General features: G+C 34.9%; 1 protein-coding gene across 1 annotated transcript; it reads left to right on the forward strand.

Annotated features, from left to right (window-relative positions):
- The first annotated feature begins 19,717 nt into the window (after positions 1-19,717).
- Positions 19,718-112,104, forward strand: LOC149798826 (uncharacterized). Its single transcript, XM_089957724.1, has 20 exons — positions 19,718-19,797; positions 23,299-23,389; positions 31,552-31,665; positions 36,080-36,173; positions 36,553-36,601; positions 39,240-39,364; positions 45,920-46,015; positions 46,326-46,384; positions 50,369-50,435; positions 58,437-58,635; positions 66,216-66,413; positions 73,941-74,062; positions 78,847-78,932; positions 82,485-82,991; positions 86,701-86,909; positions 89,240-89,522; positions 102,915-103,771; positions 104,661-104,786; positions 107,741-107,876; positions 111,552-112,104. The coding sequence occupies exons 2-20, from the start codon at positions 23,331-23,333 to the stop codon at positions 111,628-111,630; spliced, it is 3,465 nt and encodes a 1,154-aa protein (XP_089813850.1). The 5' UTR covers positions 19,718-19,797; positions 23,299-23,330; the 3' UTR covers positions 111,631-112,104.
- The last annotated feature ends 32,075 nt before the right edge of the window (positions 112,105-144,179 follow it).

Below are 144,179 nucleotides of genomic sequence, written 5' to 3' on the forward strand. Positions count from 1 at the left end.
ATCAAATAATCTATTAAGATGCCTCTTTCATTGTCATATAGTGTATACAAGTAAGTATTGGTCTATCGATCGTATTTTTATTTCCATACCTTTTTTCTTAGACCAAGCACTCGTACAAAAAATAACGTAATTAATGCATGCTGGATCAAGCGGCTCGTAGTTTTGTGTTCGTAAAGGACAGAACACACTTTGTCAAACTAAAAGAAAACACTACTCGCTCATTCGTATTTTGGTGTGTCAGCATGAAACTCAAAACCGGAGTGGCCGAGTGGTCTAATGCGCTCTCCGTTACGGATCACTGCCATCTCACCTCTGTCTGCGTGAGTTCGAGTCTCTGATTCGGCCAATGTGGGTATGTGAGAAAGCTTGCCAGTAGCTTCTCGAGGGTCGGTGGTTCTTTCCGGGCATTTCCCGGGTTCTTCCTCCACCATTAATACTGGCCGCCATGTAGCCTATCGTGTGCTAAACCATACAACAACAACAACAACATAAACGGAAATTACCAGGCCATGGATCTCTAACAACAACTAGCAAAACCAATTCTGAAATGTTTTACACATTGTAAATACTAACAGAAGAGCTCCAACTTACTGAATTCAACATTTCTCATAGAAGTGATATAAAATTGCATGTAGTTAACAGGAAAGCAAAAATGTCGGTATGAATATATCATATGCATTATCCAACACATCTAGTGCGATAAAAGGGTTATATTTAATGTGCATTAGCTAATATATTAATGTGCATTAACTTACACTATTGGATGGGGTGTGCATTAGCTTACACGTTAACGTGCATTAGCTTACACGTTCGGATGGAGTGTGCTTTAACTTACACATTAAAGTACATTAGCTTGATTGTTAACGTGCATTAGCTTTTATGTTTTGATGGGGTGTCTTACATCTTACACGTTAACGTGCATTATCTTACACGTTAACGTGCATTGTTTAACACGTTAATGTGCATTAGCTTACACGTTAACGTGCAATAGCTTACACGTTAACGCGCATTATCTTACACGTTAATGTACACTAGCTTACACGTTTGGATGGGATGCACATTAGCTTACACTTTGACGTGCATTTGCTTACACGTTAACGTGCATTAGCTTACACGTTTGGATGGAGTGTGTATTAGCTTACACGTTAACGTACATTAGCTTACACGATTTGATAGTGTGTGCATTAGCTTACAAGTGAACGCGCATTATCTTATACGTTAATGTGCATTAGCTTACACGTTAATGTATCTTAGCTTACACGTTTTGATGGGGTGTGCATTAGTTTACAAATTAACGCACATGAACTTACACGTTAACGTACATTAGCTTACACGTTAATATACATTAGAATATACTTTCTGAAGGAGTGTGATTTATCTTGCACGTTAACTTGCGTTAGCTCACACGTTAACGTACATAAACTTACACGTTTTGATGGGGTGTGCCGTAGCTTACACGTTAACGCGCATTAGCTTAAACGTTAACGTAATTAGCTTACACGGTTTGATGGGGTGTGCATTAGCTTACATGTTAACGTGCATCAGCTTACGCGTTTGGATGGGGTCTGCATTAGATTACATGTCATTGTACATCATCTTACACGTTTGGATGGGGTCTGCATTAGATTACGTCAATGTACATCAGCTTACACGTTTGGATGGGGTCTGCATTAGATTACATGTCAATGTACATCAGCTTACACGTTTGGATGGGGTCTGCATTAGATTACATGTCAATGTACATCAGCTTACACGTTTGGATGGGGTCTGCATTAGATTACATGTCAATGTACATCAGCTTACACGTTTGGATGGGGTCTGCATTAGATTACATGTCAATGTACATCAGCTTACACGTTTGGATGGGGTCTGCATTAGATTACATGTCAATGTACATCAGCTTACACGTTTGGATGGGGTCTGCATTAGATTACATGTCAATGTACATCAGCTTACACGTTATGATGGGGTCTGCATTAGATTACATGTCAATGTACATCAGCTTACACGTTTGGATGGGGTCTGCATTAGATTACGTCAATGTACATCAGCTTACACGTTTGGACGGGGTCTGCATTAGATTACGTCAATGTACATCAGCTTACACGTTTGGGTGGGGTCTGCATTAGATTACATGTCAATGTACATCAGCTTGCGCGTTTGGATGGGGTCTGCATTAGATTACGTCAATGTACATCAGCTTACACGTTTGGGTGTGGTCTGCATTAGATTACATGTCAATGTACATCATCTTACACGTTTGGATGGGGTCTGCATTAGATTACATGTCAATGTACATCAGCTTACACGTTTGGATGGGGTCTGCATTAGATTACGTCAATGTACATCAGCTTACACGTTTGGATGGGGTCTGCATTAGATTACATGTCAATGTACATCAGCTTACACGTTTGGATGGGGTCTGCATTAGATTACATGTCAATGTACATCAGCTTACACGTTTGGATGGGGTCTGCATTAGATTACATGTCAATGTACATCAGCTTACACGTTTGGATGGGGTCTGCATTAGATTACATGTCAATGTACATCTGCTTACACGTTATGATGGGGTCTGCATTAGATTACATGTCAATGTACATCAGCTTACACGTTTGGATGGGGTCTGCATTAGATTACGTCAATGTACATCAGCTTACACGTTTGGGTGGGGTCTGCAGTAGATTACATGTCAATGTACATCAGCTTGCGCGTTTGGATCGGGTCTGCATTAGATTACGTCAATGTACATCAGCTTACACGTTTGGGTGGGGTCTGCATTAGATTACATGTCAATGTACATCAGCTTGCGCGTTTGGATGGGGTCTGCATTAGATTACATGTCATTGTACATCAGCTTACACGTTTGGATGGGGTCTGCATTAGATTACGTCAATGTACATCAGCTTACACGTTTGGATGGGGTCTGCATTAGATTACATGTCAATGTACATCAACTTACATGTTTGGATGGGGTCTGCATTAGATTACATGTCAATGTACATCAGCGTACACGTTTGGATGGGGTCTGCATTAGATTACATGTCAATGTACATCAACTTACACGTTTGGATGGGGTCTGCATTAGATTACATGTCAATGTACATCAGCTTACACGTTTGGATGGGGTCTGCATTAGATTACATGTCAATGTACATCAGCTTACACGTTATGATGGGGTCTGCATTAGATTACATGTCAATGTACATCAGCTTACACGTTTGGATGGGGTCTGCATTAGATTACATGTCAATGTACATCAACTTACATGTTTGGATGGGGTCTGCATTAGATTACATGTCAATGTACATCAGCGTACACGTTTGGATGGGGTCTGCATTAGATTACATGTCAATGTACATCAACTTACACGTTTGGGTGGGGTCTGCATTAGATTACATGTCAATGTACATCAGCTTACACGTTTGGATGGGGTCTGCATTAGATTACATGTCAATGTACATCAGCTTACACGTTTGGATGGGGTCTGCATTAGATTACATGTCATTGTACATCAGCTTACACGTTTGGATGGAGTCTGCATTAGATTACATGTCATTGTACATCAGCTTACACGTTTGCATGGGGTCTGCATTAGATTACATGTCATTGTACATCAGCAGTGCGCGTTTGGATGGGGTCTGCATTAGATTACATGTCAATGTACATCAACTTACAGGTTTGGATGGGGTCTGCATTAGATTACATGTCATTGTACATCAGTTTACACGTTTGGATGGGGTAAAATAATGATCCCAGCAAGTTCATTTTACAAACTAACATTGAAGAGAATGCACATATTCATTTGTTGATTCTAATCATCACAAAGGATGTCAAAAAGTGTTATAGAAAATATAATGATCAACAGATAATATTGATTGACGATGACCTTTAAATCAGAACCATCAGCCATAATATGTTGGTTAAATAAACGATTTTCTTTTATTCATCTAAATTTACAGCACAATCGCTAAATATACATTACATTCGTTTTCTATGGACCATATAACGCTTACAAGATCTTAATGAGGGAGAGACACACATACAGACATACGGTCAGACAGAGAGAGATGAACAATGAATTTCTTGAGAATTGTAGAGACACCGAAGTCAGAGGTTATATGTATTTGCACAAGAAAAAAACAAACAACCAAAACAATGTATTATTTTTAAACTTTAAATAGCAGACGTCAGATTGAATAAAATCTATTGTAGCAGCCTACCTTTGTCCAGTTTGACAATTTAATACAGAGAACTGTATAACTCAGGCTAACCAAATTAACACAGTATGTGTATTTACTTTACAATCCTTTAATTCATTACAGACACATTAGTACATGCCGTTGTGAAATGAAACAACTAAACTGACAAACGTTTGTTCAGGGATTCCTTAAGGCATTGAATGAACAAATATTTACCAATGTAAGTCAAATTGAATTTTATGCAAAAACTGAATGTATAACACATTTACCCGATGATTCAAATCAAAACACAGTGACATAGATGTGAAACAGTTTAAATTGACAAAAGAAAGCAAAACAAAATATAAACAAAACACTACTACTACTACTAATAATAATAATAATAATGCGTAATCGAGTATTGGCCTGAAAAACACAAAATTATATACCACGGCCCTATGAACCTGCATCTGCTGTAATGTAAACTGCTTACAAATATAATTATGCAGCAGGTACGGTTGAATTCCGGAGAACATTGTCAGCTGATGAAGTTAATTTTATACCAAAGAAAGATAAACCTATCGGATGATATCCTTATATTTTTTGTTGAGATAAACTTACTCGCTGGAATAAATTTCTTCTGCAAGATAACAACGGATAAGCAGATGAGGGGATAGCTAGTTTAAATTATATGTTATTTGTATATTAGGTGCTCACACGGTCGATGTAGACAGTATCAGCAACTGTTTAAAACCTAGCTGAGCTAATTAATTGTACGACAACAAAAATGCAATACAGCTGAAACATCATGGTAACAATTTCAACACTGCTTAGCAGATTCAGATGTGAAATTAAATACCCTGTTAGTGGCGACGGTGTATGTTTTGTACCGAGTGATATGGGCAGCATCGTGTTTGAGAATTATAGTGACTCATTTAAAGCCTCCAATACACATGTGTAGAAATAAACTGTTTCAATGACCTGTGAATAATCCATGGCAGTGTGAAGAAATTTTTGGGGGGAAACAAATACAAAGTGCACACAATTGTATAGATAAAAATGGTTATGATGACGAGAGTCTCTTAGATGTTTTGGTTCGATTGTGTCGACACACTTGCAGAATACGAATGGATACTAATACGTTCAAAGAATAAAGGGCGATTCAGAAATGTCAAAAATAATATGTAGCATGCAAAATAAGCATTAATTAATTTGGTATTAATTGGTTAAAGCAAATATTTTAGTTTACTATTCGAGATTGATTACACATCAGTAATTGTGATGTATGTGATCTCTGATTGAATGACCTAACCTTACATGAATAGATTTATTTTATTCCTACTCGTTGATTTGTTTACTTCTTTCATGAAGAATGCAAATAACAAACCCACTAATCCAAACAAATATTACGGCGTGATCAGCTAGAATTAAAATAATTTGGAAAGAACTCTTAGGTAACTATCTTATCAGACAACAAACAAAATTAGGTATTGCAAGTGTTAGCTTCATATATAAGCCGGCATAATTGCTTTATTTTTTCGAAGCCATTTTAATATCCTCTAAAACGTGTTTGCTTTAAATAGGAGGAGACTGAGAGATAGAGTGGTAGGTGAAGTAGGTGGAGTGGGAGATTAAGTAATTGGAGTCGGAGGGGTAGGGGAGCTTTTTTGTAGGAAGTTAATATAGTGAAGGGATGAGAGAAACAATACACTATACCAAATTTGCTTTAGACGGAGTGATTGTTGATATTTTCATGTTGTCTTAGATTTCTTTCCTTTAATTTCGGTTTGACAACATTATATTATTTAAATGACATCTTAATTCTCTTTCATCCAGTGTAGCGAGAAACGTTTTTACTACAGGTGGAATTGACCCGCTTTGAAGATTTCCAATTTATTCGTTAACTAGTCTAAGATTCTTTAATCTATTCAGGAAACAGTGTAAATATTCATTGTCTGCATCTCTATTTCCTTGGGTACTTTTACTGGTAATCGCTGTGGAACAGTGTGATAAATCTATATCGCAAAAAGAACATAAAAGGAGATAACAATTAAAAACAATTCACTGAAAAAAGTTCGAAAGTTTGAAAGGACGGAAGAAAAGGAACTCTTGAAGATATATTATATCATCATTAATGGTGGAGGTACTAAAATGTGCATATTATTTATTCTGTAAGATATTTCATTAGCACATTTCTTCCTCTTGATAGTCAGATATTTTACAAACTAAAATGTAACATGATTATATAACTTCAAAATGGTATCATATACTTCATTGGTTCGTTGTCATTCAGTTAGGATTACATTTATTTAGATTTATTACTAGTCTGATATCATTTCAACATAATAATTTAAAATTCTGTCAGAAAATGTAGTAATAAACGTTGCAGAAGTAATATTAAATAAATGTGTACTGGTTTCTCTGCTGCTAGGATGTACGGGGAAATCAGTGACAATGAGGGTTTTGAGTCTGGTGCGCGTTCTTGGAAGCCCCATTTTACATTTACTGCTTTTCTAGTTCTGCATTTGCGTGTAACCAAAATGTCCAATACAACGCGCTACTATACAGAATAATTACAATGCTCTATGATTGGGCCTCAAAGTTATGAATTTTTGCTAACCATGACATGCGCTAGGGGCCCTAAGGGTAGCGAATGATGCAAAATCACTATTTTCGTCCTACTGTAGCACGTTTTAAAAAATAGCATTTCGGCTACTATCAAGCTAAATAGAAGATAGTGATGACTTAGCGGGTAAGTTACAAAATATTGCATATTAAGGACCGAATCCAGCTGAGAAAAGCTTAGTTAATGTACAAGATACCAATCAACAGTGTCCGGTATATTGACAGTCATTATAAAGTATAGCTTACCTTATACTACTTTCCACGTGCAATCCATGCCTAACAAACAATCTCTCTCTATCTATCTCTCTCTTTCTCTCTATGTATGTATATATATATATATATATATATATATATATATATATATATATATATATATATATATATTCACCCATTATTCTGGTAGAATAATCATCAAGGATGTTTTCATATGATGCAAAAGGAGTAGAAAAAGTGATCCAGAACAATCTTCTAACATAGCAATATAAGAAAGCTCTTTGACTACACAAAGTCTTCTAAATACTGTTAATCACCCATTTCCAACCGAAGTCAAATTTTGCAAAAGCCACAAAGTTCATGAGATAAAGGCACAATTCTTTAGTGTTCGAAGGTAAAATGTTTACATTATCAACCCCAACCCCCAAAACGCTTGTCACCTTACACAAAGTATGCTACATGTTTTGCTTGTTATGTTGATGTCATCCCATGTATTTGCCATCTAAATAATTGATATGTTTCAGCTATTTTCATTGTGTTCAATAAGGAAAATTTGAGCATGACAAAGTTGTAATTATTTCTAATGAAATTTGTATAAAATGTTTCTTTTCATCTTTGCCCACTTCCTTTAATGAATAAGTTTGACCTTAATCCACAAGCTCATTCAGGAAGAGACAAATATTGAAAATCTATGGCCTTATCTTGGCAATCAGCTTTGAAAAACTGGTTACACGGGAGATTTTCCTGGTTGTCTGGTACATTACCGCAATTGCCGCAGATTGCTACAATTACATTATTCAACACCTTTGGTTGACAACAAATGATGTATTGAATACAAATTCCTTTATTCATGGTGGTTTGTAGTCCAATAAATTAACCCACAAACCTATCAAGACAATGATGGATAAGCAGACTTGGTGTCATGTTGTCCGTAAGCTTTCTAGCAGTTGTTCTTCGCTGTCCAGAAACTGTTCTTTCTTTTATGTTGATCAGGATTTATACCACTTCGGTTTACGTTTTGGTTAATCCAGTACTATTATACCTTGCTTTCATCTGTAATGTAAATGTTAACATTCCAAGTGGAATTTTTATTTATGCATTACTATACAAGCCATTATAGTATGAACCAGCAATTGCAGTGGTCTGATTGCTTATGCTTGAAATGTTTCGTTGGCTAAAGGTAGCCATCTGAAAAAAGGATCAGATGCTCTACAGCGACTGCCCATTGTTCAGTGGTAAAGCATTTCACTATATCAAAGGCATTCAGTGCGTAAAGTGAAATATGAAGTTACCACTACCATATGATGCTGTGTTGCATTTGCTGGTCTTGTTTCTTTTATGGTTCATCCCGTGGAGCTAGTAGTATGGATCCACATTATTGAATCAGATAATGAATAGCCGACACATAGGTGAACGTTAATTTAGATGACCTCATTCAAATCCCTATTAAATCGTCATCCTTTGTGTCAACTATTCAAAAGATTCATCTGCGTATTGCAATATTCAATGCCCAATCAGTAGGACCACCGGAAAAAACGCAAATAAATAGGTTTTATTTTATTTTACTCAACAATCATAATATTGACGTCTCTCTCCTGACCGAAACATGGCTAAAAACATCAGGCGATGAGCCCAAGTGCGCTGATCTAACACCCACTGGTTACTCCATCAAGTCGTTCCCCTACCATTTCTTGCGGAGGTGGAATTGCTGTCATCACAAAGAACTCCATGATCAAACATCTTAACCACAATTTCTACCACACATCGTTTTAACTAGTCCAAACCACACTTACGCTGGAACAAAGGTCAGTTCATTTTTTCTGCCTATACCGCCCTCCTCTTAGGAAAAAAAACAAGCTGACTGATTCTCTCTTTTCGGAGCAGTTTCCGAATCTTCTGGAGTATGAAAATTAGATAGGTGGCAACCTGATTATTCTTGGAGATTTCAGCTTTCACTTTGACTGTCCCGAAAACCCAAACACATCAAAACTCCTAGATTCCATTAATGTTTTCAACCTCAGTCAGTTAACTAACCCACCCATAGACATGGTCACATTTTAGACTGGATTCTTCATAGACCTGATGATAATATTCTACATTCCTCCCTGGTATCCCACGAATTTTCATTAGATCATCTCTGTATTTATTATATGCCATCTTGACGTATCAGTCCCTAACCCTCCACCTTTATTTGCTACTAAGAGAAACATCCGTATGATAAATAGAATCAAACTAATGCATGACATTCAAGCAAACCTAACAACTTGCCTACCTCCTACAGCAGAACAACTCGATAACTGCCTGCGTTCATTGCTCGACAAACATATCCCAGCCACCAAGTGCAGAGTATCAATTCAAAAGTGTTCTCCATGGTATAGCAGTGTTAGGGACCAGCTTCGCACTGCTAAAAGAGACTGCCGTAAAGTTGAGAGGCTTTGACTTTCCACCAGACTCACTATTCATAAGCAAAATTATGAAGCCGCTAAGAAGAACGTCACATAGTCCATGCAGCGAAATCCGCCCACTACAGTACTAAGATCATGCAAAGTTCCAGCTGCAAAGAGCTCTTCGAGATTACTAACAAGCTGATGTCAAGGAACAAATGTACACCACTTCCAACTACCTTCTCTCTATTTGACCTACCTGACCTATTTGCAAATTTCTTCCGTGACAAATACAAACCATTAGATATAAGCTTGACAACACAATTTCAATTGACTCGTTGTCATCATACAGTTGGGAGACATAATTTCAGCGGCAACCATTAGCAGCATTTGAACATGTCTCTATGGATTTAGTCCATATAATCGTGATGAAGAGTGCACTGAAGTCATGTGAACTTGATCCAATTCCATCATCACTGCTGCTTGAGTGCTTAGATCCAGTATTGCCTTCACTAACTCATGTTATTAATACCTCTCTCTCATCTGGGGAATTCCCATTATTTTTCAAAACTGCCATTGTAAAGCCTCTGCTGAAGAAACCAACACTCGACCATAAAGATTTGAAGACCTACCGCCTAGTTTCTAACCTCTATTCATATAAAAAATCTTAGAAAAGGTTGTTCTCTCCCAACTTGTATCACATCTGAATTCAAAGTCTTTTTTAGCCATGTACAATCTGCATATCGCCCTTGCCAAAGTACTGCAACTACTTTTCTAAACTTAGTTAATGACATTCTCTCTGCTTTGGATAGCGGAAAGATTACAGTCCTCACCCTCTTTGATTTGTCTGTAGCATTTGACACAATAGACCATGATATATTACTTCACCGTCTCCAGCATGTATTTGGCTTCATGATACAGCCTTAATGTGGTTCAAGTCCTACTTGGTCAACAGGACACAAATTGTGTCTGCAAATGGAATACACTCCAGCCCAATTAATCTCAAGTGTTATAGATCATCATCCAGTGTCTCACCAATTGTACACTGATGACACCCAAATATACAAATCTAGCCACCTAACTGAAGTTGATGCTACCATCCAAGGTGTAGAGAAGTACATTTCTGATGTGAAATCATTGATGACATGTAACAAGCTGCAGATGAATGACGATAAAACTGAGGCCATTCTGATCGCAACACAAAGACTTTCCAGTCATATCCTTTACGTCAAACAATAAATATCAGTAACACGAACATTAAATTCACACAGTCAGTACGAAACCTAGGTGTCACTCTGGACAGTAATCTCACGTTGCACCAACATGTGATGAACATATGCATGGCTGCATATCTTGAGCTGAGACGCATGAGCTCCATTCGCAAATATCGTTCAGCTCACGCCCTTAAAACACTTGTATGTTCATTAGTACTTTCAAGACTGGACTATTGTAACTCAATTATGTCTGGTTCATCTCAATATTGACTTCAGAAACTTCAAAAAGTTCAAAACACAGCTGCTCGGATCATACTTAGGGTACCACGATCAGAGCACACCTCCCCGCTGCTCTGTACCCTACACTGGCTATCCATTCGATCCAGAATCAAACACAAAATTTGTTCTCTGTGCTACGTTTCACTGACGGACTCCAGTCCAACATACCTATCCGACCTCACCCATGTGTATACACCAGCAAGATACTTACGCTCCTCTTCTGACAATCGTATACTCATTATTCCCACTACGAAAACAAAGTCATATGGTCAACGTTCTTTTGCATACCAGGGCCCAGCAACGTGGAATGAATTGCCCACTGCAAGAACAAACTTAAAGACCTAATAATGTTCCCTACTTTAAATATTTTCAGCATTTTTTAATTTTTTTTTTTATTTCATATTTTTTGGACAAACGCAGGTTTTTGTGCACGCCATTATGTTTTATACGAACTGAACCTGAACTAAATGGCTTATCAGTCGATAATCAATGGGGAGATATACGTTTGCTTATCATCGCCAAATTGATAAACATACTTTCGGCAGGTCGTTTGCGGGTCACTCCAATGCAGTGGGGATTTAGGGTTAACTCCTTCATGCGATGACGGTGATCGTGTCGAGCGAGTGAGACTCCATGGACGTTTCTGGCTGGAATAAAGTACAATCTCTGATACCACGTGACAGGCTCTCAAAGAAGATTCTGAGATTTTGTCACATTAAAATTCATAGCAGCTAAACGTAGCCACCACTGATGTGGAAATGAATCGAAGTATTGCTGGCGAACGCATCAATTTAATAATTTCAGATAAAGAATTGTCATACCGAGCCATGACTATATATGTATATGTGCGCACGTGTCGTGATCTCTTTATTTATTGAGGAGAGATTCATGACACCCAAACAGTCACGGAACTCAAATTCATGCGCAGTTATTTTTCTTATACAAATGAACATTGACCTGAGTGTGAAAAATACTCTTCAAGCTTGCGAATAATGAAATATTCAGCAATACAATGGAAAAGTGCATTAATTTACGTTGATCATGTCCGTGACAGTGAATAAGATAAATTTTGTAGACTGATGGCGGACCCAGCATTTTAGTTGCGCAAATATTTGATGGTTAACTCTTTGCCATCTATAGAAAAAAAATAAAAAACTGAAGCTGACAAAGCTCGTCTACTTTGGCGCGTTGTTATTTGATTTGCCCAAACTTGTAATGAATGAATTCTTGCCGTGACCAAGGTCCACCATAATGGTATCCAGAATATGTTTTGTCGCCAGTACATTTACTCCATTGTACACTGAAAAGATTCATCAATGCAGCAGTGATATCATTACCAAATTTGTTTACATCTAGGCTGATAAATCAGCCCTTCACCTATGATGATACTGATTTTCGGGTGAGGGGCTGACTTCACCTATTCATAAAAAGCTGCAATTATCTGCATTCAACTTTGGCGGCACACATCGATGTATATTTTATACACTCACCGGTATTTCTCATGGCTGTACAGCTACCGTCGGCTGAAGAGATCTTTTGGTGACATGTAGATTATATTTCCTGAGCAAATCATATGTTAGGTGACTTGTAAATCCACTTGGAATTGCACAACCATCTGTCCTATGGCCATTTTGAATTTCGCGCTTGATATGGTTGTTACCAATTACTGGTATGTGTCTAAAGTGTACGCGTGTTTGTTCCGGAATGATTTGCATGCAGCAAAATTGCATATTTTAATGAACAGGTGACATCATACCCACAACATCGTCCATCAGTATCAACACAGATTTGTGGAGTTGATTTATCGGACTAGTTTACACCCTACGTGTCTATGGCTTTGTCTGTCAGACATGGAAGTTCTTACAAACCTAAACGTTTCTGCATCACACCGGATGCAAGTTTCAGCAATTCCTTCCCAACGATTAGGAGTTGGATTCATGGTTTCTTATATAACAGTTGGTATTCAACATGGCATAAAGAAAGAATTTTTTTTATAACCATATTGGTTTCTCTGCGTTGTCAAAGCCTCAGCCATCCAAACACAGCAACATGTTTCTGAACTCAGTTCGTGCGTATCATTGTCCTGGCCATACATACACAAACACATATACAAATGTCTTTTGCCAAATAAGACTAGTATCTTTCATTTCTAGAGATATTGTTTGCCCTGAAATGGGCAGTTGGAGTTGTTATTCATAGTTAACATACATCACACAAGTTCACTTTTGTTCTCCGTCAACTTGCCGGTCGATACACCAATATCCTTTCCAGACACCCCTGCCTTTCCACATAATTTCTTATTTTCGTAATGGCCCATGATACCTTCACATAGACTAATTAATCCAGGTTAAAGACTATGTTCGAAACAAGCGTAGAGGATTCTACATTAGTACACATAGTATACATGTTGACTTGGTCTTCAGAATAGGTGAAAGAAAGGGATAATATACTTATGTATATAGCTTGTTATGTATATTTAATTTGTATTGTTTTGTTGTTTATTTTTATTATATTCAATGGGTTACGTACAATTGTAATTTGTAGTTGACACTTTCCAAAATCAAGTTAATTGTCCATCTAACCAGAATCATTGATTTCTTTTTTTCTGTAAACAACAAACACACAACAAATATTTCCTTCATGAGAATGGGTTTAATATTAGGATCATTATCAACAGAATTAGACATATTTATCTTGGTCTGAGTCAAGGACCACATGTTTATCAGGTTCTTTATTATTATTTATGTAACAGACCTTCCAATTAGAACTAAGATTTTCTAGAAATGGACTTTTATCCCTCATCCGGGTTATTCTTTTGTGTCTTAGTTTTTTTATATATAAACTTGCTTAGTTGAAATATTATTTATTCCTGTGATTATAACAGGGCAGTACTCATTTATAATGTTGTATTAGGATTTTAATTTGTGTGAAATTATTTATTATTCTCTGATAATACAAAATGCTCTATGTTGCAATGAGATATTCATTGGGAAATTTATATATTACAGTGAATGAAGACATGGAAAAATTAGATTATATTACTGTGATTTAACAAAAGACTGTTGGAAATTATTTGAAATACCACTAAAGATTATTCAGAACTTTATTCATTCAGACTTGCGTTAGTAATTCTATGATTGTTTTGGGATTTAATTTGCAATACTGTTAGTATGCTTTTTACATTTTCAATTTATATTCTACGGAAATGAATTATTCATTGAATTTTACAAAGCTTGTGGCTTCTCCTTCTTTTCTATTACTTATATTAAGATTATTGAGTCAGTATAAGCTTTGAAATGTTCCACTAATCGGAACTCGCATTGCAAAATAAACTCAGTCATATCATCATCAATAGGTCTCTCTCTTCCTATCAGAAGAGTGCAGACACGTGAAGTCACTACAATATATGGTACAATGATACCAAATGTACAACCCCAGGTGGGTGGAGCTAACGAGTAGGAACATTGTATTCAGAAATAAACAACAACACTAGCTGTGATTGGTGCATTATGTAAGAGTTGTACTTTCTGTCGGGCTTAAAAAAAGTTCAGCCTCTTGGCAACATGTGACATTATGTTAATTCATATAATATTTAGTATATTTTATGTTTCTTTTTTACAATATGGTACACTTGGCTGAAAATGTGTCTGTTGTGACTAGGTTTCTCTTACCCCTCTATAGTTCAAGCAGTTATCTCTCTTAAATGCAGTGGAGTACCTGGTTTTGTCCTTGTCAAATTGACAATCTAACATTGTTCCCTATGATAGTGTGGGACATGCATACTGAAGTAGGATAGAAAGTATACTTATTTCACAAAACACTAGCATTGAGGTCTATGGAAAAACAATTGGTACTGTGATACCTATACAGACGAACAGCCTCACAGTGTATCCATAGAAACACATACATGTGGGCAGCATTTATGAACTGTATTAGTTTGATGTAGGAAAAGAAATGGATGCTGAACATAATGACAATCTTTAAACAATACAATGTATTACACAAGTTGGCCTTGATAACCATAGCATAATGACAGACTAGTATTGCCTGATGGCTTTATGTCTGTGTCAAAAAGTCAGCTCCAAGATTGGCATACTTGCAACAAAATAAGTTATGTGAACATAATAAAATTCATTTGGGTCACATACCTTTTAAAGATGATAAATAATGTATAAAATAGCAATTATCTTGTTCTTGTAAGGCATGCCATAAGCCAGGATAGAGAAGACTCTAAGTACACTTGTAGATGGATCACTTGTATCATGTAGGATGTCCAGTGGTATGAGTAATTTTAGGTAATTTATTAAAGATGTGGTATTCCTTCCCACTTTGATTTGAATTGTCCTGCTCTAATTGTCCATTTTTGTACAATTTCCTGCCTTGAAATTGTTCATGCAGTTGATTTAGTTAAGTTCTCTTGCATTAGTTTTTGTTGAAGTAACAGGGAATACCAACATACAAGAATAGTTGCTTTAAGTCAGCATTTCCCATTGACACTTGTATAAGCCCAATTATAACCTACTATTGACTTTCAACTAATTCTCTTTATTTCTGTCCAGCTGTTCTTGTGGAATTTTATGAGTGATAACCATATTAGTCACATATTGCCCATTGCTTCTATTCAAGTCCACTCTGTTCTTCAAACTTTGCATCCCATTGCAAGAATCCAGATTGGTGTGGGATCATATCTGCATGTTTATGGAAGGCTGCACTCCACATGCCTGCATTGTAGAGAACATGAACTATGTGATATAAAACAGCCACATCAGCTCAGAAAACAAAATTATATCACTCCTAAGATCTCCACAACATATAGAAGCTTGAATTTTAGGTTCTCACTTTATCAATAATGTATTTTTGGATAATTTAATTGCATTAAAGTTAATGCATGTGTTCATGAACTCATCTATATTACATGGATAATATACTGGAGGCCAAAAAAATAAAATACCTTATGTATATCATTCAGTTATCTCCCTTACACCAGACATATCATTTCAATAACTAGAAACTCACATTTTCAGTAATTGGTTATGAAAAAAAGAAAAGAGTTTTTAAGTATTGTATTAGCCCTCAATCTTGATGCAACTGTAAGTAGATGTGATTTCATAATTTCTCACAGTAAAGTTTACAAGGTTTAAAAACTGATAAAGTACTTTTGTTTGGTTTAGGTGTTTTTCTGCCTACCTTAAACCCATTATTGGTAATTTGTAAGTAGAAGAAATAAAGATTATATGCATCTATATTATCCAAATTTTTTACCTTTTTATATTAGATGGGAATGAACACCAGTTCACCTGAAATTTTGGTGCTTGTAAGGGATGTTATAGCATGGGTGCCTTCAGACTGTCCTTGGACCTATGGGGCACTGCCTGTAAGAGATGTTATAGCATGGGTGCCTTCAGACTGTCCTTGGACCTATGGGGCACTGCTTGTAAGGGATGTTATAGCATGGGTGCCTTCAGACTGTCCTTGGACCTATGGGGCACTGCTTGTAAGGGATGTTATAGCATGGGTGCCTTCAGACTGTCCTTGGACCTATGGGGCACTGCCTGTAAGGGATGTTATAGCATGGGTGCCTTCAGACTGTCCTTGGACCTATGGGGCACTGCTTGTAAGGGATGTTATAGCATGGGTGCCTTCAGACTGTCCTTGGACCTATGGGGCACTGCTTGTAAGGGATGTTATAGCATGGGTGCCTTCAGACTGTCCTTGGACCTATGGGGCACTGCTTGTAAGGGATGTTATAGCATGGGTGCCTTCAGACTGTCCTTGGACCTATGGGGCACTGCTTGTAAGGGATGTTATAGCATGGGTGCCTTCAGACTGTCCTTGGACCTATGGGGCACTGCTTGTAAGGGATGTTATAGCATGGGTGCCTTCAGACTGTCCTTGGACCTATGGGGCACTGCTTCCACGTATTTATCTAAGATAAGGTCATCAGACTTTCGTTTTTCATTTTTTTTCATTTTTGCTTTTGTCACCTTTAATTTCTTTATCATAAGCTACATCTCCCTTTTAGACAAACACTTTCCTTCTGTTTTTAACTTCATTTGACTAGCTATACTTATTGTTTATCTTTGGCATTTTTCTGTATTTTATTCCCCAAATTGCACTCCAAATCCAACATAATCACTGTGGTCTTCTACATTTGGTGACAGCTTGGCTTATTACATCAATTTTATTCACTACACAAATGAGGGAAGCTTTCTAGTTGTGTTACAAAGAGGATAGATAGGTTGACCTTTGTGCAAGGATTGGGGGTTAGTGACCTCATGTAACTGCAGACATTGTACAGTATTCAAAGCGTAAACTTTATAATAAGATTCAGTCATATTTACCTGTCTCTGATGTTAAGTTCTGCATCTACCAAACAAATATAAAGTCCCTTATTTTAGGTGAATTGTACTTTTTGAAGTAGGACAGGTACATACTATTTGGTACATTGACCTTTGACCTAGTTATTACATAATATGACATAATGTGATTTATCCCATATCACCTATGTGAAGTTCAATAAGTGCTGATATGAATAAGATACAACTCATAGTTGAAAGAATTCATTTTATTTCAAAAGATGATTTTGATGGTGAAGCATTTTGAAGTAATAGAGGTACATACTATTAGATACATTGACCTCGGACCTAGATGTTATATAACATGATACAATGTGACCTATCTCATATCACCCATGTGAAGTCCAATAAGTCCTGATATGAATAAAACACAACTCATGGTTAAAACAAATCATATTTTCCCCCAAAACATAGTTTGGTAATAAAGCACAAATATGAAAACAGCAGCTAAAATAGTTCAATGACCATTACATACACATTAATATAAGACATAGCTTGGCACCTCATAAAATTCTTTTTGACAAGCAAGACTAAGTACACTTGTCACTTGTACAGTCCCAAACTATATCATAGATTATCGAAAAAATTAAGGTTGGCTCCAGGTATAATGGTACCAATTTTACAACCCCAGGTGGGCATAGCTTAAGGTGTAGGGAACATTATAGTCAGAAAAAAACAACAACACTGGCTGTAATTGGTGCAATATGTAAGAGTTGTACTTTCTGTAAGGCTTAAAAAAACGTTGAGGCTCTTGGCAACATGTGAGATGATGTTAATTTATAACTGGAATGACAGAAGGAAGCAGAAAAAAGTATTCAACAACAGCAAGAAGAGAAAAGAAGAAATAAAGAAGAAGAAGAAGAAGAGGAGGAGGTTGAGGAGGAAAATATTTCCAGATGAAATTTGATTCAAATTTGTTTCTACATTGCAGAATATAAATGACATTTTCTTCATTTGGATTCATACTAATGTTAACATAGTTTGGATTCATGCTAATAAATCTATGTTAACATAGTTTGGATTCATATATAAATAAATCTATTTAAACACAGTTTGGAAACATATAAATATAACTATGTAACAGAGTTTGGATTCATAAAATACATATATGTAACACATTTTAGATTTTTATAAATAAATAAAACAGTTGGGATTCATACAAATAAATCTATACAACTCCGTTTAGATATATATATACCTAAATCTGTGTGACACAGTTTGGATTCATATAAAAAAATAAATGGATATAAAAAAATAAATGGAACACAGTTTGGATTTATATAAATAAATCTATGTAACACAGTTTGGATTTATATAACTAAATCGGTGTAATACAGTTTGGATTTATGTAGATAAATATATGTAACACAAATTGGATTCATTGAAATAAATCTATATAACACAGGTTTGGAATTATATAAATAAATCTATTTAACAAACTTTGGATTCAGAAATAACTCTTTGTGGATTCATATCAATAAATCTATGTAACACAGTTTGGATTCATATAAATAAATCTATGTAACACAGTTTAGATTCATATAAATAAATTTATGTAACACAGTTTCGAGTCCTATAAACAAATCTGTGTAATATAGTTTGGATTTATATAAATAAGTTCAGATAACACAGCTTGGATTAATAAAAATAAATCTGTGTAATATAGTTTGGATTTATATAACTAAATCGGTGTAATACAGTTTGGATTAATAAAAATAAATCTATGTAACACAGTTTGGATTCATATAAATAAATCTATGTAACACAGTTGACTATAGTGCCTTTGATGAGTGACATGTAAATGTATTATCAGTATTAGAGTGTCAGATGATGAATATTGTTATCTCCTGACTTTAAAATTGATACACATGCAGTGGCTCATTGGTTTGCATGCCAGACTTGCTATCAAAAGGGTGTGGGTTCGAATCCTTCCTTGAGACCAGCCAGGGTCAGCTACTGTGGTATGTCCTTTGCTCCAATTGCCATTAGGCACTAAGTAACCTGCCTATGTTAAAGCTGTGCCATAAAGTACCAGACCAAGCCACATTATACAATACAGCTGTATAAACAGATGCATTCAAGAACCCGTGTAAGTCCATAATATTGCCAGTTTTTTACGCCAGGTGCATACCTTTCTGCTACTGTCATATATTTTTATACACATCATATATACCATATCTATGCCAAAGAAAATACAGTATCCTTACAAGAAATTTAATTCATATTTCGTACCATAATATGACCAAAAGGAAAACAAATAAAATTTAAGCTGACGTTTGTTGAAATAATTGTTTAAAATTGAACATGAACGCTAATGTGATAAACATATTTCATTTCGATGATAAACGTTCATTTTCCGGCTTTTAGCCTTTGAGACATTCATCCGGGTTTGACTCTACACATTGGTTAGTGTAATAGCAGTTCCTACGTTTGGAATCCTACGGTTCTGTACCTTGTTGGATCTATGCGTGCTTTGTTTACTGGATGCCAGGGTGATGATAAGGAAAATAGTCAGCTTCCTGTGAGGAAGGCACACAGCATTAACGTAAGTAATTTGTACGTTGCTACTGTAAGAGTTAAAGTTTACCATTATTGATTTCGCTTGAAATGAAATAAAGCACTCGTAATTTTAACAGTGTTGACGTTTCTTCGGTTGTCTTACTGAATTACTCATTGAGTAGACAGGCCGACATAACATTCACTGAGAGAGAGAGAGAGAGAGAGAGAGAGAGAGAGAGAGAGAGAGAGAGAGAGAGAGAGAGAGAGAGAAGAAACGTTTTCGTGAAAAATTTACAGGAAAATATGCAAACACTTTATATCACGAAAAAGTTACATTCTTCATCAGGTCTACACTTATTGTTATGGTCATGATATGAAATGCACTTTCATACTATGAAAAATCTTTACGTGTTGTTGCATATTCTTTAATGCACATTTTTTTGTGACAAAAAGTGCAATATTTATGGTGAATACCATATTCTTTGCAAATAAATTGCCTTACATGTTCATTCAAATCATTCTTGGAAATAGTGGTAAAATGTTACCATTTTGTGAAGTTGTTAATAAGAATATCTGTTACAAGATGAAAGTGAAATCGAAAATTTACTCCAATTTTTTTATGACAAGTTTGTTTTGTACATGATAAAATTACATTTTTTGTGTGAAAAAAGTCAAATTTCATGAGGAATGTTATTTTCTTCACAAAAGTGTTTGAGTGTTGATGCAGACACTAACCAAATATGGACCCTATTTATAATAAAGAACTTTTTTGTGTGAAAACACTGCAGCTTTTGTGAAAATTGTAAACTTATATGAAAAATATACCTGTAAATGATGGTGCAAATGTTTCATGAAAAGTTACGTTTCATTAGAAAAAGAGAATAATTCTTTTATTTAAAAATAGCAATCTTCATACAGATTTGTTCATAGTTTCATTAAAATTTATTCATTTTTGTCGTGTTCGGCCAGGGATACACACTAGTTTATATGAAATATTAATAAATTTCTTCTAAGAATTTTGATTTTTGTTGTTGTTATGAAAGACCACTACCTTATTGACACGAAATGCAATTAATAGTACATGTAATTGTATATAGAGGTTTGGAAAAGTTGCTGATTGATTAGTTTTTTCTTTTAGAAAATCAAACTTTCAGACATCTTGTTTCCTATGCCATTAGATTGATTTTCATTTGTCCTGGTGTATATAAGTTACATTTTGCTGAAGACATATTAAAAAATCAGTGCAGTGTTCTGATGAGCAATTACTAGTTATCTTACACTGTTAAAGAGTCATTGAGTCCTATAAAAATTATAACTTCTGAAGACAGTGGGACTCAAATTCTGTAGCAAGATAACATAATGTGCCTTCAGCTCTTTATATTCCCACCAAAGGGTGGAGCAAATATTGTTACACCATCAATTGATTGATCTATCCATCTGTTACCATCCTGTTTTACAACATCTGCCATTGTACATCTTTGCAGATGCCTGCATTTGGGGGGAAATGAAACAGCATATTGATTTTGGTCAATAATTAAGGTCACAATGACTGATGGAAGAACATGGGTGTCCATATAATAACATCACAGATATTGATAAAACCTTATGGATGGCTTTTGCTTGATGTGAGGAAGACAGTGTTCCAGATAGAAAGAAAAAGAGGGGTGCCTCACCCTATCATTCTGACCACACTGATTGCCCCAACCACTCTGCCTTCTTGAAGTGTAAAGTTATTGTTTTTATAAATACTATGTCATTTCTATGTTTTTATAAATACTATGTCATTTCTATGCTTTTATAAATTCTATGTCATTTCTATGTTTTTATAAATGCTATGTCATTTCTGTGTACCTCATTTGCTAAATTGGTTGTTTAATTGTTTATTTTCCAAACTTGAATCACTTACTAAATTGATTGTAACTGACATTCCTCATGGATTAAATACCAAATAGCTGATGTATGTAAGTCAGCACCAGAGCTTAACTTTAAGATCAAAGGGTTTACTGCAAGTCACGCCTGGCTTTGAATTTTATATCACATTTAAGTTCACTAACACCAAAGATGAGTTCACTTGTTTTTTTGTAAGCTATGGTATAATGTATGTTACGGTTTAAGGTATGATATGGTATAAGGTATGATATGGTATTATAATGTAAGCTATGGTATAATGTATGTTATTGTATAATGTATGATGTGGTATGATGTATGATATGGTATAATGTAATTTTTGAAAGATAGTATACTTGATATTTTTTAGTAAAAATACTTCCTGTGCAAATGCCTCTTGTGGTGTTGTGCAACTTCTGTCATTTGTCATTGACAAAGTTTAGTTCAAAATCTCATAAATTAACCAAAGGTCAAGGTCATTGAGACATGCTGGTCAATAATCTCCAGTCAACCATGCCCTACTAGTGCCAACATAGAACTCTATGAGGTGGGCATATAAAATTTAATTCATAGTTAGTTTTATTCCAGCGTTTATTTCATTTGCATTTTCCACCTTATAGCTCTGCCTAGTAGATAAGGTTTGATTTTCCACCCTGTTGATACCTAGAAGACATGATTTGCATTTTCCCCCCATCCCGTCCTAACAGACAAGATTTGCATTTTCCACCCAATCCCTTCCTAACAGACAAGATTTGTATTTTCCGCCCAATCCCTTAGTAGAAGACAGGATTTGCATTTTCCACCCAATCCCTTCCTAACATACAAGATTTGCATTTTCTGCCCAATCCCTTCATAGAAGACAAGATTTGCATTTTCCACCCAATCCATTCCTAACAGACAAGATTTACATTTTTCACCCAATCCCTTTGTAGAAGACAAGATTTGCATTTTCCACCCAGTCCCTTCCTAACAGACGAGATTTGCATTTTCTGCCTGATCCCTTCGTAGAAGACAAGATTTGCATTTTCCACCCAATCCCTTCGTAGAATACAAGATTTGCATTAATTCCACTTTGTCCATGCCTAGAAGTCAAGATTTTCAGCATTGTATGCAATGTAGCGAAAGGATTTTAGAAAAAATGAAGAAAATATATGCCTTTTATATCTTGTTAATTTTTTTCTCAACAATTAGCCGTCTTCCCTTAATTGACCGCTCCAATGGCCTATTCACTGCGGTTAGAGCGTTTGCCTCGGGTGTGGGAGGTCGAGAGTTCAAACCCCAGCTGAGTCACATCAAAGACTTAGAAAAATGGTACTTGCAGCTGGCTCGCTTGTTGCTCAACATTAAAGAGTTAGTGTTAGGACTTGTCTGCCTGGTGTCAGGATAATGTGACTCAGGGTGGGACATCATGCTACATTTCTGCGACATGATGCCACAGTAATACATATCGCTATAAACTTTCAAACTGCAGGTATCATAGCAATCACTAAAAAAATGTTAAAGCTATGTCAAAAATCCAAAACACACACAAAGTTCCTTTAATTTTTGTCTTTGGGGGGAACCAAGTCATCAGATTAGGAGTTAGCAGGATACTTTCTTGTTTTAATTATTTTTAAACTTAATAAAAAGACTTTACAAAATTTCTTTTTGTGTATTTCAGCTGTGGTGTAATTCAGTTGATATCTACAGGAAATGTCTGGTTTCAACCTATCCACGAAGAAGGAGGATGTTTCCACAAGGCTTAAATCACAGTAAACAGCTTATTTTTGGCAATTTGTTTTGCAGATATATAAAGATTACAAACAAAATACAGAATTTGAACTATATATTTCTTATTGTTATGCTACAGTCAGAATTGTGGGGTTGAATGCTAATTAGTCTATGAAATATAATTCTAATATTATGGTATTATGGTATGCATTAAGTTAGGCCACATACTGCCTTAATGTTGCATAGCTGGCCTCAACCTTTGCTAGAGTGGTATGCATTAAATTAGGCCACATACTGCCTTATTGTTGTATAGCTGGCCTCAACCTTTACTAGAGTGGTATGCATTAAGCTAGGCCACATACCTCCTTAATGTTGCCTAGCTGGCCTCAACCTTTACTGGAGTGGTAAGCATTAAGTTAGGCCACAGTCTTCCTTAATGTTGCCTAGCTGGCCTCAACCTTTACTAGAGTGGTATGCATTAAGTTAGGCCACAGCAGAGGTCTCACTAGGATTTTAAAATTAGGAGTCCAGGACTTCCATTTTCGTAAAAATAGGAGTCCCATCATCAAAAGTTGCAGTCCCTTCTTTCCTACAGAATCAACACAGACGTAATTGCATCTATTATTAGATGGAGAGGTTTACAACAGTCCATTGACAGGATTGCATATTTATGGTTTATTTATTTTTCTACATCCTTGTAGTAATTTTAGGCAATGTTTAAATAGTTTCTGATTTGCTGTTTTTTCCCCGTATTTTTGCAAATACGTGTCAAGTCGTAAAACAGCTTAGACCTTAAAGGGCATCTTGCAAATTCCACAACATAGCATTGTCCCATACGTTTCTGGCATACATAATTTGCATTTTAAAGTTAAATCTTTAATAAAATAATACCTGGCTATGCTTTCAGTTATTTGTGTATTTTTTTGAAAATATTTGCCCAATGATTTATGAAAACAGACAATCTAATAAACTGGTACATCCCAGACTTAGTGAAGTCTGCCATTATTTTCCGTTAGGCCTACTGGTTCACTTACAGTTTCAAACTAATTTTATGACAAAATAGTGTACAAGATGCAGTTAATATATATCCAGATCACCAATTCTGATCTTAAAACACATGTTTGTATGTTTTATCATCAAAGGATATCATGCAGGAAATTGACAGTTGCTACCTTACCCAGAAAAGGGTTAATGGTCAATCAGCTATCTAAACATATGCTTGTGAATGGGCAAGAGTTTGTTTGTCAATGTAACTGATATCAAAACTAGGCCTAGCTACTGATGTCTTGATGAATACATTTTGCTACAACACTAGAACTAACCGGGCTAAGGCGAGGGGCATTTAAAAAAAAGTATGGTCAGTCAATGTACCTCTTAAATAGCTCTTGTTCATCCATTAGAGTGATACTGAATTTTATCAATCCAAGTAAGGACGTATTCCAAACACTAAACTAGGTATCACACACTTTTTTACACTTAGCTACTGTCCTTCCGAACTATCAATTCTAGCAGCTTTAGCACTCTTCTGAATCTTGTTACAATCGTCAGAGTTTGATGTTTAACCTCAAAATACTTATCCAAATTTACGAATGGCATTTTGTCTAAGTCTCAACATGTCTTGATTCTGAGGTCATGTGCACTACTTATTCCGATACATTCGGAAATGAACACAATAACAAAAGCTAAAGTTGTTTATTTGATGTACTTTTATAAATGACCGCATGTACATCTTTCTGACTCTGAATTCAATCACTGTAAATGTAAGTACATTTTCCCACCCGGCCGCCAGTCAAAGCCTTTGAACTTGCTGCCCAGCTATTGCATCACGTTCTTTTTGATGTACTCTTTTAATGGCAACATGTATGTACATCAAGGGCTCTTTCAATCACTGAATTTATGTCATTGTAAATATCAGCACAGCTAATTGATCAACACATTTTCCAACAAAGCAGGTGGCTGAAGCAGGACTGGCAAGTCTTTGAAATTTGCCTCACACCTATTACATGCATACGGACTCCCACCTCAGTGATTTTCTGTGTCCCAGATAAAAAATTGGCATCCAAATACACGTAATTAAGCGTTTCTGAGATTTCTGCACATTCTTCTGTAATGTGGCTTAGCTGGCCTCAACCTTTACTAGAGTGGTAAGCATTAAACTAGGCCACATAGTGCCTTATTGTTGTTGTTGTTGTTGTTGTAGTGTTTAACGCCATTTTTCAGCACACGATAGGCTATACATGGCGGCCAGTATTAATGGTGGAGGAAGAACCCTGAAAAACCCAGGGAAGAACCACCGACCCACGAGAAGCTACTGGCAGGCTTTCCCACGTACCCACGCAAGCTCAGCCTTGGACTCCCTTATTGTTGTATAGCTGGCCTCAGCCTTTATTAGTGGTAAGCATTAAACTAGGCCACATAGTGCCTTATTGTTGTATAGCTAGCCTCAACCTTTACTAGAGTGGTATGCATTAAGCTAGGCCACATACTGCCCTGTTGCTGCCTAGCTGGCCCAACCATTGCTTGAATGGCATGTACTAAGTTAGGCCACATATTGTGTTATTGCTGCCTAGCTGGCCTCAACCTTTACTAGAGTGGTGTACATTAAGCTAGACCATATACGGACAAGTTGCTGCCTAAATAGCCACAAACTTTGCTTGAATGGCATGCATTAGGATATGCTGCCCTATTGCTGCCTAACTAGCCTCAATCTTTAATATAATAGTAAGCATTAAGGTAGACTACATCCTGTCCAGTTGATTCCTAGCTTGCATCAGCCTTTACTAGAGTGGTATGCATTAAGTTAGGCCACATACTGTCCAGTTTATTCCTAGCTTGCATCAGCCTTTACTAGGGTGGTATGCGTCAGAGTAGGCATCATATTGCCCCATTTGTTGCCTAGCTGGCCTCAATCTTTATTGAATGGTATGATTAAGTTTGACCAGATACTGCCCAATGAATACCAATGTTTCTCTGACTTCATTCCTGATTTCAACTCTGATCAGGCAACATGATCAAAGCAAGAGCACATTTTTTGAAGCTATTTGGCAAAGAAAGTTTTTAAAAAACTCTGTCTGCCTGGTCAGTCACACTTCAAGAAACAGTTAAAAAAATGTATGTGCATCAACTCTATTAATCAAGTCAGTAACAAGATTAAGACTGAGCCATTGGATATCAGAACTGGAGGGCTACATTGGTTATCAGAACTGGAGGGCTACATTGGTTATCAGTACTGGAGGGCTACATTGGTTATCAGAACTGGAGGGCTACATTGGATATCAGAACTGGAGGGCTTCATTGGATATCAGAACTGGAGGGCTACATTGGTTATCAGAACTGGAGGGCTACATTGGTTATCAGTACTGGAGGGCTACATTGGATATCAGAAATGCAGGGCTACATTGGTTATCAGAACTGGAGGGCTTCATTGGATATCAGAAGTGGAGGGCTACATTGGTTATCAGAACTGGAGGGCTACATTGGATATCAGAACTGCTGGGCTACATTGGTTATCAGAACTGGAGGGCTACATTGGTTTTCAGAACTGGAGGAGTACATTGGTTTAAGTGAAATGGAATTAAAATTGGAGTGATCAATATGAGTTGCTTGAAAAACTAAAGTATAAATTATGTTGGTACTGGTTTTATCAATACAAGAATTTAAATTTATTTTAAAGACTGAGTTTTCTCAACTAAGTAAACATGAAAGTGCATTCAGCATGTTTGATTGATTAGCACATGATTAAGATCAAATTAAAATTTATTTGATCTCAAGGTCATGAAATATCATGGGCACAAATTTAGCAGCTTAACAATTTTGTACAATACATGGAGTCATAAGACATCAGTGACATTTTACAGTGCCTTAAATCATTTAGTATTTGGCTGTTTTTAAATATTACATCTCTACAAATCATTCAATACTGGGCTGTTTTTTAATATTACAGCTCTATAAATCATTCAGTATTGGGCTGTTTGGAATATTATATCCCTACAAAGCATTTGGTTTTAGGCAGTTTTGAATATTACAGTTATACAAGCATTCAGTATTAAGCTATTTTGCATATTACAGCTCTACAAAGCATTCAATAGTAGGCTGTTTTTGAATATTACACTTATACAAAGCATTCAATAGTAGGCTGTTTTTGAATATTACACTTATACAAAGCATTAAATATTAGGCTGTTTTGAATATTACAGCTCAATAAAACATTCAATACTAGGCTGTTGTTGAATATTACAGTTCTACAAAGCATTCAGTATTAGGCTGTTGTGAATACTGCAGCTCTACAAAGCATTAAATATTAGACTATTTTGAATGTTACAGCTCTACAAAACATTCAATTCTAGGCTGTTTTGAAATATTACAGAACTTTAAAACATTCAATACAAGACTGTTTTTCATTATGATAGAGCTCTTTCATTCTAACCTGGTAGTTATGGTCTATAACTGCTGACCATGTTACAAAAGTAGTTTACTAAGAACTGCTGTGTGCACTGAACAGTGGTAGAGTGAGAACTGTACTACATACTGTATGGTTGTAGAGTGAGAACTGTACTATATACTATATGGTGGTAGAGTGAGAACTGTACTATATACTGTATGGTGGTAGATTGAGAACTGTACTATATACTGTATGGTGGTAGAGTGAGAACTGTACTATATACTATATGGTTGTAGAATGAGAACTGTACTATATACTGTATGGTGGTAGAGTGAGAACTGTACTATATACTGTATGGTGGTAGAGTGAGAACTGTACTGTATACTGTATGGTTGTAGAAAGAGAACTGTACTATATACTGTATGGTGGTAGAGTGAGAACTGTATTATATACTGTATGGTTGCAGTGGGAAATGATAACAAATGTGATGTCTACATGTATGTATCAGTTTTCTCTGTAAAATTATTAAACTGCTGTATTTTTTCAGTCTGAGTTCATATTACGTTTTTGCTAAGCAGTTTTGAAAATTACCTGAAAACAAAAGTAAAAATTTGTATCAATACTTAAATGAGACTCCATTGTTTATCTATTGTTCTGGACAGAGATTTCACACAGTAAGTACCTGTGTAGCATGTGTCTATTGTTCTGAAGAAATTTCACACAGTAAGTGCATGTAGCATGTGTCTATTGTTCTGAAGCGATTTCACACAGTAAGTACCTGTAGCGTGTGTCTGTTGTTCTGAAGAAATTTCACACAGTAAGTACATGTAGCATGTGTCTACTGTTCTGAAGAGATCTCACATGGTAAGTACATGTAGCATGTGTCTATTGTTCTGAAGAGATCTCACATGGTAAGTACATGTAGCATGTGTCTATTGTTCTGAAGAGATCTCATACAGCAATGATACATGTAGCATGTGTCTATTGTTTAGTTGTTGTTGTTTTGGGCTTTTAAATGCCTATTTTTAGCAAGTGATAGGCTATATATGGCGGCCAGTATAACTGGTGCAGGATTCAAACCCTAGATAGAACCACTGACCCAAGGGAAGCTACTGGTAAGCTTTATCCCATACCCTTTAGGTTGAGCCCAGAGGTGAGATGACAGTGATCGGTAAAGGCTAGTGCTTGAGACCCCTCAGCCACCTCAGGGGGGCCCTTATTGTTTTGAAGAGAGGTTTCTTACAGCATATAAATGTAGCATGTGTGTGCTAGAGGATACTGCTTCTGTCATGTAGGTCAGTCTCTGTCACCAGCAGGTTCAAAGGTCATGCTAAAAGTCCATCAATCACTTTATCACACAGTGAATTTACACAGTCAGCTTTCTATTTAGCCGATGTGAGTCAGAAAATTAGACAATGTGCCATGTTTTACAGCAATGTGTTCCTCACATACAGGTTCTGTCCTCGTTGTGCTTTAAAAATCTGTTCATATCACCATTGTCAACATTTTATGATCATGTTGTATGAGGAATTTTTTATTCATCTTGGGAGTCATTATTTGTTTTTTTATTCATCTTGTAATGTTTTTTCTTAATTCATCTTGGGAGTCATTATTTGTTTTTTTATTCATCTTGTAATGTTTTTTTTATATTCATCTTGGGATGTTATTTGTTTTTATTCATCTTGGGTTTGTCATTTGTTTTTTATTCATCATGGAATGTTATTTGTTTTTTATTTATCTTGAGATGTCATTTGATTTTTATTCATCTTGGCATGTTATTTGTTTTTTTATTCATCATGGGATGTTATTGGTTTTGTATTTTTCATTGGATGCTATTTGTGTTTTATTCATCTTGGGATGTTATTTGTTTTATTCGTCTTGTAATGTGTTTTATTCATCTTGTAATTATTTTTTATTCATTTTGGGATGTTATTTGAGTTTTATTCATCTTGTAATGTGTTTTATTAATCTTGTAATGTGTTTTATTCATCTTGTTATGTGTTTTATTCATCTTGTTATGTGTTTTATTCATCTTGTAATATTTTTTTATTCATCTTGTAATGTTTTTTTATTCATCTTGGGATGATATTTATTTTTTATTCATCATGGGATGCTATTTGTTGTTGGAATGTCATTTGCTTCTCTGTGTCCTGCCTGCAATAGGTAAGATGGCAACAATACAACTCCTATCATGTTTGCCAACACGAATTCCATGTTATCTGTAATTGCTGTTGATAATAATATTAGGCATATCTAACCTTTCCATGAAGCTATTTTTGAAAAGCGCCATATTCTTTTGTTAATGATTCATGTTAATGTCAACTTGTTATTCTTCTAATCTAAAGAGGTTTTACTTTCTGTGAAATATACTTCACAGCTTCAAGCGGCAAAATCATTTGGAATCATATAGCTATTAACATAAAAGTAATATGCATGGAGGTAAGGGTAAATACTTTGCATTAAATGTTGTCAAGTTAAATGTAATATGCATGGAAGGAAGGGTAAATATTTTGCATTAAATGTTGTCAAGTTAAAGTAATATGCATGGAAGGAAGTGGAAATACTTTGCATTAAATGTTGTCAAGTTAAAGTAATATGCATGGAAGGAAGGGTAAATACTTTGCATTAAATGTTGTCAAGTTAAAGTACCAGTAATATGCATGGAAGGAAGGGTAAATACTTTGCATTAAATGTTGTTAAATTAAAGTAATATGCATGGAAGGAAGTGTAAATATTTTGCATTAAATGTTGACAAGTTAACATAATATGCATGGAAGGAAGTGTAAATACTTTGCATTAAATGTTGTCAAGTTAACATAATATGCATGGAAGGAAGTGTAAATACTTTGCATTAAATGTTGTCAAGTTAAAATAATATGCATGGAAGTAAGGGTAAATACTTTGCATTAAATGTTGTCGAATTAAAGTACCAGTAATGTGCATGGAAGGAAGGGTAAATACTTTGCATTAAATGTTGTCAAGTTAAAGTACCAGTAATATGCATGGAAGGAAGGGTAAATACTTTGCATTAAATGTTGTCAAGTTAAAGTAATATGCATGGAAGGAAGTGAAAATAATTTGAATTAAATGTTGTTAGATTAAAGTATTATACATGGAAGGAAGTGTAAATTTCATTTTTATCACTGAAGAAGGTTTTTTCTTATTTGACTTGTAGGAAGAAGGTCCTAGTATCTGTGCAAAATATCAGTGTTTGACTTAAAGATCAAAGACCTTGAGTGTGTGTGCAAAATACCAACATTTGACTTGTAGAACAAAGACCTAGAGTGTGTACAATATATCAATATTTGACTTGTAGAACAAAGACCTTGAGTATGTGTAAAATATCAATATTTGACTTGTAGAATGATGACCTAGAGTGTGTACAAAATATCAATATTTGACTTATAGAAGAAAGCCCTTGAGTGTGTGCAAAAAATCAATATTTGACTTGTAGAACAAAGACCATGAGTGTGTTCAAAATATTTAATCAGTATTGTGTGGTTCGTTTTTGTTTTTGATTTAAAAAGGGTTATCGTGTTGATTTTCTGCTCTTTCTGGATGCAATGCATATTACATATCATAATGATCTTGCATTAGTGTATACACATGACGTAACACACACACACACACACACACGATATGATAGATAGATAGATAGATTACTAAGAGACTTCTGAGATATTGAAGGGTCCAAGTTCCAGAACATAAGAAGGGCTTTTGGAGTTGGTGGTGGAAAGTGAAGTAGATTTTGCAACATAAAACAAGAAATTCAGTCTTGTTATCTGTCTAATTTAGCTTTAAGTTCTTTTGTGTTTTGTCCAGGAACATCAAGCGAGCCAAGCAGGAGACAAAAAAGCTGGAAATAGAGAGCAAAAAGATGGAAGAGAGGCTGTTGGAATTAAGACTGGCCATGGAGAGAGAAAAAGAGGAGAGAGAGTAAGCTTATATATCTGTGATTTTTGTATTTATAAAAAGTTTTGTAAAAATTGAAAATTTTGATTTTTCAGCCACCTGACAACTGGAACATGAGAGACGAAAGTGGGGCCCACCAACAACACAAATCATGTGTTGTCTGTCAGCATTATGTTATATTCAACATCTTCTTGAAATTCACAAGACCATATGTAAACAGACTTGGCATAATACAACCAGACTCATAAAGTACAAGACCAATTACAACTAGACTTGGCATAATACAACCAGACTCATAAAGTACAAGACCAGTTACAACAGATTTGGCATAACACAACTAGACTCATAAAGTACAAGACCAGTTACAACCAGATTTGGCAAAACAACCAGACTCATAAAGTACAAGACCAATTACAACTAGACTTGACATAACACAACCAGACTCATAAAGTACAAGACCAATTACAACTAGACTTGGCATAACACCACCAGACTCATAAAGTACAAGACCAATTACAACTAGACTTGGCATAATACAACCAGACTCTTAAAGTACAAGACCAGTTACAACCAGATTTGGCATAACACAATCAGACTCATAAAGTACAAGACTAGTTACAACAGATTTCAGATTTGGCATAACACAACCAGACTCATACAGTACAAGACCAGTTACAACAGATTTGGCATAACACAACCAGACTCATAAAGTGCAAGACTAAACCAGAATTGGAATAAAACAAGGCTAGCATAATTTAAGCAAACCTGTATCAAACATGACCATTGATAAGAAAAAAGAATTCAAATGTTCTCAAAAACCTAACAAATTAGATCAAATTTGACAGAAAACATCCCATGATAATGGTCTGTTAATTTTGTTTGAATAAATTCAATCAGCTTTAGATAGGACAAGAAATGTTTGTACACAAGCAAATTAAATGACTTTTTCTAAATCTGTCAGAAGAGTTTAAATGAAATGTTTAATGGAAGCAGCTTTGCATCTCAAGATGGTTGCCCACAATGCTTCTTTTTTAAGTATGAAAAGGATCGATAACTCTTTCATAATGTTTTTACTGATATTGACAAGACATGATTGGAAGCATAAAAAAAGAACCAAGAATTACTTTTAGTTGCTTTATATTTCTTGTTTTGTTCTTTTGGCATCATCTGGTGCGAAGGTAGGTAAAGCTATGCAAGGGTGATGACACTGGATTACAGGAAAACTGCAGCTTCCAAATTTTACAGATGAACAGTTGCAAATCTCATGATGTGAATAACAGAAATTATCATTGCATTCCAGTTGAGTTTTATGAAAGTGGATCTTGTAAAAACTGTTAAATCTTCATAATTGTATTTTTAATGAAATAGTTACTTTTCTGTGATTCAGAAAGGTATTGATATTTAGTATTAATGATACAGAAAGGTATTCATATTTATATTTAATATTAGAAATACAGAAAGGTATTCATATTTATATTTAGAAAACTTATAAGAATACTAGAAAGAATAGTTTTAGTCAATTATATATATATATATATATATATATATATATATATATATATATATATATATATATATATATATATATATATATACAAAATCTGTAATAATGGTCCCTTTACAACAATTCTGTAAAATAAGGAGAACTTAAAAGTTATGGAAAAATCAGAAATTGTAGTCACTGCCCATCATCTATGAATTAGGCCTAGTAAGCATGATGTACCTACTAGTTAAATATCTTTATAACCTAAACTCCATCTATGATGAATAATTGAGGATGACCAAACTTGACATTATGTCCATCATTTACCTTTCTAACCTAAACTCCTACACCTATTCAGTGAGGATAACCAAGCATGACATAATGGCAGTCAGTTATCTTTATAACCTGAACTCTCTCTGCACTGATTAAGTGAGGATGACCAAACTTGACATAATGTCAATCAGTTATCTTTCTAACCTAAACTCCTACACCTATTCAGTGAGGATGACCAAACGTGACATAATGGCAGTCATTTATCTCTATAACGTAAGCTCTCTCTGCACTGATTAAGTGAGGATGACCAAACTTGACATAATGCCAGATGACTAGGCGATAATTAATGTTTCAGATTCTGAATGCATTCTCTGCATGAGGATGGTTTTGAAAAGGTCAGATGTCACATTTTCGTAGGTACCTTACTACAGATGCTTTCTTCTAACTTAACCTCCAATAACACAGATTGAAGGAAGGACTGGTCATATTTAATATGATGTTTCCACTGAATGTAGGAAGATGGTCATATATGATGTTTCCGATGGAGTAAAGGAGGGTGATCCTATATAATAAATTTCTCACTGATTGAAGGAGGGCAGTCCTATTTAATATGATGCCTCCTACTGAGAGAAGGATGGTATTCAAATTTATTAGGATGTTTCCCATTGAATAAAGGAAGGTGGTCATATTTAAAATGAGGTTTTTCACTGATTAAAGGATGGTGATCATATTTAATATTATGTTTCCTACTGATTTAAGGATGGTATTCCTATTTAATATGATGCTTTTTTTACCACTGATTGATGAAGGGTGGTCATTTTTAATATCATGCTTGTCATCACTATAAACTGCTACACTGCATACATCATAGTGATATGACTAAAATTGTTAAAGCTTCATTAAAAATCTAAATCTCATACACACTAATATGCAGTTTCCCACTGATTGAAGGAAAGTGGTCATGTTTAATATGATGTTTCCCACTGATTGAAAGAAGGTGGTCATGTTTAATATGATGTTTCCCACTGATTGAAGGAAGGTGGTCATGTTTAATATGACGTTTCCCACTGATCGAAGGAAGGTGGTCATGTTTAATATGATGTTTCCCACTGATTGAAAGAAGGTGGTCATGTTTAATATGATGTTTCCCACTGATTGAAGGAAGGTGGTCATGTTTAATATGATGTTTCCCACTGATTGAAAGAAGGTGGTCATGTTTAATATGATGTTTCCCACTGATTGAAGGAAGGTGGTCATGTTTAATATGACATTTCCCACTGATCGAAGGAAGGTGGTCATGTTTAATATGACGTTTCCCACTGATTGAAAGAAGGTGGTCATGTTTAATATGACGTTTCCCACTGATTGAAGGAAGGTGGTCATGTTTAATATGATGTTTCCCACTGATTGTAGGAAGTTCCCACTGTTTTCTGGAAGGTGTTCATATTTAATAGGTTTCCCACAGAATGAAAGAGGGTAGTCATTGTTACAAGTCTTATGTTCTTAAAATAAGTAACAGAAATGAGTGAAAAGCAACAAGTTTTGTAAAATTCAATAAATAATTTATTTCCCTAGAATACAAAGTGAAAATGAAAACAAATGAACTTATGGTATTGGAAATTAAATCCCAGAATAATTCTAGAATTACAGACACAAGTCTAATAATAAAAGCTTTGAATAGACATTAATGGAAATCCAAATTAAGTCTGATGCTGAAAGTGTTGATGTGCTGTTGTGGCTCATACCGTGTTGATGTGTGTGCCAACAGTCTTTTTTTTAGATCACATTAATACAATCCAAGAAGAAATCCTCATTTGAAATTTCAGTATAAATTGAAGTCTCAGTTTCCAAGAATGTTATTAGAGCACTTTTGTATTCCAGAGAAGAAATAATTTAAATAAATCCAAATCAAATACTGTTGTAATTATAATATATAAAATGGACTATGTCAGGTATGCCAGCAGAATCCCAATAACCTAGACACAGACCCAAATAAACATGTTGACTTCTATTAATAATGATAATAATATTAAACCCATACATGTAGAGAATATTTTAGTTTTGCATTTGTTGTTTACAGAATAAAACAAATCAATAATTTAGGTGAAGTAGAAAATAAACTTGATTTTTGACATTGTTAAGTTGAACATACAATATAACATTACAATAGCATATAATGAAATATAAAAACAACTAACAAATAATGCAAATTAAATATATATGACACCATATTTAACATTATGTTTCTCACTGATTGAAGGATGGTGGTCATATTTAGTATGTTTAACATTCAATGAAGAAGGGTGGTCATTTTTGATATGACATTTTTCACAGAATGAATGAGGATGGTCATATTTAAAATGATGTTTTCCACTGAATAAAATAGGTTGGTCATATTTAATATAATCTTTCCCTCAGATTGAAGTAGGGTGATCTTATATAGAATTTAAATGAATGAGTGGACAATAGCTTTTAATTCTGAATGCAATCCTGGGATATGGAGGGTTTCAAAAATATAAATGCAGACATTTGGTTATTATGGCTCACATGTCTTGATAATTGTTATTATTGTCATTATTATTATTATCATTATTATTATTATCATCATCATCATCATCATCATCATCATCATCACTGTTATTGATATTATAATTTTTGAAAATATTTAAAAAACTTTTTTAGGAGGCAGGGTGGTGGATTCTGGAAAGCAGGTCAGACTGGTTCACTAACAACATATGCCACTGATGTTCTCCAGAAGTCAACAAAATCTCCAGTGGTATGTAAGACAATCCAATATAATTGCTGCTCATATCTTTTGTTTATGTCTTTCTACTTGAAATTTAATTCTTAATTTAATGTTCTAAACTGTAAAATAAAAATATTAGTGATTCTTTTTGGTTAATTTATATACAAAATATAAATAGGATTTTTTTTAAGGAATCATTCAATTTCTGCGTTGTCCTATTGTTCTATTTCAACCATTTATTGGCCTTTCTATTTTATCATTTTATTTATTAATAAAGTGGGGTCACAAAATATTAATATTCATAAAGAGAGATAAATTTGACAGTAAAATCCATATATTCCACATTGTTAATATTTGATTGGTTTGTATGCTTAAACTATTTTTTTCATTTTGAATGTATTTTTTTCAGGGATCAAAGGGAAAGATGAAAATACTTGTTCTGAAGGATAAACCTTTGGGTATAATTTATTTTTCTCACACTCTTACTTGATGATACAGGAACAGTTCAATCAGTTACTGTGATTGCACTATTTTTCATGGGGCACCAGTCTTTGTGAATCACCTATTTTCATAGGGTGCATATTTTTGTAGGGTAACAAATTTGTTTTCTGTTTTTATGGGGTACTAGTTTTCATAGGGTACTAGTTTCATTGATTTGTGGTACAAACAATGAACTTAGACTCCCAATGAATTTAGGTTCCCAATGAATTTAGTCCCACTGAAGAACATTCTTTTGTGAAAATAGTAGAATTCATTCCCAGAATCCATCAATGAAAGCATCAACAAAACTGTACTTCTCTGCAAAATCCTGAAATTTTAATCCTGTAAAGATAATTAAATTGAAATTAAATTTTATACTCACAAAAGTAATTAAATTTAAATGATAAGTGAAATGTAGGTCATTACCTTTTTGCACTTATTCATGACATGACCTTGACTCAGTTTGGCTAACATTGTCAACATTCTAGGATTTATATTTCTGTCAGATTTCAATGAAAAAGTGTTATATTATTAAGAAGTTTGATCAAAAAGTGTTATATTATTAAGAAGTTTGATCGAAAGGTGTTATATTATTAAGAAGTTTGATCATGACCATGATCTATGCATATTATTAGGTAATTTGTATCTGACTGGATATGCAAATTATTAGGGTAATGTTGTATCTGACTGGATATGCATATTATTAAAGTAATGTTGTATCTTACTGGATATGCATATTATTAGGGTAATGTTGTATCTGACTGGATATGCATATTATTAGGGTAATGTATCTGACTGGATATGCATATTATTAGGGTAATGTTGTATCTGACTGGATATGCATATTATTAGGGTAATGTTGTATCTGACTGGATATGCATATCATTAGGGTAATTTTGTATCCACTGGATATACATATTATTAAAGTAATGTATCTGACTGGATATGCATATTATTAGGGTAATGTATCTGACTGGATATGCATATTATTAGGGTAATGTTGTATCTGACTAGATATGCATATTAATATGGTGATGTTGTATCTGACTGGATATACAGATTAGGGTAATGTATCTGACTGGATAAACATATTATTAGGGTAATGTTGTATCTGACTGGATATGCAGCTTATTAGGATAATGTTTTATCTGACTGGTCATGGATATTATTAGGGTAATCTTGCATCTGATTTGTTTTTATTTTTCTTATGGGGTTTAACATCATTTTTCAGCAGAAAATAGGCTATACATGGTGGCCAGTATAACTGGTGGAAGAAAACCAGGGCAAACCCAGACAAAACCACAAACTCACAGGAAGCTACTGGCAAGCTTTCTCATGTATTCACCTTGGTCGAGCCTGAGAATCGAACCCATGCAGATAGAGATGAGATGGCAGCGATCCATACCAGTGACCACTTGGCCACATGGTGCCACTGTATCTGATTGGCCATTGCTTGTTAGCTCTCTTGAAACCAAATAAAAAAGAAAAGCATATATTATCACTGTTATAGACAGCTTCTCTATAAGCAACATTTACAGATTTGAAAAAGATGTTACATCTGATTGAGTAAGCTTGTTACCATTTTAGAGCAAGAGTCTATATATTTCATCTATTTTTCTATCAGACTTGTTAATTGGGTTTATATAATTAAGATCATGGTTGACTTCAGTTCTGAGTTTTGTAGAATTTTGTAAGGTTTTACTGAAAAAGGTAAAACCAAGATGATATGAAGTTTGGAAGATAGTATACATAGGCTGTGTTCTTAGAATACTACAAAACCTTTTAAAAAAATGGTCAATTGCTAAGTTGTGTAAGCCAGGTGATGTTATTCCTTGTTATTAAGCTGCTTGATGTATTCTAATGGGCATGATTAACATCTTGATGACAGAGTCTTAGTCAGGTATCATAAGCTTGTGTTTTGGATTGTTCACAGATTACACCATTATTTTTCTTTACAAATGCCATTAGTTTCAAACCAAAAAATAAAATACCAAATTTATGAAATCCTTAACAAAAGCTGTTTTTTGTTTTTGGCTACCATACTGTACTAGATTTAGTGCTTGTGTGAAGTTCATTGACTTATAATGAAGTAATCCTATTACAGCTTGTACTTCTCTAATGTCTGCTGATGTCATCAAGCCAACTCACATTCAAAGTCACACACACACACAAAGGTAGAGTTTGCCTGTTGTCTGATGAAGGCATAAAGCTAACTCACATTCAAGGTCACACACATAGTAGATTCTGCTTGTCTGATGATGGCATAAAGCTGTTACACAGACACACGCACACACAGAGTAGAGTTTGCCTGTTGTCTGATGAAGGCATAAAGCTAAATCACAATCAAGGTCACACACAGAAAGTAGAGCCTGCCTGGCAATGTGGTGGTTTACCTTATCTATTTTTAACATCCTTACAGATCACAGCAGTATCTGCTAAATGTTTCTAATTTTATTTACAACCCAACTCCTGTCAGCGATGTGTAAATTACCCATGGTGCCAACAACACTTGTAATTGGGTGTAAATTGGTCACCAACAATATGCATTTCATTATTCTCAAAAGAGGAATATTGTCCATGAATAGACTCCTGTATGTACCATATTATACATTAAAGATATTCCTGAGAGAAGCAGTCAGCCAGGGACCATGGCCTTCATTGCCCAGAAGGGCCTCCATACCCCCAGAGACAAACCAAAGGGGGCCAAGTGTGGACAGTGTGAAGAACGTCCAGCAGCTGTGGTAAGTATGAGACACATTCAGTATTTAGGTAACAAATAACAGATCTTCCAATAGCTCAAGTTCTCACTTGCAAATTGATTAAATTTGGGATGAGAAAGAAGCTTGTAGACCTTGGCATCAAGAAGTCAAGGATTAAGTTCACTGTGACTGAAGAAAGAAAAATTGCATCTGCACAATGAAATTAGTTAAGCAACATAAATCTTGACTGAACTTTATGGATGACTTTTGTTTGAAATAAGGAAGAAGCCCATTAATTGGGTAGGTGTGTGTATCAAATCAAAGGTCAAGGTCATTGTAACTGAAAGAAGAAGAATGGTTTCTACACAGTTATGTTAGCTTTACATCACATAAATGGTCTGTACTTTAGTCTGGTTTCTACTTGGGGTAAGGAAGAAAACTGTCAGTTTGGAGGTTAAGAGGTCAAAGTTCAAAGCCACTGTGACTGAATGATGGAAAAAATGGTTTCTGCAAAATAACTTCAGCATTTCATCACATATATGGGTGAAATATTGTGGATGCCATGTACTGGAGTAACTTAAAAGCTGATTGATTTGGGGATTGTACAGGTCAAAGGTCCAGGTAAATGACAGACTTGCTAGGATTAAGTGATTGACATTTTTGAGTTCATCCACTATGAATCTGTAAAATGTTTAGAAGTAGAGTTGTTCTGGTGTGAAATTCTTACAAACTTTTTCTTCGATGTGATACTGGCAATGGATGGAAAAAGTCCACCTGATGTTAAGTGTACAGCCCAGAATGGTGCCCCCCACCAAAAACAAGACACCAGATTAGTCCTTATAATCTTGTCAAGTGCTATCCATATAACATTAAATGTGTAGTTCATTTCACTATGGTTTAATTTAATCATAAATATGCTAAAAACAATTACAGTTTTAGTTTTCCTTAAGTAACTTTCTAAAGCAATTTCAGCTTTTGCAACTTTCCGTCTCCTGATCCAATATTTAATACCAATGTTTGTTGCAAAATTCATACATTTTGTGTTGACTTTACATTTTCACATGCCTATATGTTAAAAGAGTTTTCATCATTCATGATGTCTGATTCACTGGCAAAGTGAAACATGACATGTACTTGGTCTAAACTAGCTACCCCTGTTAGGTATATTTTATTTAATTATTTGTTTGCTATTTTTCTTTTTTTTTTTTATTCCATTGCATGCTATTGTAAGGTAACTTTGTTTACTGGATTTGACCCTTTCCAGAAATTCAGTTTAGTTATGTTTAGCCTGATGATTATAATAATAGAGACACTGTATCTAGTTTCTGACCATGATTTAGAAGCAGTGGCAGTTCTGGTAAAGAACTTTTTTAAAATTTTTTTATTTCATTCTTTCCCAGAGTAAGAACCATTAATTTCAGTTAAGGCTATACTGGGAGTATGTGATGTTAGGCATGTAAAAAGTTTATTTTGTGTTCTGTGAACATGACTATGTGACCCTCATCCGGGAATCTGTTTTGTATCTTAAGTTAGCCTTAAACCTAATGTTTTGTATAGAAGTAGTCAGTGGGCTTTAAACTTTTGACAGGTTAAGTTGTGTTGTTTTGACCAGTTTGGGTTGAGATTTTATTTTCTTCAAATTATTGGATTTCAAGTAATTTTAATTTTCCCTTCCATTCTGGATTTGATTGGGATTCAGACTCATTGGTGCTTAGCCAAAAAAGTTGATCAAGATTACGAAAATCTCAGACAACTTGTATTTCTTAAAGAGTTTAGGAACTTTGTCCATAGTAACAATAAGAATTATCTTGATGAGCATAAGGTCAAAACCTTGTAAATTGTTAGTCATCCCGCTGACGAGTGTTCTTTAACTCAAAATGTTCTTTTTGTAGGCAAATTTAACACTCAGTAGTCTTTTAGTAGAAGAGTATATCAGCCTAATACAAGCCCTTCTAAATTTCAATCAAGCTTGAACTTTTAAAAATCAAGCTTCTGATAAGCTTGATCAAACATCCTTGTCTCTTCCTATGTGTATCTATTGCAAGAAGAATGGACATGTTATTTCTGATTGCTACAAATTGAAAAATAAGCAGCAGAATCAAAACAGACCTATTCCAGATACTCTTGTTTCTAAGAGGTCATGGTCATGTATTGAAAGCATTACATTTGCTGGGTTTTATAAACCCCAGTCTGCTTTTATAATGGAGAATTATGAACCATTCATGTCGAAGGGTTCTATATCACTCTAGGGTGTTCCAGCCAATCCCATCCCTATTGAAATTTTAAGGGACACTGGAGCTTCTCAGGGTCTTTTATTGTCAAGTACTTTGCCTTTTTCTTAGAAGTCTTCTTCTAATGAGACTGTTCTTATTCAGGTAGTAGAGTGTGGCTTTGTTAATGTTCCTCTCCATTGTGTAATTTTGTCATCAGGCTTAGTCTTAGGACCTATGACAGTTGGAATAGTGCCTTCTTTACCTGTTGAGGGCATTCCTTTATTACTAGGCAATGATCTAGCTGGAGATAAGGTTGTGGTTAATCCACTTGTAACTGACAAGCCTTGTTTGGATCAGAAAGTTGATCCTGTTGAAAATGATTAAGCTGATTATACTCAGCTTGTGCAGTTACTAGAGCTATGGTTAAGAAAGCTCTTGAGAATGATGTTGATCAGGAAAGTGTTCCTTTAGCTGACACGTGTAATGCTCAGGATTTTGATGAAGTCACTTTCAGTCCTTGTTTGGATCAATCAAAAGGTATTTTTCACAGTGATTCTCTTTTAACTACTCATTCTCTTTATTCTAATCAGGGTGACAAACGATAATCACTTGTCGTCGAACAGGAAAACGATCCTGAGATCTCATGTTTGTTTCAAAGGGCCATTAGTGAAACTGAAGCCACTGAGGTACCTGTTTGTTATTTAATTAAAAATGGGATTCTTATGAGAAAATGGAGACATCCTGAGGTAGCTGCTGGTGACAAGTGGTCAGTGAACTATCAAACTGTAGTTCCAAAATTGTACAGAGAGGAAATACTTAGTCTGGCCCATGAAACTCCTTTGGCTGGTCATTTAGGGATTAATAAAACTTATTACAAGATCTTGAATCACTTTGACTGGCCAAAAATGAAAAGTGACATTTGTAAATACTGCAGATCTTGTTATACTTGTCAAATGGTAGGAAAACCAATCAGAAGATACCTTAGGCCCATCTGCAACCTATTCCTGCATTTGATAAACCATTTAGCAGAATAATGGTAGCTTGTGTTGGTCCCTTACCTAAGACCAAGTCAGGTAACCAATACTTGCTGACTTTAATGTGTGCATCAACAAGATTCCCAGAGGCAATTCCTTTGAGGAATGTTAAATCTAAAATAATATTAAAAGCTTTGATAAAGTCTTTACTCAGTTTGGCCTTCCCAAATCTGTCCAATATGATCAATAGTCAGATTTCATGTCTAGAAATTTCCAGCTAGTTATGCTTGAGTTTGGCATTCAGCAGTTCAAGTTAAAAGTGAAATTATGGTTTGACAGAACTGCAGTGGAGAAAATGTTTGAGTCTGGTATTAGAGTTCTGTCTCTCTTGCTCATTTTTCAAAAATTTCTGCTGATTAGGTATTATGGCCCTTTTAAAGTTAGGGAGAAAGTGAATGAGTTAAATTATAATGTCTTATGATAGTATTCCTGGGATGTAAATAAATTAAAGGAGTACCAGTATACAGAGAGAGATAGCCAGGTTAATCATGCAATTAATTTAGTTGTACCTGTCCTACTCAGTGATGATTTAAGTGAAGGTATAACATTGGACTCTACTGATTTTGGAGTGTCAAATCTTCAGAATTCAGAAATTATGAATAATTTTGACTAGAAACTTTCACATTTGCAACAAAGGAATTAAATAATTATTACTTGAATATGTGCACCTATTTCCAGATGTTCCTACGTGAACAAACAAAATTTACCGTGATGATGAAATTCTAAATTTCAAACCTGGGGAAACAACACCCATACAGGATGAACCCTCTCAAACAGGAATACATGAAAAAAGAAATTCAGTATTTGCTGTAGAATGATGTCATAGAGCCAGGTAAAAGTGATTGGAGTTCACCACGTATACTTGTTCCGAAACCAGATAAAACTTTCTGTATCATCATCACTGTGTGCATTGATTATATGATGGTGAACAGTGTGACTACAACAGATTCATTTCCATTACCAAGAACTGATGAGTGCATTGGTAAAGATCGGAAATGCTAAGTATGTTACCAAATTTGACCTTCTGAAAGGATTTTGGCAAATTCCACTAACGGAAAGAGCAAAGGTAATTTTGGCATTCGTGACTCCAGATGGACTTTATCAATATAAAATAATGCCATTTGGGATGAAAGGTTCGCTAAGTACTTTTCAATGTCTAATGAACATGATTACCTCTGGTCTTGATAATTTTGTTGCTTACAACCATGATGTCATCATCTACAATGACACCAGGAAAGAACATTTAGCAACAATTCAGAAATTCTTTAACAGACTCATTGATGCAAGTTTAACAATTAATTTATCCAAAAGTGAGTTCTGCCATGCTTGTGTAACATTTCTAATACATATTGTGGGACATAGACATGTTAAGCCTATATATGCTAAGGTCAAGGGTATCTCTGAATTCCCTGTGCCTGTTATTTAAAAGCTACTGATGCAATTTTTAGGTATGGCTGGATACTATCAGAAATTGTGTTCCAAGATATCCATATTTGCTGAACCCCTGACAAATTCATTGAGCAAGAAAACCAAGTTTCACTGGACTAAAAAATGTCAGGAGGCTTTTGAATAGTTAAAAACCATACTTAAGAGCACACCAATTTTTACAGCTTCAAATTTCAGTCAATCATTGAAAATGTCTGTTGGTGCAAGTGATGTTGGGGTTATAGCAGTATTGATTCACGAAGATAAAAACGGTATTAATCATCCAGTGTACTATTTTTGTAAGAAATTAAATAAACACAAATCAAATTATTCAACAATCAAGAAAGAATGTTTTGGCACAACAACATTTTGAAGTTTACATTAGTTCTGCTCCTTCTTCGATCATTGTGTCCAGTGATCACAACCCCCTTACTTTCATTAGCAAGATGAAGAACAAAACTCAAAGACTAAAGTGGAGTTTGTTGTTACAGGAATATAATATTGACATCAGGCACGTCAAGGGAAAAGATAATTTAATATCAGATTTGGTTTTCCATGTATAGAAATATATTATTTCATGTATACTTTGTATTATTCATAAGATTTCTTCTTGAATGTGTTATTTAAAAAAAGTATAACCACATGCATAAATGACCTATGATGAAAAGAAAGCTTTATTATATAAATCCTTCATTTTCTTTTATGGGGAGAAGTGTTATGTATATTTAATTTAATTAGTTGTTTGTTAGTTTTAATTTTTTTAATTATTCCATTACATACTATTGTAAGGTAACTTTGTTTACTGGATTGGACATTTTCCAGAAATTCATTTCAGTTATGTTTGACCTGATGGTTATGATAAAAGAAACATGGTATCTAGTTTCTGATCTTGATTTAGAAACAGTGGCAGTTCTGGTAAACAACCTTTTTATTTTTTTTATTTTATTCTTTCCCAGAGTAAGAACCATTGATTTCAGTTAAAGCCATGCTGGGAGTATGTGGTGTTAGGCATGTATAAAGCTTTTATTTTGTTCTGTAAAGATGACCATGTGACCTTCATCCATGAATCTGTTTTATGTCTTAAGTTAGCCTTATACCTAATGTTTTGTATAGAAGTAGTAGTGGGCTTTACAATTTTGACACATTAAGTTGTGTTGTTGTGACCAGTATGGGTTGAGATTTTATTTTCTTCAAACTTATTGGATTTCTAGTAATTTTCCTTTCCATTTTGGATTTCATTGGGATTCAAACTCAGTTTTATTCAGGACTTTTTATTACTAACACTTCTATTTTTTAATTCTTGGATTATTTTTTGCTTTTATTCATAAAACTGTAAGTTCTTTTTCTCATTTTTCACTTGATATTCTAGGGAAATAAATTATTCGCTAAATTTTATAAAAGCTTGTGGTCTTCACCTTTCTCCAGTTACATTTTGTTAGAGTCTAGTCTCGTAATACTCCCCTCTGAGTGCTTGGTGCAGGCAGATAAAAACACTTAAATGTTGATAGGTGCCTTTAATAAATAGGTAAAAAAAGTGAGTAATTAGATATATTAAGTGAGGCAAAATCAGTGACTTTTAAGATCAGAGTTATCTTAGGACATAATTGTGAAGGGTAGATGTATATTTGCTTTATTGTTCTCTCTCAGTCTTTAAGATTTAGATGGAGGGTAGAGTTTGTAATGAACTGAGTGGCTGCTTATGGTTGTTAAACATAACATACTAGCTGGGAGCTGGGGGGACTTGCCAGGGAAACACCTGAGCTAACTGGAAACATTATTCTTTACCGAGGTGTTTTTTTTCAGTGCGGGTAGATTTCAAAAGGACATATTCATGACCAGCAGTGATCCAGTTTATTTAATAACACATCAGTACAGTAGAGGTGATAGATGTCCATAAAGTGACTGTACCTAACTTTTTATTTCAGTCATGTCTGCAGTGCACTGAGGATTATTGTGCTGGGTGTTTTGCCTCCTTTCACCTGAAAGGAGCACTAAAGAAACACAGATCTGTCCCAATCTCTGTAAGTTAACCTTCTGAGAATATTGCTGTAAGGAAAATTGACTTTGCAAAGATATCTTTTATTTAAAAAGATAATATTATGATATTTAGTTATTAATTAGCAAATATTTTATGTTGCAATTATGCTGCCCATTTTTGCAATAATTGTATGATGCAGCATAAATTAGTGGTAATTATTTTTGTCAAGTTCTAGATTTTTATGTATGCATTTTCAATTAATTTGTTGTAGCTTTAAGTTCCTCTCTGTAGATGCTAATATCACACAATATCATGCTTCCTGTTTAAATTGACTAGTGTCTGTGTTGTTTCAGGCAACAGGACCAAGGCAGTGTTTTGCTTCACCCCGACCAACACCACCGCACTCTGAAAGGTTAGCTGTGTTTTACATAGATATATTTAGATCATAGTGTCATAAGTACTCTAATCTCAGGACATTCTTTGTTGTTGTTGGTGGTGTTGTTATTTCAATGATTTTTGTACTGCATTGGCTTGGTATTTTGCTGAATTACATCACTTTACACTACCTCTACAAATTGTGTCTACAGTGGTTTGTTGAATTACAACACTTTATACCACTTCTACAAACTGTCTTTATGGTGTTTTGTTAAATTACAACACTTTACACCACTTGTACAAACTGTCTCTGCAGTGTTTTGTTGAATTACAACACTTTACACCACTTGTATAAACTGTCTCTACAGTGTTTTTTTGTTGTATTACAACACTTTACACCACTTGTATAAACTGTCTCTACAGTGTTTTGTTGTATTACAACACTTTACACCACTTGTATAAACTGTCTCTACAGTGTTTTGTTGTATTACAACACTTTACACCACTTGTACAAACTGTCTCTACAGTGTTTTGTTGAATTACAACACTTTACACTACTTCTACAAACTGTCTCTACAGTGTCTTGTTGAATTACAACACTTTACACTACTTCTACAAACTGTCTCTACAGTGTTTTGTTGAATTACAACACTTTACACCATTTGTATAAACTGTCTCTACAGTGTTTTGTTGAATTACAACACTTTACACTACTTCTACAAACTGTCTCTACAGTGTTTTGTTGAATTAAAACACTTTACACCACTTGTATAAACTGTCTCTACAGTGTTTTGTTGAATTACAACACTTTACACTACTTCTACGAACTGTCTCTACAGTGTTTTGTTGAATTACAACACTTTACACTACTTCTACAAACTGTCTCTGCAGTGTTTTGTTGAATTAAAACACTTTACACCACTTGTATAAACTGTCTCTACAGTGTTTTGTTGAATTACAGCACTTTACACTACTTCTACAAACTGTCTCTGTAGTGTTTTGTTGAATTACAACACTTTACACATCTTCTACAAACTGTCTCTGCAGTGTTTTGTTGAATTAAAACACTTTACACCACTTGTATAAACTGTCTCTACAGTGTTTTGTTGAATTACAGCACTTTACACTACTTCTACAAACTGTCTCTGCAGTGTTTTGTTGAATTACAACACTTTACACCACTTGTATAAACTGTTTCTATGGTGTTCTACAAACTGTCATACCAGTATTGTTCAATGAGGACATTATACATATATATATATATATATATATATATATATCATGGCATTTTGTTGAATTACAACACTTTACACCACTTCTACAAACTATAGCTACAATGTTTTGTTGAATTACAACACTTTATTATTATATTATTATAATAATAATAATAATAAGTGAGGAGTAGTTTAATTAGGGATGGGCTTGTGTGCGTTTGAATTAAGCGATGACTGGACTGATAGAGATTAAAAAATTATTAAACTCAGTCAGCCACTACTGATTGACAAATGGCAATGTTTTATCATTAATAACTGGTAAACAGATTTCTATTATTGTAAGTGCAAACTAACTGAATTGGATATTCCTTAAGTTTGTAAAAATGGAAACCAAATTTGTAATTAATATTATGATATTTATTATTATTATTATTATTATTATTCATATTTCTGATTAAATTAAATTATCAAGGAAGCTTATGTATCAACTTACCTTTTCCAATCTATCAAATTGAATGTACACCTATATCAAGGTACCTGTATGTGTGAAAGAAAATGAATAAATAGTTGCTGTAGGTTACCTCCCATATACGTGATGTAGGTTACCTCCCATATATGAAGAATTTATGATATTTGATGACATTGTCAGATGTATGAGGTGTGTGTAACAAATTCAGTCAATGAAATCACGTTGAATATGTCAATGAAAGCAATTACTTAAATATGGTAATATAATCCTGATAGAATTATCAGAGGATGTTCTGTGTGCATGTACTTCCAGTTAATTATGCTATCTTTACATGACCCTCAACACATACTTTGGAACCCCAAATACCTACCTTCCACTAGCCAACAACTTGTATGGACTTGAAAGAATTCACTGCATCATGGAGTAAAGTATTTAAATACTACTGCTGCACAGAAACATTTTAGAAAATCCGGTAGAAAAAGTGAAGTTTCTGGAAAGATATTTTACTTGCTATTCAAAAATAGTTTTTTTTAATAAGTAGAGAGGATATTTTTGTTCTTTTTTAATTTACTTGCCATGCACATATGTCAGATACCTTTCTTTTTATTATTTCTTTTTAATTTACTTGCCATGCATTTATGTTGAATACCTTTCTTTGTATTATTTCATTCTCTTTATTTGTTATTGTTTTTTTTTTACTTTTCTAAAAAAATGTTTCAATCTTATCTTGCACATTTGTCTATAATCATTTCTTAGATCCATTTTGGATAGACTGATGGAGGTTAAATTCTTACAAAGCTCATTAGTGATTACAGTCATCGTGAAATAAAGCAAACAAGAACAAAATTCTTTCTTTTTCTGGGTGCCACTTTATTCCACTTTATTGCTTGTTAACACTCCCATCTGAAAGTGAAGTCCACTGTTCAATTTGATTGATACATTGCATCCAATGTTTACTTTATGTATATGCTGTTCAAGCAAGGTTATGGTGGATTTATGGAGTCACAGCTTGACAGTCTGCAAAGACACTGTGCCTGATAAAAAAAGGAATCCATGTGATCAGCATTTTAAGAACAATTTTTGTTTATTGTTGCAAATTGTGTCTATACATCCCTATGTCCATCACACATTTCTCTGGTTGATGTCTTTCAAATTATCTGAGATATCAATATGAAATTTAGTATGCTTTTATATTATGACATGTGTTTGTGTCCAGTATATAATTCAACTTGGTCAGATTAATACTTGTAGAATCATCTTCCTACTCTTGACACATCATATCCTCTTAACCTTATGAGGTATAGTCATGTCTCATGAATATTCAGTGTGTATTATATATAGTCATGTCTCATGAATATTCAGTGTGTATTATATATAGTCATGTCTCATGAATAGACAGTGTGTATTATATATGGTCATATCTCATGAATAGACAGTGTGTATTATACATTGTCATGTCTCTTGAATAGATAGTGTGTACTATATATGGTCTTGTCTCATGAATATACAGTGTATACTATATATGGTTGTGTCTCATGAATAGACAGTGTGTACTTTATATGGTCATGCTATCATGAATCAACTGTGTACTTTATATGGTCACATCTCATGAATAGGCAGTCTGTAGTATAATGCCCATACCTCATGAATAGACAGTCTGTACTGTATATGGTCATGTCTCATGTATAGACAGTGTGTACTGTATATGGTCATGTCTCATGTATAGACAGTGTGTACTATATATGGTCATGTCTCATGTATAGATAGTGTGTAATTATATGGTCATGTCTCATGCATAGACAGTGTGTACTGTATATGGTCATGTCTCATGTATAGACAGTGTGTACTATATATGGTCATGTCTCATGTATAGACAGTGTGTACTGTATGTGGTCATGTCTTTTGAATAGATAGTATGTACTATATATGGTCATGTCTCATGTATAGACAGTGTGTACTATCAAATAGCAGGCTCTGTCTGATCTGCATGTTAAGAGATATCTGCATTTTGGAAATAGTTGCATCCATTGAGTTCTCCATTATGTTCTTGACAGTTAATATCTTCCAAACGATTTGAGATATTTTTTTGTATTATATATGTTACATGTTTTCTGGGTATTCCATATGTTACATGTAGAGTGGGGCTATTCCATGTTACATGTTTTGTGGGTATTCCATATGTTACATATAGAGTGGGGCTATTCCATATGTTACATGTATAGTGGGCATTCCATATGTTACAAGTATAGTGAGGTATTCTATAAGTTTCATGTATAGTGGAATATTCTGTATATTCATGCTTACTTACTGATCCAGATAGTTGTGTTTTATATTTCAGGAGATCTGAACAAGTGTCAGCAGATGGAGCTACAAGCCCATACACACCCAACATCACAGATAACAGGGTGACTATTTTGATTCACTTTTAATTTCTTTGTAGCAATTTTCATGGAGTTCAGGGTCATTATAAACAATCAAATTATGTACAATCATAATGTAACATCATAATGTACCATTATACATATGCCATCATTAAGTAGAATCATAAATACACCATAAATGTACCATCATAATTATCTTTTCAGTAAGAGGCACAATCAGGAATTAAAATATTGAAGTACTGCCGGATATAATACTGTTTTACAAAAAGTGACAATATATTTTCTCAAATAAAAATGAATTCACAGAATGCAAACTTACAGCAGCAATACATGTTTAATGGAGCCATGAATTTGACCAATACATGTATGCCAGAAAATTCACGGTGCTAATGCAAAGCAGTGGAACATGTCTAAGCCAGCCATAGAAGGAGTCAAGACATGACCAAAATGCTGAGGTCATAAAAGGTAATATCCTAATGCAAAGCAGTAGCACGTGCTTAATGCAGCCATGGATGGGGCCAAGAGACTTAGGTCAGGCAAGACATTATGTTGATGCAAAGCAGTGTCACATGTCTTATGCAGCCATGGATGGGCCAGGTCAAAGAGACTTAGGTCAACTAAGGCAGTATACAAGTAGTGTCACATGTCTTATGCAGCCATGGATGGGCCAGGTCAAAGAGACTTAGGTCAACTAAGGCAGTATACAAGAATTGCCATATTTCTAATGCAGCTGTGCATGGAGCCATGAACAATAGACTTAGGTCAGCTATGGCAGAGTACAAATAGTGGTACATGTGGTATGTTGTCTAATGCGGCCTAGACACTTAGGCCAGACAAGATGTGTCTAATTTAGTCATGGACGTGGCAAGAACCAAGAGACTTAGGCAAGACAAGCTGGTCTAATGTCATGGGCGGGGCAAGGATCAAGAGACTTAGGCCAGACAAGATGTGTCTAATGTAGTCATGGACAGGGCAAGGACCAAGAGACTTAGACCAGACAGGATACAAAGAGACTTAGGCCAGACAAGATGTGTCTAATGTAGTCATGGATGGGGCAAGGACCAAGAGACTTAGGCCAGACAAGATGTGTCTAATGTAGTCATGGACAGGGCAAGGACCAAGAGACTTAGGCCACACAGGATACAAAGAGACTTAGGCCAGACAAGATGTGTCTAATGTAGTCATGGATGGGGCAAGGACCAAGAGACTTAGGCCAGACAAGATGTGTCTAATGTAGTCATGGACAGGGCAAGGACCAAGAGACTTAGGCCAGACAGGATACAAAGAGACTTAGGCCAGACAAGATGTGTCTAATGTAGTCATGGATAGGCAAGGACCAAGAGACTTAGGCTAAGAAAGGCAGTAGGCTAAGTAGTGGTACTTGTTTAATGCAATCATGGTTAGGGTAAATACACTTTGGTCAGAGAAGGCATTATGCTTATGCAAAGCAGTGGTACTTGGCTAATGTAGCCATGGAGTGGATGGAAACACTTTGGTCAGTGAAGGCAGTATGCTGATGCAAAGCAGTGGTACTTGGCTAATGTAGCCATGGAGTGGATGGAAACACTTTGGTCAGTGAAGGCAGTATGCTGATGCAGAGCAGTGGTACTTGGCTAATGTAGCCATGGAGTGGATGGAAACACTTTGGTCAGTGAAGGCAGTATGCTGATGCAGAGCAGTGGTACTTGGCTAATGTAGCCATGGAGTGGATGGAAACACTTTGGTCAGTGAAGGCAGTATGCTGATGCAGAGCAGTGGTACTTGGCTAATGTAGCCATGGAGTGGATGGAAACACTGGCAGTATGCTGATGCAAAGCAGTGAGACTTGTCCAGAGCAACAATGAATATGTCAAAAGTACTTGGGTCATGCAAGACAGTAAGCGAATATATTAGAGGTGTCAGATTTTGTGAATGAAATTAATATAGATGTAAATTTTGCAAGACTGTGTAATGTTTTAGCACCAGATAATTAGGCACCATATTTATCTATGTATAATACCCTCATCTGAGACCAGTGTTGACCCAGATTTGTTTTCCCATAATGCATGAGAACATTATGCCTGAAGATCATAATCCTTGTCTTCTTTCGAGACAACTGTTTTTTGACTGTTCTTGCCATGTTCTTGATATCTTAAAAAGACAAGAACACAATTTGTTCAAGTATCTTTATCAGAAGCTAAAGCAAATATGGTAGTTGTTGTAGTTGTTATAGGGTTTAACGCCGTTTTTCAGCACAAGATAGCTATACACGGCGGCCAGTATAATTGGTGGAGGAAGAATCCTGGAAAACCCAGGGAAGAACCACCAACCCACGAGAAGCTACTGGCAGGCTTTCTCACATACCAATGTTAGCTGAGCCTGAGACTCAAACTCACGCAGCAGAGGTGAGATGGCAGTGATCTGTAATGGTGAGCACCTTAGACCACTCAGCCACTCGTGGCTCCCAAATATGGTAGATTATATAGTGGATTGTGAAATAGTCTTTATTTTCATAGTTATAAATGGCTTGAATGAACTTAAATTTTACAATTTTCCAGTTTGAAAATTCAAAAAATTACTATATCTTAAAGTGTTGGGACCAAGGTTTCATCAATGGTTTCAAAAGTTAGTGAATTAAATTTTATCCAGACACACAATGCTGGATGGTGCTGTGAAGCTGTATGCCTTGCTGTTGATACTCAAAGTGATATACACAGCAAATTCTGTAATATAAATACTATATTGTCTCAAAAGGTGATTAAGATAAAACTTAAAATACATGTCATATTAATACGCGATTGTTTTCATTTTAAAAAAATCCAATAAATCAGATATTTCTTTGCAGGTAACTCACACAGTTTTTCATGTCACCATTTTTTTGAAAGTTCACACCTACATAAAGCAAGTGTGGGCCCTTCGTACAAAAAAATATGTTCAGGGTATCATGTTCTTGACATTCTCGAGTCAAGAATAATACTAAACTGCATGTCAGTTTCAAGAACAGTACTGAAATTCAGTTTTAATATTTGAGTTTACAATTTATTAAAATATTTGCATTTACACAGCATTTTTTTTAAACAGATCATATTTTGAGTTGATCCTTTACCTCATAGTGTTTGTTACTATGTAGATTGATAAGATATTTGTGCAAAAGCCAGATAGTGCAGTGTGCATAAATATGAAACCTTTTACCTAAATGACACTAATTGAATTGGCATGTCTGGAACATTTACAGCAGTGTAGTGTATGGTAAGTTCAACCTAAATTTGAATTATTTTACCTTTTTTCATACATACATTTATTTGTTTTCTATTGATAGGTTTAAGAGCAAAATCTTATCTTTATAGTTGTGTTATTTTTTAGCAAAGTACTGTTGTATATGATTTGACTCATTCACCATCAAATCAGTGAATCTGTGTGACCAACTGTAGCTGACCTTGATCATCCTCTAAATCTACCAGTATATTGTCTGTATCCATATCACTAAATCATCGGAATTTGATAAATTATCAAAAATCAGTGTTGCCTTCATCCATACAAGAACCTAATTGGACTTATTGAAACCTTCATAGTGTTGTATGAAATTCAGGGCCTTCATTTTGTAGATTGGAGAATCTGACCCAGGTATTTAAATAGCAGATTATGACTGTATCTTAAATAGCAACCATGTGATGTCACCTAATGGTCATTTACCTCAGTGTCTATAATTTATAATAGGGTGTTTTCCTCAAAGGTGGCACTATAAAAAGCAGCTCAGAATGACTGATGTTTACTGTAGGCATGGAAAGACACTTGAGTGTGGATGGTGCACATACATCCAAACATACTTGTATGTGATTTAGATTGAGGTATCTGATAGTACTCCTGGAAAATGTGGTAGAAATGTTTCAGAAGCACTTAATTTCTGTGAGGTAATGGGTCAAGGTCTGAATATTATATAATTTAAAGTCTGAGTCTTGTATGATCCAAGGTCTGAGTCTTGTATGATTCAAGGTCTGAGTCTTATATGATTCAAAGTCTGAGTCTCGTATGATCCAAGGTCTGAGTCTTGTATGATTCAAGGTCTGAGTCTTGTATGATCCAAGGTCTGAGTCTTGTATGATTCAAAGTCTGAGTCTTGTATGATCCAAGGTCTGAGTCTTATATGATTCAAAGTCTGAGTCTTGTATGATCCAAGGTCTGAGTCTTATATGATTCAAAGTCTGAGTCTTGTATGATCCAAGGTCTGAGTCTTGTATGATTCAAGGTCTGAGTTTTGTATGATTCAAAGTCCGAGTCTTGTATGATTCAAAGTCTGAGTCTTGTTTGATCCAAGGTCTGAGTCTTGTATGATTTAAAGTCTGAGTCTTGTATGATTTAAAGTTTTCATCTTATGTGATTCAAAGCCAGGCTGTATACTGTGGTTTTATATGATTCAAATTCTGAGTCTTGTATGATTCAAGGTCTGAGTCTTGTAGTCTTGTATGATTCAAAGTCTGAGTCTTGTATGATTCAAGGTCTGAGTCTTGTATGATTAAAGGTCTGAGTCTTGTATGATTCAAAGTCTGAGACTTGTATGATTCAAGGTCTGAGTCTTGTAGTCTTGTATGATTCAAGATATGAGGGTTGTATGATTCAAAATCTGAGTCTTGTATGATCCAAGGATGAGTCTTGTATGATTCAAGGTCTGAGTCTTGTAGTCTTGTATGATTCAAGATATGAGGCTTGTATGATTCAAAATCTGAGTCTTGTATGATCCAAGGTCTGAGTCTTGTATGATTCAAGGTCTGAGTCTTGTATGATTCAAAGGCTGAGTCTTGTATGATTTAAGGTCTGAGTCTTGTTATGATTCAAGGTCTGAGTCTTGTATGATCCAAGGTCTGAGTCTTGTATAATATCAGCCAGGCTAACCACTTTTATATAGAATACTTAGCCAGGCCTATCACTAGTATATATAATACTGAGCCAGGTCTGTCACTGATATATAATTCCGAATTTTATAAATTGACTGTGTTTTCTATATTTTGATTGGATGTAAATGGTCATGTGATACTGATCTGGAATTTTTTACACATCGATAAATTCTGCAGGCTACTTTTGGTTCCCTGTTTCCATATCATTTTTAATGTGAATTTTTATCTATATCAACTTCTTACACCCTAATACTAGTAACAACAAGCCCCCACCCACCTACTCCTGTGATTTCCAATCAAAAATGACAAGCCACAGATTAAAATGGACCATTAGAAGTTAAAACAGTGTAATTGCATAGACCTTCCGACACTCCAACACTCACTCCTTTTGCTGAAGAAGGCATATGGCAGGCTTTAGAAGCCAGTCTTCGGAAATTATTGCATTTTACCTCGACAACATGTTACAGCAGCAGTTATTAAAGGTCAGGGTCATATGTCAACCAAAGGGATGTCACTAAAAATGGACACGATTTAGCTTTTGAAAGATTGAAATGTGTAGAAAGTAACAATGACATTGCTATAACAACACGTGCCATATGCAAGCATAATTTTTGAAAAATAAAGCAATATTCCTAGCTTAATTGCAACAACCATTTTTTATGTATTAAAATAATGATCATTACAATATATCACTGGCATGACCCTCTATGACATTCTACCCAGTATCACTGTATAAAGAATCAATGAATCTTGACTAGCGAAGATAGGATTATGTATTCTATCGCAGTTAAGAGGCTAATGAAAGAAAACTTTGATGTACATAAAAGTGAATGTTTTGTTGATTAAATCTTTTGATATGATGTTAGGAAGGAAGTAAATTAGAATTATAAAGATTAAATGATCATGGTTGCGTATTTATCAATGTGTAAATTTTACCTAATCACTCACAATGTTTAGATAAAGTATATAGAATACCGAGCCAGGCCAATCATTGGTATATAGAATACTGAGCCATGCCTATCATTAGTATTTAAAATGCTGAGCAAGGCCTATCACTGGTATGTAGAATACTGAGCCAGGCCCATAATTGGCATATATAATACTGAACTAGGCCTATCACTGGTATATAGAATACTGAGCCAGGCCTATCAGTGGTATAAAGGATACCGAGCTAGGCCCATAATTGGTATTTAGAATGCTAAGCCAGGCCTATCATTGGTATATAATAGAATATTGATCCAGGCCTATCACTGGTATATAGAATACTGAGCCAGGCCTATCATTGATATATAGAATACTGAGCCAGACTTATCATTAGTATATAGAATACTGAGCCAGGCCTATCACTGGTATATAGAATACTTAACCAGACTTGTCATTTGTATAAAGAATACTGAGCCAGGCCTAACTTGTGCATATAGAATACTGAGCCAGGCCTGTCACTGTTATATAGAATACTGAGCCAGGTCAATCATTAGTATATAGAATACTGAGCCAGGCCTGTCATTTGTATATGAATACTGACCCAGTCCTGTCATTGGTATATATAATACTGAGCCAGGCCTAACATTAGTATATAGAATCCTGAACCAGGCATATCATTGGTATATAGAATACTGAGCCAGGCCCATAATTGGTATATAAAATACTTAACTAGGCCTATCACTGGCATATATAATACTGAGCCAGGCCTATCATTGGTATAAATGATATTGAGCCAGGCCTGTCATTGGTATTTAGAATGCTGAGCCAGGCTATCTTTGGTATATAGAATAGTGAGCCAGGCCTATCATTGGTATTTAGAATTCTGAGCAAGGCCATCATTAGTATTTAAAATGCTGAGCCAGGCCTATCATTAGTATATAGAATAGTGAGCCAGGCCTTTCATTAGTATAAAGAATACTGAGCCAGACCTATCATTAGTATCTTATTCAAGCCTATCACTGGTATATAGAGTACTGAGCCAGACCTATCACTTGAATACAGAATATTGAGCTAGGCCCATCTTTAGTATATAGAATACTGAGCCAGACCTATTATTTGTATATAGAATAATGAGTCAGGCCTATCATTAGTATATAGAATACTGAGCCAGACCTATTATTTGTATATAGAATAATGAGTCAGGCCTATCATTAGTATATAGAATTCTGAGCCAGACCTATCATTAGTATATACAGAATACTGAGCCAGGCCTATCACTGGTATATAGAATAGTGAGCCAGGCCTATCATTGGTATTTAGAATTCTGAGCAAGGCCATCATTAGTATTTAAAATGCTGAGCCAGGCCTATCATTAGTATATAGAATAGTGAGCTAGGCCTTTCATTAGTATAAAGAATACTGAGCCAGACCTATCATTAGTATCTTATTCAAGCCTATCACTGGTATATAGAGTACTGAGCCAGACCTATCACTTGAATACAGAATATTGAGCTAGGCCCATCTTTAGTATATAGAATACTGAGCCAGACCTATTATTTGTATATAGAATAATGAGTCAGGCCTATCATTAGTATATAGAATACTGAGCCAGACCTATTATTTGTATATAGAATAATGAGTCAGGCCTATCATTAGTATATAGAATTCTGAGCCAGACCTATCATTAGTATATACAGAATACTGAGCCAGGCCTATCACTGGTATATAGAATACTGAGCCAGGCCTATCATTGGTACATAGAATACTAAGCCAGGCCCATAATTGGTATATAGAATACTGAACTAGGCCCATCACTGGTATATATAATACTGAACCAGACCTATCATTAGTATATAGAACACTGAGCTAGGCCTATCACTGGTATATAGAATACTGAGCAAGGCCTATCATTAGTATACATGTATAATGTTTAACAAAAAGGGCAAGTTTTTGTTTCTAGGATGACTTAGAATGGGGTCTGGGCCCATCATTAGGGGCAAATTTCAACAATTTGGGAAAAATATTCCTTGATAAAGGGTTAAAATTAATATGAAAATTCTGCATGTATTTTCATCAGAACAGATGGATGGATGGATGGATGGAGATGGATGGATGGATGGATGATTGATGGATGGATGGATGTATGGATGGATGGAATGATGGATGGATGGTCATTGACATTGTATGCTTTGCTTTTTGTTATTTATAAGATTATTTTATATCTTTGTAGATTGGTAGAAATGGCCCAGAGGGTGCCAGTGGATCATTTGATGGGAATGACCCATTACATGAGGTGTACAATGAGGAGGAGAGTGCAGCTTCATTTCAAGAAGCTCTTCAAGCGTGGAGAGGTGAAAAGCCCAACATGGCTGCAAGGAATCTTCCTCGTCAAAGTCCAAGGGTGGTTTACTCCCCAGTTCGGACACCAGGTAAAATGAAAACTATATTATTATGACAGAAGCAAACATTAACAGTCTTTGCAAGTCTATGAAAGACTGTAGTGACTATATTCTTCAGCATGTTCCATTGCATGAAGCCATTAAGAATGGAATTTCCTGAAAATGGCATACTAGTCCATTGCAAGTTATCAACCCCATTGTCATTGTTGGTTCCTATTTATATCTATAACATGCATTGAGATTAGCTAATGCTCTAAATTGTTCTATGATAATGATTGCATGTATGGTACTGTTTAAGTAACAAATCAATATAAAAAAACTGTTACCATTTCCAGTTCATGAAATAAAAACATGTAGAAACCTTGAGTATTACCGAAAGAGCATTTGATAGTCTCTATAAAAGTTTAGGTCTGTCTGATAGCTTGACAGTATACAGAACTCATGTTTAGGTCTGTCTGATAGCTTGAAAGTGTACAAAACTCATGTTTAGGTCTGTCTGATAGCTTAAAAGTATACACAACTCATGTTTAGGTCTGTCTGATAGCTTGAAAGTGTACAAAACCCATGTTTAGGTCTGTCTGATAGCTTGAAAGTGTACAAAACTCATGTTTAGGTCTGTCTGATAGCTTGAAAGTGTACAAAACCCATGTTTAGATCTGTCTGATAGCTTGAAAGTGTTCAAAACTCATGTTTAGGTCTGTGATAGCTTGAAAGTGTACAAAACCCATGTTTAGGTCTGTCTGATAGCTTGAAAGTGTTCAAAACTCATGTTTAGGTCTGTCTGATAGCTTGAAAGTGTACAAAACTCATGTTTAGGTCTGTCTGATAGCTTGAAAGTGTACAAAACCCATGTTTAGGTCTGTCTGATAGCTTGAAAGTGTACAAAACCCATGTTTAGGTCTGTCTGATAGCTTGAAAGTGTTCAAAACTCATGTTTAGGTCTGTCTGATAGCTTGAAAGTGTTCAAAACTCATGTTTAGGTCTGTGATAGCTTGAAAGTGTACAAAACCCATGTTTAGGTCTGTCTGATAGCTTGAAAGTGTTCAAAACTCATGTTTAGGTCTGTCTGATAGCTTGAAAGTGTACAAAACTCATGTTTAGGTCTGTGATAGCTTGAAAGTGTACAAAACCCATGTTTAGGTCTGTCTGATAGCTTAAAAGTGTACAAAACTCATGTTTAGGTCTGTCTGATAGCTTGAAAGTGTACAAAACTCATGTTTAGGTCTGTGATAGCTTGAAAGTGTACAAAACTTATGTTTAGGTCTGTCTGATAGCTTGAAAGTGTACAAAACTCATGTTTAGGTCTGTGATAGCTTGAAAGTGTACAAAACTCATGTTTAGGTCTGTGTGATAGCTTGAAAGTGTACAAAACTCATGTTTAGGTCTGTCTGATAGCTTGAAAGTGTACAAAACTCATGTTTAGGTCTGTCTGATAGCTTGAAAGTGTACAAAACTTATGTTTAGGTCTGTCTGATAGCTTGAAAGTGTACAAAACTCATGTTTAGGTCTGTGATAGCTTGAAAGTGTACAAAACTCATGTTTAGGTCTGTCTGATAGCTTGAAAGTATACAAAACTCATGTTTAGGTCTGTCTGATAGCTTGAAAGTGTACAAAACTTATGTTTAGGTCTGTCCGATAGCTTGAAAGTGTTCAAAACTTATGTTTAGGTCTGTCTGATAGCTTGAAAGTGTTCAAAACTCATGTTTAGGTCTGTCTGATAGCTTGAAAGTGTTCAAAACTCATGTTTAGGTCTGTCTGATAGCTTGAAAGTATACACAACTCATGTTTAGGTCTGTCTGATAGCTTGAAAGTGTACAAAACTCATGTTTAGGTCTGTCTGATAGCTTGAATGTGTACAAAACTCATGTTTAGGTCTGTGATAGCTTGAAAGTGTACAAAACCCATGTTTAGGTCTGATAACTTGAAAGTGTACAAAACTCATGTTTAGGTCTGTCTGATAGCTTGAAAGTGTTCAAAACTCATGTTTAGGTCTGTCTGATAGCTTGAAAGTATACACAACTCATGTTTAGGTCTGTGATAGCTTGAAAGTGTACAAAACCCATGTTTAGGTCTGATAACTTGAAAGTGTACAAAACTCATGTTTAGGTCTGTCTGATAGCTTGAATGTGTACAAAACTCATGTTTAGGTCTGTGATAGCTTGAAAGTGTACAAAACCCATGTTTAGGTCTGATAACTTGAAAGTGTACAAAACTCATGTTTAGGTCTGTCTGATAGCTTGAATGTGTACAAAACTCATGTTTAGGTCTGTGATAGCTTGAAAGTGTACAAAACCCATGTTTAGGTCTGATAACTTGAAAGTATACAAAACTCATGTTTAGGTCTGTGATAGCTTGAAAGTATACAAAATTCATGTTTGGGTCTGTCTGGTAGCTTGAATGTGTACAAAACTCATGTTTAGGTCTGTCTGATAGCTTGAAAGTGTACAAAACTCATGTTTAGGTCTGATAGCTTGAAAGTGTACAAACTTATGTTTAGGTCTGTCTGATAGTTTGAAAGTGTACAAAACTCATGTTTAGGTCTGTCTGATAGCTTGAAAGTATACAAAACGCATGTTTAGATCTGTCTGATAGCTTGAAAGTGTACGAAACTCATGTTTAGGTCTGTGATAGCTTGAAAGTATACAAAACTCATGTTTAGGTCTGTCTGATAGCTTGAAATTATACACAACTCATGTTTAGGTCTGCCTGATAGCTTGAAAGTGTATAAAACTCATGTTTAGGTCTGTCTGATATCTTGAAAGTATACCAAACTCATGTTTAGGTCTGTGATAGCTTGAAAGTGTACAAAACTCATGTTTGGATCTGTCTTCTGGCTTGGAAGTGTAAGAAACTCATATTTGGATCTGTCCAATACTTGTACCTTAGAAAAACAAATAAATTTTGTTAGAAAACATCAGAATGTCTCCTGCCACTTTAACCATCCAACTGTTAACATCATTTTTATAAACCTGCCATTTACTGCAGTCCATACAATGGATTTGCCACCTTGAGCCATTTACTGGCAGTCCATATAGTAGTTTTGCCACCTGGTTCCATTTACTGCAGTCTGTACAATGGATTTGCCACCTAGTGCCTAATACCATTTACTGGCAGTCCATACAGTAGATTTGCCACCAAATGCCATTACTGTCAGTTAATACAGTAGATTTGCCACCTAATGCCATTTACTGCAGTCTGTACAATGGATTTGCCACCTAGTGCCTAATACCATTTACTGGCAGTCCATACAGTAGATTTGCCACCAAATGCCATTACTGTCAGTTAATACAGTAGATTTGCCACCTAATGCCATTTACTGCAGTCTGTACAATGGATTTGCCACCTAGTGCCTAATACCATTTACTGGCAGTCCATACAGTAGATTTGCCACCAAATGCCATTACTGTCAGTTAATACAGTAGATTTGCCACCTAATGCCATTTACTGCAGTCTGTACAATGGATTTGCCACCTAGTGCCTAATACCATTTACTGGCAGTCCATACAGTAGATTTGCCACCAAATGCCATTACTGTCAGTTAATACAGTAGATTTGCCACCTAATGCCATTTACTGCAGTCTGTACAATGGATTTGCCACCTAGTGCCTAATACCATTTACTGGCAGTCCATACAGTAGATTTGCCACCAAATGCCATTACTGTCAGTTAATACAGTAGATTTGCCACCTAATGCCATTTACTGCAGTCTGTACAATGGATTTGCCACCTAGTGCCTAATACCATTTACTGGCAGTCCATACAGTAGATTTGCCACCAAATGCCATTACTGTCAGTTAATACAGTAGATTTGCCACCTAATGCCATTTACTGCAGTCTGTACAATGGATTTGCCACCTAGTGCCTAATACCATTTACTGGCAGTCCATACAGTAGATTTGCCACCAAATGCCATTACTGTCAGTTAATACAGTAGATTTGCCACCTAATGCCATTTACTGGCAGTCCATACAGTAGATTTACCACCTAATGCCATTTACTGGCAGTTAATACAGTAGATTTGCCACCTGATGTCGTTTACTGGCAGTTAATACAGTAGATTTGCCACCTAATGCCATTTACTGGCAGTCCATACAGTAGATTTGCCACCTAATGCCATTTACTAGCAGTTAATACAGTAGATTTGCCACCTAATGCCATTTACTGGCAGTCTATATAATAGTTTTGCCACCTAATGTCATTTACTGTCTGTCTTTAGATTTGCCACCTAGTGCCATTTACTGGCAGTTAATACAGTAGATTTGCCACCTAATGCCATTTACTGGCAGTCCATACAGTAGATTTACCACCTAATGCCATTTACTGGCAGTTAATACAGTAGATTTGCCACCTGATGTCGTTTACTGGCAGTTAATACAGTAGATTTGCCACCTAATGCCATTTACTGGCAGTTAATACAGTAGATTTGCCACCTAATGCCATTTACTGGCAGTCCATACAGTAGATTTGCCACCTAATGCCATTTACTAGCAGTTAATACAGTAGATTTGCCACCTAATGCCATTTACTGGCAGTCTATATAATAGTTTTGCCACCTAATGTCATTTACTGTCTGTCTTTAGATTTGCCACCTAGTGCCATTTACTGGCAGTTAATACAGTAGATTTGCCACCTAATGCCATTTACTGGCAGTCCATACAGTAGATTTACCACCTAATGCCATTTACTGGCAGTTAATACAGTAGATTTGCCACCTGATGTCGTTTACTGGCAGTTAATACAGTAGATTTGCCACCTAATGCCATTTACTGGCAGTTAATACAGTAGATTTGCCACCTAATGCCATTTACTGGCAGTTAATACAGTAGATTTGCCACCTAATGCCATTTACTGGCAGTCCATATAATAGTTTTGCCACCTAATGTCATTTACTGTCTGTCTTTAGATTTGCCACCTAGTGCCATTTACTGTCAATTATCACAAGAGTGAGAAGCAAAAAAGCTTTGTAAAATTCAACAAATAATTTATTTCCCTAAAATGCAATGTGAAAAATGCAAAAAGAACTTAAGTTATTGTGAAATAAATTTCAGTTAATCCTAAAGTTTCGAACACATGTCTTTATGATTAAAGTGCTGAACAAACTTTAGTGATATTCTGAAATAAATCCAAGTCTCCTAATGTTTGCCAGATACAGTCTTAGTTATAATTAGAAAGTATATTACTAAAATTATAATAAAGGACATGGCAAACACAATGTCATTGACTCAGGCAAAGATAATAATCTTAATAGTCAACCCATACTCATAAAGAAAACATTAGCTATGTATTAGTTGTTTACAGAATTTAAAAAGAAATCAATGATTAAGGTCAGGTAGAAAATGAACTTTATTTTTGACCAGGTCAACTCCAAAATACAATTTTCCATGACATATAATGATAAAACAAAACTAAAACAAACCCCATGCAGATTAAATATACATAACATAGTCTGTACAACAGATTTGCCACCTAATGCCATTTACTGGCAGTCAGTACAGTAGATTTGCCACCTAATGCCATTTACTGGCAGTCCATACAGTAGATTTGCCACCTAATGCCATTTACTGGCAGTCAGTACAGTAGATTTGCCACCTAATGCCATTTACTGGCAGTCCATACAGTATATTTGCTACCTAATGCCATTTACTGGCAGACAATACAGTAGATTTGCCACCTAATGCCATTAACAGGCAGACAATACAGTAGATTTGCCACCTAATGCCGTTTACTGGGAGTCTATACAGTAAATTTTCTAACTAATGCCATTTACTGGCAGTCCATATAGTAGATTTGCCATCTAATGCCATTTACTGCCAGTCGATACAGTAGATTTGCTAACTAATGCCATTTACTGGCAATCCATACAGTAGATTGGCCATCTAATGCCATTTACTGGCAGTCCATACAGCATTTGCCACCTAATGCCATTAACTGGCAGTCTGTACAGTAGATTTGCTAACTAATGCCATTTACCAGCAGTCCATACAGTAGATTTGCCACCTAATGCCATTTACTGCCAGTCGATACAGTAGATTTGCCACCTAATGCCATTTACTGGCAGTCCATGCATTAGATTTGACACATAATGCCATTTGCTGGCTGTCCATGCATTAGATTTGCCAAATAATGTCATTTACTGGCAGTCCATACAGTAGATTTGCCACCCAATGCCATTTACTGGCAATCCATACAGAAGATTTGCTGCCTATTGCCATTTACTGCCAGTCGATACAGTAGATTTGCCACCTAATGCCATTTATTGGCAGTCCATGCAGTAGATTTGCCACCTAATACCATTTACTGGCAGTCCATACAGTAGATTTGCCACCTAATGCCATTTACTAGCAGTCAATACAGTAAATTTGCCACCTAATGCCATTTTTTGGCAGTCCGTACAGCAGATTTGCCACCTAATGCCATCTAATGGCAATCCTTGTAGTAGATTTACCACTTAGTGCCATTTAATGACAATCCATACAGTAGATTTGCCACCTAATGCCATTTACTGGCAGTAGATACAGTAGATTTACCACCTAATGCCATTTACTGGCAGTCAATACAGTAAATTTGCCACTTAATGCCACTTTTTAGCAGTCCGTACAGTAGATTTGCCACCTAGTGCCATTTACTGGCAATCCATACAGTAGATTTGCCACCTAATGCCATTACTGGCAGTTGATACAGTAAATTTGCCACCTAATGCCACTTTTTGGCAGTCCGTACAGTAGATTTGCCACCTAGTGTTTTTTAATGGCAATCCACACAGTAGATTTGCCACCTAATGCCATTAAATGGCAATCCATACAGTAGATTTGCCACCTAGTATTTCATGGCTTGATTCTTAGCTTAGGGCTAGCATTATGCCACCTGGTACTAGGCATTTTGAATTCTATCCTGGTACTTTGAACAAATATTCTAAACGGCTTGCATTTGAGATATGATTAACACGTATTTAACTGGGGTTTGAAAGGTCAAAGTTAGATTTGCACTGAGTCTGAGAATCAATATTGACTCTTTATATTGTTTTGAGATCTTGATTGCCTACTTAATATACAAAACATTGTGCATGGCTTGCATTTGAGACAAGACTGGCACCTTTCAATTTAGGGGTCAATAAGTCAGAGGTCACATCACTAAGTCAAAGGATACATTTCCTGTGACAGAAAAATCATTTCTGTGAAATGTCATTAATTCTGTGTATTTTATCATCACCTAATTTTGTGGGTGACTTGCATTGGAGATAGTGAAGACACCAGTTAAATAGGCAGTGATTGTAAGATAGTATTCGAGTTAAATGGGTCCTGTGTCTTTTAATACCTGAATATCCAACCAATGAAAATGTCTTTTGCATAAAAGAAGTACAGTAATAACATTTACTATATAGTGGGATATAAGGTGTCATTTGCTACGCTCTTGTTGAACAGAAAATGTAACATAATCAGAGATTTCGCATTGCTGTGGAAAAGTTATATTTAAAAAGTAGCTTAACTGAAATGCATACAGGATTTAACCTCTTAAGTAAAAAGACTTAAATGAAGTGTCAAACATGTTCTAGTTTTTCATAAAAGGCAAACTGTTAGGAGGAATATAACAGAGCTACGTTCTTTGTTTAGTTGTGAATGTAGACTCTGCCACAACCACAACAGAAGTTGATGCACCTGAGATAGAGGTTAAATTCAACACCCACTCACTCAGTTATGCAGAAAAACTGATGCTGAAGAAACACAGACGAATGGATGTGGAGTCATTATCAACACCAAGAGTTTCAGACATGGAAATCATGGATATTGAGGATGGAGATGAGCAGTTTGGTTGGTTACCTTTCTTTCTTTTTCTTTTTCCTATTTCAAGGAAAGCTCTTTAACAGATTTCTATAACGTTCTCTGTCTCTATTAGATCAGAGAAGGCAGTCTATCAAAACTCTTAGCTTTTTAAGTCATGGTTGCCATGGTTACTGAGGTTGGAGGTGAACAATTTGGTAGGTACAGTCATCTTCTTTTCTAGAAATATATGTAACATTTTGAAACTACATTTTAGGCTGTGATTGTAATAATTCTTTTGGGGATAATTGACAACACTTATATATATATATATATATATATATATATATATATATATATATATATATATATATATATATATATATATATATATATATATATATATATATATAAGTTAACAGTTCAGTTTAGTTTACAGAATGAAAAAAATACCAGTTGCTATCAGTGAAATGAGAAATTTCTAAAATCTTGCACTTCACATAAATGTAGACTGAGGAGATAAAATCTTGGTACTGCCTTTAAAAGAATGATGTTGTTGTTGTTGTTGTTGTTGTTGTGGGGTTTAACGCCATTTTTCAGCACGATAGGGCTATACATGGCGGCCAGTATTAATGGTGGAGGAAGAACCCGGAAAACCCCGGAAAGAACCACCGACCCACGAGAAGCTACTGGCAAGCTTTCTCACATGCCCACATTGGCTGAATCTTAGACTCGAACCGCCGCAGACATAGGTGAGATGGCAGTGATCCGTAACGAAGAGCGCTTTAGACCACTCGGCCACTCGGGGCCCCAAAAGAATGATGCAAATACCTCATAGATAAATACTGATGATAAATGTTTACACAAATAAACATATTTATTATATACTTAAATGTGAAATATAGAAACTTATTGCAGAAATAATATTCCTATTTTTTTGCATGTATATTTTCACATGTGAAAAATGTATCATTATATTTTCATTTGAAAATATAAGATTTCCCATGATGCCATGCGATGCTTGACTGTGTGCTTACAGAAGCAACAAAAATGAGCACTTTGTGATAGAACAAATAAATAGAGACAACAGACATGGAGATTAGTGTTTGCTGAGTAAATTTGACTTAACGATGTTCATGTCTTGGTTAGGTTATTTCCTGTTACTTCTTTGACACCATGGTAAACCTGCTGTCATGCATTACTGTAACAGACTTGCTCAGTTTTGAGATATGAACAGAAAGTTTACAAAATGTGAAAAACTGATTAGGTCAAACCAATCCTGCTGCTCTCTGTTAAGTCACTGAGATTTGTATGATCAGTATATGAAGTGAGGTACATTTATAAATGGGGGGTGGGGTGTTGTACTGAAGAGTAGGTTTGATCTTCTGAGCTCTGATTTTGGAGCACGTTTGGTATATAATAGAAAGACAGTTTTCTTTTCAAGCATGAAAACAGGATATATTTCATCATGTGGTACCAAAGATGATATGTTTAAACTTATCACTTTGCCACTCAAAAAATTATCACATTTGTACCACACAGTGAAATATATCCTATATTAACTTAGGAAAAGAAAATATCCTGTTTCATTTTTTTTAATTCTGAGAATTTTTTAGCAGTAGAAATTTTTACAAAATTATATCATGTCTTTAGCTATTAGTTTGCTAGAAGTGATATGCATTTGAGTATAAAGGTGTATTCTATAACAAGATATCCACAGGAATTCTGGGAGTTAATATGTTTGCAGCCATGCTGAATCATTAACATTCTTCATTGCTAATAAGGCCAGGTAGACAAATGTACCAGGTGGTTTTGGTTATGCAGTTGTTTTAGTTTCATCTACTGGTTCCTGCAGAAATTGAAAATAGACACATCATAGCCTTTAATGTGCCTTGATGAAACAATAGATGAGTTTGACAGCCATTGATAATCAAGATAACATAGATTATGGCATTATATCACTGGTCACTGATAATCAAGACAACACAGGTTTCACATTATATATATGGTCAATGAAAATCAAGACAACACAGGCTATCACATTAAATCACTGATCACTGATTATCAAAACAACATAGGCTATCACATTAAATCACTGATTATCAAGACAACACAGGTTTTCACATTATATCAATGGTCACTAATAGTCAAGACAACACAGGTTATCACATTAAATCACTGATCACTGATTATCAAGACAACACAGGCTCTCACATTAAATCACTGATCACTGATTATCAAGACAACACAGGTTATCACATTAAATCACTGATCACTGATTATCAAAACAACATAGGCTATCACATTAAATCACTGATTATCAAGACAACACAGGTTTTCACTTTTTCTCAATGGTCACTAATAGTCAAGACAACACAGGTTATCAAATTAAATCACTGATCACTGATTATCAAGATAGCACAGGCTCTCACATTAAATCACTGATCACTGATTATCAAGACAACATAGGCTATCACATTAAATCACTGATCACTGATTATCAAGACAACACAGGCTGTCACATTAAATCACTGATCACTGATTATCAAGAGAGCACATGCTATCACATGAAATCACTGATCACTGATTATCAAGACAACACAGGCTATCACATTAAATCACTGATCACTTTTAGCAATACATCACAGGCAATCACGTTAAATCACCTATCACTGATTATCAAGACAACACAGTCTATCACATTAAATCACTGATCACTGATCATCAAGATAACACATGCTATCACATTAAATCACTGATCACTAAGACAACTCATGCTATCACATTAAATCACTGATCACTGATTATCAAGACAACACAGCCTATCACATTAAATCACTGATTGTCAAGACAACACAGGCTATCACATTAAATCACCGATTGCCAAGACAACACAGGCTATCACATTAAATCACTGATTATCAAGACAACACAGGCTATCACATTAAATCACTGATTATCAAGACAACACAGCCTATCACATTAAATCACTGGTTATCAAGACAACACAGGCTATCACATTAAATCACTGATTATCAAGACAACACAGGTTATCACATTAAATCATTGATTATAAAGACAACCCAGGTTATCACATGAAATCACTGATTATCAAGACAACACAGGCTATCACATTAAATCACTGGTTATCAAAAGACAACACAGGCTATTACATTAAATCACTGATTATCAAGAAAACACAGGCTATCACATTAAATCACTGATCACTGATTATCAAGACAACACAGCTTATCACATTAAATCACTGATTATCAAGACAACACAGGCTATGACATTAAATCATTGATTATAAAGACAGCACAGGCTATCACATGAAATCACTGATTATTAAGACAACACAGTCTATCACATTAAATCACTGATTACCAGGACAACACAGGTTATCACATTAAATCACTGATTATCAAGACAACACAGGCTATCACATTTAATCACTGATCACTGATTATCAAGACAACACAGCCTATCACATTAAATCACTGGTTATCAAGACAACACAGGCTATCACATTAAATCACTGAGCACTGATTATCAAGACAACACAGGCTATCCCATTAAATCACTGATCACTGATTATCAAGACAACACAGCCTATCACATTAAATCATTGATTGTCAAGACAACACAGGCTATCACATTAAATCACTGATTATCAAGACAACACAGGCTATCACATTAAATCACTGATTATCAAGACAACACAGGCTATCACATTAAATCACTGATTATCAAGACAACACAGGCTATCACAGAGTTTTAGAGTATATGCCTCATTTACAGTACATTTGCTAAGTTCAACTGTCTTACATAACTCATCTGAGTGGCCGAATGGTCTAAAGCACTCTCCATTATGGATCACTGCCATCTCACCTCTGTCTGCGTGGGTTCGAGTCTTGGATTCGGCTAGTGTGGGTATGTGAGAAAGCTTGCCAGTAGCTTCTCGTGGGTCGGTGGTTCTTTCCGGGGTTTTCCCGGGTTCTTCCTCCACCATTAATACTGGCCGCCATGTATAGCCTATCATGTGCTGAAAAATGGCATTAAACCCTACAACAACAACATAATTCATTTATTTTACATGAATTTTCCTATATTAAGAGAAAACCTTTGAAATTGAATGAGATGTAAAACAATTAAATAGGATCATATGATTAATACATTATAATAGATAGATATTATGCTTTTGAATGCAGAGGTAATATATTCAAGGTAGTGTGACACAAATCATTGAAACAACCACACAAGACAGTTGGTTGTTGTTGTTGTTGTTGTGGGGTTTGATGCCATTTTTCAGCACATGATAGGCTATGCATGGCAGCCAGCATTAATGGTGGAGGAAGAACCCAGGAAAACCCCGGGAAGAACCACCGACCCATGAGAAGCTACTGGCAAGCTTTCTCACATACCAACATTGGCCGAATCCTGGACTTGAACCCACGCAGACAGAGGTGAGATGGCAGTGATCCGTAACGGAGAGCACTTTAGACCACTCAGCCACTCGGGGGGCCCCACAAGACAGTTGGAGTTTATAACATTAAACTATTTTACATAAAGGTCAGTAATTACATAAGTTAATCACTGAAAATAAAAACTTGACTCAATGAACTTCAAGTACATGAGAGCAACATATAATGCATCAGTGTGTTCATTGTCATGCAGTATATTATACCACTTTTAGCTTTCTCAGTATGCTCCTTGCAAGGGAGACAACTCTGGCAAAAGCTTAATAAATGCATCTATTCCTGGATGCACACTTCATTTTTGTACTTTGCAACAGGTTTAAGTTTTAAAGAATAGAATTTCCCAAGTTTTCCTCACTGGTTATCATGTTTGTTTTTTTAAACAGACATTGTATATCTTATTTTTTGATAAAATAACTTTTTATTTGCTTTTTTGGTATATGATAGATAGATGGGTGTCATTTGGGTTATAGAGATTATAGCTTTGCTTTAACTCTGATGTGCATCTCTCAAAAGATTGCTAGCTCTTAATGGTCGTTTTTACCTCCTGGACTCGAAAGGTAAATGAAAAAAGAGCCAATAATATATTTTTATTTTTATTTAATATAGTTTATTATTCATTCATTTTCACTTTCAGAAGCTGGTATTGTCTAATTTGATGAGATTTGTCTCCCCTATTTTAGTAATTCTGTAAGTTGGTGTCCATAGGACTATTTTAGGCTCATGTTTTGAAAAATATGGGAGAAGCCATTTTATGAGATATCAGCTTCAGATAGCACAAAGTTTCCATAATGACCACATGTAAAGAAATTTCAGTTGCAGTACATGAAAGTTGCTCAGATGTATGCCAACATTTTCTCTATTGTACATGTTGCAAATACAAACAGCTTCACCTAATGCCAGTTGTTCTCTTAGAAGTACAAGCTAACTGCAGATCACTTTCTTTATTGATAATTGTTTCATTGTGTATTGGATGATATAGTTAGAAGTAAAGAATCGCCTAGCACAGGATATTTGCAGAATCTACTGGTTGAATGTGTATCCTAATGGCATAGCAATGGAAGGGGCATCAAGTTTTACATGTATTCAGGTTCATTTGCCATGTCCATGTCACTTCATGACCATTGTGACTTACATTTTCACTCACAAATTTTGAAGGACTTCATGTATTGAAACCAAATTTCATATCAGGCTTTATATTAAAAAGATCTTAGAGCAAGACTGATTAACAGTGTTTTCTGATACAAATTTACAGAGTGATGGCCCAGTTTTAATTAGAACTTTGCATGTCAAATGAATCCCATTGGTTGGGGCATTGTCATAGTTTGGGGTCTGTGGATATATTTCTAGTTTACTAGGAAATTGGTTTCTTTTATTTTCATGTCAGATTAATTTCATTTCCTAAAAAGCTGTGAATATTACCAAAATATCAACAGGACCCCAAAAATAATATTGTTATATCAAAGTGTATAACTATATAACATTCATTATGATATCAGACACCAAAATGAACCATGTCATAATATTAAAGACCAAAAGGGACCTTCTCATGATATTAGGGACCAAAAGGAATGATGTCATGATATCAGGGACAAAAGGAACCATGTCTTGATATCAGGGACAAAAAGGGACCTTCTCATGATGTCAGGGACAAAAGGGACCTTCTCATGATATCAAGGACCAAAAGGAACCATGTGATGATATCAGGGACAAAAATTAAACATGTCATGCCATTAGGGATCAAAAGGAACCTTCTCATGATATCAGTTACCAAAAGACATTATGTCATGTGCTTGTCTAATCACCAATGTAACACTGTATGGAATATTATCAAGAACAGTATGGTTTGTAAAAAGCCTATGTAAATGAGGTTGCATTAACACAAAAGTTGTTTCCATCCTGGGTACAATGTAATCCCAACAGATGGAAAAATACACTGCCTTGCATCCATGTGATGCGCAGAGTTGGGAGTGGAGTACAAAAACATGGCCTTTTGCATTTCAGTTTGCATTGGTTTCATTCTCTGTAATTTTCTTTAATTCATCAGGAAGTGAGAAATGGATGCAAATAGTGAATCCACTCAAATATTGTATTACCTATTTAATATATACCGTATATACTCATAAGTCAGGTCTGAGTGCAAACAACATAAACCTTAATATACTGTTGCATAATGCACCGGTAGGTCATGGTCTGTGTAGTTTGTTCTACTGTTTACTCCAAAGAAACTGTATAGACCCAAAAATCTGGCACTGAATTATGCAATGGCAGATCTGGTTACATGCAGTTTTCAGTTGGATCCATATATATGTGAATATATTTCATAATTAAACCAAATTAAAAAAATATGAAAAAATGTTACTTTGTATACACTTTTATTGAAAAAACAAAGAAATTTAATTCTGTAAATTGCAGATTCTAGTTTTCATCTTTAGACAAATGAATTTAAAAGATTTTGCCCAGCTAAATTAATTAATTCCACAAATTTTGATGAATAGCAAGTTATATCTTACTAAATTACCTTCTGTGTTTTTTACCAATAGTCCATAGCCTTGCAAACAAGGGATGCAAAATGCATATTACCTTCTGTGACATTTACTATTAGTCCATAACTATGCAAACAAAAAATGCAAAATGCATATTACTTCCTGTGTTTTTACAGATAGTTAGTCATAGCTATGCAAACAAGGGATGCATAAAACAAATTACCTTCTGTCATTTCAGTTGTCATTCCATAGCTATGCAAACAAAGGATGCAAAATGCATATTACCATCTATGTTTTTTTTTACTGATAGTTAGTCCATAACTGTGCAAACAAGGGATGTAAAATGCAAATTACCTTCTGTGTCATTTACTAATAGTCAGTCCATAGTTATGCAAAAAAGAGATACAAGATGCAAATTGTAAATATATGTATTCTAGAATGTATAAACTAAATACCTGGTGCAGTGACTCAATACAACATTGCATGGGATGTTGTAATTACATGTATAATGGTTTATTGACTGAATATAACATTGTATAAGATGTTGTAAATATAATGTTGCAGTAACTGAATATAATATCATAAAAAAACAAAATCAATTTCAATCTTTGCAGATGAGGAAGACAGAGTCAGCTTTCAAGCCCTTTATGATGCAGTGGTTTCAACCAACCAGCCCAGTCTTATGAAAAATAGAGATAACAATAACTTTTCTGTTGAAGAAATCTCAGGGTCATCAGTAAGGATCAACTTGACTCAGATTTTTCCATACTATTTCACAGAGTTGAATACTATTAAATGTCATTTTTTAATCTGCAGAAAGGACTGTTTCAATGAATTTAAAAAAATCTCCTGAATGACAGTTTTTACATGCAATTATAGTTATGCAAACATCAAAACCTAAAAAATCACTGGACTAGTTGCTGTTGTCAAAAATAATTGGACTAGTTTATGTCAGAATTCATTGGTCTAGTTGTCAAAAATCATTAAACTACCATATTTACCATATATGTTGGGACACCGTATTTATTGGGACACCATAAATTAATTATAAAAGTAATTGTTTTGTTCACTTTATGTTCTGGGACACATCGTTATTTTCGAGTCATAAGTTTAGGGACACCTTTTAAATCATTCGAAAATTACATGTTGGAAATTGCACACCAGCTGAAATTTTATTTTAAAAAATATAAAACTGTGTACTTGAGATAAAACTCTTTAATTCACTGCAGCAGCATCTCATCAACACAACCCTTCTCCTGCACACGTACGATCTATTCTTTTGGTTCATGAATATTTTTTTTTTAGTTTTCTCATACTGTGAAAAATTGTTAAAGGCAACACACCACCTGAAGCGGAAACTGCAAGGACAAAAGTCAGATTTTTTGAAATCTGCACTAGTCTTGCTAAGTCTCACACTTCTGATGCCCATCTTATTGTCAGTCCATCCAGGAATGCGATCATAGTACACTAGAGTTTCATCCATGTTAATGATCATATTGTCAGCGAAATGATATGTTTCTCTTCTGGCCTTCACATGATCTTATTTTCTCCAAATCTTCTGGATGATGCTGGGTCATCGATGTTTGTGCATGAAGCACTATATTGTGTAACTTTAAAAACTGTTCCATTGTTTCGCTTTTTTTTCAAAATTTTCATGAATAGTGGTGAAAAGGAACCAAAGTTAGCTTCCATATCTCGGCCGTCTTTGTATATTCAAAGCTAAAAAAATAACAAATCGGCACACTTAAAAGAATCCATAGTCGACTTCAGAGGTCAGCTTGCTTTGCAATAAAATAACCTTTGTATTGATATTCTTAAAAAAAAAGAAATTCGGCTTTCGAGTCCAAAGTCGGCTTCCAACGTCGGCTTGCTTTGTAATAAAAATAACCTTTGTCTTTGATGTCCTGTTGGTAAGTTCAAAGAAGAAGTTTACTGCTTGCTGCCTGTTGTGTTCTTTTTTTACCACTAGGGCTTCTATGTGCTTGGCATCTGTAGTAATAATTAATACAAAGGTGCACTGATGTCTGCGGGTAAATAGTAATGATACTTTTGTAACCCGTGCCAGCGAAAAGATCGTCACTTGCACTCAGGTGAATGTGTTTTCAAATAATGATTTTTATTTGATAGATACGGTCATACAGTAGACCTGGATATAAATTAATCTTGGCTATTTTGCACCTAACATCATACCATACGTGAATGGCAGTTGTCTTCAATATATCGGTTGATTATTTCCTTCTTGTTTGCAAAATCGTTTGCTTCTCTTCTGGCCTTCACGAATTCATCACATGATTTTATTTTCTCAAAATATTGCTGGGTCATTGACATCTGTGCACAAAGCACTATAATGCGTCACTTGAAAATTTGTTCCATTGTTTCATTTTATTTTCGAAATTCCCGTTAATACAGATGAAAATGAACCCAATTTTACTTCCATATTTCGGCCAGCTTTGTATATTAAAGAGAAAAAGAATTGGCTTACTTCACAGAAGCTATAGTCAGCTTACAATGTCGACTTGCTTTGCAATAAAATAACCTTTGTATTGATATCCTTTACCTAAAAAAAAGTAACCAAAGTCAGCTTCTGAGATCGGCTTGCTTTGTAATAAAAATAACCTTTTGTCTTTGATGTCCTGTCGGTAGGTTCAAAGAAGGAGTTAACTGCTGGCTGCCAGTCGTGTTTATTCATCACCAGGGCTTCTATGTGCTTGGCATATGTGGTTACAATTAATACAAAGGAGCATTGATATCTGCAGGTAAATAGTAAGGATAATTTTGTAACCCAAGCTGGTGAAAAGATTGTCACTTGCACTCAAGTGAATGTGTTTTCAAATGACGATTTTTATTTGCGACATACTGTCATACTGTAGACCTGGATATAATTCAATCTTGATTATTTTCCACCCAACACTGTGTCATGCGTGTATGGCGTCTTCAAGATATCGGTTGACTATTTCCCTCTTGTTTCCGATTTTGTTGGCTCCAGTTTTCAGTCGGATAACATGTTCAAACCTTTGAGCACAACCACACACAATTGTTTCTCAATGTTCATGTCAATGAACAACGTAGTGTGTGGTATTGGACATAATTGATACACATGACAGTATGGAAGCCTATGCCACTTATACAGATTTCGTAGAAATATTTTTTTCTTTAATGCTCATGTTGAAGAAAAGGAATAAATGATAACACAAGGTTAGTTTCTTTCTTTTAATTATCAATTAAGCATTTTATTTATATATCTTATTGCAATGTGCAATGGGGGGGGCAAGCACAAATGCAATACAGATTTATTTCGTTTCTTAAGTCTTGGGACATATGACCAAAGTGAAAAAAATGTTTCACCATAAGTTCTGGGACAGGAAAAAAAATAATTATTTTATCGTGTCCCAACATATGCGGTAAATATGGTAGTCAGAATTATTTGGACTAATTGTTTTCAAAATTGATTGGACTATTTCTTATTGAATCATTGGACTAGTTGTTGTCAGAATTCAGCATGAAGTCTTGGTTTTAAGGTTTCTAAAGAGCTGGTGGACATGGAGATATACTTATCTGTTAGAAGAATTGGTTAGGTATATTTGTTTTCAGATTGCATCTGGAATGGTTACTGGTGCTTCATGTTAAAACATATTTCAGAAAATAGATAATGCTTTTCTAATGTAAATTTTTGGCACCTAGAAAGTGGCCAGTTGGTTTAGCCTTAGCAGGGGTGACCTCTCTTGATTAATCATGGTTTGTCATTATTTGCAGCCATCCTGTCTATTAACAAATAATAGGAGAAATGAAAACTTTTTATAAACCTGAACAAAATATTCAAGACAAATTAGTACCCACATAGGGAAAAATCATTTAAGAACATATGCACTTTTAACATTATGAGGGTCCTCATCCTTTGAGGTTGAATTCAATGCATATTGTCAGAGATAATGAAGGGATAATGCTCAGTATGAAATTATTGAAGCCTATGTGAAATCAGTATGAAATGATTTAGGCCTGTTTACAATTAGTATGAAATTATTGAAGCCTTTATGAAGTCAGTATGAAATTATTGAAGCCTGTGTAAAATCAGTATCAAGTGATTGAAGTTTTGTAAAAGCAGTATGAAATTTTTGAAGCCTTTTTGAAGTTAGTATGAAATTATTAAAGCCTGTTTATAATTAGAATGAACTTATTGAAGCCTTTATTAAATCAGTATGAAAATCATAATGCCTGTTTAAAATCAGTATGAAATTTTTGTAGCTTGCTTGAAATCAGTATGAAATTTTTGAAGCCTGTTTAAGATCAGTATAAAATTATTGAAGCCTGTTTAAAATCAGTATGAACATTTTGAAGCATTTATTAAGTCAGTATGAAATTACTGAAGCCTGTTTAAAATCAGTATGAAATTATTGAAGCCAGTTTAAAATCAGTATGAAATTATTGAAGCCTTTGTGAAGTCAGTATGAAATTTTTAAAGCCTTTATTAAATTAGTATGACATTATTGAAGCCTGTTTAAAACCAGCATGAAATTTTTGAAGCCTTTATGAAGTCAGTATGAAATTATTTAAGCCAGTGTTTAAAATCAGTATGAAATTTTTGTAGCTTGCTTAAAATCAGTATGAAATTTTTGAAGCCTGTTTAAAATCAGTATGACATTATTGAAGCCTGTTTAAAATCAGTATGAAATTATTGAAGCCTTTATGAAGTCAGTATGAAATTATTGAAGCCTGTTTAAAATCAGTATGAAATTATTAAAGCCAGTTTAAAATCAGTATGAAATTATTGAAGCCTGTTTAAAATCAGTATGAAATTATTGAAGCTTTTATAAAGTCAGTATGAAATTAATGAAGCCTGTTTAAAATCAGTATGAAATTATTGAAGCCTTTATGAAGTCAGCATGAAATTATTGAAGCCTGTTTAAAATCAGTATGAAATTTTTAAAGCCTTTATGAAGTCACAATGAAATTATTGAAGCCTGTTTAAAATCAGTATGAAATTATTGAAGCCTGTGTAAAAGGAATTTTCTTTGTCAGTTTTTCAGGCCATGAACATTGAGTTTTCAGTTGTAGCACCAGGTACCATTGGTAATCTGTTAACCAAACTCAGTAGATACCAATTAGTTCTATTATGGTAATTGTCCTGCTTGACACACAGAAATTCTCTGGTAGTCATATTTTGCACTGTATCAGATATCTTTTGAAATGTCAAGCCATTTGCCATATAATATAGACAGTTTAATTTTGTACAGAATCTTCACATGTACATTTTTATGTTGATAAAGTGTTAATATTAATAAATCATTGTAAAATTTTAGGACCAAAATGTGACCATTTCTGTGCTATTATTCTTGTCATTTTAAGGAGGGCATTGATAACTTGACTCTTTGAAATGAGTGATATTTATGCATCAACAATCTGAATATAGTACTTGTTTTTGTCATTAGCTTATAATTATATGATTTTGAGTCCAGTGAGATTGTAAAATGCAAGAAAAGTGGAAGATGCATGTTGTAGAATTTTGTTGTTTTATCATTATAGTCCCAACATAATGTCGAGCAAACTTCAGCCTACACTGTTGAAGAGGTTTCAGACATTCGTTCCTGGAAAATTGATGCCATGATAGAGTAAGTAATGTTTCAGGAATGTAATGTATGTACAAGCTTTTGATAGTTCAAAATTGACTCCTGAATCCTTTGTTCCATCATTTCTATCAAAGAAGTAATATCAAAATTGACTCCTGAATCCTTTGTTCCATCATTTCTATCAAAGAAAGTAATATGAAAATTGGTTCCTGAATCCTTTGTTCCATCATTTCTATCAAAAAAAGTAATTTCAAAAGTGACTCCTGAATCCTTTGTTCCATTACTTCTATCAAAGAAAGTAATATCAAAAGTGATTCCTGAATCCTTTGTTCAATCATTCCTATCGAGAATGTAGCATAGGATTCAAAACTGGAACGATTGCCATCAACTGTACCAACTAAAAGTTATTATTGTGAACATTGTAGACAGGTATACTGTGGTATACTGTGTAAACTGTGGTATACTGTGTATACTGTGGTATACTGTGTATACTGTGGTATAATATGGTATACTGTGTATACTGTGGTATACTGTATTTACTCACCTATAAGTCAGGTCCAACTGCAAACAACATTGACCCTGATCTGTTGTTGCATAATGCACATACAGATAAGGGTCTATGTAGTTTGTTCTTCTTGCTAATCCTATTGTTATTATTATTACTATTATTATTATTGGGGGCCCCGAGTGGCCAAGTAGTCTAAAGCGCTCTCCGTTTCAGATCACACTGCCATCTTACCTCTGTCTACGTGGGTTCGAGTCTCTGATTCGGCTAATGTGGGTGTGTGAGAAAGCTTGCCAGTAGCTTCTTGTGGGTTAGTGGTTCTTTCCGATGTTTTTCCGGATTCTTCCTCCACCATTAATATTGGCCACCATGCATAGCCTATCGTGTGCTGAAAAATGGCATTAAACCCTACAACAACAATTATTATTATTATGCACTGGCTGATCAGGTTCTATGTTGTTTACAATTGGCTCTAACATTTGAGTGTATATGGTAAATGTGAATAGATAAACTGCAATCAACATAATAGCCATACATACCTTAATTCATTGAGCCCCAATCCCACCTGTAGGCGTGATCAGGCTGTATCCTACTTCCGAGCTCTGCAGCATCAAGGTCATTTAAGATACACCAACATGGGTGGTATTACAAAAAAGCAGACAGATATAGCTCTACAATGATACCAAATAATCTGGATGCTCTAGTTGTACTACAAAATACAGAGGGAAAAACCTGATTTTTTGGACCCATTTTTTTTCCACCCAAAATTTGCTATGGTCAGAATCAGATTTTGTGTCTGGTTTTTAGACCTTTTGGCCTCAGATCTAAGGCAGACCAGTCTGAACTGCACACAGACAGGTGAACCTTTGCAAAAACTAGGATAAGGTGGACATTTTGAATAAAGCGTGGTCTCCATATGAAAATAATGGGTCCATTAAGCAAAAAAAATAATAAAGAATTCCAACTCTTACCCTTCTGCTCATGTGCAAGCAAAATAACCAATGGAAAATGATGTTTCTAATACAACTAGGCATTAGGCTAATGGAAAATCTATTGAATGTTGATGTGTTAGGATGTATTCAGAAATAGCCCTCAAAATGACTTTCCTACTCGCACTGCAGGCGGAAATGACAAAAACCTCCAGGGCCGAATGAGTTAATAAACGCACACACTCTCTTTCCTTTACAACTCAAAACAATTCTACCATTAATGAGTGCATATTTCTTGCGCACAGTGTAGCTAACAGAACATTTATTTGCTGGCTTTACTGGCACTTTTAAATGTTATTTGACATGACAAGAAATGGCAATTAAATGCCTTTTCCATCGACACACTCAGGCAGCCTATCTGGGCTGGCTTGGGTGGGTATTGAACCACAACCCTTGGATTAGGAATCTTATACTCTACCAGCAGTGACTCCCGCATGCTGGATGGAATCTGCTGCTGAAAGTCACCAGGCAAATCATGATTTATTGTAAATTGCCACATTGCATGCCATATGTGTAGTTACTGCTTAAATCAGTGACAGAAATGAATCTGATGTAAATTCTATTCAGCACAACCATACTGGGATAATCAGCGCACCTCCAAAGTGGAAATCTCTTATTTTAGACCAAGGGAGCTAATTCTTCTAGTATGCACCTCATGTAGTCTATTTATGATAGCATTGGTGTACATTCTTTATGATGAATTTAAGCCTCATGGAATCTATCCAGATAATATTCTCTTAAGATCACAGTGTAGATATGGTACATAATAGTGGAACCTTGATTTTGATACATACATTGTGTTATGTATACTCACTTACAAGTCAGGTCCTACTGAAATAAACCATAGACCCATATCTGCCATCAAATACTACACCAATAGATCTAGGTTTATGTTGCTTGTTCTGCTGATTATTCCCGACAAACTGCATGGACTCAAATCTGCCAGCACATTATGTGAGGCAGATCTGGGTCTCTACAGTTTGTCATTGCATCTGAATTAGTATATATATTATATGGTTAGTATACACAGTATTTGGTTAGTATATACAGTATTTGGTTAGTACATACAAGTTGACTGCCTAGAAAATTGCCTGTAATAGTGAAATTTATTTACATGCCACTTTATTTACTGTTTATACTTGCTTATAAGATGAGTTCAACTGCAAACTGCACAGACCTAGATCTGCTGTCACATATTACACTGGCAGATCTAGGTCTGTGCAGTTTGTTTGAAGTAATTTGTTTAAAACACAACATAGAGCCACAGGTGCATTATGCTATGTTGGAGCAGAATCTTTGTTGTTTGTGGTTTTGTTTGACTTATAAGTGATTATAGACACTTTAAATAAGCTATTTCCTGAGACTTGTCCCAAAGATAGGTACACATAGGCACACATATTTTTAAGCCAATGCTCACAAAGAAAAACTGTTGACAGGAATGGCTGGTACATGAGTGTCTTTGATTCTGTACCATGTTTTCACAAAATATTGTGTATGACAAAACTTAGAAGCAAAAACGTATCTTCAGTTGGATGTATTTTTGAAGATTGTTAAATCTAATGGTTCCTGAGAAGATGTGGCATGTCCAAGATTCTGAAGTAGTACCTATTTATTTCAATTGGTTTTCTTGTCTGAGTGGCTCTGTTTTGTGCATCCATTTTTACCAATTTTTGTGATTTATTGAGACATAAAGTATGAATTATTCTACATCTTTATGAATGCCAAGAAAGAAGCTCAAATGTCCAGTCCAGCTAGGCTGGTTTGTTAGTGGTCTTTTATACTTTGGCTGCCATACTTTTTCTCCTTACCTTGACATGTGCCCTAAACCCAAGTACAAGCCTATCACACATCAGAAATGGTGGAAACACTCTCACATATGATAGACGAGCCACAAAATGTAATAGAAAGAATAGAGCAACATCGGCTTCACTCAACAAAGCATGGCACACATACTGCCAGATTCAAATGATCCGCTATACTGGTATGATTCTAATGAAGCTGGACATACATCAATCACACTGAAATTACTGAAATTATTTTAGCTAATGTCACAAAATTGAATACTGTAATAACAATTACATACATTCAAATCTTTTCCAGAATGTCTCTTTCTAAATCAGAACCTAAGAATAATTCCACAGTTCCAGCTAACAGTCCCACACCGCCATCAGCAAATCCTCCAAGTGCAGGAAGAAACAGAAGGAAAAAGTCAGCAAAACAGTTTTCAGCATCAGTTAAAACTGATACAGAGATAGAAAAATCTGACACTTCATTTACTGACAGAATTAAGTATAATGTTGATATGGAGAAAAGCAATTACAGCGCATCTAATGTTAATCCAGAAGCAAGAAAACAACCCCAGTCTTCAAGTACCAAATCAAAACCGCAATCTGCAAAATTCACACCAGAATATTATAAAGATGAACCAGTCACAGAAGAACGACCTGATTCTTCAAAGACATCAAAATCTAAATCTGCAAAATCCAGACCAGAATCGGCTAAATCCAGACCACAGACTGGAAAGAGAGCAAATAGTCGACAGAGTGGACATTCCAGACCAACCTCCAGTGCATCAAGTAGAGCTGGTTCCAGGTTGAATAAAGAAAGGTAATGTATATCTTTACAAAGTTTAAAACTAAGATGATTTAGAAAGGCAGCTGTAATGCTTTGCTGTTTAAAGTAAATTATCAGCCTGCAATGTTTAATGTATATATCATTTGCAAAAATATTAAAATGCATTAAGAAAAACCTATTTCTTTATACAAGAAACACATACTCAGAATTTTAGGTTTACAAATTGTAAAACTTTTAGCTACACAGAAACTATTTTCCTATTATTTAGTAATATTGAAAAAGATACATCTGCCTCAAAAGTTGTCTGTTCAGTCCCACCCTACCCCCAAATAAATAAAAATAATGAATGATCAGCAACAAAAGACATTGCTTATTTTTAAGTTTTTAGTGTATCTGACTTGTCTGTTGTAACACGTTGCAAGGTATACATATCATGTCTGTTGTAACACATTGCAAGTTATACATATCACTTTCTGGAGTCTGGTCATGCATCAGAAATAATAACATTTAACATTGTCAGATTGTTTTGTGAAGGTCTTGTATTACAGTATTGTACAGAACTTTTGAAAGTCATGTTACTTTCAATTCACTATTCTTTGTGGAGTACCAATTTTCATGAGGTACCAGTTGTCATGGATTTCATTGTTTGAAAACAAATCCACAAAATTTAAATAGGCATTGAATAATGATCCTTTTGTGGAAACAATAGGATCCCTGACCAAACACAGTACATAGCACACATGATCATGGTATGTCTGCATCAAAAAGACTCTGTCAGCTTGTTCTAGATATTGTGTCCACTGTGGAGTCTGTCAAATCATTCTAAATATTGTTTCAAATATGGAGTCTGTTAGGTCAGTCCATATAATATGTCCACTTTGGAGTCTGTCAGGTCATCCTATATATTATCTCCACCATGGAGTCTGACAAATCATATGAGACACTGTGTCCACTGTGGAGTCTGTCAAATCATATTAGATAATGTGTCCACTGTGAAGTCTGTCAAATCATATTAAATAATGTGTACACTGTGGAGTCTGTCAAATCATACTAGATATTGTGTCAAATATGGAGTCTGTTAGGTCAATCCATATATTATCTCCACTATGGAGTCTGACAAATCATATGAGACACTGTGTCCACTGTGGAGTCTGTCAAATCATACTAAATACTGTCCACTGTGGAGTCTGTCAAATCATGTTAGATATTGTGTCCACTGTGGAGTCTGTCAAGTGATACTAGATATTGTGTCAAATATGGAGTTTGTTAGGTCAATCCATATGTTATGTCCACTATGGAGTCTGACAAATCATATGAGACACTGTGTCCACTGTGGAGTCTGTCAAATCATATTAGATAATGTGCCCATTGTGGAGTCTGTCAAGTCATACTAGATATTGTGTCAAATATGGTGTTTGTTAGGTCAATCCATATGTTATGTCCACTTTGGAGTCTGAAAAATCATATGAGACACTGTGTCCACTGTGGAGTCTGTCAAATCATACTAGATATTGTGTCCGCTGTGGAGTCTGTCAAATTAAAAATCCAAAACACACACAATACGGACCCTCATTTGGACTATTTTTTGAACTCATTCACCATGCTGTAAGTTATTTTTAATTCTTTGACTTTGTGTGTGTGTGTATATTTTTGGATTTTTAAAGTAGCTTTAAAACTTTTTCAGTCATATCGCTACAATGTCTGCAGTTTGACAGTTTATAGTGATGTCTAGAACTGGAGCATCATGCTGCAGACATGTGGCATCATGTACCACTCAGTCATATTATCGTGACACCAGGCCAACCAGTCCTAACAGTAACCTCTAGTACCATTTTTATAAGTCTTTGGTATGACTCGGCTGGGGATGGAACCCGTGACCTCCTGCAGCTGAGGCAGATGCTCTAACCACAAGGACACTGGAGCTGTCCTTTAACTTTGTTTTTAGGGAGAAAAGTTATATTTTTCAATCATACAAAAGCTTGTGGTTTGGGTTTCATGTCACTTGTTTTAAGACCATCAAGTTATAACAACAGTATTGTGTCCACTAATGAGTCTGTCAGGTCATACTAGATATTCTGTTGATTTTGGAGTCTGTCAGGTCATATACTGCCCCAGTGGCCTAGTGGTCAGAGCATCCACCGTGGATGAGGGAGCTTGCAGGCTGAAACTCCAGCTGAGTCATACCAAAGACTTATATAAATGGTACTTGCAGCTGCCTGTCAGATCATCCTATACACTGTGTCCTCTATAAGATGGAGTTTGTCAGATCATCCTATACACTGTGTCCTCTAAAAGATGGAGTTTGTCAGATCATTCTGTACACTCTGTCCTCTAAAAGATGGAGTTTGTCAGATCATTCTATACACTGTGTCCTCTAAAAGATGGAGTTTGTCAGATCGTTTCTATACACTCTGTCCTCTAAAAGATGGAGTTTGTCAGATTATCCTATACACTGTGTCCTCTAAAAGATGGAGTTTGTCAGATCATTCTATGCACTGTGTCCTCTAAAAGATGGAGTTTGTCAGATCATCCTATACACCATGTCAGATGAGCATATTTATCCCCATTTGTGTTAAACCCACTTTATTGGGCTGTGAGGCATGGCAGTCACATTCTCGATGGTGTTTGCCAATCATTTTTGCTTGATATGAATCATTATGAAGGTAATGCAGTTCATTCTGTCAGATGTTAACTCATGCTTTTTAGCTTCAGGTCAAGGCCATATGCATAAAAAATTTGTGTTAAGAATTTGGTCAAAGTTTGCTTCATTTGCTTATATTTCCTAAACCCATTGAAGGATTTTCTTCATACTTTGGATGAATCAATATGAAGGAAAGACATATGGTGACATGCACCCTTACACCTATGACCTTAGGATCAAGGTCATAGTCATAGATAATTTGTGTTAAGGTTTTGGTAAACAAAATTCATCTGCTTGTGTTTGCAAAACCCCATGATATTGGGATGAATTGACATAAAAATGGGAGGATTCATTTGGTGACATATATTCATGTTATTAACACTTTAAGTTCAAGGACACAGTGAAAGTTTACATTAAAGTTTGGGTTAAAGTTTTTTGATTTACTGTACATCCTTAAACACTTAATGGATTTTCTTCATATTTGGATGAATAATTATGAAGCTATGACATTTAATTCCATGATATGCACTTTCATCCCTTTGGGGTGAAAGGTCACAGTACTGTGACAGAAAATCCACATTAAAGTTTTGGCTGAAGCTTTTTAATTTGCTTATGTTTCTTAAACTTTTTGGTGGGGTTGTTCAAACATTGTATTAATCGTTATGAAGCTACAGGAATTCATCCTTCAACATGTTTACTTTTCTCTTTTTTCTTTGATATTGGGGTCAACGTTCACACTGTTAGAAACTCTCCTCTTGGGGACAAGGGTAATCTTTTACAGCTAAGTCTTAAGCAGGGGCTAAAAATGCATGTCCTAGCTTTCTTCTTATCAAATTTTGTGCCAGTCCATCTGCCCATTGCACTATTGCATGGTTAATGTGTTTTTTGGGATACCTTCTAGAAACCAGGTATGCCATTGTTTTTGGGATACCTTCTAGAAACCAAGTATGCCATTGTTTTTGGGATACCTTCTAGAAACCAGGTATGCCATTGTTTTTGGGATACCTTCTAGAAACCAGGTATGCCATTGTAAGGCCTTTTGGACTGAATTTGTTTTGTAGCCTTCAGTTTATTAGATCTGAATTGACTTTCTTTGCACAGTCCTGGAATTCTGACCAAAGCCCCAAGCTCTGCCCTACAGGAGGTGGCCAGAATACCTACTACTGGACATACCTATCATACTGGGAATCTGGAGGACTTTTTCATGGCAGGCGGGGTTAAACCAAGCCCCCAGGATCGGGTCATGACTCCATCCTCCACCAGAAGTATGTCTGCACAGAGCCGCTCCGATGTCAAAGTAAGCTACCAGTGTAAGTATGCATCTGGATATGTACGGAGAAAGAATTGGACAACATTGACTGATATACTTCTAAAAGAAAAAATAAGCAGTTGGGGAGGGGAACAAAACTTGAGTTTAAGACAAATTTCAGAATCAGATGCAGTCTTCATAATTTAGCATTTTTAGTCAAGAGCCCGATTAAAGAAGTTCTTGAAAAATTTTTTATTTCATCTTCATCATAGTAACTGCTTGATAATATAAAGATGTGCAGACTTTGGTAAGGTTTGAATTGAACTTTTTATGGTACGTTAATACATGTAGGCTAATGAGTGCCAAGGCAAATGGAGTCATTGTATCTTGCTCAAGAACACATCACTGTATTTGATCTGGTATAACCCAAAGGTAGGATTCAAACCTGTACTCTTTTCATTGTAAGTCCAACATGCTAATTACTGAAATACTGTGGCTCTGGCCACTATTACATGCCTCTGTGACATACGTTAGAGCACATCAGGCCTATTCTACATCCTGAACCATTAGCTTGACCTTTATTGTTTTTTGTTTGTTTCTTTTTTTTTTAAATCTGAGAGTTTTTCTCTTGAGCATGGTACAGTGTTCCCATGCTACCAGGAAATCTGGAAGAAGTCAGGAGAAATGATAATTTTTTAAGTCCTTGAATTTTTTAAATATCCGATAACAACTTTTGGAGTTTTGTTATATCACATGACTACCACGTTGACATGTGCTCTCTGCTTGATAAATCAGACTGGCCAGATTGCTGGGTTTTACAAAAAGTATCTGACTTTCATTTAATATAATTGAATTTCTGTACAACAACATTATAAAGGAGTTTGTTGTTGATATCACCTGACTATTGTACTTCCGATGTCGTCATTTGAGATTTTTGAAGTCATGTGACTAGTAGTGCAAATGGCGAGTACTGGGTCAGGTTTCATCTACGCTGTCATTTCATCTTGTCTGTCAGCGGATTAACGACATAACGATTATAATACTTTCCATTTCTGAGAAAATAAATCATTTTCCTAACAATTTCATGCAGGTATGAGTTGGTATAACATAGTTTAAATTTTCTAGACCCGCTGGTAAGCGACTACCATAAGTTGCTACCACATGGTGGCGGCAAATTCCAAATTTTTTATATGCAATTGCAATGGCCCCACTCCCCAACCTAAATGTCCTAATATGAAAAATGGGGTGGGAATATTCGGAGGAAACTTGGATTCGAAAATGGACTGCTATTCGTTTTAAGTCAAATTTGTAGTCCATATTGTTCAATCTCAGAGCTGAGATGAGAAATTTTCATCCCTTATATTATATATTAAAAAACTATATGAGTCCCTGTATCAATACAGGTTTGGGGACTGGTTTAATGAATTACAAGAAGACAAGTTGATTTTGCAGAAAATTCAGTCCTTGTTTATACAACAGTATATAATTTTGAAGGTCTTTTGTCAAAATTTAAATCAGCCCTTTTGAAAATGTTTTTTAAATGATGGATTTTAACCAGATTGTCTTAAGGAGATTAGGTTGTTTGAAAAATCTTGTTTGGGATTTTATTGGCACAGATAAATTTATGGTTAAACTCTTTTCATTACAAGACAGGATTCTAATTTTTTGCATTTATTGTGGGTTTTTTTATACTGTAATAGGAAATGTTACTTTCTATGAGATGCATATATATATATATATATATATATATATATATATATATATATATATATATATATATATATATATGCTATAGAATTCTTTAGAATTAAAGGTTTGAAAGGAAACAAAACATAATTTATGTTCATTATGTTGTTCCCACTTAGCAACATAATGCAGCAAAATAAAGTCAGAATTTTTATTCTGTACATTGAAATGACTTTACATGCCAATTTATAGGAATATAATCCAACTTGTTTCATGTGATACATTTTGTGGTTTTGTACATGATCATCTTTTCTGACTTCAGTGTTTTCTGGGAGCCTTGAAAGAGAAACATCTTTATATTTAGAAAATGCATGTTTTATAATCCATAATGTTCTTTAATTCCGATCAGTAATGGTCATATGTAAACCTTGAAAAAAGTAATTTCATCCTGGAAAAACCCTGGAATTGACCTGGAAATTTACCTTTAGAAAAGCGTGGGAACCATGATGGTAAAAGAAATTGAGTGGTCATGCTTCCAAGGTCATTGCTTTCATGGCAGTTCTCCTGTTTCCTCCATGAGCTCAATGACCATCTGAAGTTGACATTTTATTGGCATCAGATTCACAATGTAGAAATGGTAAACCTTGTTCTTCAAGCAACGTAAACTGTCAGTTACAAATGCTGTGTGTTTTCTCTCTTTGATAGTGTACAGCATGGCCCCAAAATCATGGAAACCAGATCGGAGCACAACAGAAAATGTCCCGTTGGATAGCATTGATAATGAGGTTGCACAGGAAGAACGGTCCGATTCTGTTATGGCATATCATGCAATGAGTGAGCAAATTGTCAGCGAAATGACAGAAAACTTGGTACAAAGGATAGTCGATACTTATGGAGAAAATTTTGGAGAATACCCGTTTATTGACGAAGACAGGCCTTGGTCTGCAGCACAAGGTTATGATGGGTCAAGATCGTCAACAGTGAGAAGGTAGTGTGTTGTATACATTGGTTTATTTTGAAGCTGACACCAGCTCAAACATAAAGTAGTTAGGATTAGAGTCCGATAGTTTTCTGCTAAATAATTACTAAGGGTCCTTTGTATCGCCAAGTCATCATAAAGTAGATACAATTGGTGTTATCTTCTGTTCTGCTCTATAATTATCCATGGTTCTTTTATCATGGCAAGCCATAATAATTTTCTAACACTGATAAAGCAATGTTTCTGCACTACATATTTGTCAATTAATGAAATTATACAGACATACATCATTAGCAATTTTATACTCATTGCTTCTATTTAAAATAATATAATTGGCTCTGTAAATGATTTACAAAATGAAGTAAATGTTTTTAAAATGATATGATTGACTTTCTAAATCCATCTACTGTGCTGTCTTCCAGTAACAATTATGAATCTGTACCTCTATGTTAATTTTGAAAAAGTTCTGTTAAATGTTATAGACAAATATGCTCCAATAAAACATACTTTCCCATGTAAAAAAAGCATTACCGTATTTGAACAGAGAATTAAGGAAAGCTATATATGTTAAACATAAGTTGTTTACAAAGTACACTCGGTACAAATCATGAAAAGCCTGAGAAAATTATAGGAATCAGAGAAATTCGGTAAACAAATTTAAGAATAAGTCTCTCAGAGCTTTCTTTTTAGAGAGATGTGCAGAGCGTTTCCATGGTCAACTTATCTAGTCATATTTTTCTAATAAATGTTAAGTTGGGCAAGATAAGATCACTCTCACTAAAGGTACAAATTTTTTAGAAATATGTGAAATCTTCAATAATTTCTTTTGTAAATGTGGCATTAGACATTGGTAAGGATGTAAATGTGGCAATAGACATTGGTAAGGTTGTAAATGTGTCTGATTAGACATTGGTAAGGATGTAAATGTGGCAATAGACATTGGTAAGGAAGTAAATGTGGCAATAAACATTGGTAAGGAAATAAATGTGGCATTAGACATTGGTAATGATGTAAATGTGGCATTAGACATTGGTTAGGATTTAAATGTGGCAATAGACATTGGTAAGGATGTAAATGTGGCAATAAACATTGGTAAGAATGTAAATGTGGCAATAGACATTGGTAAGGGTGTAAATGTGGCATTAGACATTGGTAAGGATGTAAATGTGGCAATAGACATTGGTAAGGATGTAAATGGGGCATTGGACATTGGTAAGGATGTAAATGTGGCATTAGACATTGGTAAGGATATAAATGTGGCATTAGATATTGGTAAGGATGTAAATGTGGCAATAGACATTGGTAAGGATGTAAATGTGGCAATATACATTGGTAAGGATGTAAATGTGGCATTAGACATTGGTAAGGATGGAAATGTGGCAATAGACATTGGTAAGGATGTAAATGGGGCATTAGACATTGGTAAGGATGTAAATGTGGCATTAGACATTGGTAAGGATGTAAATGTGGTATTAGACATTGGTAAGGATGTAAATGTGTCATTAGACATTGGTAAGGCATTAGACATTGGTAAGGATGTAAATGTGGCATTGGACATTGGTAAGGATGTAAATGTGGCATTGGACATTGGTAAGGATGTAAATGTGGCAATAGACATTGGTAAGGATGTAAATATGGCATTAGACATTAGTTAGGATGTAAATATGGCATTGGACATTGGTAAGGATGTAAATATGGCATTAGACATTGGTAAGGATGTAAATGTGGCATTAGACATTGGTAAGGATGTAAATGTGGCATTAGACATTGGTAAGGATGTAAATGTGGCATTAGACATTGGTAAGGATGTAAATGTGGCATTAGACATTAGTGGATAAGCCGACCCCTCTTCTTCCAGGTCTTTATTTTTTCCCAAATTATTTGGCTTATACTCGAGTATGTACAGTAACTTGTATTTCATTAGAATTCCATTTATATTTTGCATTCCTTTGCATTTCATTGGAATTCCATTTACATTCCTTTGCATTTCATTAGAATTCCATTTACATTTGCATTCCTTTGCATTTCATTAGAATTCCATTTACATTTGCATTCCTTTGCATTACATTGGAATTCCATTTAGATTTGCATTCATTTGCATTTCATTAGAATTCCATTTACATTCTCATTCATTTGCATTTCATTAGAATTCCATTTACATTTGCATTCCTTTGCATTTCATTGGAATTCCATTTATATTTATATTCATTCTGCATGTCATATGTATTAATTCTGCATTACCTTTGTATTCATTCTGCATGATATTTGTGTTCATTCTGCATTTCATATGTATTAATTCTGCATTTTATATGTATTCATTCTGCATTCTTTTTGCATTGTTTTCATTTCACTGGTATAATTATCCATGTTAGGATTTGTATGAGATTAAAGACATTATTGCTTTTACTTTATCCCTATAGGAATCAGAATACTACTATCCTTGCACCTACAATAATCAAAGGTTCTCACCTGCAACAATCAGAGGTCCTCGCCCACAACAATCACAGGCCCTCATCTGCAACAACTAAAGGTCCTTACTTACAATAATCAAATGTCCTCTTCTACCAGGATAAAACACATGTATCCTAGTGCTCCATTTCCTGATTTTAACTGATTATAAAAATAAGCAATATATGTTTTGGACTCACCAATGTTTATCCCAGATTAAATCCTAAGATTCAAGACATTCACTTTATCAGTTTTAAATCAGACTTGAATTTCAACAAATCATATTACAGGATTCTAGACTTTCAGCCAATCATATCACAGGATTCAGGGCTTAAATTTCAGTCCAGACTGCAGTTATGTTAGATAAATTCATGCCATTTTCGGTGTGCTGGTATTGTTGAATGTATGGTAAGCCACTTAATTTGTATTTGCTCTCCCAGGTGAGCTATCCATGAAAATCTCATTGTACCTTTCATCTCCTGATTCATTGGAAGTTCCATACTCCTGATGTTTGTTGTTTGGTTGTGTCAATGTGTCCCAAGAAACTTGTATTCATGACTGTGCTAAAACAACTCCAGATCAATTTGACAGCCACATTTCAATCACTTAAATGCAAATTTAAATGACCTGAATACATTTTGAAGCCATTACAGCTATTTTTCCATCCTTTTTCACATTTTTTATCCTATTGGACCTTTTTTTACACATTATTATTAAATTGATTTAACAAAAATAATTTTAGGTGGAGAAATGAAATTTGACAGGAATATTTTTGTATGGAGATTGGATGACATGACAACATTTTCATGACATTACAGGAATTTTACAAGAATTGTATAAATCTTCAAGTCTGTTAGACTTGTTACACATTATTTGGACTTAATTTACACATTATTTGGACTTAATTTAAACATTATTTGGACTTCTCTTTACACATTTCATATCATACTTGTAGTACAGTTAAGCAGAATGACTTAATGTAGACAAATGAAGTTAGGTAGATATTATGTTGATGAATATGTACATAACCTGGTTAGATTAATATAGTAATTATTTCTCCATTTTTATTAGTTTTTGAACTTTTTTGGACTTGGTCATTTTTGGTCTATAATGGAGACATATTTCATTTACAAAAATAAGTCTTGATTACCTTGGTCATTTTCATAATTACTGCTGCAAGATAAGTCATACAATATAATTAATAGAAGAACTGTGATGTAATGCTTACTGTTAGTCATTGTACTTACATTTCATGATAAGTTATTGTATATTTCTCCATTTCTATTCTGAGTGCACAAAAGCTCTTCACACTTTGTATAATTATTTTCATGTTTCAATCTGTAACATTTTTATGTACTGTTAGCATCAAATGGTCATTTAGGACACAACTGAACTAAGGCAGTCATTTAGGAAATAGACCAACTCAAACAGTAATTTAGGACATAACTGAACTCAAACAGTAATTTAGGACACAGCCTAACTCAATCAGTCAGGACACAATCAAACTCAATCAGTCATTTAGGACATAACCAAACTCAAGCAGTCATTTAAGACATAACCAAACTCAAGCAGTCATTTAGGACATAACCAAACTCAAGCAGTCATTTAGGACACAACCAAACTCAAGCAGTCATTTAGGACACAACCAAACTCAAGCAGTCATTTAGGACACAACCAAACTCAAGCAGTCATTTAGGACATAACCAAACTCAAGAAGTCATTTAGTACATAACCAAACTCAAGCAGCCATTTAGGACATAACCAAACTCAAGAAGTCATTTAGCACATAACCAAACTCAAGCAGTCATTTAGGACACAACCAAACTCAAGCAGTCATGTAGTACATAACCAAACTCAAGCAGCCATTTAGGACATAACCAAACTCAAGAAGTCATTTAGCACATAACCAAACTCAAGCAGTCATTTAGGACACAACCAAACTCAAGCAGTCATGTAGTACATAACCAAACTCAAGCAGTCATTTAGGACATAACCAAACTCAAGAAGTCATTTAGTACATAACCAAACTCAAGCAGTCATTTAGTACATAACCAAACTCAAGCAGTCATTTAGGACACAACCAAATTCGAACAGTCATTTAGGACATAACTGAACTCAAGCAGTTATTTAGTACATAACCAAACTCAAGCAGTCAGTTAGGACATAACCAAAATCAAGCAGTCATTTAGGACACAACCAAACTCAAGCAGTCATTTAGGACAAAACTGAACTCAAGCAGTCATTTAGGACATAACCAAACTCAAACAGTCAGTTAGTACATAACCAAACACAAGCAGTCATTTAGGACAAAACTAAACTCAATCAGTCATTTAGGACATAACCAAACTCAAGCAATCATTTAGGACACAACTGAACTCAAGCAGTCATTTAGGACATAACCAAACTCAAGCAGTCATTTAGGACATAACCAAACTGAAGCAGTCATTTAGGACACAACCAAACTCAAGCAGTCATTTAGGACAAAACTGAACTCAAGCAGTCATTTAGGACATAACCAAACTCAAACAGTCAGTTAGTACATAACCAAACTCAAGCAGTCATTTAGGACAAAACCAAACTCAAGCAGTCATTTAGGACATAACCAAACTCAAGCAGTCATTTAGGACATAACCAAACTCAAGCAGTCATTTAGGATATAATCAAACTCAAGCAGTCATTTAGTACATAACCAAACTCAAGCAGTCATTTAGGATATAACCAAACTCAAGCAGTCATTTAGGACATAACAAAACTCAAGCAGTTATTTAGTACATAACCAAACTCAAGCAGTCAGTTAGGACATAACCAAACTCAAGCAATCATTTAGGACATAACCAAACTCAAGCAGTCATTTAGGACATAACTGAACTCAAGCAGTCATTTAGGACACAACCAAACTCAAGCAGTCATTTAGGATAAAACTGAACTCAAGCAGTCAGTTAGTACATAACCAAACTCAAGCAGTCATTTAGGACATAACCAAACTCAAGCAGTCATTTAGGACATGACCAAACTCAAGCAGTCATTTAGGACATAACCAAACTCAAGCAGTCATTTAGGACATAATCAAACTCAAGCAGTCATTTAGGACAAAACTGAACTCAAGAAGTAATTTAGGACATAACCAAACTCAAGCAGTCATTTAGGACAAAACTGAACTGAAGCAGTTATTTAGGTCACAACTGAACTCAAGCAGTTATTTAAGAAACAACTGAATTAATGAGGTCATTTAGGACACAGCTGAACTCAAACAGTCATTTAGGACAAAACTTAACTCTAGCAGTCATTTAGGACACAACTGAACTCAAACAGTTATTTGGGAAACAACTGAATTCAAGCAATCATTTAGGACATAACCAAACTCAAGAAGTCATTTAGGACACAACTGGACTCAATCAGTCATTTAGGACAAAACTGAATTCAAGCAGTCATTTAGGACATAACTCTAGCAGTCATTTAGGACACAACTTAATTCAAACAGTTATTTAGGAAAGAGCTGAATTCAAGCAGTCATTTAGGACATAACCAAACTCAAGCAGTCATTTAAGACATAGCAGAACTCCAGCAGATATTTATGACACATCTGAACTCAAGCCATCATTTAGGACACAACTGAACTCGAGCTGTTATTTAGGAAACAACTGAATTCAAGCAGTCACTTATGACATAACTGAACCCAGGCAGTCATTTAGGACATAACCAAACCCAAGCAGTCATTTAGGACACTATTGAACTCCAACAGTTATTTAGTACATAACCAAATTCAAGCAGTCATTTAGGACATAACAGAACTCAAACAGTCATTTAGGACATAACTGAACACAAACAGTCATTTAGAGACATAATCAGACTCAAGCAGTCCTTTAGGATACAACAGAATGCAAGCTGTTATTTAGAACCCAACTGAACTCAGGAAGTCATTTAGGACACAACTGAACTCAAGCAGTGATTTAGGACACAACTCAAGAAGTCATTTAGGACATGATTGAACTCAAGCAGTCATTTAGGACATAACTGAACTCAAGCAGTCATTTTGGACACAACTGAACTCAAGAAGTCATTTAGGACATATCCAGTTTCAAGCAGTCATTTAGGACACAACTGAACTCAGTCAGTCATTTGGGACATAACCAAACTCAATTAGTCATTTGGGACACGACTGAACTCAAGCAATCATTTAGGACACAACTGAGCTCAAACAGTTATTTAGGAAACAACTGAATTCAAGCAATCATTTAGGACACAACTGAACTCAAACAGTTATTTAGGACATAGCAGAACTCCAGCAGTTATTTACGACACAACTGAACCCAAGCAGTCATTTAGGACACTACTAAACTCAAGCAGTTACTTAGGACATAGTCAAACTCAAGCAGTCATTTAGGGGACATAACTGAACTCAAGCAGTCATTTAGGACACAACTGAACACAAACAGTCATTTAGAGACATAATCAGACTCAAGCAGTCTTTTAGGATACAACAGAATGCAAGCTGTTATTTAGGACACAACTGAACTCAAGAAGTCATTTAGGACACAACTAACCTTAAGCTGTTATTTAGGACACAACTGAACTCAAGAAGTCATTTAGGACACAACTGACCTCAAGAAGTCATTTAGGACACAACTCAAGAAGTTATTTAGGACTTGACTGAACTCAAGCAGTCATTTAGGACACAACTGAACTCAATCAGTCATTTAGGATTCAACTGAACTCAAGCAGTCATTTAGGACACAACTGAGCACAAATAGTCAATTAGGACATACCCAAAATCAAGCAGTCATTTAGGACACAACTGAACTCAGTCATTTAGGACACAACTGAACTCAAGCAGTCATTTAGGACACAACTGAACACAAATAGTCAATTAGGACATACCCAAAATCAAAGTAGTCATTTAGGACACAAGCAAACTGAAGCAGTCATTTAGGACACAAGCAAACTCAAGCAGTCATTTAAGATACAACTGAACTCGATTAGTCATTTGGGACATAATCAAACTCAATTAGTCATTTGGGACATAACCAAACTCAATCAGTCATTTGGGACATAACCAAACTCAATCAGTCATTTGGGACATAAACAGATTTAAAACATAACTTCTTATTAACAGCCAGTATGTGGTGCAGATCATCTGTAATGATCAGGAGGATTACAGAAATGCTTTTTTGGTTAGTAGTTCAACTAAGAATGAATTTTTTTATATCATATAGTTAATTGGAATTATTGTCTCTTTACAACATCTTTGATCCTGACAATGGGTTTTCATTATTTTTTATATTATTTTTGTGTGCTCCTACTGCATTCTTTGGAGCAGCCAGATGCCTAAGTTCATCGGTCATGTCCATACATATTTGACAGATTTCAGTACATTTTGTAGGATTATGTTCATATTCATCTGTTTTATCCATACATATTTGGCAGATTTCAGTACATTTTGTAGGATTATGTCTATGTTGATCTGTTTTATCTATTCATATTTGACAGATTTCAGTACATTTTACAGGATTATGTCCATATTCATCTGTCATGTCCATACATGTTTGGCAGATTTCAGTACATTTTGTAGGATTATGTCTATGTTGATCTGTTTTATCCATACATATTTGACAGATTTCAGCACATTTTGTAGGATTATGTCCATGTTCATCTGTTTATATGTATTTGACAGATTTCAGTCCATTTTGAAAGAATTTTTGACAGATTTCAGTACATTTTGAAGGATTATGTCCATGTTCATCTGTTTTATCTATTCAAATTTGGCAGATTTCAGTATATTTTGTAGGATTATGTCCATGTTCATCTGTTTTATCTATTTATATTTGACAGATTTCAGTACATTTTGTAGGATTATGTCCATGTTCATCTGTTTTATCTATTCAAATTTGGCAGATTTCAGTACATTTTGAAGGATTATGTCTATGTCCATCTGTCATATCCATACATGTTTGACAGATTTCAGTACATTTTATATGATTATGTCCATATTCATATGTCATATCCATACATGTTTGACAGATTTCAGTACATTTTATAGGATTATGTCCATATTCATATGTCATATCCATACATGTTTGACAGATTTCAGCACATTTTGTAGGATTATGTCCATGTTCATCTGTTTATATGTATTTGACAGATTTCAGTACATTTTGTAGGATCATGTCCATGTTCATCTGTTTATATGTATTTGACAGATTTCAGTCCATTTTGAAAGAATTTTTGACAGATTTCAGTACATTTTGAAGGATTATGTCCATGTTCATCTGTTTTATCTATTTATATTTGACAGATTTCAGTACATTTTGTAGGATTATGTCTATGTCCATCTGTTATATCCATACATGTTTGACAGATTTCAGTACATTTTATAGGATTATGTCCATATTCATATGTCATATCCATACATGTTTGACAGATTTCAGTACATTTTATAGGATTATGTCCATATTCATATGTCATATCCATACATGTTTGACAGATTTCAGCACATTTTGTAGGATTATGTCCACGTTCATCTGTTTATATGTATTTGACAGATTTCAGTACATTTTGTAGGATCATGTCCATGTTCATCTGTTTATATGTATTTGACAGATTTCAGTCCATTTTGAAAGAATTTTTGACAGATTTCAGTACATTTTGAAGGATTATGTCCATGTTCATCTGTTTTATCTATTCAAATTTGGCAGATTTCAGTATATTTTGTAGGATTATGTCCATGTTCATCTGTTTTATCTATTTATATTTGACAGATTTCAGTACATTTTGTAGGATTATGTCCATGTTCATCTGTTTTATCTATTCAAATTTGGCAGATTTCAGTACATTTTGAAGGATTATGTCTATGTCCATCTGTCATATCCATACATGTTTGACAGATTTCAGTACATTTTATATGATTATGTCCATATTCATATGTCATATCCATACATGTTTGACAGATTTCAGTACATTTTATAGGATTATGTCCATATTCATATGTCATATCCATACATGTTTGACAGATTTCAGCACATTTTGTAGGATTATGTCCATGTTCATCTGTTTATATGTATTTGACAGATTTCAGTACATTTTGTAGGATCATGTCCGTGTTCATCTGTTTATATGTATTTGACAGATTTCAGTCCATTTTGAAAGAATTTTTGACAGATTTCAGTACATTTTGAAGGATTATGTCCATGTTCATCTGTTTTATCTATTTATATTTGACAGATTTCAGTACATTTTGTAGGATTATGTCTATGTCCATCTGTTATATCCATACATGTTTGACAGATTTCAGTACATTTTATAGGATTATGTCCATATTCATATGTCATATCCATACATGTTTGACAGATTTCAGTACATTTTATAGGATTATGTCCATATTCATATGTCATATCCATACATGTTTGACAGATTTCAGCACATTTTGTAGGATTATGTCCACGTTCATCTGTTTATATGTATTTGACAGATTTCAGTACATTTTGTAGGATCATGTCCATGTTCATCTGTTTATATGTATTTGACAGATTTCAGTCCATTTTGAAAGAATTTTTGACAGATTTCAGTACATTTTGAAGGATTATGTCCATGTTCATCTGTTTTATATATTCAAATTTGGCAGATTTCAGTACATTTTGAAGGATTATGTCCATGTTCATCTGTTTTATCTATTTATATTTGACAGATTTCAGTACATTTTGTAGGATTATGTCTATGTCCATCTGTTATATCCATACATGTTTGACAGATTTCAGTACATTTTATAGGATTATGTCCATGTTCATCTGTTTTATTCATACATATTTGACAGATTTCAGCACATTTTGTAGGATTATGTCCATGTTCATCTGTTTATATATATTTGACAGATTTCAGTCCATTTTGAAAGAATTTTTGACAGATTTCAGTACATTTTGAAGGATTATGTCCATGTTCATCTGTTTTATCTATTTATATTTGACAGATTTCAGTACATTTTGAAGGATTATGTCCATGTTCATATGTCATATCCATACATGTTTGACAGATTTCAGTACATTTTATAGGATTATGTCCATATTCATATGTCATATCCATACATGTTTGACAGATTTCAGTACCTTTTATAGGATTATGTCCATATTCATATGTCATATCCATACATATTTGACAGATTTCAGCACATTTTGTAGGATTATGTCCATGTTCATCTGTTTATATGTATTTGACAGATTTCAGTACATTTTGTAGGATCATGTCCATGTTCATCTGTTTATATGTATTTGACAGATTTCAGTCCATTTTGAAAGAATTTTTGACAGATTTCAGTACATTTTGAAGGATTATGTCCATGTTCATCTGTTTTATCTATTCAAATTTGGCAGATTTCAGTACATTTTGAAGGATTATGTCCATGTTCATCTGTTTTATCTATTTATATTTGACAGATTTCAGTACATTTTGTAGGATTATGTCTATGTCCATCTGTTATATCCATACATGTTTGACAGATTTCAGTACATTTTATAGGATTATGTCCATATTCATATGTCATATCCATACATGTTTGACAGATTTCAGTACATTTTATAGGATTATGTCCATATTCATATGTCATATCCATACATGTTTGACAGATTTCAGCACATTTTGTAGGATTATGTCCATGTTCATCTGTTTTATCTATTCAAATTTGGCAGATTTCAGTACATTTTGTAGGACTATGTCCATATTCATCTGTTTTATCTATTCATATTTGACAGATTTCAGTACATTTTGAAGGATTATGTACGTGTTAATTTATTTGATGCATACGTATTTGACAGATTTCAGTACATTTTGAAGGATTATTACCAATTCATTATGGGTCTTTGTATCAAGAAGATTTTTGCAAGTTTTAATAATTGCAGTTGCATCAGTTTATAAATGAAGGGAAGATTTCCATTGGTCAGAACATCATCATGTGATCAGATCCCATTGCGTTTATTTCTGTATAAACTGTATGGAGAACTACTTTAGACTAACTTCTATAAATAGAGTCATGTGCAAAGTGACTACCATAAACACTGAACTGGAAGTCATAGACATGGCATGCCTTTAAAATGAAATAAAAACTGTGTGTATATTCTATTTAAAAAATTGAATAATTGATTTGACAAAATCAAATAACACATCTTTGCTGTTTTTCTGAAGGAGTAGGGGGTTCAAAGGCTAACATGATAACTATTGGATTCAGAATACTACAGTGTAAGACCTGACCTTGATAGTTACGATGTGGGGTGGGTGGGAGCACAGGGGATCATTGAAAAGAAAATTAGAAGTATCCATGAATGAATTGAGGGTTGAGGGGTCTAGCATACACCCATCATAACTGTTAGTGTCAGTGTCTTGCACTGTTTGTCTATTTGACCTCTATCACTATAACCATTTACCGATAGTCTTAATTTCATTTGTAAGTAGCCCCTGTAGGCAGCCTAAACTATTAATCAGCACAAAATAATGATTTAGCCAAGTCACAATGAACTCATGATAGCATCAAATCCAAGTCATTTATATGTCAAACAATACAACACATCCTTTTTCTTTGAATATTGAACTTCTACTCAGATTAAAAGATAGTATATTAAAACCATGCTGTAGAATATTCAGAACCTTAGATCACTTACCATCGATACAATTTTTGTCTGATTTTGACATAGCTATTACATCGCAGGTGGAGAATCCCCTGTTTTGTTAATAGCTACATAGTAGATACCTCAACAAGAATTCATACACTTAAGTAGGCTTTAAAATTGATAGGAAATATCTTTAAAAAATACAAAACAATAAAACAAAAGTAATAAAACTATCAATGATTGCAATTTATAAGAGTTTAATGTAGTTTTTTTTTAGTTATTTGCTGCATGGTTTGCCAACTGACAGTTTATGTCACAATAAACTCAGAAAAAACAACATTAAGCTCTTTAATATCTGTCTGCTATCAATATGACTTACAGTCTTCCATTCAACCTTGAAGTTTAACACTGTATCACAAATTTTATTTCCACTTTTTAATAGCTTTAAGGATATCTTTGATTAAAGTCAAATTTTCTATGGTGCTTTTTATCAAGTCAATGTTAGTTCTTACCTAGGACATATATTTCAGTATTTTTATTGATATCAAGTCAGTGTTAGTTCTTACCAAGGACATGTATTTCAGTCTTTTTATTAATATCAAGTCAGTGTTAGTTCTTACCTTGGACATGTATTTCAGTATTGTTATTAATATAAAGTCAGCATTAGTTCTTACCTTGGACATGTATTTCAGTACTGTTATTGATATGAAGTCAACATTAGTTATTACCTTGGACATGTATTTCAGTCTTGTTTGTTATTGATATCAAGTCAGCATTAGTTCTTACCTTGGACATGTATTTCAGTCTTGGTATTGACCTCAAGTTAGGTACAGTTTTCACCTGTTTTCTGTCCAAATCTTCACTCCATATAGATAAATTGAAGGAGGATGATAGTATTTTGCCTGATGTTTTACTATAGTGAGGGACTGACAAAAAAGTGTTAGATCTTGGATTCAGCCCTTGGGGTGAGAGGTCAAGGATCACATTTTTATTGATAGTAACTGTCTCTTCTTGCATCCTGAACTCCATTTACACTAAATAGGGGAGGAAGGGACAGGGAGGTCAAAAATTACATTTTCATAGTACTTGCTAATCTTGTATCCTGAACTCCATTTACACTAACGGAGGGAGGGTTATTCCCAAGCTCCATTTTCACCAGTTGAGGGAGGATGGTTTTATCTGTTACATAAGAAAGAGGAGATGCACAATCAGGGTTTCAAAATCCTAAATATAAGTGGGAGGGGGATGCAACGGAAATAAAAGAATTACAGTTTAAATGATTCCTATGTTTAGTTAGCACGATGTTAATGAAATATTGTCTTTTCCTAATAATGTAAGTTTTTATTTGTTTCCAAATTTGCAGCTCAAGATTCTCTGATGGTTCTTTATCTGCCAGATTTGCCACTCGAGATCCTCAATCCAGACAGTCACAACGAAACCTTGCATCTCCCAGAGATGTCCAATCCAGGCAATCTGACAGGGAAATCCCTTCAGGAATATCCACTAGAGATGTCCCATCCAGGCAGTCTGCCAGTGATGTCCCTTCAAGACTATCTACTAGAGATGTCCCATCCAGGCAGTCTGCCAGGGATGTCCCTTCAAGACTATCTACTAGAGATGTCCCATCCAGGCAGTCTGCCAGGGATGTCCCTTTGAGACAATTTGCAAAGGATATCCCATCAAGGCAGTCTGCCAGGGACATTTCATCAAGACAGTCTGCTGATGACCTACAAATGAGGGAGTCTTACCAAGATATCACAGCAAGGGAATCTGCTAGAAATCTTACATCAAATAAATCTTCTAGAAGTCACACACCAAGTCAGTCTGAAAATGAGATGACACCTGTTCAGTCTGCTATATACATAAGTTCAAGACAGTCGAACAGATATGAAGCAGTTGACCAGTCTCTGAGAGACTCCAATGTTTCTCAGCAATCTTTGAGAGACCTCAGTACTAACCATTCAGCTCAAGCTGTGAGATTAAGCAATAATGATAGGAATAATTTATCTAGGATTTCCATGAATGAAGTTAATAATGACTATAGCCAGTATGAAGAAGAAATAACCCCAAGACAGGTTTCACATAATGGAACACCCAGATATGGGGTCCACAGTGCCACATCACGATCAGCCAGAAACACCCCCTTACCTGACCGAGCACCAAGCAGAGCCAAGACATTCCATGGCAATGTAGAGTCAGGCCGTCAATCTAGAGCTATAGGTAAGAAAGATAAAATAAGAGCAATGTTAAATTGTTAATGTTGTGAACAAGGTAATTTGTAATATCTAATTTGTATTGACTACTCTTCTGATAGATAGATTCAAGCCTTGTTTTCTCACTGGCAAAGGTGCATTTTCTGTTCGCGTAGTGAAAATAATAAGTATCTTTTTTTGGGAGAGAATATAGTAACATCATATGTAGTAATGTATTGCTAAGTATGACATAACATTACTCATTACAGCATAACATAACTCAGTATAGCACAACTTGACATAACAACTTAGTATAACACAACTCAGCATAACATAATTTGGCATAACAACTCATTATAGCATAACTTGGCATAAAATAACTAAGCACAATGTAACTTGGCATAACTCAGTATAGCATAACTTGGCATAAAATAACTAAGCATAACATAACTTGCCATAACAACTCAGTATAGCATAACTTGGCATAAAATAACTAAGCACAACATAACTTGGCATAACAACTCAGTATAGCATAACTTGCCATAACAACTCAGTACAGCATAACATAACTCAGTAATACATAACTTGGCATAACAACTCATTATAGCATATGTTGGCATAAAATAACTAAGCACAGTGTAACTTGGCATAACAACTCAGTATAGCATAACTTGGCATAAAATAACTTGGCAAAACATAACTCAGGATAACATAACCTTGCATAATATAGTTCTATTCAGTATTACTCTGTATAACAATTTTTAACTTGCCAGGATATAATATAGTATGACATAACTCAGTGATATATAAGAGTCTTACAACTCAGTATAATGTAACTGTAAAGTGACTCAGTATAACATAACTCAGTATAATGTTACTGTGAAACACATTGTTTTTAATTTATTTCTACTTCCCAGTAATGGAAGGTACAGACCTAAGTATGTATGATGAGTTTGGACAGAAGGAGATAAGAAACAAAGATGATGAGGAAACTCTGGACAAGCTAGAGTGGGAACTGGCTTCAGAGTCTGGAAGAATTACAGGTATGTCTTTCATTCATGCCATGTTACACCAATCAAAACACTTCAAACCTTTTATCAAATAAATCCATCACAGAAATATTTGGTTAGAGATAAGCAGCATAAAGAAGGGGAGATATACCAGGGAATGACAGAGAAGGAAATTAAATTCTTGGAAGTTCACAGAGTATTATAGTATGATATTCAATGCATCATAATAACTTCTGGAATTATTTAAATAAATGAAAGCTTTCTTGTAAACTCAGATCTGGAAAGAGAACTTTTGACCAAGGGGAAATCCGCTCAGCTAATGAGCTGTCATAATGAAGGCTATAGTGATGCATGATGTGATGTCACATGAATGTACATGTGTATGCAATGGCAGCTTTGGTGGTATTTCCGAGGTGTTTTTCCAATCATAGATGGAAAGTGCTGAGGATATTCTGATTGTGTGTTACATGTGTATTGCACAGCACATCATTTTTCCTGAAATGGTGAAAACTGAGAGTACATGGACATCCTATGATGGGACACCGATCCATTGAAGGTTAAATTCAATGTGGACTCAGGTGGGTCAGCTGAATAGGTAAATTGCTTTGTTTTTGGACATGGCTATGATGACCAAGGTGTAACACAAACCCATGATCTTGCTTCGAAGTTCGTGTTTGATACTTGACATCAGGAAATATCCCAGTTACCAAACTTTGGTGATAGCTCGCACATGGGGTAAGACAAATACTGCTGATTTAAAGGTCGAATGTTCAGAGGTCAAGGTTACTGTAACTGAAATAAACAAAATGGTTTCCACACAATAACTCAAGTATTCCACCATATACAGTACCAAACTTGGTTGATGGCTTGCACTTGAGGTAAGAAAGACAACCATCAATTTTGGGCTCAAAAAGGTCAAAGGACAAGGTCACAAGGTCACTCTGACTTAAATAAGAAAAATGATTTCCACACAGCTTGAGTTCTCCATTACTCTTGCTACCAGTCTTTGTGGGCAGCCTGGAAAAATGTTGGTGTAAGAAAGAACTATGTTTATTTTGAGTTGAAAAGTTGAAGGTCAAGTTCAATACCTGAAACAAGAAAATTGGTTTCTGAATGATAACAGTGGTTCTGCATTATATACCTCAGCCAAACTCTGTAGATGGCTTATGCTTAGGATAAGATTTCTATGCAATAGCATTAGTTCTACATTAGAGTCCTGGACCACACTGTGTGGATGTCTCTTTTGTATTAAGGAAGAAGCCAATTGATTTCAGGATAAAAAGGTCTATGTCAAAGTCACTCTGACTGTAAAAGAAACCCATTTCCCAAAGCAATTTCAGCTCAACATAGAGGACTGTTAAATATGGGGCATCATATAATGTGCTGTTCATAGCACTCTTGTTGCCATTCATGATACAGTGGCTGAATTTGGAGGGCAACTTTCCAGTAGGGTTTAGATTTACAATGAGGTTTCTGAATTTCACTTTGACACCAGGTGCCTCATGTGCAGGGTTAAAGGTCAAAATTACATCAAGTGTTCTTTCCTCTCCAATGAGTTTGCTTTCATTTTTCATTTTGATACAGCTCTTAAATTACTCAAGCTATGTTAAGCAAATATGTTTTTTACTGTTTGGCTCCAGAAGCTCTGGAGTTGGGGATGGAGGTCGGGGAGGTTATTTGGGTTAAAAAATAAGGATATCACCAATGACATGTTAAAGATGGTGTCAGGTCCAGTGTTTTTGAAAGTATTTATGAATGGAATAGATTTTAATTCTCTCATTGACCATTAGGCCCATGGACTGGAGTATAAAACTAAATATGTAGGGTTCTTTTCTCATTGACCATTAGGGTCCAAGGACAAGGGTAGAAAAGTAAATACATAGGATGTGTCCTTTCATTGACCCTTGGGGCCCAAGAACTAGGGTAGAAAAGTAAACATGCAAGATTTCCTTACACTATGTTGCTGTAGCATTAAATTGAAAGTACATTGGGTCATGCATTAAAGTGCAAGAAGGCACATCACTCTATATATGTAATGTATTTGAGTTCTGGCCCCTGGATAAGGTGTGCAGACTTGGAGTTGGTGGTTTGGGAGTATATGTGGAGATTTGAAGTGGAAAGTCATTGGAGTAGCACTGTTTTAAATTGGATTCAGTCAGAAACAGACTCAATTTCACCAAAACAGGCTTTTTTTGTGATTGCATCACATCTGCTTTCCTGCCTTTTAGCCATATTTAATAATTTTATCCTTGATTTTGTTAAATGAACACACATGGCGCTATCTTATATCTCTTTAATTATGTATTTTGTTAAAATAACACACACAGCACTATCTTATATATTTCTTTAATTATGTATATTGTTAAAATAACACACACAACACTATCTTATATCTCTTTAATTATGTATTTTGTTAAATGAACACACACAGCACTATCTTATATATCTCTTTAATTATGTATTTTGTTACATTAATGCACACAGCACTATCTTATATCTCTTTAAATATGTATTTTGTTAAATGAACACACACAGCACTTATCTTATATCTCTTTAATTATGTATTTTGTTACATTAATGCACACAGCACTATCTTATATCTCTTTAATTATGTATTTTGTTAAATGAACACACACAGCGCTATCTTATATCTCTTTTATTATGTATTTTGTTAAATTAACACACACAGCACTTATCTTATATCTCTTTAATTATGTATTTTGTTACATTAATGCACACAGCACTATCTTATATCTCTTTAATTATGTATTTTGTTAAATGAACACACACAGCACTTATCTTATATCTCTTTAATTATGTATTTTTTTAAATTAACACACACAGCACTTATCTTATATCTCTTTTATTATGTATTTTGTTAAATTAACACACACAGCACTTATCTTATATCTCTTTAATTATGTATTTTGTTAAATGAACACACACAGCACTATCTTATATCTCTTTAATTATGCATTTTGTTGCAGCTGATGGTAAGATTTCAAGGATGGATCTCCCAGAGGACATGTCTGATGACTCTGTCAACAGCAGTCAGGAAAGTTTCCGCTCCCTCAGTCGTCTTAGTCAGACAGACCATGGTTATGACATCAATTCAAGACTTAGGTATAGTTTCATTTGCTGCAGTCATATCAAAGTGAAGGTGCTCTCAATAATGTGAATCTTCACTCAAGGATTTTAGTTTTATAACTGTAAAGCCTTCAGAACGACAAAAGAATCTGTAACGAACAATAACAATTAGCTCCAATTGTAGAATGACTGTCTTCACAGCTCTGTATCTTGGTACATTTAAATGCATTGAAAATATTTTGTATACTGAACCAAAAACAATTGCATCATAGTTTACCACCATCATCATCATCATCATCATTATTATGTGTGTGTGCATATGCCTAGTATTCAGTTATCTCCAGTCAATAATTTAAATCATTGATTTCAGAAATCAACATAATTTTGTTAAAATCAACATAATGTTATTAATTTTTTCACCTTTGCTCCAGAAAGGACCTTTTTGATTTAAAAATTATTAGTTACAATATTAGGTCTTTGTCACCAGTAATAGAGTTGTCCTTTTGCATCCCATATCTTGATAATAACTTGATGGGGTGGGGGATTCAAGGTCATAATCATTGTTACAAAAAATAGAAAATTGATTTGGATAAAACATTTACTTCCAGACATGAACCTAAGTTCTTTTCAGCTAATTTCGGTGAATCTTGCTACATGTATTATAATGTTGATTGGGAGTTGGTCATTTAAAGCTAAGGTCACCATTACTGAAATAGACGTCTTTTTTTGATTTCATTTCTTGACAGTAACAGATAAATGTTCTATGATTATTTTGTTGGGATGCAAGGTGCAGTTTGTTGTACTCTTGTAAATAAATAAGTTAGTTCTGTAAATTCTTAGTTTGGCCCATGAAACTCCTCTGGCTAGTCATTTAGGGATCAATAAGACTTATCACAAGTTTTTGAATTACTTTTATTGGCCAAAAATTAAAAGTGATGTTTGTAAGTACTGCAGATCTTATTACACACATCTAAGGGTAGAAAAACCCCAATCAGAAGATACCTAAGGCTCATCTGCAACCCATTCTTGAATTTGACTAACCTTTTAGCAGAATAATGGTAGACTGTATCTGTCCCTTTTCAAGGACTAAGTCGGGCAACCAATACTTGTTGACCATAATGTGTGTGTCTACAAGAATGCCAGAGGCAATTCCTTTGAGGAATATTAAAACTAAAAAAAATACTCAAGTTTTAGTAAGATTTTACTCAACTTGGCCTGCTCAAATCTGTCCAGTCTGATCAAGGGTCAAATTTTTTGTCTGGAATTTTCCAGCAAATTATGTGTGAATTAGGCATACAGCAGTTTAGGTCAAAAGTGAAATTAAGGTATGATAGAAATACAATGGAAAGTGAAATTAAGGTATGATAGAAATACAATGGAAAGTGAAATTAAGGTATGATAGAAATACAATGGAAAGTGAAATTAAGGTATGATAGAAATACAATGGAAAGTGAAATTAAGGTATGATAGAAATACAACAGAAAGTGAAATTAAGGTGTGATAGAAATACAATGGAAAGAACTTTTCAGTATGGTGATAGGGTTCCGTTTCTCTTGCTCATTCTTCAAAATCTTCTTCAGATTAGGTTAATGTTCCTTACAAAGTTAGAAAGAAAATGAGTGAGTTAAATTACAATATTAGTATTCCTGGGATGTAAATATATTAAAGAAGTACCAGTATGTTGGTAGAGATGGTCAGGTTAATAATGCAGTCATAAATAAAATTGCAGTCATTGATAAAATTGGAAATGCAACATTGGTCACCAGAGTTAACCTTTTGAAAGGATTCTGGCAATTCCACTGACAGAAAAGGCAAAGGAAATTTGGGCATATCTTAGTCCAGATGGACTTTATCAGGAATGGAATGGACTTTATCAATATAAAGTGATGCCATTTGGAATGAAAGGAATGGAATGGACATAATTACATCTGGTCTAGATAATTGTGATGCTTACATTGATGATGCTATCATCTACAGAGACACAAGGAAAGATCACTTAGAGATAATTTGGAAAGTCTTTGACAGACTGACTGTTGCAAATTTGACACTTAATTTATCTAAAAGAACATTTTGCCATGCTTGTGTTCCATTTCTATCACATATCTCGGGACAAGGGCAAGTTAAACCCATAGATGATAAGGTCAAGGCTATCTCTGAATTCCTTGTGCCTATCAGTAAGAAGCAACTGAATCAATTTTGGGTATGGATGGATAATACAGGAAATATTTATATAATCAGGTTCTCAAACAAATCTTGGAGGATAATAATAAAAGTTAATTGTTGTTGCTAGTAAAAAATTTAACTTGGGTCAAGGCCACACATATTTTTCAAGCCAAGGCTACACATATTTTGCAAGCCAAGGTTAAACATATTTTGCAAGCCAAGGCTACACATAATTTTCAAGCCAAGGCTACACATATTTTTCAAGCCATTAAGGCTACACATATTTTTAAAGCCAAGGCTACACATATTTTGCAAGCCAAGGCTACACATAATTTTCAAGCCAAGGCTACACATATTTTTCAAGCCAAGGCTACACATATTTTTCAAGCCAAGGCTGCACACATATTTTTCAAGTCACGGCTACACAAGTTTTTCAAGCCATGGCTACACAAGTTTTTCAAGCCAAGGCTTAGCACATATATTTACAAGCCAAGGCTACACATATTTTGCAAGCCAAGGCTACGCATTATTTTCAAACCAGGGCTACACATATTTTTCAAGGCAAGGCTTAGCACATATATTTACAAGCCAAGGCTACACATATTTTTCAAGCCAAGGCTACACATAATTTTCAAACCAAGGCTACACATATTTTTCAAGTCACGGCTACACAAGTTTTTCAAGCCATGGCTACACATATTTTTCAAGCCAAGGCTTAGCACATATATTTACAAGCCAAGGCTACACATATTTTTCAAGCCAAGGCTTAGCACATATATTTACAAGCCAAGGCTACACATAATTTTCAAGTCACGGCTACACATATTTTTGAAGCCAAGGCTTAGCACATATATTTACAAGCCAAGGCTACACATATTTTTCAAGTCACGGCCACACATATTTTTCAAGCCAAGGCTTAGCACATATATTTACAAGCCAAGGCTACACATATTTTTCAAGTCACGGCTACACATGTTTTTCAAGCCATGGCTACATATATTTTGTTCAAAAGGTCTGGTGCACTAACACTGCAACACAGTATAGTTATAAAGATATGATATGTGGGACTGATGTATTTTCTGTTCAGTTTTAAGTCTTTGATAAGTCCAGCAGATAATGTTTTGCACCTCTTTTTTCTTACATGTTTATAGAGTATTTTAACAGCTGGAAAATATAATCACCAATATATAGGACACTTTTTATGTCAAGTTAGAAAATTGGTCATTGGACAGAGATAGGAGCACATTTATCAGATGAGTGGTCACAGGCTATTGTCTGTAAAGATGACTCACTCCTCATGGCTGTCCACATTGATTCAAGTCTCGGACTTGGCCAATGTGGGTATGTCAGAAAGCTTGCCAATAACTTTCTGTGGGTTGGTGGTTTGTCCTGAGATTTTTCTGGGTTCTTCCTCCACCAGATATACTGCCTGCCATGACATATATATTTGAATGATAATATAGATGAAAGGAATACAAATAAATACATTAAAACATTGTGCATACTGTGTGTAACATTAAACAGTTTTGTTTCATCATTTTCTTGCAGGAAGGATGAATTAGTTGATGATGATGAAGATGATGAAAACAGAAGCTTGGATGAGGAAGAAGTCAGAGCCCTAGATTAATATGCTAGCAGTTTATTTAGTAATAGATTTTTTTTGGTGCCTAATTTTCTATATGGATAACAGTGTCTCATTTCTGATGAGGATAAAAGTGTCTGATTCTGATGAGGATAACTGTGTCTGATTTCTAATGAAGATAACACAGTGTGATTTCTGATGAGGATAACAGTGTCTGATTTTTGATGAAGTTAGCATTGTCTGATTTCTGATGAAGATAATAGTGTTTGATTTCTAATGAAAATAACAGTGTTTCATGTCTGATGAAGATGACAGTGTCTCGTGTCTGAGGATTATAACCTTTTTCATGGAATTACCAAAGAAGTTTAAGTGGAATAATTAAAATATATGTGTGTGTGTGTGTATGTGTGTGTGTGAAATATCACATACTCTGTTCCGTGCTTGAATTTATTTTGCACATGTAATCACTTGTATATTGCCTTGATTGTCCAGCGTATATTAAAATGTATTTCAATTTTCTTTGCCTGTTCATTGGTATTATTTATAAAATAAAAAAGCTGCTTCCAAGGATTGTTACTGCAAATTCACATGCTTTTCATGCATTTCCCATAATTTCTTGATTTTGAAGGAAAACGGAAAGTATTAAATTGAATCTTTCTGTTGTACGTCCTTCCGTTTTCACAGACTCCTTAAATGTGTGTGTATTTGGTTAGGAAATTTAACATAGCTTTAACAATTTTTCAGTCATATCGCTACGATGTCTGCAGTGTGGCAATTTATAGTGATGTCTAGCACTGGGGCATCATACCACAGGCATGTAGCATGATGTCCCACCCAGTCACATTATCCTGACACCAGACTGACCAGTCCTAACACTAACCTTTTAATGCTGAGTGCCTAGCAAGGCAGCTGTTAGTACCATTTTTGTAGGTCTTTGGTATGACTCGGCTGGGGATTGAACCCACAACCTCCCGCATCCGATGCTCTCACTTACCACTCGGCCATCAGAGCGGTGTGTGTATGTGTATATATATATAAATATATATATATATATATATATATATATATATATATATATATATATATATATATATATATATATATATATATATATATAACTGTTGATTGTTATGTATATTTAATTTGTATTATTTATTGGCTTGTCATCCTAACGATTTATGTTTTTTTATCTGTAAGAATATTTATTGAGATCTAAGACCATTTCTTGCCATCAGATTATATCCTTTAAATATTATACCACTGAGGTCCTCTTACTCGGAACACAAGGTTATATGGACAGTAAGAGATCCTGGGTCAGACAATGAAAGACATCGGGTCAGAACTCTGTCAGTGACAAACTTTGACCTCATTGTAATGTCATGGCTCCATCAGTTACAGACTTTGACTCCATTGTAAGGTAATGACTTCGTCAGTTACCAGCTTTGTCTTTACTGTGATGTCAGTACTACATGTCATGACTTTGTGATAAACATTGACTTCACTGTAATACCATTACTCTGTTACAAACATTGACTCAACAGTAATATCATGACTGTTGCAAACTTTGACTTTACTGTAATGTCATGACTTACAAACACTGACTCCTCTGTAATGTCATGACACTGTTACAAACATTGACTCCACTGTAATGTCATGACTGTGACAAACATTGACTTCACTGTAATGTCATGACTTACAAAAATTGACTCCTCTGTAATGTCATGACACTGTTACAAATACTGACTCTTTTGTAATGTCACAACAATGTGCCACACATTGACTCCACTGTAATGTCATGAATGTGACAAATATTCACTCCACTGTAATGTCATGACTCTGTTACAAACATTGACTCCACTGTAATGCCATGACTCTATCTGCTACATGGCCACTGAGACTTGCCTTCATGACTTCTTTTTCTTTTCAACATAAGGACAATAATGTTGATTTTATGGCTGAGGATATGACGATATTAACAGAGAATTTACTGATGAGGATTTGAGGACATTAATCTATTGAATGTTGACTTGTCTGTATGGTGTTATCAATGAGTTTAATATAGCACTCTACTGCATACTGACTTGTCTGTATGGTGTAATCAGTGAGTTTAATATAGCACTCTATGGCATACTGACTTGTCTGTATGGGATTATCAGTGAGTTTAATATAGCACTCTACAGCATACTGACTTGTCTGTATGGTGTAATCAATGAGTTTAATATAGCACTCTACTGCATACTGACTTGTCTGTATGGTGTAATCAATGAGTTTAATATAGCACTCTATGGCATACTGACTGGTCTGTATGGGGTTATCAGTGAGTTTAATATAGCACTCTACAGCATACTGACTAATCTTTATGGTGTTATCAATGAGTTTAATTTAGCACTCCACTTCATACTGACTTGTCTCTATGGTGTTATGAATGAGTTATTTTACTTTATTATATGCTCATTTTTTTCCCCGTTAACTTTACATTGTCAGAATTGTGCAGTATTACCTGATATTGAACCAGCGCAACAATACACATATATTATTCACGTGCATAAAGGAACTACTTTCTATTTTAAACAAACAATGGACGCAGATGCCAGCACTTTTGATTTTGTACACAAATCATGTGCACTCACGTAAGAGGTTCTTTACGTTGTGGTTGTTTAAATTTGTTTCTGAATGAACTAAAACAGATGTTTCGTGGACTGCCACATACCAGCTGCTTTGGCACATTCCACATTGTTACAATGCTTCAGATTTAGGCTAGCTACAATATATAACAGACGCAAGATAAGGTCCTTACAAATAACATACAAGTGACTAGTCATATACTCTCTTCTTTAGCTGGTGATAAGAATGGCAATATAAAATATACTTACAGTTTTACATCCTGAATTTCCTCAAAATGTATTTTCTTAATTCTGCAAATCCGAATTACATGAGCCATGTCATAGGTTTTCAATCTGGATTACACATTTCAAAATTGTACTGTAATTTTGATGATAAGTGCATTTACATCCTCCTTACTGCACTCAAAATGAAATAAGCATTAAATTCCATAGCGTCTTTTTGATAATTGCAATTGAAAGACTTCATATTTTTCCAACATTATGATTTCAAACATTCAATGACAGAAACAGAAACACATTTGCAGATGTCAACACACTTCTCCCTAGCTTCTTCAGTCTCATGTATCATGTGGAACTGTCACATACAAATCCAGTCCATAATTACGAAATTTCCTAGAATCAACAAAAATACCAAAATCTATTCATTCCAGATCAAATGGAAAAGTTGTTGCAATGCACATTCATTCACAATATGACTCCAAATTTCAATTTTAACCAGACATTCCATTTTCTTTCGAAAATTATATCAAGTGCGCAACTAATTTCAAATTTATCTGGGCAGAGTTATGTGCACAGTAATAATGTTGATTTGTGCAATGATGAATATGCGCTTGTGTATTTAGTTTGAAATGCGGCATGCATTCATTTACGTTGTTTCTTCTAGTGTATTTTGTTTATATAATTAAGCCTTAGGTAGAATAAAAAAATGAGCATATGATAAAAAGGTTACTGCATTTGTATGGGAAAATATGAACTCATTTTGTCGGAAGGATATACTGCACTCCCAAGGTCATGCAGTATTCCATCCAAAAGATTCATTCATATTTTCTCATACAAATGCAGTAACCTATAAATACTGCATACTGACTAATCTGTATGGTGTTATCAATGAGTTTAATATAGCACTCTACTGCATACTGGCTAATCTGTATGGTGTTATCAGTGAGTTTAATATAGCACTCTACTGCATACTGACTAGTCTGTATGGTGTTATCAATGAGTTTAATATAGTACTCTACTGCATACTGACTAATCTGTATGGTGTTATCAGTGAGTTTAATATAGCACTCTACTGCATACTGACTAGTCTGTATGGTGTTATCAACCCATTTTATTAGAGCAAACTGCTACATACTGACTAGTCTGTATGGTACTATCAGTGAGTTTAATATAGCACTCTACTGCATACTGACTTGTCTGTATGGTGTTATCAATGAGTTTAATATAGTACTCTACTGCATACTGACTAATCTGTATGGTGTTATCAATGAGTTTAATATAGCACTCTACTGCATACTGACTTGTCTGTATGTTGTTATCAATGAGTTTAATATAGTACTCTACTGCATACTGACTTGTCTGTATGGTGTTATCAATGAGTTTAATATAGTACTCTACTGCATACTGACTAATCTGTATGGTGCTATCAATGAGTTTAATATAGCACTCTACTGCATACTGACTTGTCTGTATGGTGTTATCAATGAGATTAATATAGCAATCTACTGCATACTGACTAGCCTGTATGGTGTTATCAACCCATTTTATTAGAGCAAAGTGCTACATGCTGACTTTCTGTATGGTGTTATCAACTCATTTTATTAGAGCAAACTACTACATACTGACTAGTCTGTATGGTGTTATCAATGAGTTTAATATAGCACTCTCCTGCATACTGACTAGTCTGTATGGTGTTATCAATGAGTTTAATATAGCACTCTACTGCATACTGACTTGTCTGTATGGTGTTATCAGTGAGTTTAATATAGTACTCTACTGCATACTGACTAATCTGTATGGTGTTATCAATGAGTTTAATATAGCACTCTACTGCATACTGACTTGTCTGTATGGTGTTATCAATGAGTTTAATATAGTAATCTACTGCATACTGACTAATCTGTATGGTGTTATCAATGAGTTTAATATAGCATTCTACTGCATACTGACTTGTCTGTATGGTGTTATCAATGAGTTTAATATAGCACTCTACTGCATACTGACTTGTCTGTATGGTGTTATCAGTGAGTTTAATATAGTACTCTACTGCATACTGACTAATCTGTATGGTGTTATCAATGGGTTTAATATAGCACTCTACTGTATACCGACTTGTCTGTATGGTGTTATCAATGAGTTTAATATAGCACTCTACTGCATACTGACTTGTCTGTATGGTGTTATCAGTGAGTTTAATATAGTAATCTACTGCATACTGACTAATCTGTATGGTGTTATCAATGAGTTTAATATAGCACTCTACTGCATACCGACTTGTCTGTATGGTGTTATCAATGAGTTTAATATAGCACTCTACTGCATACTGACTTGTCTGTATGGTGTTATCAGTGAGTTTAATATAGTACTCTACTGTATACTGACTTGTCTGTATGGTGTTATCAACCCATTTTATTAGAGCAAAGTGCTACATGCTGACTTTCTGTATGGTGTTATCAACCCATTTTATTAGAGCAAACTGCTACATACTGACTAGTCTGTATGGTGTTATCAATGAGTTTAATATAGCACTCTACTGCATACTGACTTGTCTGTATGTTGTTATCAATGAGTTTAATATAGTACTCTACTGCATACTGACTAATCTGTATGGTGTTATCAATGAGTTTAATATAGCACTCTACTGCATACTGACTTGTCTGTATGGTGTTATCAATGAGTTTAATATAGCACTCTACTGCATACTGACTTGTCTGTATGGTGTTATCAACCCATTTTATTAGAGCAAAGTGCTACATGCTGACTTTCTGTATGGTGTTATCAACCCATTTTATTAGAGCAAACTGCTACATACTGATTAGTCTGTATGGTGTTATCAATGAGTTTAATATAGCACTCTACTGCATACTGACTTGTCTGTATGTTGTTATCAATGAGTTTAATATAGCACTCTACTGCATACTGACTTGTCTGTATGGTGTTATCAATGAGTTTAATATAGCACTCTACTGCATACTGACTTGTCTGTATGGTGTAATCAATGAGTTTAATATAGCACTCTACTGCATACTGACTTGTCTGTATGGTGTTATGAATGAGTTTAATATAGCAATCTACTGCATACTGACTAGTGTGTATGGTGTTATCAACCCATTTTATTAGAGCAAAGTGCTACATGCTGACTTTCTGTATGGTGTTATCAACCCATTTTATTAGAGCAAACTGCTACATACTGACTAGTCTGTATGGTGTTATCAATGAGTTTAATATAGCACTCTACTGCATACTGACTTGTCTGTATGTTGTTATCAATGAGTTTAATATAGTACTCTACTGCATACTGACTAATCTGTATGGTGTTATCAATGAGTTTAATATAGCACTCTACTGCATACTGACTTGTCTGTATGGTGTTATCAATGAGTTTAATATAGCACTCTACTGCATACTGACTTGTCTGTATGGTGTTATCAATGAGTTTAATATAGCACTCTACTGCATACTGACTTGTCTGTATGGTGCTACCAATCAGTTTTCAGAACATACCTGTTTTTATAAAATAAGAAAACTCTCAAGACATTCCTTTAATACCACTTTTGTGTCAATCTCAGAAGATGAAAAGATTCTCCAAGTTGTTCATATATTTTAAAGCATATTATTTTTAATCAATGACTTATGTATGCTACTGATAATGAGTATGTTGTGTTGTTCTCAACTGGAAGCTAGGGATTTATAACTGTACTATAGAAGAAACTATTTTGGATATATCATGACTTGTACCTTATATATTTATGGTTTGGTACAGAGAATATTCATTTTGTGTTTTCCAGTATGATTTTTGGTTTGGTACAGAGAATATTCATTTTGTGTTTTCCAGTATGATTTATGGTTTGGTACAGAGAATATTCATTTTGTGTTTTCCAGTATGATTTATGGTTTGGTACAGAGAATATTCATTTTGTGTTTTCCAGTATGATTTATGTTTTGGTATAGAGAATATTCATTTTGTGTTTTCCAATATGATTTATGGTTTGGTACAGAGAATGTTCATTTTGTGTTTTCCAGTATGATTTATGTTTTGGTACAGAGAATGTTCATTTTGTGTTTTCCAGTGTGATTTATGGTTTGGTACAGAGAATATTCATTTTGTGTTTTCCAGTATGATTTATGTTTTGGTATAGAGAATATTCATTTTGTGTTTTCCAGTGTGATTTATGGTTTGGTACAGAGAATGTTCATTTTGTGTTTTCCAGTATGATTTATGTTTTGGTACAGAGAATGTTCATTTTGTGTTTTCCAGTGTGATTTATGGTTTGGTACAGAGAATATTCATTTTGTGTTTTCCAGTATGATTTATGTTTTGGTACAGAGAATGTTCATTTTGTGTTTTCCAGTATGATTTATGTTTTGGTACAGAGAATATTCATTTTGTGTTTTCCAGTATGATTTATGTTTTGGTACAGAGAATATTCATTTTGTGTTTTCCAGTATGATTTATGTTTTGGTACAGAGAATATTCATTTTGTGTTTTCCAGTATGATTTATGTTTTGGTACAGAGAATATTCATTTTGTGTTTTCCAGTATGATTTATGTTTTGGTACAGAGAATATTCATTTTGTGTTTTCCAGTATGATTTATGGTTTGGTACAGAGAATGGTCATTTTGTGTTTTCCAGTATGATTTATGGTTTGGTGCAGAGAATATTCATTTTGTGTTTTCCAGTATGATTTATGTTTTGGTACAGAGAATATTCATTTTGTGTTTTTAACTGTGATTAATGTTGATCATAACTTTTGTAATGGTTGGTACAGTCTGTGAGTTGTCTGTTAATTCTTTAATTGTTTATAATTTATAAATTCACAGTTTTTCATTGGAAAATTTAAATGTTTTAAAATTACTTCTTGCAGGTTTATGTCGGATTCAGATATATCTAGACTGTGGTTTTTATGGCTAGATGGCTGTGGGTTTTTTCTGTACAGTTTCTAACAATATGTTAAAACATTGGTAAGTTGTAATTTCTGTTTCATGATTCAATAATGTTACTAAGTAACCATGGATTTAGTGTTGTATATTCATTTAAAAAACACATTTAATTTGTTTGCTTGCATAAACACTGACCTCTTTTGCTTATTCAGTTTATTTGAATAGTAACAGTGACTGGTCAACATTATAAGCTGTACCTTTATACAGTCTGCTTCTTTATCTGACAAAGTCCATTACACTAAAACTGGTTGGATAATTAAAGTTGTCAGATAAAGCAAAATATTTTATGAAAAGATAGAGTTCAGTCTTTGACAGCACTGTTTTGGTTAATTAAGGCGTATATAGGTCAGATGTAATAATAACACTCCTTGATCATCAAGTCTATTGTTATTAAGGCATATACTGGTCGGATGTAACAGTAACACTCCTTGACCATCAAGTCTATTGTTATTAAGGCATATATAGGTCAGATGTAACATCAACACTCCTTGACCATCAAGTCTATTGTTATTAAGGCATATATAGGTCAGATGTAACATCAACAATCCTTGACCATCAAGTATATTGTTATTAAGGCATATACAGGTCAGATGTAAGAGTAACACTCATTGATTATCAAGTCTATTGTTATTAAGGCATATATAGGTCAGATGTAACAGTAACACTCCTTGACCATCAAGTCTATTGTTATTAAGGCATATATAGGTCAGATGTAACATCAACACTCCTTGATCATCAAGTCTATTGTTATTAAGGGATACATAGGTCAGATGTAACAGTAACACTCCTTGATCATCAAGTCTGGTGCATGTGTAAGCTAATTATATCTTTGTTCACAGGGTATATGAAAGCAACGTCAGATTGTTGGAACATTTAGGCTAAGGGTAGGTAATGCCAGGTAAATTATATATATATATATATATATATATATATATATATATATATATATATATATATATACACACACACACACACACACAAATGTATTATAAATTGGATGCATGGATGTCAGACAAAGTTGAATAGACTGTACATGTATGTTTTTTTGCAATTGTTGAAAATTGAGACATTGCATAGTCAAAGTTGCCTCAAAGTTGCCTTATGACAGGTTTTGTTTTGCAATGAAATAGTGCCTGCATTTGTTTTGCACAAATGCAAACCATTTTCAAAGGCAACTTTAAAAGGTTAGAAGTAGCCATCTGAATTGATGGAGAGGACACATGTGATTTCCTAACAGAAAGCATAATACAATTCCTCATCAAGACCCTATAGTTATATAACACTCAAAAATAGGAGTTAAGCAAAATAGACAAGACAGAACTTATGTATTAGTATTTTGGTGCTTTTCAATGGCTCTTTAAACACAGTTTGGATTTATCATATTCAGAAAAATGGATCAAAGTGTCATTGCTAAAGACACACTGAGGCAACCTTCCTTGGCTTGGATGGGCAGGTATTGAATTTGAAACTTTTAGATTACAAGTTCACTGCTCTATCAAATGAGTGAGCGTGGTTTATTTGTCAAGATATTGACAGGAAATGCTGCTATGTACGCAACGCTGATAAGAAGGAAATGTTGCTTATGTATGCCACGCTGATAAGAAGGAAATGCTGCTTATGTATGCCACGCTGATAAGAAGGAAATGTTGCTTATGTATGCCACACTGATAAAAGAGGAAATGCATGTTTAAGAGATATGCTTGATTGGCAATGCGTTACAAACTGCCATTAATGGTGTGTATTGTTGTTGTATTCATGTCATATTACTTCATGAAAAACACCTATTGTGCTATATAAATATTTATTTTGTTGTCATTTTTACTTTTACTAAATTGATTAGTACCAAATAAAATAGTTAAACAAGTCAGAGGTTATTTTGTTAGTAGATCAAATATCAGTTTCACATGAACTAAAATTATTATTTGGGTTTCTGTTCCACTTAATAAATCTGATATTATGAAGCCCCGTTTTACCAAACATTTAAGCATTCCGCACTTGAGTAGAGTCAGTTCCGCATTTCTGGAGACCAAATGGTAAAACATCATTGCTAAATGGGCCCAGGTTGTGCTTTTGCTCTCCACTTAGTAACCCAAGTTCTTTCATCCGATTCTCATCAAACTTCGTATGCAGACAACACTTTTATAAATGTAGCATTATTATATTCATTATAAATGTAAGGTCAACATGCGTAAGGTCAAGGATACTGATGAGAACACTGCAATTTGGGTTTCCGTACGATAACAAATTTCAATCGCATTCCTGTTGGGTTTGGTTTTAGAGATGACTTAAATTTTCTCACGATACGAAAGGTTTCTTGATTCCAGGTTGTATCGAATTTCTTAGGTGAAATAGATAATGGTGCACAGGGTTCCAAATATTTTGATCGAAAAGTGGAATGGTCTGTGTCACTAGATGTGGAACTATAATTTTTGCGCTTACAGGAAAAACATACGTTGATGCTAATTAGTGTGATTAACTTAACAATTCAGGTGTTGAGAGAATGTCATATGTGTGTGTGTGTGTGTGTGAGAGAGAGAGAGAGAGAGAGAGAGAGAGAGATTTAAAACTATTCCCGAACTGAAAGAAATGGATCTGCATCACACAACACTGAGTGCAATGAAATGTTCTTAAAATATGAGTCTAGATAGCTAAATGTGATTCTAGATCGCTGAATGTGAGTCTAGATCGCTGAATGTGAGTCTAGATCGCTGAATGTGAGTCTAGATCGCTGAATATGAGTCTAGATCGCTAAATGCGAGTCTAGATCGCTAAATGTGAGTCTAGATTGCTAAACGTGAGTCTAGATCGCTAAATGTGAGTCTAGATCGCTGAATGTGAGTCTAAATCGCTAAATGCGAGTGAGTCTAAATCGCTAAATGTGATTCTAGATCGCTGAATGTGAGTCTAGATCGCTGAATGTGAGTCTAGATCGCTGAATGTGAGTCTAGATCGCTGAATATGAGTCTAGATCGCTAAATGCGAGTCTAGATCGCTAAATGTGAGTCTAGATCGCTAAACGTGAGTCTAGATCGCTGAATGTGAGTCTAAATTGCTAAATGCGAGTGAGTCTAAATCGCTAAATGCGAGTCTAGATCGCTGAATGTGTCCTAGATAGCTAAATGCGAGTCTAGGTCTATGTTAATCCGAGTTCCCACTGACCCATCCTACCCCATTTTTTATATTTGGACATTTATGTTGGGATTTGCGAGATTTGTAGTCATGTGAGTATGCAGATGGCGAGATCCAGGTCAAATTTCAGCAACGGTGTAGTTTCGTCTCGTGTGTCAGCGGATTAAAGACATATTAATGCTATGCTCGCAATTTATGAGAAAATAAACCATATTCCTGTCGATTTCGTGCAGGTACTAGTATATCTCAATGAAAGGTCGTTAAAGTTTGCTAGGCCGGCTAGTAAGCTGCTACCAATGCCGACAATAAATGGTGTCCGCGAATTCCAACTTTTCGATAGGCAGTGGACTCTGACCCTACATCCCAACATAAATATTAAAAACATTGGGTGTCAAAGGTCAAAGGAAACTCGGACTAGGTCACTGTATGTGTCTTATGTGAATCTAGATCTCTGTATGTGAGTCTAGATAGACCTCTATATGTGTGTCTAGATTTCCAAATTTGAGTCTAGCATTGTTTCTCACGCTTAGCATCAACCGCCATTGCTACAGCTCTTTGCATCAGACCTCTCTCACTGGAGTCTAATGTCTTGGACTTGAGTCTTTCCACAAGCTCTTTGCTCTGATCCTTTCCATCTTTCGTTTGCATGATTTGGTATTTCCTTTTCAGCCAATCCTCGTTATTTATTTCATTTTCCTCTGAATTCATCTCAATGACTTCTCGGAAGTTCTCGAGATACTGCATGTACACCATTCCCAGGACCACCTTAATAGTTTCTAAGTCTTCCGCGTTGAACCCCATTTCGTTGAGAGACATTTTGAAAACATCTCTCACGCCTCTCTTATCTCTCAAATGCCAAAGCATAGCAATGTCTGTCAGGTTTGCCCCTTTCATTTGCATCTTGCCTATCAGGAGATTGAAAAACACCCTGAGACATCCGAATATCTCTTGAAAGTCGTTCTTTTCTACTAAGACATCAAAATACTTTATGCTCTGAAAATAAATGAAAAATGACACCTCACTTTCATGCACACACAGATAGAAAGATAATGCGAAATGTCATGAAACTTGCATCGCGGTACGAAAAAAAAAAGACCTCGAACTTTGATAGTAGTGCCAATGAAAGCCGATAACATCACTTTGGGAATTTAACATTATGTTTGGGACACTATAGACTCAACTGAAAATTTAGGATAATTTTTGTCACGGTATGGCGACTAATGGGAATGTAACTTTACATTTGGAATGTTATTAAACCAAATGGAAATACATTATGTCGTACAGTTAACATTATGGCCTAATTATGGACAAGAACCACCCTGAAATTCACTAATATTGTGTATTCTGCTCACCATTCATACTGTTTGCCGAAAACAATATTACAAGTTATAATTATGATGTAATGTTGACGACTGGCATAAATCAGAGAGAGAGAGAGAGAGAGAGAGAGAGAGAGAGAGAGCAAAATAAATAGTAAAAGAAACAACATGTTTTATTTTCTTTTCTTCAAAATTAACACTTAAATTGTGCCCTGTTGAACCAGCTTAATATCCTGAAACACTAGTGTAAAGTTAATAAACCTGAAACACCAGTATACACTTCTAAAGGCAATATCCCAAAATACTAGTGTACGCTTGTACAGGCAATAATCCTGAAATAGTGTACACTTATATGGACAATAATCCCGAAACATCAGTGCACAGTTCTGAAGGGAATAATCCAGAAAAACCACTGTACACTTCGATATGCAATAATCCTGAAACACTAATATACAATTCTGAAGGCACTAATCCAGAGACACCAGTGTACACTTCTGTGAGCAATGATCCCGACACACCAGTGTACAGGTCTAAAGGACATAATTCCAAACATCAGTGTACACTTTTAGAGGCAAATTTATTTTTCTCAGAGGTATTTTTAAAAGTTAGTCTTGATATCTGTAATGTTGCAAACCTATAACTTTATAGTAAAAAATGCAAAAGTATTTCAGTAGTATGTTCTTTCAAAACGAATGACTTTCTTTTGCAGAGTGCTATATATCATATATCAAACCCATCTGCAGTGATTAATGAGGCTCTTGAGGGGTCCTTCTGCACACGTTGAGTCGCAGCTGGCGTCACGATGTTCCTTTGTTAACTCCTTCAGTAGTACTGTACGAGTGAAATGTATTTATCCTACTTGTGGATGCATTTACAAATTACTTACTTGAATCACCCTCGGTAACAGAATCATAACATATCCATAATTATGTAAATCCATATACTGTGATACCCATAGTGGTAGATTAAACATTGTTTATTTTTGTGTTAATTTCTAAACATTGATCATCCATGGTGATAAAGCCACAGGTAAATCATGTTTGTTTTTAAGTTCCATCCGTTAATTCGTGTTAATTACTCGTGTAAATTGCATGTTATAATTCGTTCCAGTTAGGAACTAAATAATTTTCCATATATCAGTTGTTTAACTAAGTGCGCATCATTTCGTTAAATCCATTGAAGTATTTTATGAGCACGAGTTTGGTGTCACATTCACTCAGGTTTTTCAAGCACATTATAAATAAACATCGAACTCACGGAATTGCTTTTATTGTCTTATCTACAATCTCATCCCAATCCTGACCATCCTGTTACATTTGTAACAATTAAATGTTCTAAATCTACGTTAATTTCGATTGAAAGAATGTCTTCAAATTTTTGTTTAAAAAAAACAACAAACAAACAAAAAATCAAAAAAAAAAAAAAAAAAAACAACAACAAAAAACAACAATAAACCAATTGTTAGAGACAAAAGTATTATTTGGGATTATAACAGAGAGAGAGAGAGAGAGGACAAACCCATTTATAATTAATGTTGGTTTATTCTCAGTGCTTCACGTCTATTTTTGTATTATTAAAGACGAGTGTGTTTTAGGGTTTTTCACGTAAATTTAACAATCTGAGTCGTATCGCTACGATGTCAGCAGTGTGGCATTTTATAGTGATGTCGAGCACTGGGGTATCATGCCACAGACGTGTCATCATGTCCCACCCAGTCACATTATCATGACACCAGGCCGACCGGTCCTAACGCTAACGTCTTAATTCTGAGCGCGAAACGAGGCAGCTGCTAATACCATTTTTATAAGTCTTTGGTATGAATCGCGCGGGGTTTGATCCCGCGACCACTTGCATCCGAGGCGTACGCTCTAACCACTTGTGATATTTTTGAAATAGGAAATTCAAAATTCCGCTAATATTGTTTTGTCGTTTGCTTTACTTGACTCTTGATACATTTATGCTAGAAAAATGATACATTCTATAAATGAACCTTAATGTAATTGTTCTTTTCATGTTGAAGAATAATGCAAAATAAAATTACATTTCAATATTAAGATAAATATTTGGTATAAAAAAAATAACGAGAGTTGAATCCTGCCTTAGCACTGCATGTTAAACATTTAGAGGAAAAAAAAAATTGATGGATCACGTAAGTGGATGAATTGATACATGAATGAATAAATTATTGAACAGAAAAAAGCATTATTTTATCAGCAGAAGTAATCAAGGGGAGAGAAGGGATATACTATTATGACAAACATGTCTACACCGCATTATTATGTCGTTAAAAGTAATGAAAGGGAGAGAAGGGGTGTAATGTTATGACAAAAACAGCCACACCGCAATGCTATGCCGTTAAAAGTAATCAAGAAGAGAGAAGGGGTTTTATTATGACGCACATATACACCGTATTATTGTGTCGTTAAAAGTAATCAAGGTGAGAGAAGGGGTGTACTATTAGCTACACCGCATTGTTATGTCGTTAAAATTAACGAAATGTAGAGAAGGGGTGTAGTGTAGTGTAGTGTAGTGTTTTGATAAATATGTGTACATTACACTTATATTTATTCTTGGAAACTACAAAGTTACACTTCGTGGTGTAACCGTCCTAAGTGGAGTTTTTAGTATAAAGTGCGAGTGCAATCATATCAAACTTTATTCCATGAGCAACGGTCATCATAAACGATCACATAGCTACTATAAGTACTATGTTGGGTGCGTTGCAAAGAAAGTATCAGACACACGCTGAACTAACAGATTTGAACATCATCGAAAAGATTAGAAATCGAAACGAAAGGGCACGTTACACAATCAAGCCTTTTGGGTCTTGAGTGCCGATGCAGTTGCTGTGGGCCGCGATATTGGTTGAGGTACGCCAGAGCTCACAACAGGGGATCTTATTCTGTGAGTATACAAAAGATGTCCACATATCATAATAGCCCACATGCCGGGAGTCGGCCTGTTTCCAATTAACGGTAGTCCAGAAGCAGCGCTGCCTGATTTAGTACGCGGGTCGCTGCTTGGCGCCTTCAGTACCTCAATGGAGTAGTTTCCGCAGATCAACACGCCAGCCTTTCTCTGGACTAAAGATTTGGTCAGCGAGATCACCAAATGAGCCGTAGAGAGTATAACGTGGACGTAAAAGTCGCAGTGGAGCAGGTGGGAGGTGACGCCGGAATGACATCTAATGTGTTCCGCGGTTTTTCCAGGTATCAAAGTAGACGTTGCCGCCCCCGTGCCCATCGCACATCGGCAGGCGCACCAGATCGTAACGCAGATAGAAGCGTGAGAAGGCCCCCATTACCTCACCACGTATTGACTTTCGCCTCGGTTGCTAGCTCTCTAGGTAGCTAGGTGGCCGGCCACGTCAACCACGTTAAACGCCGCCACTTGTCAGGATCTCCGCCTCCTTAGTGGTCATCGGGAGGGGCGGGAACAGGGCCAACAGGTGGAAGGTGCCACCTTCTTAGTGCAATTATTTCAGGACTGCAGTCGAAGGATCGAAGTCGACAACGCACATTGCCTTACGGACAGCCAGGATGAGCTTACTCTAGACGGCTGTCGGAACTACTGGATGGAGCTCGTGGAGCTCTCAAAGTCCTGGTAAGAAGCCATCATGGGTATTCCGCTTCATGGGTGCCTTTAATAGGGGGAGCGGCACCACGCCATATATCCATACTATTCGCCAGAAGTTAATTATGCATATCTTCTGTCATTATTAGCCTGCAGATGTTTTCTACGACTAACATTAATGCTAGTCGCGGAAAGTTTTTAAAAAACTAGCACCAGATATGCAATGCTAGCCATAAAAGGAATCGTTCCAAAACCAAACTGAACATTTCCTGTCCAAGCTCATCATTACTGTACTACTGGTCGACCATTACTTTTCTCCTTGCAAACGAGTGTTATCACGATTGAAATTGACCCACAAAATGTCAATGTTACAGATCAGTCAAAACCGCAATAAGATATCAAGATATTACAAAATGGCATTAATAAACTAGGACATTGGCCACAGAAATGAGGCATACCATTCCAACGTAAAATTTACCATAATGTACATGACAAAAAAAATGGCATAAAACCAGTATATCATAATCGACGGAAGGTGCTTATTTAGAGATCCTCGAATAAATAAAATATTTAGGGCACTAGGTTACTAGTGTTTAGAGATTGACCATTCAAATTTAAGAATTGTGCACCAAAAAAGGAAAATCGAACCTTAGTCCTATTAAGACTTAACTTGTTATTCTCCTCATTTCGCTTTAAAGGGTTTAGTAGGACCTATTTTAGAATATGATTGTACAGTTTAGGACCTCCGTTCCCAGGCTTTACAGGATGAATAAAAAATATTAAAAAGCGAGCAGCCAGGATTGTTGCATCCAATTACGACTAATCCTCAGGAAGTATGGCCTGAATATTGAATAAGTTATCGTGGAAACGGTTAAGAAACAAAAACGTAGATTTTAAAATGGGCTAATAATTTTATACAAAGGATGAAAGAACAAAGCTATAATATCCTGCTACAAATTAATCAAACATAAAAGAACCAGTAGAAATCAATATGAATTTATCAAGGTCTATATTACATTGATCGTAGTTGACGATTGCATTTTTTCCAAATGACAATTTTTTGGTTGCAATAATGGAGCAAGGTGTTGTTTGACATTGTAAGGTATTACAAGATTAAATAAATCTAAGCTAGAGTATCGACAAAGAAGGCAAGGAGTTACGAACCAATGTCTCCAATATGTTGACGTATGGTTAAGAATATATGAAGTTGACATCAATGCTTTCCCAAAAGCTTGAAGACTTCCAAAGCAAGTGTCGTAATTGTTCAAGAAATAAAGAATACCAAAAAAGTAAACAGTCAATATCTCTTGTGCAAAGTGTGATCAAAAAACAGATGGCGATGGCTGGAACATGTGTGCTGAATGTCATCAGACGCATTGCCCAGGACAGCTCTCATCTAGGTCATGTACGGTAGATGGAACAAACACTGTCTCAAAGAAGAGGAACTGTTCAAGAAAAGATTAAAGAATGTAGCCTTAACTGGAATACCATCACCCCGAAAGCAGCAGATCGTCAAAGCATTATGTCCCATCTTAAGGCACGACGTGGGATGAGTGAGTTAGATTTTAATCGTGCTAGGATATCACTTACTGAGATTAAAAGTGGGGTACGTTTCATGACGTAGCTCACGATCGCTATAAATGTGGTCAGGTATACACTGAAAGTTAAATTATTAGATACCCTGCATTTTCGTCAGTTATACATTTTGTTGATTCAATTCAATTATTATTCTTTGAGTTTGTTGCAAAACGCATTTTTGCCATATTTTTCAAGTTTAAAATAATCTCACAACTTTTAAAGATGAATTTTTATATGACCAGATTGGTTCCAGCTGGTTTGATCTCATGCAATTTCGTGCCATAGTTTGGCATTAGAATTTGACGTGCACATTGAATATATTTATTAATTATTTAAAATTATTTCCTTTGGTAAGTATATAGTATAAATTATGTACTGTAGTAATTGATGCTGTATGAATAACGAGGATAAATGGTTTTTGTTGTGTAGATGCTTGCAAGGGCACTGAAAGAAAAACAAATAAACAAAACCCAACGATTTGTACCCTCGGTCGAAAACTCTTTCGTCGTGCTCCGCACATATTTGCGCACATAAAATTGGGCATTATTTCAATACCATTTTACATCTATATAAATTGTACACTTTTGTCTCTGCGCAGAGATTATGAAATATATTGGATTTTAATTACTGATGAAAATAATATCCTAGAGTATTGTTTACATTGCTAGCTATTATTGGTTGTGTCATAGCTGTCATACTGAATACCAGAAACTTATCAGTAAGCTTATGCATAAACTATTTTTATGTTCAGACAGCCTTTGCCCATCAAGGATTAGCTGAAGATAATCCATTAGTAAATAATTTGAACTTTTTTCAAAGTACGTCTTCATTAACACTAAATGGCTCTCATTAACACTAAATGGCCTTCGTTAACACTAAATGGCCTTCATTAACACTAAATGACCTTCATTAACACTAAATGGCCTTCATTAACACTAAATGATTCTCATTAACACTAAATGACCTTCATTAACACTAAATGGCTCTCATTCACACTAAATGGCCTTCATTAACACTAAATGGCCTTCATTGACACTAAATGGCGCTCATTAACACTAAATGGCCTTCATTAACACTAAATGACCTTCATTAACACTAAATGGCTCTCATTCACACTAAATGGCCTTCATTAACACTAAATGGCCTTCATTGACACTAAATGGCGCTCATTAACACTAAATGGCCTTCATTAACACTAAATGGCTCTCATTAACACTAAATGGCCTTCATTAACACTAAATGACCTTCATTAACACTAAATGGCCTTCATTAACACTAAATGACCTTCATTAACACTAAATGGCCTTCATTAACACTAAATGACCTTCATTAACACTAAATGGCCTTCATTAACACTAAATGGCTCTCATTAACACTAAATGACCTTCATTAACACTAAATGGCCTTCATTAACACTAAATGGCCCTCATTAACACTAAATGGCCTTCATTAACACTAAATTTCGTTTACACCCGTCAGAATGGCCATTTCATGTAGTATTTTGAATGATTTGGACCTATCCAAAATACTCATAATTTTCTAACCGACTGATTTTAGTATAACAATTCTTATGACTGATAATAGTATAGTAATTCCTGTGACTGATGTTATTATAGTAATTAATGTGACTGATAATAGCATAGTAACTCCTGTGACTGATATTAATATAGTAATTCTTGTGACTGAAATTAGCATAGTAATTCTTGTGTCTGATGTTAGCATAGTAATTCTTGTGAATGATATTAGTATAGTAATTCCTGTGACTGATATTAGTATAGGAATTCTTGTGACTGCTATTAGTATAGTAATTCCTGTGACTGATATTAGTATCGATATTAGTATAGTAATTATTGTGACTGATATTAGTATAGCAATTCCTGCCAGAGATAGTCTTTAACATACATGTAACAATTTGTATACGTTACGATTTACGGAAAAAAGCGGTTTATTCTTGTAATATTTGACAAATTAATCACTATGTCTATAATATGGACATTTCATTAATTTGTTAGAAATCTTCCACGAATACAAAACGTTATATTCAAGTACGTAATTGTTTTGGCGATGTTTTCAAGACTACGATTTTTTTTTATTTATGGATATTAATTTCTATTGTTTTGTGAAAAGATACATAGGGCGTTTGCCCTACGGGTTCTCTTTGTGGCCCTTACACCCGTCCTTAGCACAACATCTTTAGTCCTTAAGTGATCGTTTCATGTGTATCATTTTTAATTTTGTTCGTACTCGTCACGTCATTCAGTCATGGGGGTGAGGGTGGGGGTGGGTGGAATCTCGGACCGATGGACGTGGTCCAAGAGCTCCAATGAGGGCAAAACACCGGCCTTTCATACTACCTTGTGATAATAGAAATAAACCCCGAGGAGTGTATTCATTCATGCATTGGTATGGATAGATACACACACTGCGGGTTAATGTGCTTTCGATCGATAACCAATTCTCTGCGTTAAGATTTTTTAAAATACTTTTATTGTCGGTAAATCCACGCTGTTTCTTATTTGTGCTTGTAACTGTCTGTGATTTTCTATTTATGATAGCACATTCTCTAACTCAAACGTACTAATTAATTTATCCTCGATTGTAACTGAATACAATATACTCATGTTATTCCGACTGCGTTGTGTGGCTGCAATCAATTCGGAATAGAGATATATTCGTGAATGCAGTCGCATCGAAATTAATTTGCTAGCACCACCAGAGACACCGGTTACTATCGATACAGCTCCGACAATAATAATGATCAGTGCAAATGCATTGGTTGATGTGGTCGTGATTCCAGTCACACCCGGACCAACATTTCATTTCGAAGCTGTTGTTCCGTCGGTGAGACTGAGAGTATGTCATAGTTTTTCTATTAATAAAACAATCGCTTATTTTAATTGCACGACAGGCAGACCTTGTCCGGTGTCATTATCACACGCAAGCGCAATGCGCACATGCGCTTCTAACAAACTACCCTTTTTAATTTGTATAACTGTCATACAATTATAGAAAAAAATCAACCTTTGTAATATTGTAATATTTACATTTCCTGTGATTGTGCGAGCTAGGTGCTAAGAGTCTTTTCACCTGCAAACACATTGATTACGCCAGCACCTTTTACATCTAACGATCGTCTTTGCCCAAAAACTCTTGCCCGAACAAGTGCGTCCTTTTTGAATTTCAGTCGACCAGGTCTGTCTTCTGCTGCTAGCCGAGTTAATGATGGCTTAACAAAAATAACAGAGAATGTATTTGGGGTGGATACATTGGTGAAAGCCACATCATCGTTGTAGAAACAATCCTGGAGAGGTTTTGCGTCTGCTGCTGCATATTGAGGATTTTCACGTGCACGTGAGATGATTCCAAGCTGGATTCGACTTGGTAGTGATACATCAGGGTGGTTCCAAATAGCAATTTCTACCCGGTCTTTAACACAATAATATAACATTCCATGGGGTTGGGGGTTGGTAACACCGTTTTGACGCCGATATTCCGGACTTGTGCACCATTAAAATGTGAAGTTAAGGACTATCAAAACCATTTATACTAGGATAAAAAAACAAGTCACCCATTTGCTAAGATTTAATCTTCATTTGGTTTTTACCTTCATTGACTAATATTTCCGAAATTCCGCTCCTAAAAGTCACTACGCGTGGTGCAGTAGCGATCTGCTTATTTCACGTATTATTGCGTCTCACTATTGCCAGCATCTACATAGTGTTTAATAAACGCAAAAGACATGCAGTTGTTTCTGGCTCATCCGTTGTTAGTGAGCTCAACAAGGATCCTTACAACAAAGTTGCCTTTCAACTTGACAATAATATCTTGAATGTGTACATTTAACGTTTTAAGTTTGCCGGTTCAATCGTCAAAAATCACAAACTCACGTGGATCAACATCAGCAACAACACGACTAGTATATTCAGACAAATCCGCTTTGGTGGCAAATCGGCTCAAATCCACATCAACACCGTATCCTTGAGTTGAGCAACGTTCGTAAACGTTAATAGACATTTTGTAATTATCACATAGTCGGTACACATTTCCTATAGTGTGTTAAGTTTCATATTTTTTATAATATAACATGTGAACATATCAATTTATGTGATTCTGATCGGTCCGAATAAGTCCATGAAATTATTGTGCAATATTCACCTTACTTATTGGCTGCAATCGTGGGGAAAACTTTTTTAACCCCCCACTTCTGGAATGTTTATTTTCAATGAACATTTTAGCGGTCATTTTTTAACTCGACTCGCGATAGGAAATTGAGGAAAAAATGATCTCGGCTGTCTGAATACAGACAATTTACCTTCAGAGAGGTTTGCTATGTCATGTATAACAATATCATCATACCACATACCATTAAATGATTATTATTATTCACGTTATTTGGATCAAAACACATCCATATTCCTTTGGGAGATCATTATTTACACGCCCCTAGAAGTACGTAGAGCAATATGAGTGTTAAAAGTACGTTGTCATTTTTGAATGAGATCAACCTAAAGGTGTGACCCCCTACAATCTGGGTTGAATGTCGCGCGCTGTGATGTCACACTGATCACTATACATGTTTTAAATAAGTTCGTTCTACCCTAAAGTGTGACGATTAGACTCAACCTGCTCTTTTCTTGATCCAGTTTAGTACATGACCACCACTGTAAAATCACTCTGCGCCATAATAGTTAAATAAGCGACTCTATCTGGCGATTTACAATCCAATTTTGGATATTATCCATACACCGACCAACTCTGAGGTCACGCCTGTGTGTTACGAGCAAAGGATTAGTTCCAAACACGTGGTCCCTTTATTTTGTTGATCTCTTGTAACAGGGCTGGCGCTACCATATAGGCAAACTAGGCAGCCGCCTAGGGCGCTGATTTCAGGGGGCGCATTTAAAAAAAAAATTATCGTTTATAAATCTTGAAATTGATATATTCGGGGGGGGGGGGGGAGCGCCAAAATATAACTTTGCCTAGGGCGCCAGATAGTCTGGCATGGTCTGGCGCCGGCCCTGCTTGTAATCGTTAACAAAATTTAGCATAGTTCTTTAACAAAGTGTGTTAATATGTGTTGTTTTTTTTTTTGTTGCAAAGCGTAAAATAGTCTATGCTTACTGAAGCACTTCCGTTGTCAAATCTTCATTCGGAGATGAGTAGCTTTGCACGTTGTAAAACTCTTCAGTTTCGTAGGTAAGCAAATTTTGCTTGAAATTCGCAATCCCATAATGCCTAAAGAAAAGTGATCGGTTTTGACAATAACACAGGAACAAGTTTGTTGCAAAAAGTCCATAGAAATCGATAATTTTCATCTGGAATATTCTTGATAAAGGTTAAAGCGCAGATCATTGAATAATCAGGATTGGATATACTTTTGTCAAGCAAAATTTAATATTATATTTTTAAACAACAATTTATATTTAAGATGTACAAATGCACATACATGACCTGATGGTTTTTTATATACTGAGTGCTGTATCCAAATGACCTTTCTATACAGTGTTTACCATGATTGGTACCTCTATTTCCCTGAAATACCGTTGAAATCGACTACTTGAAGTCCTTTCTAATTTTCCAAGTTGGTCCTCCATGTTCTTAAATCTGTTCAGAAGAGTGGTTACACGGGTTTCTAGCATTGATACAATGGGTGAAAGGGGATCCTCTCCTTCGTTAGCGTCGGCAGAAGCCATTTTTGTAATTTAAGAGTGACGTCATTGTACGTATAAGTGACGTCGGGATCCAGTGTGACGTAATGACATGTTGAAAAATCTGACCAATTTAAAGCTTGTGTTCGCTAGCAAATGGAAAGCTACTTGATTCTGCGATCGATATCAATACAGAAGATAACTTAAGTATAATTTTTATCAGATATTTAATCAATTCTTTAAAATATAGAATGAATAATGATTTGTTTAAATAGGCAAATCCTAAAAAGAGCGTATTCTTGTTAAGCCACAGCGTGGATATCTGATCATCGGGAATCTGGCTGGCTAACAAATACATATACTTCCCGTTTGTTTTTACCCCCTACCGATTATAAAAAAACAAAAAGCATAAATGAGATTAAAAATGCACAAAACGTCGTCGGTTCATTCATTGATTTATAATTTCAAACCTCATTACGACCGGGGATGGGTGCTTGGGTGTGGGCCCTAACACAGTTTTTGTCTGATCGTTTCATACTAAACGGAAGTTTTCCGTGTAAAAGACAACCCTAATCGCCGGTCATTTCCATTTTCTGGAAAAGTCTATTTTCAGCTTAGGGTTGGATGCATTACTGCAGATATTATTTAGGAACGTATGTCAAAGTTTGTCCTTTATATAATTATTGCACACTGATAGTGAGATTGCAAAATTGTATAATACGAACGATCAAGGAAACAATATAGCATAGCTTCAATTTATTTTCTATCAATTTGATAAAAAATAAAGACCATATTGTAGATATATATCTTTCTTAATTCAAATTGCTTGTTGCATTCATGATTTTTTATGTTTCTATAAACAATAAAACAAAAGCTTAAATATTCAGCTTTAGTGTTTGTAAAGGCAATTTTAATTGCACACACACATACAGAATATCGGAACAGAACACTTGTGCTTTTTTATTTACTGCTTATATCTTTTTATTCACACATTCTTTTAAATGGTTTATAAAATGCATACGTATACAAATGAATTGGGCATTTGTCATTTTATGAAAGATTCTTCATGTACATAACAGGGGCTAGGCCTAGATACATCCTAGGCTGTTGCCTAATCGGGGTATCTACATTGCAAATATGGATTTACTTACTCTTCAGCGTTGAATCGTTAAAATATTGTTCGAGACATATGAATGCATTTATTCTGCAGGCACAGGCAAGTTGATTTTTTTCCCATATATCTGAAATGAAACGCAGATTTTGGACAAGCAAGTAACCCTTTTTCTTACACTCCACTTACTGAACAGAAGCTCTACGGCCAAACAAATTCCAGGGCAGATTTCACAAACTAGCAGAAATTAAATACATTAAATTATATACAGAAAGCTCTTTAATTTAAAATACATTAAAACTATCTTTATCTTTATGCTTTTATGTAATATAAGAAATTTTAGATGCACTGAATTTAAAATGACAATTTAAGCATATATTTTTTAAAAATAAATCCAAGAACCAGTCTCTTTCAAGCATACAGACTAGATTTGTAATAGCCATGTAACAGGAACATTCAAAACAGCATTGCAGTTTTGTTCTGTTTTCATCTCTTTATTTTCTACTTGAACAGTCATAAGAACTTAAAATGTAAACATACAGTTCTCTCCATGTGCCCCAGTGCTGAAAAAATCTCAATAACATTCTAAGAAGATGTAAGTCTTCAAACATTTGAGTCACAACAGCTGCTGCTCTGTGTGATGTCTACTTTATGTCTACCTATATGTCTACCATTTTGTTTTCCTCTATGTCTACCTCTATGTATACCTGTGACTACCTTTATGTCTACCATTATGTCTACCACTATCTACCTCTGTGTCTACTTTCATGTCTAACTCTATGTCTACCTTTATGTCTTCCTCTATGTCTACCTCTATATATACCTGTGTCTACCCTTATGTCTACCGTTATGTCTACCTCTACCTACCTCTATGTCTACTTTATGTCTACCTATATGTCTACCATTATGTTTTCCTCTATGTCTACCTCTATGTATACCTGTGACTACCTTTATGTCTACCATTATGTCTACCTCTACCTACCTCTGTCTACCTTTATGTCTTCCTCTATGTCTATCTCTATATCTACCTGTGTCTACCTTTATGTCTACCGTTATGCCTACCTCTGTGTCCAACTCTATGTCTACTTTCATGTCTAACTCTATGTCTACCTATATGTCTACGTTTATGTATACCTATATGTATACCCTTATGTCTGCCTTTATGTTTACCTTTGTGATACAAATGTTTGCCAGTTTTATCCTCAGCTTTACTAATAAAATTCGATTCTTCTGTAATTTTAATAGCTCATATTGTAGGACCTTCCACTCAAAGTTGCTCTGAAAAATATACAATTCTGCAGACAATATTTTTAAACGCTGAAGCTGAAATGGACTTTTGGGAATTACAAATATGGAGTGAAGTTTTTTCCAAACGTGGGGCATTTCTAACCATGCCTGAATATTTTCATGACTCCCTGGATCTTTCTTACTTTGTCACTATAAAAAAGAGTCAATAAAAGATCTCAGCGTCAAAGTATTCTCTCCGTCTCTCTCTCTCTCTCTTTCTCTCTCTGTCTCTCTCTCGGTGTCTCTCTCTCTCATTTGATGTCTCTTTGCACACCAGCTTCATCTGCGAACTCATTGTCAAACATTCTGTCCAAAATATTGTTGTCCATCTCAGCTAACTCTGATTTCTCGGCGTAGACACGACTAAATTCAAATAAAGGGTCAGCTGACTTTAATTTCTCGGACACCATGAAATGGAAATAACTTGTCCGTCCATGTCTTTGGTGTTTACGTTCTTACAAAAAGTAACAAGAAAAGAGTGAAGGCAACAAGCTTTGTAAAATTTAACAAATAATTTATTTCCCTAGAAAAACCAGGCAAAAGTGAGAAAAAGAAATTACGGTTCTACGAATCAAATCCAAAAATATTCCAAGAATAATCCAAAAATTAAAAAATAGAAGTAATAGTAATAAAATGTCCTAACGAAACTGAGTTCGAATCCCGATGAAATCCAAAATGGAAAGTGATGACGTATGCTGTGGTCAGCGTAGTACTGATGTGCCAACAGTTCTTTGTTGAATCACAGAAAATATTATTCCAATTTGAATTATGTATAAATTTCGATAACTGTCTTTGTCCAAGAATTAATTCAGAGCAATAGTATTTCCAGGGAAAATAAACTTGTAATCCAGATAAATTGAAAAAAATAAAATAATTAGCCCGAAACTGGTGACAACAAAAAACACTTTAACTTCTCAAGTATTATGGCAAGAATAGCTATCTTTTCTTAAAACATCAGTAACAAATCTAGCTACAACGCAAAACAGATGCTCGGATGTGGGTCAATTCTCTGGAAAAACCTAATTGATAAATGTTATTTGACACATACGCCAAGTATGACCTTGATTCCACTGTTTGAATCTTACTCTGAGAATGAATACATTTTTTTTTAAAAATGTTGTTTACTACAACTGTGACTGATTTCCGAATCAAGGTCAGAAACTGGAACAGTGTTTCTAGTTTCGGTTGTTTATAACTGAATTAAATTTCTAGACAATGTCAAATCCAGTAAATAAAATTACATTATAATAGCATGCAATGGAATAAAAAAATTTAAAAATAACAAACAAACAATCAAATTAAATCAAATATAAATTAAATCAAATATACATAACACATGCTTAAGGTACTCTGACATTATTCCTTGCGGGAAAAACGGCCATTTTCACCTAATATGACTGCATTTCTTAAAATTACAAACGTGACATTTTTTATTAATTGAAAATGTATAGCAATAAATCAATCCCGACAATTATTTGTGGACTATTATTGAATTTTTCAAGTTCCATGATGTGTGTGCGATATAGATATCTTAGTTGTGCGATACGGAATGTACGATACGGAATCAAAGATTGAATATTTGTGTCGATCGATCTATAAATCATGCAAGATTAAATGTGTATGTTAAATAGCAAGAAAGAGAAGAAAAAAACCTAAGATATGAATACTTACAAAACACAAAAACACAAATCATACAGAGACTTAGTACAGCAAGCAACAGTTTTCACCTACAGTGAAATTAATATTTACCACACCTTTAAAATTCTTCTGGATGGCGATCATCATGAAAACTAAAAAACATATAACTTTACACTAATATATATAGGAGCTTAATAAATAAAAATATAAATAACCTTTTACATCGAACTTTTAATTTACATACATGCACCGTATCTCCTTTATTATATATATATATATATATATATATATATATATATATATATATATATATATATATATATATATATATATATATATATATATATATATATATATATATTCATAAATAAACAACTCATGTTTGATCCAAGGAAAGGCCACTCCAGACATATACACATATAAAAGGGATAAATGCACTAAAAATATGGCTCAAATATCGCATACATGCAAAAGACAAAATCAGTTTGTCCATGGCAAACATCACTTCATTTCTTCTAGATGGATGAGGAAACCAGCAATAACATGAAATGGCCAACGACAAGCCTGTTGTGAAACACAATTTACGCTCTGGGAAGGACGAATGGAAAAATGTCAACAGGAATCTAAGCAAGCAGCAGAGAGGGTGAACATACATTTGACTGAATCGTTATTTTGAAAACTAAAACTAAGGTCAAATAACGCTAAGCCAATTAGCCGCTGCAGTTCCAACTGTAGCAAAAGCAGCTGCACTTGGTGCTGTTGGAACCGCCGCTGGAATGGCATTTAAGAAAGCAAACAGGAAAGGGATTTAAAAAAGGGGGAAAGGCCTAAGATTACCAGGAACCCTTTATCGATACGAAAAAGGTCTGAGATTTCTAGGAATACTTCGTTAATACTTCCAATGTCAAATTTTGATTTGCTTGATGCTTCTAAAAATTAAATATAGAAACTTTTAAAAGTGTTTTATGCGTGATCAGTTACCTTTCAAACCAAACAATGTTGATACAGGCATTATTAATCTCCATAATAGTTCTGGTCCAGGAACTCACTGGGTGGCATACGCAACTGATCCGCGTGGAATTGTTTATTTCGATTCGTGTGGGTTGGTTCCACCAAAAGAATTTATAAGTTACGTTAAAATAAGAAAAATTCCAATTTGGTATTCAACATTAGCAACAAAATCACTAACTGATCCACCGATATGTGGTCGTGAAGTATTAATGTACTCGACGCTGTATCAAAATCAATATTACCACCTCTTAAAGTCGTGCACGATTATACAAATAGCTGTTAATCGTTTTAAACAGATCTTAAACTATAATGGTTGATATTTACGGAAGATCTTCTACCAGTTCTGTCGCTGAAGCAAGAAAAAAAGATGATGTCGATTTGTCGAACAACGCGACTAAAGATAAACTCGCTGATATTATGAACCTCTCTGGAGCTGACCGAGATGAAGCTGTTATTTTTCAGGATAAACACGGTGTTTTAAAGACGAATACTATCAAATGGAATGACATAGTTCGTAGAGTTCTCGGTGCTACCAAGGATAATATTCCAGTATTTACCAATGACGGAAAAATCAGAGACTCAAGTATATCAATCACAACTATTAGAAATGAAATTGCAAAACGCGTTGCTAATCGTTCACGATCTACCGGTGACATAATGGCAGGTGAACTCAGCATGAATGGAAATAAAAAAGTTGTTTTAAGAGATCCAAGATCTGATGAAGGTGCCACAACAAAAAATATGTAGACACGGTAGATACTAAACTAACGTAGAAATTAATGAAATCGCAGATGAGTTCTTTGGAAGTCCGTTGACTGTTGATGTAAACCTCGTTGATATTAACACAAAACTCGGCGATATTAAAAGAGCTATGTCAGATATTGAAACGATTAATAAACGATTACGTGTTATCAGAGTTCTTAAATAATTTTCAGAGTTAATCACGATAGCGCAGAGTAATATCGATGATATTAGAAAAAGACTAGAATATGTTATAAGTGGAATTCCTGATATCGTTAAACAACTTAATTTGCTTAAAATTCTCCTCAAGCAGATTATCCACCTGTTATATACAGTAGCGTCTGAACAAGTATTATGGTCACCACTCAATAAAACCATTAAACATCACGCTGAGGATACCGGTATATACAGGCTCTCAGTACTCGGTGTTGTAACATTTATAATATCAACCACGATTTCACGGCGTAATCCACTGAGTCCGTCAGGTGGAACTATGTTAGTGATGTTAGATCAAAACGACGATGAAACATTTACTTTGGAACCTGAAGGAAAAAACCACGGCTTGATTTATTCATGGTGTCTTGAACTAGTAGCTAAATTCCCACTTAGTTAAAATATAATGAACTTTCCGATCAACGCTCAACGTGATGTTCCAGCGCAACTATATAGACACAATCAAGCACATGAATGGCAAATTTCATTTAAAAAATAGCGTTGACGAGTATTCAGTAAAAGTAAAACAAATATCTCAGTCGTGTGGTTATCGTTGACATAATTGTTTATTCAGTGTCTGCTGTTATTTCTGAAACCGGCGTATTATTATCAACAATAACACCATCACTACTGATGGCACCAGCAGTTGTAACAATTCGTGTTTCAGCTGCGACAACGATTGCCGGTATTCTTAATATCATTGCAAAAAAATTATGTAAGTGCACAAATGCAAAATTGCATGATTATATAATAAAATTACACACAGCGACGTTAACATACTCCAAATTATACTCGTTATTATCAACAAGCCTTAGTCACGGAAAAATATGAAATTTTGAGTTCACGGAGATGATTAAAATCCACAAGGAAGTAATGACTTTGATAGAAACCACACCTGATTTAGCAAATCAGGATTTAAATAAGAATGTCAACTCCAATGACGCTGTCAGGCGAGCTACTTCAACAAATCGTAACGAACACAACTCCAACAAAAACCACGATAATATCAGTGAGCTCAACTAATCCAGAATTTAGTGTTAACTTTCCAACTGCAATTCCAGTGAAAGAAATTGCACTAGCACAATTACGAGTATTTCAGATCAAAATCATTTGGTGGATTACAGGCTAATAATTCGCTTGTCTTTGCGAATAAAAATAAAGATGATGTATCTCCCGATTGGTAGGTTGTCGCTATTCCTACAGGTAATTATCAGATTGAACAAATCAATGATTAATTCCAACGTAGAATAAAATCTATAATTGGAAAATAATCAAAAAATAGCTACAACAGTTCACGAACCGACGTTATTAGCTGCAATAGAAATATATTCTCTAGATTACGTTGTACATATTTATAAATCATCAATTACATCTGTTTTAGGTTGGCCTGAAATAGCATTAGAGTATCATGGACCGCTAGAACCAAAAATTTAAGTGAATTTCTAACAAATGAGAAAAAATGTATAACAACACCATCATATCGAAATATTGTCCCGTGGAATGGAGCTGATGACGTATATAATATGTATGCTTTTAGTGATAAGTTAAGAAACATGGACGTTTATAAAATGTATTCCGATCCCATTAAATCCGAGATCAATCAATCAACAAAATACGAAATCTGTTTTCGTCGTTATAACAATGCTATAATGATGATATAAAACAACAGATCATTGAGTCAATACATCATCTAAATCAAGTAGAATCAGATTATGATTATGTTAATGAAACTTTTACTGAAAACTATTTATCAATCATATAACAGAAAAAAGTATAAAGGACTAGGTGATTTTACATTTTTTGTACCAACATTTAATAAAGAGGAACTAAAAACATTATTAATGAAAACTTTCCTAAAATTGTTGAGTCATCAAGAAAAATAGCCAAACCAGCATCTCTTTTCAAACATGATAATGATCCGTACGGTGGCGGCAGACCTATTTCACCAGGAATTGTAAATATAACATCATTGATTGCAGTCAATCTTGTATGTGATGCAAATGATGGCAGCTATTAAATAGATCTTGGAAAATCTAGCCAAGCTCAACAAGGATATATTTTATATACTTTTACACCTCAAGTACCTCCTGGATATTTGATTGTAGAAGAACCGATCAATCCGGTTTATCAACGATATCATAATAATTTATTGTCAAGAATACATTTCAAACTTACTGACCAATCCTAAAACTTAATTGACTTAAGAAATGAAAATCTGAATAGTAATCTCTACGTAAAATCGTAACGATTTTTGACGAATTTTAACCTCAACATGAAATGAGATTTATTTTCTTCCGATGACAAAATTATTTTGTGTATCTATTTAGATAAAATTGTCGAAGAAAATCTGTCAGATTTCGTAATTCTTGAGGGTGAAAACCCCAGCGATTCTCTAAGCGATTTATCGATAATCGATGAATTCTTGTATAACTCGCCTAAAAATGATGTTTTTCATGCGTTTTTTGTCAGTTTTTTTGACTGATTTTCGAGTAAACAATGAGAATGTATCGAAAAATGGACAAAACCAATTAGAGAATTGCTGGGGTTTTCATCCGCAAGAATTACAAAATCTGACGGATTTTCCTTGACATAAAGGACTAAAATGGGAAAAAAAAACGATGAATTTTGACTAAATTTCATGAAAAAATAATAAAATTCAGATAAAATAAAATATTTCAGAAAAACCAATATCATTATAATCAAAATATTATATAATTCTTCAGACTGATGAGAATAGTGCCATAAACTAAAAAAATTGTACAAGTCAAGTCAAATTATTTTTTATATTTCTCAGGTAGAATTAAAGGCCGAGGATAATTAACCACGACATTGTCGTAACTTTTATTTTCATCAGTGACGTTGTTATTAATACTTTCAAAATCCTCTTTACTATCTTCACTTTTACTTTCACTAGCAAAAGCACTTTCGTTTTCACGATCTGGCAAACTTTTAACTGCCTCACGCGCGTGGTAATAATTTTTTCTTTGTTTCGTATTCGTGATCTAATTCTGATCTAATATTTTCGATTACGCTTGGGAGTGATACGAATGTTTTAAATTTCGTATATTTACAGTAGCCAAAGATTCGAACATAGCTTGCTGGATAATCTTTATAAACTTATACTTTTGATGGTAGTATATATCTATCTTCAAATTTTCATGTTTGCAGTGACTCAAAATCAGAAATATTTTTTCTGGAACAAGTTGACTTTTTTGCCGTCAGTTTTTAGTTTGTTTATTGCAGAAATAAGATCATTAGTATATTCGCAATTCATTATATACAGTGAATATATTCAAATTATGTTTCCCAACTAAGACGGTTTAACACAACCTCTAAATTACTAAATGAATATTCACTTACCTCTTGTTCAATTCCAGTGTACTCCAGACTGACAAAAAACACAAGAGTCTGGTCAAATAAACCCACGCAGAATGACGAAATTTCCAGAATTATTCACTCACATGGTCTCCAGAACATTCACTCACGTGATCTCCTCCTAGAACATTCACCCACGCAGAATGACGGAATTCTAGAAAACATGCGTGGGTTTATTTTACTATA

The sequence above is a fragment of the Sinohyriopsis cumingii genome, chromosome 5 (assembly GCF_028554795.1).
Source record: "Sinohyriopsis cumingii isolate HCF-2022 chromosome 5, ASM2855479v2, whole genome shotgun sequence".
NCBI lineage: Eukaryota > Metazoa > Mollusca > Bivalvia > Unionida > Unionidae > Sinohyriopsis > Sinohyriopsis cumingii.

Bases quoted from the DNA above. Each gene is read 5' to 3' on its own strand.
- LOC149798826 (XM_089957724.1), top strand. From the start codon at position 23,331: ATGTCTGGTTTCAACCTATCCACGAAGAAGGAGGATGTTTCCACAAGG. The intron at 23,390-31,551 runs GTAAACAGCTTA...TGTTTTGTCCAG, and splicing joins TCCACAAGGCTTAAATCACA to GAACATCAAGCGAGCCAAGC. The intron at 82,992-86,700 runs GTAATGTATATC...TTCTTTGCACAG, and splicing joins TCCAGGTTGAATAAAGAAAG to TCCTGGAATTCTGACCAAAG.